Source organism: Electrophorus electricus, chromosome 1 (assembly GCF_041902795.1).
Source record: "Electrophorus electricus isolate QZ-2024a chromosome 1, ASM4190279v1, whole genome shotgun sequence".
NCBI lineage: Eukaryota > Metazoa > Chordata > Actinopteri > Gymnotiformes > Gymnotidae > Electrophorus > Electrophorus electricus.
The window spans coordinates 23,851,338-23,995,516 of record NC_137497.1 but is presented as its reverse complement, the minus strand read 5'-3'; the positions used below and the strand labels follow the sequence as shown (position 1 = coordinate 23,995,516).

The 144,179-nt window shown below is 40.5% G+C and overlaps 3 protein-coding genes and 4 long non-coding RNA genes across 8 annotated transcripts; 5 read left to right on the top strand and 2 right to left on the bottom strand.

The window, feature by feature from the left end:
* The first annotated feature begins 26,661 nt into the window (after nt 1-26,661).
* Nucleotides 26,662-27,329, top strand: LOC145651130 (uncharacterized). Its single transcript, XR_014116858.1, has 3 exons — nt 26,662-26,761; nt 26,932-27,056; nt 27,262-27,329. It is a non-coding gene; the product is annotated as an uncharacterized LOC145651130 (long non-coding RNA).
* A 4,155-nt stretch (nt 27,330-31,484) lies between these two features.
* LOC118241456 (cilia- and flagella-associated protein 184-like) lies at nt 31,485-32,659 on the top strand. The gene is made up of 3 exons (XM_035526483.2): nt 31,485-31,657; nt 31,930-32,219; nt 32,647-32,659. Exons 1-3 carry the CDS (start codon nt 31,502-31,504, stop codon nt 32,657-32,659), a joined length of 459 nt encoding a protein of 152 aa, XP_035382376.2. The 5' UTR covers nt 31,485-31,501.
* A 37,085-nt stretch (nt 32,660-69,744) lies between these two features.
* LOC145657526 (ribonuclease inhibitor-like) lies at nt 69,745-89,359 on the bottom strand. The gene is made up of 6 exons (XM_081712821.1): nt 89,192-89,359; nt 86,667-86,837; nt 84,142-84,312; nt 73,278-73,451; nt 70,654-70,700; nt 69,745-70,572 (listed from the first exon to the last, which is right to left on the bottom strand). Exons 1-6 carry the CDS (start codon nt 89,275-89,277, stop codon nt 70,046-70,048), a joined length of 1,176 nt encoding a protein of 391 aa, XP_081568947.1. The 5' UTR covers nt 89,278-89,359; the 3' UTR covers nt 69,745-70,045.
* On the top strand, nt 84,430-85,451 carry LOC145657534 (uncharacterized). Its single transcript, XR_014123290.1, has 2 exons — nt 84,430-84,708; nt 84,915-85,451. It is a non-coding gene; the product is annotated as an uncharacterized LOC145657534 (long non-coding RNA).
* On the top strand, nt 86,917-87,976 carry LOC145657532 (uncharacterized). Its single transcript, XR_014123288.1, has 2 exons — nt 86,917-87,233; nt 87,440-87,976. It is a non-coding gene; the product is annotated as an uncharacterized LOC145657532 (long non-coding RNA).
* A 5,432-nt stretch (nt 89,360-94,791) lies between the features above and the next one.
* LOC145651286 (NACHT, LRR and PYD domains-containing protein 3-like) lies at nt 94,792-133,660 on the bottom strand. The gene is made up of 7 exons (XM_081697354.1): nt 133,197-133,660; nt 129,675-129,952; nt 114,629-114,670; nt 111,556-113,344; nt 104,858-105,028; nt 97,790-97,960; nt 94,792-94,966 (listed from the first exon to the last, which is right to left on the bottom strand). The coding sequence occupies exons 2-7, from the start codon at nt 129,949-129,951 to the stop codon at nt 94,792-94,794; spliced, it is 2,625 nt and encodes an 874-aa protein (XP_081553480.1). The 5' UTR covers nt 129,952; nt 133,197-133,660.
* Nucleotides 133,661-136,290: 2,630 nt separating this feature from the next.
* LOC118241353 (uncharacterized) lies at nt 136,291-143,012 on the top strand. Of its 2 annotated transcripts, none has more exons than XR_004776008.2 (4): nt 136,291-136,392; nt 141,885-141,946; nt 142,469-142,538; nt 142,691-143,012. It is a non-coding gene; the product is annotated as an uncharacterized LOC118241353 (long non-coding RNA). The 2 variants fall into 2 exon arrangements; XR_014123285.1 differs by lacking the exon at nt 136,291-136,392 and adding an exon at nt 140,134-140,155.
* The last annotated feature ends 1,167 nt before the right edge of the window (nt 143,013-144,179 follow it).

Below are 144,179 nucleotides of genomic sequence, written 5' to 3'. Positions count from 1 at the left end.
CTCAACCTGGATTGATTAACCATGTATGGCTCACCACCGGAGACTGTGATACATATAACATTCCAAAGTGTACTTAATTCTGAGCAAAATCTAACTAGCCTCATTACTGCTGAACTATGAGGGCCCGTTTAAAGAGAAATCAGGGAAACTGTACTTGCACATACATATGAAACATTTTCACATAAATAGCCTACTATTTACATTTGTGCATAATAATTTAAACTTGCATATACATGCACTTGCACATTCAATCATTGATGCGTAAACACAGAGTTGCACTATGCTTGTGTGTGTATGAGTGTGGCTGCTGTCACAGAACGTTTGCCTCCTGCGAGTCACACGGTTTGGCCTGCCACGTGACTTGGGAGTATATGTTTATGGCCATGCCTGCACACACCTGTACCTCATCTTGTTTGTGTATTTAAACCCTTGTTAGTGCGTACAGTATTGTTGATCATTGTTGGTGTAGCCTGTGGATGTCAAGATTAGTCTCGTTATTGTTAAACGTATTCATGTTCATGTTATATGTGAGTGCCGTTATGTTGTATGTAATAAATGTTCGTCCATGTCGATTGAGTCTGTGCATCCTGCTCCCTGCCCTCGGTACTCAGGCCACCTCGTTACAGCTGCGTGTGTGTAAAACAATTTTCAGGGTGCCGGAAGTCATTTCATTGTAACAGCAAGGCAGATATTTAACATGTTTACAGTGTGCATAATAGACAGAGGAAGACTGTTGAACTATTAATATTAGGACAGTTATGACGTTTGTGTAATACGTAATGCTTTCTATCTATAAAGTAGTGCTTCTCTTAATGACAAATGTAACTGTTTTCCCATATATAATTGTGTGCTTTATATTGTTTGTAAGAACTTTTCTTCTCATTTAGAAATATGTGGACTAAGTGATCAGTTTGTCTTATTATTTAATATGCTCAGTCTCACTATTGTTGGCAGATTTCATCACATTATTACGAATGTGGATACGTTATCTTATAATTATAAGCAGTGTGAGATGTGAAGCTAAGTGAATTACATGTGCAGAATTTCTAACAATACCCTGTTTTGTATAGGCTGGCTAGCTGACCACTTAGTAAAATTAAATGTGATTGCTGAGCTTGTTGTAGGTGAGTCAATTTAATTTGATTTCATTGTGTTTAATTTTTAACTCAGATGCATTAATCTGAATATTTTGTGTTCTACCTGCAAGCAAATGCTGACTTAAGCTGTTTTATAGTTATCTTGAAATAATTGAGGTTCATCGCTGGGTGCTGTTCATTTTTTATTTTTTTTTTGTATTATTGATCAGGAAAAAAAACTACAATGGATGAGATGGACGTTTTCTATGTATGATATGAAATTTGAGTATATGAGTGAATGTTACTCTGTAAATGTATAAGAATATGTAGATAAGATTATTATGAGATCATTATTTATACTCAAACGACTACACTATATGACAACAGCTTCCTTTAATTTATATATTTTATTATATTGTTATTATGGAAGAAGTTGTAACATTTACTGGGAGGTGCATGGCAGAGCGAGACATACCTCCTGTGGGCTTGCTAGCTGACCCCTCAGTGAAATTAAATGTGGTTGCTGAACTTGTTATAGTGTGGAAAATAAAAGGAAACCCCTTTTATTCACAACCTGGTGTACATCATTGAGTGGGACGGAACACAGAGGTCCCACTAGCTACTATTTTACATTCCCATTCAACCTAATGACATTCTATATAATACAACTCTAGTTTCGAGCTAAATACCTACAATTAGATGATTTATTTCAGATCACATACTTTCAAATAAAACAATAAAGGATTCTGGTACTTATTTTTCTAATGACTGTGAGACATTCTAGATACCACAGCATAAGCAGACGGACAAACCGATTATGGCATATGCTCTTGACCAACACAAACCTGACATGATAATTTACATAGTACTAGTTTCTACTTGAAATGTGTTACAAAGACACCTGTTGTTCTTATTCATTTGCTGCTATTCCGATATGCCTCTACCTTTATTTCCTTGTGTTTGCACTGACTGGGTCTATGAAAGCAGGGAGCAGGCATGTGTGTCTGTCAAGGCCATGTGCGTTTGGACGCACTCTCAATGTCCGGTTAACTGTAGAGATATTCAAGCCTGGTAAACTGTTGTCAGATATTCAAGCTTCAGTGTTAGACAGCAAACATTCCATTGGCCGAGGTTGTCCTGCAAATTACAAACGTTTAGTTTTAAATGACCTCATATGCAATCACAGCTTTATCAAATGAAAATTGAAAAAGAAAGAAAAAATGATGCATTTGGATAGCAGGTCCACATGTGAAGTACAGACTGCATGGATGAGTAAGTCCAAACTGCTGGCATGCATTTTGCTAAAGGCAGTGCGTGCAGGAAAACTGCTATTAGCACGTCCATCGTTTTTGAGGTGATTAACATTGCTTTTCTAAGACAGACATCTGTTTTGGACATCTTTTACTTTTAAATCCTATAAATGGTGACCGCTCCATATTATGTGCAATTATTTAAATCTGGATCTTAAAAACATTTTCCTTTGTGCAGGTTTTGATTAAGGATTACAGGTACAGCATCATTTTGTCTTGGCTGCTCATCCATCAGATAAAAATGAATAGCCCATCAAATAAATAGCAAATACCCGGTGTTGTGCAGTGAGCCCAGTCAGCCAAACCCTCTTTGTGAAACAGAAAATCTCAAGTTTGTTTCAACTCTAAGCCAACTAACTGAGTTTTCACTAAACCTGCTTTCTGATACAGGCCCCTGGTTGTACATTTTTAAGTGTTCTAAGTGTTCACTGACCTTTTTTGGCCAACAATGTGGATGTTTACTCAATATGCTTACTAACAGACATGATGAGTACAACTGTGAATTTGTGTGTTTTTAATTATTGTTAGACTGTGTTTGTCTATAATTGTGACTTAGCTCATCAGAGCACTATAACAGCTTTGGCTAGGCAACAAAGCTGTAAAAGAGTGATGAGAAAACCAGCAAACAGAAGTGAAAGTAGAAGGAAGGGAAACACAAGGAAAGACCAAGGTAGCTTAAATGTTGTATTATACACAAACACGCACAAACGCACACACGCACGCGCACCCGCACACACACACACACACACACACACACACACATACATACATAATGGAGTAGCATCAGGAATAGAGTTTGTTTTTTGTTTTTTGCTTTTAATACCCAAAAAAGTCAATTTTACTTGATGCCATATAGAACTCATGGCACTGCTGTATATTCTCTCCTGTTCTCATGAATTTGCTAAGGTACTGTAGAGCAAGACCGTTGTGCTTTGTAGGTCATTAGAAGGACGTTGTAATAGTAGGTGTCATCATCATTGAATCTGATGCCCGAGGACATTATCAGCTCTTCACGATTTCAGCCTGTTATCACACAGCTGTAAATGATAGCGATGGCATGATACCAGTTTTTCTGTACCAATCCAATGTCAACATCCTGTGTTTTAATGTCAACCAATATCAATACTGATCTGATATTTTTTCATTAAAAACCTGCAACAGTAAACATGTTGGTGAATGGTTTGTTTTGGACCAAATAATCTTTTTTTTTTTCTTGCCTGATCTCTCTGGTCCCTCCCAAGGTAGTGCTGGGAAGGTCTCATCAATCTCCCCTCTGCTACTGGCCATCTCATCTCTGCTGATGTTCCCTGAGAAGCAGGTTATTCCTACTGAAAATGACATACAGACAAATTTCAAATTAGCCTAGTGTCCTCAAAGTAAGACCTATACTCCTAAATTTCATTGTACAGAATTAGCTAAAGTATAAAATGCATTGCCATTAAAGTATAGGATCACGACAGTGTAAAACATGTCTATATAAATCTGTGTTGAGATAAAGGGAAAAACACAAAGAAAAAAATAAGTCTTTCAAACCGGACGAATAAATGTCCAAAGAGTGAAATTCAGCACCAGGTGAAAGTTATAGCCACCAAAGATTAAACTTTTTTTTTTCAATCAATATACTTTAAACTAAATGGACCTCTACAAAATAACAAACCTCCATATAATAAATTTGTCAGTTAGCTGGTGCATTTGGACCTCACCATGTTTCTCTTGCACAAGCAGGATTTGATCTACTGCACTTGCACATGAACAGCAAAAATATATGAAGATATATTTTTACTAATTAGAGGAACAAAATAATGGAGCTATACATCACTCCCATTAGTCCATGGGCTACCATTAAAGGCTTGACCATTGTGGTCAGATACATGCTCTCTAGACTATATGATGTTTTGGAAACATCTTTTTAGTACTAATATATGGTAAATATGCATTTCATTTCATTTTCAGTTCACTGCAGTTCATTTAAAGTCACTCAGCAATCAGTCCCATGACATAACGGGTCATTAAACATTGTCAGTTTTTTCCAATTTAAGAATGATCATTAGACAAAAAATCTATACATTTAATTTCAAATGATCTGAAGTAAGTAAACAATTGACAATGCCTGTAACAAAAGATTCAAATAATGTTAAAGGTGTTGAACCTTCATGAATCATACTGGTCATACTGGTCAAATCTGATTATACTGGTTGACCAGTGTGGTTATTGCTCATGCTGGTCAACTATCTTGTTCTTATCTTATCTGAAGTGTGATGTTTATAGCTACATGCATACAAAATGTGATTTGAAATAAATAACAATCTAATTGTAGGTATTTTGGATTTTAATCATCATTTTTAAGGCTGCCTACAGCCTAGCATAAATAAATATGCACGAATAGGTCGGTCTTTCATTCTGTATCACGTATATCATAATAAAACCATGGTAACCGAAAAACTTACTTTTCACTTCCAAAAGACTTGGCGCTGATCTCAGAAGTCCATCTCCTCCCCGTGTCCTCTGCAAACAGCCATTCTGTTGTTGTGGCAAACTTCCATTGTGTTGTGACTGGATTTGCAGCACTTCTGAAGTTGCGTAAGTTTTCCTGAATTTGCACTGGGTTGTGTTGTCATTTTGATGAATTTGCTTTGTGTATTTGCGGCACGTTTGTGAAATGTATCACAAGTGTTGTCATTTTGATGAATGTGCTTTATGTATTTACAGCGCGATGGGTCTTCCTGGCAACCGTAGTGGGTGTGGAGCGTGAATCCACCTCCAACTTTGATGTAAATAATTTTTTTTTCTCTCTTGGGCTTTATGTATATTCTTTAGAAAGGCTCTTCTTTTGCCACGTTTTCAATTAAGCGCACATAAAAAAAACACTCACCACATTCTACAACATTTCTTTTGGCCATCGATTAGGAGTGATGTTGGATACTGCCATTCCTGCCATACATACCAGTTTGTTGGAAAACCAAATCAGGTGATTACTGTCGGCCAAACAGCACTAATCTAAATTCTACCAATGCCAAAAGAAGATGACCTTAAGTTGACTGAATAGTGACGAGCAAATGAATCAAGTTTAGACAGACTAACAAACTGGGTATCTGACAAACATATAAAATAAGATGTTATTCTAAGTACAATATTCTTCTCGTGAGGGGTTCTAGACTTGTAGTTACTTCTGTTTGAAATGACTCTGCTGAAATCAGTTTTTAACTACTGATCTCAGGGGTGGAATAAGCAGGAAAGGCTCAACAGATGTGTTCATGCAAATTTATAGCTTCTTTGTCTCAGTCTTAGGCTTTGATTGTGTCAGGCATTTACCTCGAGTTACCTTACAAAACATAAATTAATTCAGTATAGTACATTAAAAGAACAGAAAGAGGGAAACAAAACAACTGGAACACAAGAGCAAAGTTAAATACTGATATTTGGGGATAGGTGATAATTGTCTTTTAAGCCATAATAGGTTGGAACATTTTTGTCATACTAATTTCACCTGACCACTTAGTCTACACATTTATAAATACAAAGAAAGAGTTCTTACAAACAATATAAAGCACACTACTAATTTTTCATATATAAACTGGCTTCTCCTACTACTAACTCAGAAGCACTTTGCTTACACAGCTGATGAAAGACCTCAAAAACATTTCATTACTCAAAGACAAAACATTAGAGAATATTCAAGGAAAACAGACAATGGTTCAAGGCAGATATGACTATGCAATATTTCAAACATCTATGTGCAAATGATTTATTTCAAAGCTTAAGGTTTTGATCACAGAAATCAGGAGTGAAAGACAAGTTAGAGAAAATGTTTATTTGAGGATATGCTATTTAATTTGGGAAGTTCATTGTAGGGAAACATTCGGGAAATTAATGTAGTCTATCCTGTCCACATCTTGGTCAAGGCTGGTGAAGCTGCTTCAAGGCTGAGTGGAATCTTGATCCGCATCTAAGTATTTTTCTGTGCTTGGACTGAAATAGTTTACTCCAAGTGCTGAGCCCTTTGGGCGGATCTGAAAAGTGCTGCTCATAGCCTGGGGGCTTGTAATCCGCAGCGTGAGGGTCGCCAAGCATCTCTCTCACCTTGGGTGAGGCGTCCTTGTGTAAGTACTGATAGGGCTTTTTGCCACTGTTGTCACGTATGTTGCAGTTGGCACCATAATCACGCACCAGAACACTCAGGACTGATTCGTGGCTGTGAATAGCAGCCATGTGTAGTGGGGTGTAGCCGTCGTAGCTCTTGATGTTAACGTCAACCCCTGGCCCACCTTGCTGTGAAAGAAGAAGGATCTTGCGCACTATTTCACTGTTTCCTTGTTTAGCAGCCCAGTGAAGTACTGTGAAGCCAGAAATGAAGTTTCTCTTCTCTGCCAGCTTGATGTCCTGGAGCAGAAGCTGGCAGATTTGATCCTGCTGTCCTGCAGCACACTTCACAAGCCACTCATGTTCTCTTGGCCCTAGAGGGAAGATGACTGACTGCTTTGTATCCACACCTGGTTTGGTGTCTTTGTTGACCCTTTTCAGGGCTGGTGAAGCAGGTGCCACAGAGTGCCTCTGCTTGGTCCTGGCTGATCTGTACAAGTCATATCCATCAGTCACTTCACTTAGACATGCTGCCACAGTCCTTTCAGTTCGTTCATGGGCCATCTTCAAATCTGCCGGAGCAAGTATCATTACTTCTGGATATATATAGAACACATATTGTATGTACTACATACAGCCTGACAAGAGCCTAAAACCTTGTAATAGACTAATAATGCACTAATACTTCAAGTGGTGTTGCATATTTTAAATGAGAGTTTTAGTCACTGCTGATCAAAGGATAAAAGCATTTTCAATAAGTCAGTTTTTGTCCCTTATTGTAAAGATTATTTAGTTTACTGTTTTTTTATACATGAGATTTAAATTAATCCTTTTAGAAAGGCAAGGCCAAAAAGCAGAAAAAAATAATCAAATATCCATACCAACTGTAGGACGTTTTTTCCACTCTATCTTCAATTTTTTTAGATTCCACTTCTGCTTTCCTCTTTTGCTTTTCTTTATTAAGTCTCTCCTGGATTCCACCTCCTTTGTATCAATATATTCATTCTCGATACCTCCAGCACACCAGCTCCAGAAACGCCTCATTGTTCGATCTGTCCTCTTCAGTGTCTTTCCACAGACTGATCTGTAAAGGTGTTCATGGGATTCCACTCATGTGTGACATTATGACACGGGACAGAGGGGGTTCTAAAGTTCCAAGAGTGGAGATGAGTTGTTTTTCTTTGAATTTCCTAATTTAATTGCTGCCATAGCAACAACTGACAATGCAAACAGATATGTCATTAATGCAGCGACTCTAACAGATTCCTCAACCTGGATTGATTAACCATGTATGGCTCACCACCGGAGACTGTGATACATATAACATTCCAAAGTGTACTTAATTCTGAGCAAAATCTAACTAGCCTCATTACTGCTGAACTATGAGGGCCCGTTTAAAGAGAAATCAGGGAAACTGTACTTGCACATACATATGAAACATTTTCACATAAATAGCCTACTATTTACATTTGTGCATAATAATTTAAACTTGCATATACATGCACTTGCACATTCAATCATTGATGCGTAAACACAGAGTTGCACTATGCTTGTGTGTGTATGAGTGTGGCTGCTGTCACAGAACGTTTGCCTCCTGCGAGTCACACGGTTTGGCCTGCCACGTGACTTGGGAGTATATGTTTATGGCCATGCCTGCACACACCTGTACCTCATCTTGTTTGTGTATTTAAACCCTTGTTAGTGCGTACAGTATTGTTGATCATTGTTGGTGTAGCCTGTGGATGTCAAGATTAGTCTCGTTATTGTTAAACGTATTCATGTTCATGTTATATGTGAGTGCCGTTATGTTGTATGTAATAAATGTTCGTCCATGTCGATTGAGTCTGTGCATCCTGCTCCCTGCCCTCGGTACACAGGCCACCTCGTTACAGCTGCGTGTGTGTAAAACAATTTTCAGGGTGCCGGAAGTCATTTCATTGTAACACCAAGGCAGATATTTAACATGTTTACAGTGTGCATAATAGACAGAGGAAGACTGTTGAACTATTAATATTAGGACAGTTATGACGTTTGTGTAATACGTAATGCTTTCTATCTATAAAGTAGTGCTTCTCTTAATGACAAATGTAACTGTTTTCCCATATATAATTGTGTGCTTTATATTGTTTGTAAGAACTTTTCTTCTCATTTAGAAATATGTGGACTAAGTGATCAGTTTGTCTTATTATTTAATATGCTCAGTCTCACTATTGTTGGCAGATTTCATCACATTATTACGAATGTGGATACGTTATCTTATAATTATAAGCAGTGTGAGATGTGAAGCTAAGTGAATTACATGTGCAGAATTTCTAACAATACCCTGTTTTGTATAGGCTGGCTAGCTGACCACTTAGTAAAATTAAATGTGATTGCTGAGCTTGTTGTAGGTGAGTCAATTTAATTTGATTTCATTGTGTTTAATTTTTAACTCAGATGCATTAATCTGAATATTTTGTGTTCTACCTGCAAGCAAATGCTGACTTAAGCTGTTTTATAGTTAGCTTGAAATAATTGAGGTTCATCGCTGGGTGCTGTTCATTTTTTAATTTTTTTTTGTATTATTGATCAGGAAAAAAAACTACAATGGATGAGATGGACGTTTTCTATGTATGATATGAAATTTGAGTATATGAGTGAATGTTACTCTGTAAATGTATAAGAATATGTAGATAAGATTATTATGAGATCATTATTTATACTCAAACGACTACACTATATGACAACAGCTTCCTTTAATTTATATATTTTATTATATTGTTATTATGGAAGAAGTTGTAACATTTACTGGGAGGTGCATGGCAGAGCGAGACATACCTCCTGTGGGCTTGCTAGCTGACCCCTCAGTGAAATTAAATGTGGTTGCTGAACTTGTTATAGTGTGGAAAATAAAAGGAAACCCCTTTTATTCACAACCTGGTGTACATCATTGAGTGGGACGGAACACAGAGGTCCCACTAGCTACTATTTTACATTCCCATTCAACCTAATGACATTCTATATAATACAACTCTAGTTTCGAGCTAAATACCTACAATTAGATGATTTATTTCAGATCACATACTTTCAAATAAAACAATAAAGGATTCTGGTACTTATTTTTCTAATGACTGTGAGACATTCTAGATACCACAGCATAAGCAGACGGACAAACCGATTATGGCACATGCTCTTGACCAACACAAACCTGACATGATAATTTACATAGTACTAGTTTCTACTTGAAATGTGTTACAAAGACACCTGTTGTTCTTATTCATTTGCTGCTATTCCGATATGCCTCTACCTTTATTTCCTTGTGTTTGCACTGACTGGGTCTATGAAAGCAGGGAGCAGGCATGTGTGTCTGTCAAGGCCATGTGCGTTTGGAAGCACTCTCAATGTCCGGTTAACTGTAGAGATATTCAAGCCTGGTAAACTGTTGTCAGATATTCAAGCTTCAGTGTTAGACAGCAAACATTCCATTGGCCGAGGTTGTCCTGCAAATTACAAACGTTTAGTTTTAAATGACCTCATATGCAATCACAGCTTTATCAAATGAAAATTGAAAAAGAAAGAAAAAATGATGCATTTGGATAGCAGGTCCACATGTGAAGTACAGACTGCATGGATGAGTAAGTCCAAACTGCTGGCATGCATTTTGCTAAAGGCAGTGCGTGCAGGAAAACTGCTATTAGCACGTCCATCGTTTTTGAGGTGATTAACATTGCTTTTCTAAGACAGACATCTGTTTTGGACATCTTTTACTTTTAAATCCTATAAATGGTGACCGCTCCATATTATGTGCAATTATTTAAATCTGGATCTTAAAAACATTTTCCTTTGTGCAGGTTTCGATTAAGGATTACAGGTACAGCATCATTTTGTCTTGGCTGCTCATCCATCAGATAAAAATGAATAGCCCATCAAATAAATAGCAAATACCCGGTGTTGTGCAGTGAGCCCAGTCAGCCAAACCCTCTTTGTGAAACAGAAAATCTCAAGTTTGTTTCAACTCTAAGCCAACTAACTGAGTTTTCACTAAACCTGCTTTCTGATACAGGCCCCTGGTTGTACATTTTTAAGTGTTCTAAGTGTTCACTGACCTTTTTTGGCCAACAATGTGGATGTTTACTCAATATGCTTACTAACAGACATGATGAGTACAACTGTGAATTTGTGTGTTTTTAATTATTGTTAGACTGTGTTTGTCTATAATTGTGACTTAGCTCATCAGACCACTATAACAGCTTTGGCTAGGCAACAAAGCTGTAAAAGAGTGATGAGAAAACCAGCAAACAGAAGTGAAAGTAGAAGGAAGGGAAACACAAGGAAAGACCAAGGTAGCTTAAATGTTGTATTATACACAAACACGCACAAACGCACACACGCACGCGCACCCGCACACACACACACACACACACACACACACACACACACACATAATGGAGTAGTATCAGGAATAGAGTTTGTTTTTTGTTTTTTGCTTTTAATACCCAAAAAAGTCAATTTTACCTGATGCCATATAGAACTCATGGCACTGCTGTATATTCTCTCCTGTTCTCATGAATTTGCTAAGGTACTGTAGAGCAAGACCGTTGTGCTTTGTAGGTCATTAGAAGGACGTTGTAATAGTAGGTGTCATCATCACTGAATCTGATGCCCGAGGACATTATCAGCTCTTCACGATTTCAGCCTGTTATCACACAGCTGTAAATAATAGCGATGGCATGATACCAGTTTTTCTGTACCAATCCAATGTCAACATCCTGTGTTTTAATGTCACCCAATATCAATACTGATCTGATATTTTTTCATTAAAAACCTGCAACAGTAAACATGTTGGTGAATGGTTTGTTATGGACCAAATAATCTTTTTTTTTTCTTGCCTGAACTCTCTGGTCCCTCCCAAGGTAGTGCTGGGAAGGTCTCATCAATCTCCCCTCTGCCACTGGCCATCTCATCTCTGCTGATGTTCCCTGAGAAGCAGGTTATTCCTGCTGAAAATGACATACAGACAAATTTCAAATTAGCCTAGTGTCCTCAAAGTAAGACCTATACTCCTAAATTTCATTGTACAGAATTAGCTACAGTATAAAATGCATTGCCATTAAAGGGTAGGATCACCACAGTGTAAAACATGTCTATACAAATCTGTATTGAGATAAAGGGAAAAACAGAAAGAAAAAAATAAGTCTTTCAAACCGGACGAATAAATGTCCGAGTGAAATTCAGCACCAGGTGAAAGTTACAGCCACCAAAGATTAAACTTTTTTTTTAAATCAATATACTTTAAACTAAATGGACCTCTACAAAATAACAAACCTCCATATAATAAATTTGTCAGTTAGCTGGTGCATTTGGACCTCACCATGTTTCTCTTGCACAAGCTGGATTTGATCTACTGCACTTGCACATGAACAGTAAAAACATATGAAGATATATTTTTACTAATGAAAGGAACAAAATAATGGAGCTATACATCACTCCCATTAGTCCATGGGCTACCATTAAAGGCTTGACCATTGTGGTCAGATACATGCTCTCTGGACTATATGATGTTTTGGAAACGTCTTTTTACTACAAATATATGGTAAATAGGCATTTCATTTCATTTTCAGTTCACTGCAGTTCATTTAAAGTCACTCAGCAATCAGTCTCATGACATAACGGGTCATTAAACATTGTCAGTTTTTCCCAATTTAAGAATGATCATTAGACAAAAACTCTAATCTATACATTCCATTTCAAATGATCTGAAGTAAGTAAACAATTAACAATGCCTGTAACAAAAGATTCAAATAATGTTAAAGATGTTGAACCTTCATGAATCTGTCCATAGCCATGAGGACATAGAGGTTCCCGGTATTGGTGGTAGGAAAAGGGCCAAGGACAGACGATGGTGACTGTCTCCATGGATACACTAAAGCAGAGAGACTGAAACAGGGTCTTTCCTCAGTCTTGCACACCTGGGGCACACGGTTGCACTGCAGCACCAGGTAGGCGGCAGGCGGAGCTGGGCACGCAGCTCTGCTCTCTAACTTATGTAAGGTTGCCCTCCTGATGAGCAGCGGATTGTGGCAGCTCAGGTCTTGCTGGTGCCGGGAAGCTTCGATCTTGGAGTCATGCTGGCGGTCTGACTTTAGGCTCTCCAGGTCCTGATAGAGGACCTCACCCACTTCTGGCCTGGTGTAAAATGTGGAGTTCACCTCACTGTCCTTGTCTTGCACCTTTCCTGGTACTTCCCTGACATGTTTGTGGGGGACATGCAGGGTCACACCAGGCTTGGGGCTTTTTTGTTTGAAAGCAGGCAGCTTTGGGTGGAGGGTGGGTAGCCCTGAGATGGATAGAGCTGGTGGAATGTGATCAGCCTTCACACCCACACCAACGCTCTTGGTGTCTGGCTCTACAACCAGAGAAGGGAATTGAGTGTGGCTGCATCACTGACCTTCAAGGAGTCTGCCTGTTGACTTTTCACCATTTTTTCCATCGGTGGCCTTTGGCAGTGCCGCTAATCTTGTGCCCTTGCCGGACTTTCTCAGGTTTTGAGAGACTTGTGGTTTATATTCCTTCCTCTGGGGGAAAATCTCTGGGAAATGGTGGCTGCTTTCTCCCCTGTGTGAGTCAATAAAACGAAAAGGAGAATATTCGGGTTTACCATTGCCTCCGTAGGTCTGTTGGGTGGAGCTGGGATGTTCTTCACATCAGGGAAAACATTCTTCTTTGTACTTCCAGCTCCCCTCATGGTGATCTCACTGGGGAAAACTAGAAAATATATTAAATCTTTAAATACTTTATAAATAAACATTAAATTATACCTCTATAAACTTGTATTATTCTATGCAACATTCTCTTAATGCAAATAACACATACATAAAAAAGATAGTACAAAGTACATAGTACAAAAAGTGCATATTAATAATAGTGATCATTTTGATATTATTTGAAGTTTAGCAATTGATATCCCACTAAATATATATTAATACACATTCTCTGAAATTAAACTATACAGCATTCTCCTTATCTAGGCTAAACAACACATAAATAAAACAGAAATATTAAATAATTTGTAAGTATATTTGCCCTCTCAGTGCCCATGGACCACCAGATCTACACCTTTACCTAAGATGGGAAGTAGTTAATAAAATGCCTGACTGAGTCTTGAACCTTTACAGAAAGGTTATTCCAGTGTGGGAGCTTTATTGGAAAAGGCTCTGCCGCCTGTGGTAGATTTTCTTATTCTTGGTATTAGTAAAGAGCCCCCACCTTTTGATCTAAGCAGATGTGGTGCATCGTAATGCACTAGGAGTTCTCTAGGTACTGTGTGGCATACCCATTCAGTGCTTTGTAGTTCATTAGAAGTATTTTATAATCAACATGAAATTTTACTGGGAGCCAATATAAAGTAGCTAAAATAGGAGTGATGTGATCAAATTTTCTAGTTCTAGTAAGAACTCTGGCTGCTGCATTTTGAACTAGCTGAAGCTTGTTTAGGCACTTAATGGTACAGCCAGATAGTAAACCATTACAGTAGTCCAATTCGGAAGTGGTACATGCATGGACTAGTTTTGTGCATCATGTGAGGAGAGCATGTTCCTAATCTTTGACATGTTCCTGAGGTGGAGAAAGGTGGTCCTAGAAATATTATTTACATGAGCTTCGAACGAGAGACTGGGATCCATAATAACTTTAAGATCTTTAACAGAGAAGATGTGATTGGGAGATCATTGAGGTTCACTGAGTAATTAGAGAGCAAGGACCTAGCTGTCTCTGGGCCTAATAAATGCACCTCTGTTTTGTCAGGATAAAGTAAGAGAAAGTACCTCAACATTCAGCATCTGATATCTTTTATGCATATGTCAATAATGCTAAGATGAAATAGGTCCTGTGGTTTGGCTGAGACATATAGCTGAGTATCATCTGCATAGCAGTGAAAAGTAGAACAGTGTTTACGTATAATGTCACCAAGAGGTAGCATATATAAAGAAAAAAACAAAGGTTCTACATCATTGTGGGAAACCATAACTAACATTGTTATATGCTGAGAAGTCTCCATTTATGTTAACAAAATGGTAGCGACTGGCTAGATAATCCCCTAATCCCAACAACATTTTTGAGTCTATGTAGTAAAATGATGTGATCTAGTGTCAAATAATATAAGCAAAGAGACATAACCCTGGTCAGAAGCCAACAACAGGTTATTGACTACTTTAATTAGTGCTGTCTCTGTACTATGATTAGGCCTAAACCCTGACTGAAAGACTTAGTTTATCTGATTCAGATTCAGATATGATCTTAGCTACTGAGCTACAGCTTTTTCTAGGATCTTGGAAATAAATGAAAGGTTTAAGATTGGCCAATAGTTTGACAGCTCACATTCTTTTGATAAATGGTCTAATTACTGATAACTTGAATGGTTTAGGAACATAGCCAATGTTCAAGGAGGAGTTTATTAAATTTAGTAAAGGTTCAGTTACTTCAGGTAGGATTTCCTTAAGGAAGTGTGAGGGCAGTGACTCTAGTAAGCAATTGGAGGATTTTGAGCACGAGATCAGAGATGTAGGTTCTGGGTCTTGGATCGGTGTAAAGGATTCTAGAGTCGTTTTGGCTTGGTTGTTTTGATCTCTAAGTAGCTGCTGGATGTCATGTTAATACTATTAATGTTATCTCTAATGTGCTTACTTTTCTCCTTAAAGACATTCATGAACTCATTACTACTCTGTGATGTTGTAATCTGAGTATTGGAGTGACTTTTATTTCTAAGTAGATGTGCAATTGTACTAAAAAGAAATATAGGATTATTTTGGTTATTTTCTATTAGGGTCGAGAGATAAGCTGTTGGAGTGTTCATAAGTGCTTTTCTGTACTTGAGAGGCTCTCCTTCCATGCAAGCTGGAAGACTACAAGCTTAGTGTGGCACCATTTATGTTCTATTTTTTGAGTGTTGTACAAATTTTTGTCCATAATTATTTTATTCTTAAGTGGAGCAACAGCAAAACTGGCCTAAGATCAGTGAAACAAGGATGAACTTGTTCTTTTGACATGCATTTGGGATGTGGTACATTAATTTGTCCACTAGAGGGGGGATGTATTACTGTAGATGTTTTAAAGGGCCAGCGTGTCAATGAATATTAACAACTTGAGTACAAAAGAGTGACCCCCCAGTCATGACCTGAACTTGTCATGTGATGGTAAAACCAAAAAAGGGCGCTTATTTGTTAATTTATTTATTCATTCTCTTGTTCTGTGTTCTGCCTGTCAGATGCTGCAGGGTAGGCCGTGGACCCAGAAGCGATAGAGACAGGTGTACTCTGGGTGACCCCAGTTACTGTGGACCGGTAGTTCCACCAGGCAGTACACCTCATTGGGAGACTCCTGCAAACAACACATCGTATTCTAATATATCACTACATACTACAATATTATATAACATTATAACATGGACACTATAACACTATAATACATCACACATAATCCCTTCACAAACACACATGCACACCAAAGACAATCCTTGTCCAAACACACACATGCACACACACGTGTGCTTGCACACAAACACACACTGTAATGCATTGTTCTTTACATATTTTCTGGAGGACAGAAAGAGCAGCAGTAAATGCTTTGTCAATATTTTATCATCAAAATATCCATATTTTACAGCATAATATAAAACACATAAGTATTGTACTTATACAAATACTGCACACATACCTACTCAGTTATATGTACAGCAGATATTGCTTATAGTAGTGTGTGTGTGTGTGTGTGTGTGTGTGTGTGTGTGTGTGTGTGTGTGTGTGTGAATATGTAAAGTATATATAAATACATTAAATACACTAACACCAATAATACATTATTAATAATATTAACACTCCTAGCATTACAACAGTGCTAACATTATTGGAATAAAAAGTGATGTGTAAATATTTCCATCTTTCTGTGTTTTGGTGAGTGACTGTACAACTTTCTTACAGGAAGTTGGTAGATCTGGATGGGTTCTATGTCTTGGTCATAAGTAAATGTTCCAAGAGGTTTTCCTTCTTCGTTTTCATGTGTCAGTCCAAGGGAAGTGCAGGAGTGTATATGAATGTGAAGACATTACACCTTGGAACCCCTTAAACAGGAGCAGCTCTATCAAGAGATGACATTATTAATTAAAACTATTAATTAAAACTATTATTGTGCTTTCATTGGCTACATTTATTTAACATTGGTTAAAATACACTATTTTAAAAACCCACACAGCATAATGCATAAAATTAGATGCACATGCATAACAAAATCATTACAGCAGCCTCAGGCAACATTGGTGTTGTGTGTGTGTGTGGGTATGTGTGTGTTTTTATGACTCACATGAACGGTGAAGTCCTTTGGAGTGCTGTTTATGTGTCCAGTGGGTGACACGTTACGAGGGATGTGTTCCAAGGTAACGTGGGTAATCTGGACGGGGTAGGACAGAGCGATAACCAGGAAACTTTGGGAACCACGGACCGCCCGGCAGTTAACAGGGTAGACCTCAGGCTGGAGAGAGAGAGAGAGAGAGAGAGAGAGAGAGAGAGAAGAATTTTGAAACAGTAGGTTTATTATCAGTATGTGTTCTAGGACATAGGAGGCATCCAATAAACGTGTGTGGTTTCGATCCTGCAGTGACTCTTCAGCCAGTGAGAGTACTCACATCCAGAGGGGCTCAGACAGATGTGTGAAGGTGCGTGGGATCAATCATTGTGCAACAGTTGTGCAGTGAGTAAGAGATACCAGTCCCATGCTCCTGTAAAAAATAACACACCTGTCACTAAAGCCCCTGTCAGTTACACACGTCACTAACATGCCAGTCATCAAAAAATCTGTTACCAGTACACCTGCTGTCATTTCCTAACTGCTACCAGCAGACCTGTCAGCTTACACTGCATCAGTACATGTGCGTTTCTGTCATTGTGCCTTTTGTGTGTTGAGTGCAAATTTCTTTCTCCACACGGGAGCTCGGACATGAGATGATTTGAGATGTAGTGACTCAGGAATGCAGACTCACTAAAACCCAGCAAGAGGAGGAAAAGGAGGAGAAGGAGAGCCTTCCTCACACCTGCACTGCGTCTGTGGAGAGACAGAGAGAGAACATGGCTATGCAGAGTGCAGAGTTGCATACACAAACATGCTCATATACACTCACGTACAGACACGCACATATACACGTTCACATGCACACACACGCATGTCCACACACAAATGTACCTGCTGAACAGAAAAACATCAAGCAGAGAGATTCCAGAGGTCAGACTGTACCATGCTGTTCCCATCAACAAGTAGAGCACTGCAAAGGCACGAGCTAAACAAACAAACAATACATCATTCAAACAGGTGATAATGATGATGATAAGGTCTGTTGAATATGGTGAGGAGTGAGCGCTTTTCAGAACCCAAACTCTGCCTCAGCTGAAGCCTGAACAGAACCTGAGAGAAGTTAGATTCTCTGTCTAACTGTCTCTCTCTCTCTCTCTCTCTCTCTCTCACACACACACACACACACACACACACTCACTGGACTGTGTGCTCTGTGGGTAGTCGCCATCCTCTGATGAGGATTTTCCTGAGGAGAAGTTTGCTGGCTCTGTGACAAGGTGAGGAGGAGACGATGCCTTTAGCTGCTCCAAAGCTGCCTGGAGGCTGGATCTCAGATGGAAAATCTGACGCTGGTGCTGAGAGTTGATACTGGGGGGACAAAATGCAAAAAGTCCTAAACATTCGCGCAATAAGTGGTTTAATGAGTGAGCTGAGATAAAGGAAGAGAAAAGGCCCTCTTACTTCTTCACTTTAACTCGCAGTGCCTGCATATTTCTTTGAAGTGTCTGCACACACAAAAACACAAATACACACACAGTCATTTCAGAGAATTATAGCTGATATTGGTGCTGTCACACCCTTATTTGCATTTTTTACATTTTTAGTTCAAGTGCCAATTCATTACAGTAATTTACAAGTACTGAAAGTAATTCTCTGGCTGGTATTGACATCTAAGTGATACATAATTTTTTATTTCAGGATATCTTGCTTTACTCATTTGTTTTGTATTCTGTATTCTGCTGGATGATACTGTAGAGTGATTTTATTATATTGTACAACTGACAGTCCACACCATTCATTTGAAAAATAATCCTTTGTGCTCCACTGAATTATTATGACTCTCTCCCTCTCTGACTCTCATATTCTTTCTCTCACTCTTTTCCCCTCCCTCTCTCTCTCTCTCTCTCTCTCTCTGTCTCTCTCTCTCATTTTCTCACCAGCATGACCTCCATGTTTCTCGCTCTGTCCTCAGACCACTTCATCATCTCGTCCCTGATAGCTGACAACTTCACACTGAGCACATGATTCTGCAGGCAGCACCAGAGAGAGAGAGAGAGAGAGAGAGAGAGAGAGAGAGAGAGAGAGAAAGCAAGAGAGAGAAGAATGTTGAAATAGTGCATTTATTACCTGTGAGTAGTATAAAACAGTATTTTTTCTAGGACATAGGAGGCATCCAATAAACGTGTGTGGTGTCAGTCCTGCAGTGACTCTTCAACCAATGAGAGTACTCACATCCAGAGGGGCTTGGACAGGTGTGTTGAGCTGCGTGGGATCAACTGTGGTCTTTAATTCAGTGTCTAACATTTGAGTACTGACAAAGGGGTAGCAGTACCATGCTCCTGTAAAAAATAACACACCTGTCACTAAAGCCCCTGTCAGCTACACACGTCACTAACGCTGTAGTCATCAAATCATCTGTTACGAATACACCTGCCGTCGTTTACTAACTGTTCCGGCACACCTGTTATCTTACACTGCATCGGTACATGTGTGTTTCTGTCATTGTGCTTTTTGTGTGTTGCATGTATATTTTTTTCCCCACACAGGAGCACATGAGATGATTTGAGATGTAGTGACTCAGAAATGCAGACTCACCAAAAAGCAGCAAGAGGAGGAAGAGGAGGAGGAGGAGGATAGCCTTCCTCACACCTGCAGTGTGTCTGTGGAGAGACAGAGGGAGAACATAGCAATGCAGAGTACAGAGTTGTCTATACAAACACAAACATGCACATACACACTCGTGTACACACATATACACATTCACATGCACACACAAACTTACCTGCTGAGCAGAAAAACATTAAGCGGAGAGATTTCAGAGGTCAGCCTGAGCCATGCTGTTCCCAGCCACCAGTACAGCAATACAAAGGCACGAGCTAAACAAACAAACATCATTAAAACAAGTGATAATGATGCTTTTTCCACAATAACCACAAAATATTTCATGAAAACATGGGACAAGCTGATGCTACTGCAGTACTAATTTACTACTGCTTTAGCATTGTTTTAGTATAGCTATAGTATAGTTTTAAAATAGCTTTAGAATAGCATTAGTGTCGCTTTAACACTGCTTTAGTAACAGTTCAATGAAGTACAATGAAGCAAATTCAATCTGACTAGGGGAGTTGGAGGTGGAATTTAAGTATCTGGTGCACAAGAGGTATATGATGAGTATTAGGTATATGGTGAGTATTAAGTAAATTAATTGATGTATTGACAATCTGTTTAAAAAGTTTATTACAGTAATACTAATTTAGTACATACATGGCTATAATACATACAGACTTCCATGAATGTGTGTGTGTGTGTGTGTGTGTGTGTGTGTGTGTGTGTGTGTGTGTGTGTGTGTGTGTGTGTGCGTGTGTGTGTGTAAGAAAAAACACTGATTATAGCTTCTCATAAACTGGTTATAAACAGTTGAATATGACATCAGCACTGACCTGTAAATTCGGCCTCCGTGATGAGCTCACTGGTGTATGGGCCATGTGATTGGCTGAGGCTGCCATCATGGCTTGAGGTGTGGGAGGACTTGACCAGCCTGCGGTTGCCTGCCTTCCTCTTAAAGACCCTGCAGAGAAACAGAGACAGAAACAGAGAAAGAGGAAGAGGCAGAGGCAGAGAAATAGGGAGGGTGAGAAAGAGGCTGATGTACACCAAATACACGTGCACTCCTACACACACACACATAAACACACACACACACACACACACACACACGTGTATGCACACACACCTGAAGGGGGTCTCTTTGTAAGAGATGGGTCGAGTAGATCCATTAGAAAAGGTTCTTGCAGCGTCATCATCGTGGGGGTAGTACCCACTTGTTAGTAAACGTGCACTGCACCTTGACATCTCTGCAAGAAGAGACAATTAATTAATCAGTCAACCAATCAGTCAGTTAAAAGGATCTAATGTTTTCATTTATTCATATAGGCTTTCCAGGAATATAGGCATGAAGTTCCATCTGAACGTTACATTAATGAATAGGACATACACTAAAATGTACTTACTAAATAATTCAATTTTATTTAAATAGCATGGGAGTCAGACTCAGAATCGTCCTTTGCTGCGATTCATGAATGGCTTCTCTGCAGGCTGAATAAGCGTGGTTTTCCTAGATAAGAATCTAGTCCTGGCCTAATCCAGAACTAAACAGTAGTGCCATCTCTGAAGTGTTGCGGTAGCGGGTGGTAGTGATGGGGGAGTGGCTAATGGTGGTGGAGGGTGGGAGGTGGTAGTGCTTGTGGTGAAGAGGAGGAGTGGGTGCTGGTGGGGGCAGTTCTGGGGGTAGATGAAAGCTTTACATGCACTTAGTTTGCTACTCACGTCATTCAATTTTGGCTTCAAAGGAAGGCATTCAGTCAAATAATAGAGAATCTACCGTCCACTATAGCTAACTAGCTAACACAATTACTATAAATAATAATAACAAATAATAGAGAATCTACCACCTGCTTTTGCTATCTAGCTAACAAAATAAAAATAAATAATGATAACAAATAACAGAGAATCTACCGCCCGCTATAGCTAGCTAGCTAACAAAGTGACAATAAATAATAATAACAAATAATGGTGAATCTACCGCCCGCTATAGCTAGCTAGCTAACAAAGTGACAATAAATAATAATAACAAATAATGGTGAATCTACCGCCCGCTATAGCTAGCTAGCTAACAAAGTGCAGATAGCCAGCACAGCATTGTTCCAAAGCTTTTCCGCATCAACAACAAATAATTATCTAACCGACTTATTTTGCACAGCGAAATAGATGAATTAAAAAGACGCAGCCTTTGAACAAAAGTAATGTGCGTGCAGAGGCAGATGAAAAGGCGATAGCTGTCCAGGATGGGGTTTGACAGTTGCCAAAAACTCCTCCTTTTGCGTCGCATTTGGTTGTTTCTAAATGATCAGACTGGCACGACATTAACGCGCTTAATCTAATAATGCTCGCTCCCTAACGGTGGAGTATAAAGGAACTGCACATGCAAAGGTTTACAGAATCTACACTAATTTTTCTTTCTTGTAGGGGCAGGAATATTTTGAATTTCAAAGTAATTGCATTACGACTCTGTTTACTTTATAGAACATTCGGTATCGGTGGTATCCATATTACACGTCAAAATGTATTGGATTAAATATTTGTGATAAAGGATTTAAAATGTATACAATCTGAACACATTTAGTGCAGTACTTTTTAGTGCACGTACCTTTCACTGTAGCTTTCAACTGGGTTTGTTATCGATAAAATCACCGACAAGAATGAAGATTGTTTAGTGTTTTGGTTTAAATGCTTAGCACATATTATATTTTTGCGTGACTTAGTTTACTACGTAATAATGATCAATTACACAAAAACTCGGTATCTCAGGCAACTTTAGAACCTTTGAGAGTGCATACAAGAATTGAATAAATGAAATATACTAGGTTGTATTTCTCTTGAATAATTTCTGTTAAAATAGGATGTAACATTATGAGTGGAATTATAAACAAAACAAAAGAAAAAAACAATGTTTACACAGCCTGTTGTTGGCCTAACAGACTCGGAAGAAAGATCAGAAACACCAGTTAGAACTATGTGGAAGAGACTATTCTTTGCACTTTCAGCAGTCTTAGATGGCAAAGATTTGAATTAAGGTACTCCATTACCTTAGGTTAACTTAAGTTCATTTGAAATTAATCTCACAGATGTCATTTTACCTGTCGCTCATCCGTAGATAGAAAATTGCCACAATTATGCCTTTATACAATAATAGTATTTTGCTATTAAAATGAAATTATGCCATCATTGTTAGTCATGGCGTTTTGTTTGAGTTTTAGATTTTGTTCTTGACCACAGGGATTCATCTTCAGGCCAAAGGTGAAAGTTGGTTTTGACTCAGTGAGTGTGCACACACGTGTCTGTCGGTGTTGTTGAACGTGGCTCTGTGGGACTCCAGGTTGTGGCGCATATTTATGTTAGCGCATCCGTGAACCAGCAGTAAACACTGAGCCACTGCTCAAACTGAAGCTGCGGTTGGGACACCTGTCCCCGACTGATCAATTTTACTAGAAAGACCCATTTGTCCAGTAAGCAGGGCATGCTAGAGAGAGTGAAGGGTAAGAGGAAGTGCAGGTTTTTCTTTTTTTTTTTTTTTTTAGCAGTGGTGGTGTTGGTGGTGGTGAGGGGTGTGGTTGGTGCAGATATGAGTTAAATAGATGTTGCTCATACTGTATATGAATAAAAATATGTTGTAAAAATTCTCCAGTGTGTAAAACCTTAACAATGTCACTGAATTAAGCAGACTTCTTAAAACAGGACAGCCTGGACACTGAAGAAGAAACCACACAAAAAATAAACATTAATGTGCAATTTGTTATATGATATACTGGAAGAACACTTTGAAAGCCAATACTGTGCAGTTAGAGAAGCTGACCAAGTGCAAGGAAGACCTGGTTAACTGTAGAGATATTCAAGCCTGGTTAACTGTTGTCAGATATTCGCTCAGCAAACATTCAATTGGCTGAGGTTGTCCTGGAAATTACAAATTTTGTTGGCTTACATTACCTCATATGCAATCACAGCTTTATCAAATGAAAATGGAAAAAAGAAAGAAAAAAAATGATGCATTTGGATAGCAAGCCCACGTGTGAAGTACAGACTGCATAGATGAGTAACTCCAAACTGTTGGCACGCATTCTGCTAAAGGCAGTGCATGCAGGAAAACTGCTATTAGCACGTCCATCATTTTTGAGGTGATTAACATTGCTTTTCTAAGACAGACATCTGCTTATGACATCTTTTACTTTTACATCCAATAAATGGGGACTGCTCCATATTCTGTGCGATTTTCACTGTTTTCACTAAACCCACTTTTTGAAACACGCCCCTGGGTGTACATTTTTAAATCTAAATGTGCACTGACCTTTTCTGGCCAACACTGTGCATGTTTACTCACTGCGCTTAATAACAGACATGATCAGTACAACTGTGCATTTGTGTGTGTTTATCTATCAAGGTAGACTGTGTTTGTCTATAATTGCGACTTAGATCATTGTTAGATACTGGAGCCTTTCTGTCTTCAGGCACCCAACACAAGCTCTCTGCCTATCAGCCATGACATGACTGCTTGACCGCGAGCTGGTCACCCGAGGTCATCCACTCCCTCTTCTTGTCTCCTTTACCCCTCCCTTTCTAATCTCTCTTTCCCTGTCTCTCTCTAAGCACAGGAGTGGCTCGTGGCTGGCATGTGAGCAGCTTGTGGCTCGTTCATGCAGAGAACATCTAATCTTTACTAACCTTGTCTTTTTCGTTTTTATGTAGACCCTTAGAACATGCCTCACTTTTCCCCGTCATCCTGTAGATTTAGATAGTAGATATAGGACACATATATACTCTGTGCTTTCCTCAATAAAGTGGAACTCTTGATTCACTACCCTGGTGTCAGTGTCTCTTGACTTCCCCAGATCGATCTGACTACAGAGGATGGAGGGCATAGGGTAACTTGGAAGAGATCAGACCTGAAGGACTGGTCACTTTGAACCAGTTTCTAACAGTGTTGGTCAGAAGTGGGATACTGTGCAGGTAAGTGACAACCTAGTATTTAATGTGTCTTCTTCCTGCTCAATATCTCTGTGCTTAAATTTAGTTTAAATTTAGTTTAGGTGCGTTTTTATCTCAAATAAGGTGGAAGAAGTCTTGTCCATTAGTACGAGCTGAATGTTGAATTTTGTATTTATTAGCCTGTCTGTTGAAAAGGCGGAGGAAGTCTCGTCTATTGGCACGAGTTGAATTTTGTGTACACTGTGTAAAGATTTGTTATCCTGCCTGAGACTTATTGAAACACAATTTACTGTTTATTGGTGAACCCTCCCTCCTCTGTACCTATTTGAAAGCTCTTTGTATAGTTGTATACTGGTTGTGATTTTGATGGGTGACCCATGGGTTCCGTTGTTGGTTATGTAAAACCCAAAAAAGGGGAAACCCCAAAGGATTGGATGTTTCGGTGTGGTTTGTGAGCTGTACATTGATAGTCTGGCTGGTTGGACTGAATGTGCTGGGTTTAGACACTATCCATGTACAGGCTCGTTTGAAAGAGGGTTTATAGTGCTTAGTGCTATGTTTATTTATGAGGGATATGGGGAGCCTAGCTGGGATTTTCAATATATGAAGAATTCTTGGCAGACCTGGAGTAAGGCCAAGCCAGTGTGGGACAAGGCGCATGGTGTAAAACCCAAAAAGACTCCTGGGACTGAAATAGTCATTTTTGCTGCCACACAGTTGAAAGTATCTCCTCCTCCACTTGTGAAGCATGCACTGATAAGAGAGGCTGCCGCTCAGGCAGATGTTTCTGTGTCGAAGGCCACACACACATCTGAGCTGAATCAGGAAGCTGAGAGGGGGACTTCTGGAGGAGGAGCGGATGGCAAGCCGCACCCACCCTCTATACTAACCTCGCCTCTTTACAGCAGAGTGAGACTTCGGCGCACGGCTCCAGCCACCCCGTGAATATTTCTACTCCATTCATGATACTGGGTGAGAAACTGTGTAGAGTTATGCCTCCTAGCATGACTGATATTAAAAATAGGTGGCTATCACATTTTTGTAGATGATTCATGTTAATGCCCCTTCATGCACATACGCTATGTCCTTGATGTGTGAAGCTGTCTCCATGTTTTCTCATTGCTTGGTGCCGAATGATATCGATCTGTGTTTCTTACAAACTCAGGGTACACAACAGGTCTGCTCTCACTGGGTTGATTAGGGCTGTAGTCCTGATAAAAATGGTCTAATCCGTGACCCGGATGGGCGTATCACCCTTCCTAAATCTATTTTGCCAGTACTTGCTAGCGATTGTAGACAGGTTTTCCACGTGGACTGAGGCGTTTACTTGTTCTAAGGAAGACACCTGCACTGTGGTTAAAATCCTGGCCAAGGAGATTATTACCTCCGGTAATAGATTCGGATCAGGGACCGTTTTATTTCTAAGGTAATTCAGAAACTATGCACCTACCTAACTATTGACTGGAAGTTTCACATCTCTTATCATCCTCAGTCATCTGGCATTGTTGAGAGAATGAATCATACCTTGAAAGAAAGGTTAACAAAGGTCATGATGGAAACAGGAAAGAAGTGGATATATCTACTGCCAGCAGTGTTGTGTGAGATCAGAATGACACTCAGTGCCACCACCAAATTGTCTCCATTTGAAGTAATTTTTGGTAGACGCCAACGCAACATCTCTGCTTATCAGCCATAATGTAACTGCAGCGCTCCCTCTTCTTGCATACTTTACCCCTCCCTTTCTCTTTTGCTCTCCCCGTCTCTCTCTACGTACACGAGCAGCTCATGGCTGGGTCATGCTGACTGTATCTTTACTAACCTGCTTCTTTCCTTTCTACGTAGAGCCTTAGAAAATTCCTCACTTTTCCCTGTCATCCTGTATATTTATATAGTAGATATAGGACACACAAATATATATGCTAACTGGCTTGTTAACTAACGGTAGGGTTTAGGCATTTTATATCTAATATTAGCTAGCTAGCTAACATTAGCCCAAACATGTGGCTAGAGTTAGTTTAGCCTCCTGTATTGACACTGTATTTTCATTATGTAGCCCCACCGATTTTCGGCAGTCGATTTTTCAGCCTTTTGACTTGGAACTATTCTGTTTACACTGGTGTTTGTAATGCTGAGTTACAGAAGATTGATGTAAAATAATCAACGGCTTCCACCAATGAAAGAACCTCATATGGCTCAGAACCCCAAATGAGCACAACACGCTTTGGGGTTCCTACTGTCTCACTGTGCAGTACACCACTGTCTTCATACAGTTTTCCTGAAGGTACAAAAGGAATTCTGTACAGGTGTTGCTGGGTCACAGGTGACACAACCATGGAGTGGCCATTTTACCTCTGCAGCTGAATGTGTGCATGGACTTTTGTTCAGTGCAACTGGAGTGCGTATGGAGGATAGGATGGACCTCCCTGAGGAGTTTTACAGGTCAGTCATCGAGGCTGTGTATGATGAGCTCCACAGAATAATTAAGGCCAGGAAAAATGTGAATGTGACCTAAGCATTCATCAGTGGTGGTCTGGTGCTTGGAGGAGCTTTATCATTTGTTAATGTTATTCAGAGGGAACTGGCCCAGTTCCTCTACTGTCCCTCCACAGACGGCCCCGGATCTGCAAAGCCAACAACAGTAAGGACCACTGTGTCTGGTGTGGCTGAAGCTAAGACCAGGCAGACACACTGGATACATTGCCTAATGGGGAGGATCTCAAGAACTATCAGGAAGGTAAAGTAGTGGTCTATTTTATATATTTATGTTCTTAATGAATTTAGTAGCATGACAGTCCATGGAGGAACAAGACCAAGTTTTGAGTTCTGGTGTGCATAAAAGTAAGGCTCTTCAGAAGCAGAGATAAAAAGTTTGCTTTTTAGAAAGTGCGAATATTAAACACCATTTTGTTTCTGATGGTATTTCTTTCTCCTGGTTTTAGATATACACCACAAGCCGAACTCTCTGGAGAAGATGTGTCAGAGCTCTTTCTCACAGAGGATAAGCTCCATGTTTAAAAAATAAAAAGTAAACACTTCACAAGTGATGATGTGTTTATGCTCTCCTTTATGAAGAATTAGTTCCATGTTAGCTTTCTTATACAGGCCAGGCGCTAACCTGGCTAAGATATTTACGATGGGATGATTAGTTAAAATTATGAGTTGTGTCTAGATATATAACCACAGCCACAGCGGTTCCTGTAGTTTGTGGCTTTAGCAGGTCCGTTAGGAATACCGCCACTTATGCGAAATTACTGTTTCATGCAACTATTTCAGACTATTATAGAGCTTCAAGTAGTGATATATAGTGAATTGAATACACATTTAACAGCATATTGCCATCCCATTACTCCAAATTTCTACAGTAAAAACAACTTAGTCATACTAAAAGTAACTACATAAGAGAGTGTATTTAACGAATTTAATGGATTAGTTGATCTGTTTATTTTATAAAGATTCAATATGTGCTATGTATTTAGTGATCCAAAGAGACATTTTACACAAGCTTGCCATCCAAATACTCCAAATTCCTACAGTAAAAACATTGCTCTCATATGTTGAATATGTTGCAAAGTGTTTTCCAAGAATATCACAGTGAATTGATAATTAGATTTTTTTTCATGTGATCTCAAAATATACTATAGTGAACTGATTAGCTATTTGCACAGTATTGCTCTATATTTTATCCACCTTCCTTATGAGTAGCTAAGAAAGTGATCTTTATAAATGTAGTGGATTTAACAGAAAAAGGGAAGGTTTGAATTTCCAAAAAATGAAACTTTTCTGTTCTACATATGCCTTAACACACATTTTCTTTAGGTGCATTAGACCCAAGATATGATTAATTAAGATGGAGAACACATTTATTTTAGATTTTTACCTAAAAGAACAAGAAACCCCTATGGATGATCACAACACAAGACGTAGGCTCGCGCCGAAGCCTTCAGTGCAGATGTGTGACAGCACGGCGTGACGTGCACCAGATGTTATGACCATAAAATGGGGTTTACCGCACGTGGGTGTTTACCACAAGTTGGGGTTTAGCTAAAGACACACTCCTAGCTGGATAACACCTCAGCTTGTGTGGTTTTATCTGCTTTGATCCACCAGAGTGGTGAGTAGCTGATATGTTTACAAATAAACCCACCAGAGTGGTGAGTAGCTGATATGATCACTGAAATTATGTTAGCAGGCCATTTTGTGGCAGGGCTGAAATGCAGTGGCTTGAATGCAGTAATTTTTGTGATTGTTAATTTTCATGGTAAGGAATGACTTTGCAATTAATTGCAATTCATCTAATCACTCTTCACGATGTAGAATGGAAATTGCTACCATAAAAACTAAAGCAGCAACATTTGTGAAAACCAAAATGTGTGCTAGTCTCAAATGTGTGGCCACGACTGTATGCTTTATGTTGTATGCTTTCATTTGATTCACGTGCTGACAGTCTGACTCGTTACCCTTTAAAGGTATCACAAATAATATAATCTGCTGCAGATCTAATTGTTTTAAAAAATTGTATGATGCCTTAACAAGCACCTCAAGTCTGATGAACATACCACCATAACAGAACTCCAATCTTTAAAAAAAAGTAAAGACATGAAGGCTGAGGACAGTGTGGTAGCAAATCCACATCCACATCCATAACAAACATGTGCCCTGACCACCAGATCAAAGAGCCAGCTCTGTGGCACAGAAGATAGAGTAGCCATTTAACCTTGCTTATTGATGGTCTTCATTACACACCCATTAATGAGACCATATACAGACACGCACAACAAAAAAGGTGGTGGCTACAGAAAACAAGTGCAAGCACATCTAGGTCTTTTGGCGTTAAGTATCAAGTAAGTTTCAAGTATGCCTTTTACCTATTCAATCCCAGATAAATCTCAGATTATCAGGTTTTGTGCTTCAAGTAATGCAATGTGGCAAGATTAATGACAGGATATGCGCCTGAAGTTGTATGCCTCTGGAGAATTCTGCTATTGCTATGGATACCCGTTATGTAAAGTATTGTAGTCCTTTGGAGAATACCGCTGTTGCTATAGTGTAAGGTGTTGTAGTCCTCTGGTGAATACTACTGCTGCTATAGTTACTTCTGTTGCTATAATGTAAGGTGTTGTAGTCCTCTGGTGAATACTACTGCTGCTATAGTTACTTCTGTTGCTGTAATGTAAGGTGTTGTATTCCTCTGGTGAATACTACTGCTGCTATAGTTACTTCTGTTGCTGTAATGTAAGGTGTTGTAGTCCTCTGGTGAATACTGCTGTTACTATAGTTACTTCTGTTGCTGTAATGTAAGGTGTTGTAGTCCTCTGGTGAATACTACTGCTGCTATAGTTACTTCTGTTGCTATAATGTAAGGTGTTGTATTCCTCTGGGGAATACTGCTGTTGCTATAGTTACTTCTGTTGCTGTAATGTAAGGTGTTGTATTCCTCTGTGTGTGTGTGTGTGTGTGCGTATACTCGGTCATTAAAATATTTTAAACTAGAAGGTTTAAAAAGTACTGACGCTACAATAGAGTTAACTGGCTAGTATGTATAGCTAATATTAGCTGCAGTACTGTGCTAGCTAGCTTAGCTACCTTTGCGGATTGTCAACTTTCATTATTAGGTTTTACACATGTGAAGTTTACAGCGTGCACTGTTTCTGATACACGTTAGCTTGATTTTTGTGTGGTTGAATGAGCAGATAAATTTATTAAAATCTAAAGGGAAAAAACCTTGAACTGTGCAAGGTTTAGCAGGTTTAGCAAGTTGATATTGATGTGGAGATGGTACTTGTGGCATAATTATGATGTAATAAAGGGGCTGTGAAGTCACACAAGTTATCACATTAATCACGCCTTTCACCATTCCCATAGTACTCATTTGCTTTGTTGCTGCTTATTGTAATTGGCTGAGGTCTGTTCCCCAAAAACTAAAAGGCTTATCGATCTTTAGAATTCACATCAAAAGACGAGAGGCGCCAGAAGATATGGAACAGAGGAAAGGTGGCTGCACAAAGCTGCCACCAATAAGACCAAACCACAGTGCTCAGAAATCAAACAACGTTCAGGTACGTGTATACACATTTTATTTAAATGCTGAAATGAAGGAGCATGTGTTTTTGAATCTTTAAATTATATGGGATACCTTAAAAATATTTGTACTGGTGCCCCAAGAAAGAAACAAATAGAAATACATTTTTAGTACATTTAATTAAAACGTTGTTTGGCTATGATGGAAGGTTGTGTATGGTTATGTGTGCTTGTGTGTCAGTATGTAGATTCTTGTGTGAAAAATACCTTGTATACTTTGTTTAGGCTCTTGATGTGGGTGTGCACAGTCCAGAAACTAGAGGCAGCACACATTTTGCTCAACTTGTTCTACCTCCAATCAATGGTAGCCATCCACTACCATTTCAGAGAAAAAAAGGTAAAGAACTATAAAGTCTATACATTCTAGAGAAAATTACATGGCAATTCATTCCTGTTGGTTTTTAACACATGGTTTCATATGAAGAGTCATAATATATTTTTAAACTGAGCCTTCTCATCTGAACATAGCTCAATTTCAAGAGGGCAAAATCAGCTGTTGCCATCTGTTAATTAATAGAACTGGATGATTCTTTAGTATAACTCTGCCCTGTAATTTTAGGTTCAGATGAGCAGCTGCAGAAGACTGGTCTGGATGGATGTCATGACATTGAAGCTTCCAAAGAGCAGCTGGAGATGGAGAGATGTAACCTTGAAGCTGAGTATAAGGAACACCAAGCGCTTCTGCAGAGCCTCCTGTCAGAAAGGGATGAACTCTGCCAGTTGAACAGCGAGCAGCAGATGATAATAGCTGACTGGTTGGAAAGGGAAAACGTGCCAATGCCTGTGTGTACAAGGCGGAGTCGCCATGGCTACCAGGACCAGCTAAAAATTCTAGAGGACCTAAAGTTGCAGTGGCAGCACAAATCACAGCTCTACCAGCAGCATGTTGAAGAACTCCGGCCCCGGTGCCAGGAGAAGAAGAAGCAGTGGGACTGTGAATATCAAGCCTTCATCATGATGATGCAAGAAGTAGTCGTTGCGGCTCTCGCCCGGCGGCTGGGGAAGCGGGCAGCTCTTGTTGAGGTGAAACGGCTCCTTGCAGCTGAGCAGAAGACGGAGAATAAGCTCACTGCTGCAAAAATACGGAACCTTGCGCTGCAGATGAGGGTACAAAGCCGGGAAGAATCTATTAGAGAACTGGAGGAGAGGACAAAGTGTGAAAAACTGAAGTTTGAAAATGAGAATTATAAGACTATGATCTTGGAGTATGAAGAGGAGATTATTCGAATAAAGAAAGGAATTACCAGCACTAGAGAGGTATGACGTCCTATAAAACTCAGTAGATTAAGACTAATGTGGGTGCAACCCCTGTTGATTTTTTAGATAGCCATGGAACTGTCAAGTAGACTTGAAAACATAACAAGACCCATCCCATAAATCCCACCACAAAACTTGGAAATTTCAAGCCCCCATTTAAAACTGAAAATGCAATAAATTTATTGCCACGGAGTAGGATGGGAAGATGTATTGTACAGTAGAGTCTTGAATGCATAGAAAATAATCTCAGTATTGTGTACCTCCACTCTCAGTTCCAGTCACATCTCAAGGAAACGATCAACTTTGTGGAGCTGGAGATCCAGGCCAAACTAGCCAATCTGGCCAAGATAAAGGCAATGATCGGCAACAAGCGGAAAGCTCTGGCAGGGGTAATGATAGCTAAAGACAAGCTGCGTGCAGACAATCTGCGCCTGTACCAGCGCTGCAGCCTGCTGAGAAACAAGAAGCTGCTCCAGGATTTTGAGAAGGTGAAGGATGCATGCGAGGACCTGCAGAGCCAACTAGACATTCTCAAGAGGCAGCATGAAAAGCTCTCTGTCAAGTGTAGCACAGTAAAGAGCAAGCTGAAGCAGAGCAGGCCACTGCAGCATTGTGTATAACACGGTTGAACACACACGTGTACACGTATATGCACATACATGCTGTACGCTCTTTGTGCAGAGCTAAAATAAAAACAGTACACTGTTATATTTGAAATTAGTGCTGTGCCTTTTATATTTGAAAGTTGACAAAATATCTGATATATGTGTGTTTGTGTGTGTGTGTCTGTCTGTGTGTGTATATGTTACTTTCCAGGGAATAAAACTGTCTGTACATGTTTAAAAAATGTCAGAATAAGAAGTCAGTATAACTTTGGGAAGGAAGACTATGTTCCAAACACAAGTCACTCGTTGTCTTCCAGTGAATCAAATAAACACATCAGTATAATGGATTGTAATTGACATGGTTTGCCAGAATTCTACTTTTAGTATTCATCTTTGAAGAATTACATAACTTTTGCTCTCTTAGCCTTCATCTTTATTCAAGGCTTTATGACTTATCTTGGGATATGCATCAAACCTTACCAATGTACTGCTAGTCAGATTCTCTCCACCTAGTTCCACAGTTAAATTGTGCCAGATTCTGACATCGTTGTGCGATTCAACACGGCTGGCATGTACACTATTATAGCTGTAATTAAGGGAGCCATTCTAAAGGCCACAAATTACTGAAGAAAATATATCTTACATTTAAGGAGGGAGACTCAGAGCAGAGTCCTACTGAGAGAGCAGCTCCGTGACTTCTTCATCCAAAAGTTCAGTAGACAGGTGAATCCCAAAGTTACAAACATCTATGTTATGCTAATTTTTGCTGATACGACTTCAAAACCATCCCCACTCTAACCAATTTCTTTGGGTTTGCCAGTATCACTAGTTGACCATAGCATAAAGATAATGTTTTGTTCTGTCCTATTTGTTGATATTTCAAACTGAATAGTAAGAAAAGGCAATACACAGTGACCAATAAGCAATAAAAAGTTAATGAAAAGCTACAGACACACTGTTAAATGGGCTGACCAAGATATTTATCACCAGAGACCTAGAGCCCTAAACACTTGCCCAAGTCATTGTTTTGACTTATCTGGTTCCTAATCAGATGATTCATACTATAGCTAAGCAATTTGACCCAGGAGTACATTTCACTGTGCATTATTTTTAAAACCATGACAAAAACAATAGTTTTCCATCTATGTCACCAGCCCAGCACACAGCCAGTCTCATCGATGGAGCTTTCATAACTTAGAAAGGACCAGCTCAATAACCCCTTGGTGCTAGATGCTATACACAGATGGTGCACTGTCTGAGCTGGACCTAGACTGGGAAATGAAAAGTAATTAGCTAGTAATAGTAAAAGCATGGACTGAGAGATTTATTGAGTCCATTCTCTCTCTCGTTCCATCTCTCTCTATCTCTCTCTCTCTGAGGCATTTTCATTATTTATTGCCTAGCTAACAAATCTGCAGAGACATCCGAAGGCCTCTGAGTACAGCTTGATATGTTGAATGTTTAATAATGTTCACTGTTATAGTTGTATGTGATTGCCACTTGTGTTTTCCGTGTTAAATGTTAATAAATGTTTCACAAAGTCAAGGTAGTCTGTGTGTCCTGGCCCATGCCTTACGGTGCTCAGGCCAGCAGCAACATTACAGAATGACCAACCACCACAGGACTCTTACTCCCTCGGCAAATGACGGACTTCCTAGCAGGAGGTGCGTGAGTTAATGTCTAAATGTAACATTCGTAACCATTTTTGTCTACCTTGTGTTAATGTTAAAAATTGTTAAGTGTTAAGTGTCTCTATGTTCACTGTTTGTGTTACACGGGAGTGCCACTATAGTCTTTACGTTTTATGTAAATAAATGTTTGTCCACGTCGAGAGAGTCTACGCTCTGCTCTACGCCCTTCGGCACTCGGAGCAACGCGGTACAGAATGACCAACCACCACAGGACGCCAGGTCCTTCGGCTAAAGACGGACTTCCTAGCGGGAGATGCGTAGGCACCCCTGCCCTGCTGCCTGGATCCCAGCAGATTGGGGAGAGGACCGTAACTGGTGTCTATGTCCACCCCGGAAGTGGAGGGGTACACCCCCAAGAATTTCTTGGGTGGGCTGGGGGGGGGCCTCGAGCCTAGGCCGAGGAAGACCGAAATGCACCACAACAACCAGAAAGAGGGCGGTTGGGTGGACCCATCGGGATCTCCAGCGGGCAGAGCTGAAGCCCGTGTCCCTTCCCTTCAGTGGACTCACCAGCGAGACTGGAGGGGTCTGCCCAAAGCCCCCGAGGCAAACCGCCGCTGGGATGCTCCTAGAGTGGCAGGCGAGTGGAGGACCGTTGGGGGAGGTAGCACGTCTGGAACCAGGGCGGACGTGCACGCCCGCATGTCCATTGAGGCCACGGACACATACAAGGTGCCTGCGCAGACAGAGGGCACCATGTCACAGCGCCTTATATGTTTGTGTGTGGGCGCTATTGTTTGTTTGTGTTTACAACTTTTGTACATCTACAGGCGTAACGTTGTTGGGGGCGTACCGGACTGCCCTGACAGAGACAGAGAAGCTGCCTTTCTCCCAGGCGGCTGCTTGTGTGTACATGTACACGGTGTCCTGAGACTCGTGTTCACTGGAAGAGTGCGTCGGGAGCCGTGCCCCTTGGGAGGAGGTTCTGTAACAGAACACTCGCCTCTCGCGAGTCATGTGGTTTGGCCCGCCCCGTGCAGTGACAGGATCTTTGTTTGTATCCACACCTGCACACACCTGCACCTTGTTTGTCTTTGTGTATTTAAACCTGCATCAGTGTGTGCAGTGTTGTTGGTCATCGTTGATGTAGCATGTTGTTTGTGAGTTAATGTCTAAATGTAACATTCGTAACCATGTTTGTCTAGCTTGTGTTAATGTTAAAAATTGTTAGTGTTAAGTGTCTCTATGTTCACTGTTTGTGTTATATGGAATGCCACTATAGTCTTTATGTTTTATGTAAATAAATGTTTGTCCACGTCGAGAGAGTCTGTGCATCCTGCTCCACACCCTTCGGCACTCGCGTTACACTGAGAGGACACAGAATTTCTATACTCTCTTATGTTTTATGTTATTAATATGTCTAATTCAAATGTTAAAAACCTCTTTTCCCTGTAAACACTCTTTTTATTACCTCAGTATATACATAGGTTGTGTATATAGACAATATGAACACAGTATATATATGTATATACACAAACACAAGGTATATATACACAATTACAAATGAGAAAAACATGTGAGAACAATGAAGTAAGGCAGAGAATACCAGACAAGGGGCGACAGAACTGGCATCAAATAATGTTCTAATCATTCTTTAGGGAATCTGTCAGTCACATATATGTTATGTACAGTATCTTCCAATGAAAATTAACAAAAATCAGCCTTTGTGTACTGTTATTCACGTCACACATATCTCTATATGTATTTCGGTTGTGGGCCTCACTGAGCTTGACAACATAGGTTTTTCTGCAGTTGTCAAACGTTTTAAGCTGGTTGTAGACATTGCACCTGATCTGTGAACTTTTCAACAGTATGAAACAAACTGGTCTTTTTTCTGTTTTGTTTAGCTTCACTTTTTGTGGCTCAATTGGCTAAAACTCAACAAAAGGAAGTATGATTGTGACCCAGTCTGAAAGATGGTCAGAGATAAATAAGGGCTGATATATCAGTACAAAATTGGTCTTATGTAATGCTTAGACATCCACGGTCAAATTGTTTTCTCAGTCATTAATTGCTGTTCTCAATGTCTTGTCAACTTGATGTTGTATTATGTGTTTGTTTTCTGCTACAGAAGAAGCTGACAGATTTGGCCAGTGCAGTGCAGAGAGAAACTCAAAAGGATCCACCTGTCACTACAGAGGACTTTCATATTGTGGTTGGTAGTGTTTCTAGCTATGAGATATGGTTTTGGTTACCCTGAAGCATAGTAATATTAAAGCTTGTTAAAGCATATAATATTTCCCATTTCCCATTCTGGCCTTATACTAGTAGCTACTTAAAAATATTAACACACAAGTAGATTATATTTCTCCTATAATTAGATGATGAGTCTTACACATAAAAAGCATGTAAAATGTGTATTTTATGTATATGGTGTAACATGCATATTTTATATGTAAGATCATCTTCAAAAACACTAAGATAGTACAAGAACACATGGCTACTGAGTCATTGAGTTAACTGAACTCCTCAACAATCTAAACTTCAATGAATGTTTCATACCATGGCACTGCAGATTAGGAGGACCTCTGTTGGCCAGAAGAGGGATTGCTGACACATTGACTATATGATTAAAGACATTATGAGTAAAGAAATTAATTTTAGTTTGCACCTGTGGTATCTGAGTTACCGGCATTTTTGAAAAAAGGTCAGAAGTGTCTATCACTGAAAAACCAGGTAAAATATATTTGTGCCAAAATAAGACCAATAATAAGACATCACTCTCCGACATCTACATATCCATTAGTGCTAGGGTCTCACTGGGAGGAAGAGGAGGCTGGCCTCGGACACGCTGAGAAGCCTACCCAGACACATCCTGCTGAATGTTAAAGTCAAAAGCAGGGTGCCCGTGAGTCAGACGCTCTGGGAGCTTACTCGGCACGGGAGGGAGAGGTTTCAGGACCAACATGGGAGTGTTGGACTGGCCAACACTCAGGTGCAGAATATCCTGTTCCTGCTTTTTGTTCCTTGCATTGTACCCGTAACGAAAAATGCAGCCCAGCCTATTAGTGCTCAGCCTTTATAGTCCACAGTGCTAATAAGGTAAATATAAAACCCGGTAAACTCAGCACTGGGTCAGTGTCTGCTGATTCAACTCAAAAAGTTGAATACGGGTCTGGGCCATGAGGCCGGGGCTGCTGAGGACTACGTCCTAGATGACACTGTAGTCCCTCATGACAACAACCCACTTGTTCACCCTGACGATGGTCTGACCGGCCAGGTGAAGTGGACAAAGCACCAGGCACACGGCCTGGACAAGGTGGCTGACGCTGGGCCACTGAGCAGTCCAATTCTGTCCAAAAGGTAACGAGAGGAAGAGACATTGTGCGCACGCACGTCTGTGGAGACAAAATACGACATGCGCACGCATAAATCTTTGACAGGCTACTTAGTTGAATCCCTAGTCGATACCCAAACTGTAGAAAGAAGAACACACACATCAGTGCCACATATAGAATAGTACCGACACGGTCGCGGTTTGCTTAGTGAACACTTACAATGAACGCGGTACACCGCTGCACGTCTGCAATACATACAATACATACATTACAGCAATACGGTCGATCTCGAGTTGTGAAGCACCACTTCGGACACGCATGCAAGCTAACTGGGTGCATTTAATCAGCCATTTTAATGTCATCTAGCCAGACAGTCAGACACTCTGAATTTTACACATAAATGACCGAGACGAGCGACCGATTTAGCGAGCGAGCTCGGTCGGTCGGTTGTGGCTGCTAATTTCGCCCATTAAATCTCACTTTTACATTCTTGACGTGCATAGACGGGGAATAAAAGCCAGTAAAGAACCAGAGCGTAAAACCTACCGAAAACGGATCGAAGGGCTAAACTTCAAACAACAGGAGAAACCGGCTGTGCTGATCTCCACTGTAATCCGGAGACAGTCAGCTGGTGTTCGGCACCTTTTCCAGTCGCGCTAGTTTACTAGCTAGTTGGCTAACGTACGACAGCTTTCTTTCAGAGTAATCTAACAAAGCGGATGTGTTCAGATTCCACTCATACTGAATAAAATGTACTAAAGGTCATAAAGACGGTGAACTACCATGGCGTTGTTCAAGCATAACCCACTAATGTTAGTATTCAAGAAAACTACTGAAAACACATCTGCTAATGTTGATTTCTAGCTAACGCTAGTTTAGCTGCACTGTAGCTACAGTACAGTACAGCATTGACCTGTTCCAGCCTCTCCATCTGTATTTCTCTCCAGTGTCTTGGCTGTTTTGTTTTGTTTTTTGATGATTTTTGCCCTGGTTTTCTCTCTAAACTGTGAACTCTCTTCTTCTTTGTGTACTGTGAGGACGAGCGTCAGGTGCTGTGCTGATCTCCACTGTCATCCGACTCCAAACACACCTGTACCGGCGTCTCCTCATTAGATGCGCAGACCTGAATGAACTCCAACGTCCACGAACGCTCCACCTTTACTGTTGATGGGCTATATGAAATTCACAAAGAGCTGTTTGTCCAGAAAATATGAATGTGTCTGCTGAATATAAGCATACACAATATATAAAAATATTTGGATGTATTACTCATTGCATTGTTAAGTTTAAAATCTTGTACACTCGATGAGAATCTGGAATGCCATAAATTCCACTATAACAAATGTAAAGGGGACACATCCGGTTTTAATTGGACCAAAATGCCGAAGAAATTGAGGAAGTTGATGGAGGGCAAAAAATAAAAAAAGGAAACATTTAAAATGTATAAAGTGGCTGCAAAATAAGAAAGTACTACAAAGAGATTAAATGCGATCTTTGTCGTCACAAAATGAACCTACACAACAGCGACTGCTGGGACTGATGTGAATGGTAGACTAACGAGCTTACTTAGATGTTTTAGTGTAACTTTAATTTACAACGTACAGGTGTGAGCAGCTAACACACGCAGGCTTATATGTCTTACTTTATACAACAAGTGTGGACTGAGTGGCCATTTGAACTGTAATCAAACAGATTTTTGTTCAGCACATCTAGATACTTTCTGCAGTGTGGAAATACTTTAATGGTGCAACCGCAAACATCCATGTGTAACAAGCAGGTTAATTGGTTTTATTCAAATCAAGTAAATTGTTTGATTAAAAGAAGCAAAATAACCAGAGCAGTTCACATGACCAAATTAACTTAATTAACAAATAAACTTTACAATTTTACTGAGTACATTCAATATCTTACTAAGTGTTAAATCCATTTATTCAGTTATTTAATCAATTTAGCACCATTATGTCCCTTCAGGTTTTCTCAAGTTTCTTGTCAAAATTGTCTAAGAAAGTGAGAGAGGCTTGTGTGGTGGCGATGGAAGAACTCAGAAGAAGGAAAGGAGGATGCAGACAGTTCACTGTCATAGATGAGAGTAACTTCAGGCATAAAAGAAATGCAGGTGCATCTTTTATGTGGGTATAGAATTTTGTATAGTCTTAATAATGTATAATGGACATACAAGTCTTCATGCTTCATACCTTTAATTCTTTCATCTTGTTAATAGTTCTTAATTAATGTAATAAAGCTTTACGTTTTATGTTACACAGTATGGAAGAGGGCGGATGGCTGAACCGTTGTGGAGGAGGCAGTGGGTCTCTGGGATGCTGGGTGAAAATGCTGTCCACACTAAACAAAGACAGCCAGTTCTTCACCTAGTTCAGAGAAGGTCCAGAAGGGAACTAGTGCCACTTATCATTCAGCATGTAAGGAGGCGATCCACAATCCTCAGTGGTGAGTGGCGTGTCTACCGGCAGGCTCTGTCTCAGCTTGGCTACAGACATTACACAGTTAACCACAGTATATCATACATGGATGCTCCTACAGGGGCTCACACGTAGAATATAAGGAGGGCCTGGAGAACATACAAGGAAACTGTTTGGAGGCTTAGAGGTAACCGGAGAGAGGAGCTGGTAAAGGATCACTGGACAGTAATAGAAATGTATGAACGGCTAGCAAAAAAACACAATAATGGTCCTCTAGGACGATTCATTCATGACCTTGGAAAACTCCATGAATGAGAACTCCTACTATGCATATTTATTAACAAGCACATTAGTCTGAAGACATCAAGTCTTTTTTTTAATGTGTGTTTTATAAATTATTACCAAGTCATTTATACATTTCTTAACAGACAACTTCAAATGATAAGTTTATTTGAAAGTGTGTCGTTTATAAATGGCCTACAGACATTTATAGATATTCGTGTATATTGAATAGTTTTCACCTTAGCGGCTGTAAAATGCTACAGATAATTTCTATATGACAAGTAATTTAGAAACTACAGCTGCTGTTTGTTACTGTTTAACAAATAATTTGTATGACTACACTTTTTAATTATTTTAACAGGTTCACAAAGATTCTTAGGAGCCAGGATTAATAAAGCTGTCATTTTAATAATATATTAACTAATGGTGCATATCCTCTGAATTCCTGAATTGGTCACCATTAATTCTGAAATTGTAACATACATATTTACATTAACATTTAAGGTGTTTAGCAGACTCTCTTATCCAGAGTGACTTTGTTGTGCATAACACAATAGCATATTTCATAAATGCAATTAAAACTTTTTTATTTTTTAATAAGATTTAATAAGTGCAAAACTAATGTTCAGGTAAGTGCATCTTCAGTCGGCGTATGAAGACAATGAGGGACTCTGGTGTTCAGACAACCAGAGAAACTTCACCACCTGCAGGGCTACAACAAGGAGTCTTGATGCTTGTCTTCCAGGCCTCTTAAAGGATGGAGGTTAAGCAGGTTGCACCTGAAGCTCCACTCCACTGGTCCACTTGTTATTCTAGGAAAAACGACCTGCCACCTAAAGCCCCTGGAGCCCCAACTCCAAACCCTACACACAGTAACCTAACAACATTCTGAACATTTACTTTAACTAAATGCAGTTCCATTGTTCCTGCACGTATGCAATGGCACAATTCATTATCTAATAAAGCATAGCACTTAAAAACCCAATTAAGCATAACATCTGACTTCCTGATCTGTTCATGATCAGATAATTATGAAGTGAGAGCTTAGATACATCTTATAAATGATTACTAATATATTAATTCATGATGAATAACACTAACTCATTAGTTCATGATTAGTTCATTATGAATTACAAGCATATAAATGCTCTATAAACTATCGTTATTATAAAGTGTGAGCCTTAAATGCTTCATGCCCTCTCCATTCCCTCTTCTCTGACCTGTCTCCCAGATGGAGGGACGAACTAACACTCTTGCTTTCTTCAAACATAGACTGGACTCATTTATTTGTGAAGTATTTTAAGATTATTTGTTTGTACAGTATTTAAAGAGTACTTATTTGTGGAGTATTTAAGAATATTTATTTATGGACTATTTTAAGAGCATTTATTTGTAGAGTATTTTAATCCTGCACATATGGAAATATCATTGCAATGGTCCACTAGTAAAGACACATGGATACACTCCTAGTGGATACAAAAGAAAAGGTATTTATTGGCTCTCAGTAGTCCAGTGCAAACAAAAAGCCATATCCAATAAAAAACAAACAAAAATATTCAAAAAAAAGGAAAATGCAGTATTTACAAGTTCAAGGGGAAAAAATCCCACAATCATAAATTCTCCAACATCAATCAACTTCAAAACACAACTCTAGTGAATTTTCCCTTAGAAACATATATAAGGAAACATCACCACAGGAAATTATATGACATCACTTCCTTTCTTTGGGAAGGAAAATTCCCCATAAAAGTCCCCTTCAACACAGGCTACAGTTTTTTTTTCACTCCAAAACAACGTGGAAGCTTCTCCACTAAAATAATCACAGGTAAGTCCATTTTTCTCTTGATCTACTTTGTTTTACCTTCTTAGTTAAAATAAACAAATTTTCCTGACAAGATAAACATTAAACTTAAACTTTAGAAACAAAATTAGAACAACAATATTTAATCTCAAATACAGTACCTTTCTCTATGAGCATGGCGAATCATACGTGACATCCCTCTGCCCAAGACAAAACAACCCATGTTGAGTTTCATGATAAAGTCCACAGACAGGGCTGTGAAAAAGACTGTCCTGATACATTGGTCTGGACTCAAGCCATGTATCACTCATTCAGGACTCTGAAATTGGCCTTGTGTTCTGCTCTAGCACTTGGCCTACCAAACTATAATCTGACCTTCCACCTTTACATTTATGAAAATGGCTCCACAGCTGTGGGCGTCCTGGCCCAGGAGCACGGTGGCAGTTATTGCCCTGTGGCCTACCTTTCCAAACCTTTTGATTCGGTCGTTCCAGGCATGCCAGCCTGCTTATGCGCCGTGGCTGCCTCTGCCCTGCTGGTCACTGACATAGAGAAATTGGCACTGTCTCATCCAATGGTTCTTCACACTTCACATCAAGTTATTACTATTCTGAATAACATTCAAACACAGCACATGACAGCACAGCAATGCTCGGGCTACGAGGCCATCCTCTGTGCCACTCGGAACTTAACCATTAAATCACACATGACCCTGCGCTCACCTGCTAGTCTGTTACAATCATTTTTGACATCGGTAAATCATTCTGCTGACTCTGTGCCCCATGACTGCATGGAGGTTATCCATGAGTCCTCTAGCATGCGTTCTGAACTTTCTAGCTCGCTGCTGGAGGGCAACTATCACATTTTTGTAGATGGCTCATGTTTTACGCCGTCTGACTCTGAATTTGTCTGTGGTTATTCTGTCTGATTTCTGCCTCTTGGGAGGCTCACTCTCTCCTTTACAGGTCTTCTCAAGCAGCTGAACTAATGGCATTGACCAGGGCCTGCCATCTATTCCAGGATCAGTTTGTCACCATATACACTGACTCCTGTTATGTGTTTGGGGTTGTTCATGACTTGGGTAAGATTTGGCACTCCAGGAGGTTCCGCAGCTCAGACGGTAAGCCCAGAACACGGATGTGATGATTTAAATGAAAGAGGAAACATTTTGATCATTTTTTAAAATCTAAATGAAGTTAGCGTAAGTTCCAGTGCGATGACAGGCCTGTTGAAAGTCTTCCTTAGAACAAGGAAACGCCTCAGTGCACTTGGAAAACCTGTCTACAATCACTAGCATGTACTTCAACTGACCACAAGGTGGAATGTGCATAAAGTCTATCTGTAGACACTGAAAGGAATATTCTTGAGCCAGTAAGGCATCATATTTGGCTTGTGTTGGTTGCTTCTGGCACAGGTTAAACAGCAATCTAGGAGGAGTGCTTACAGGAATACAAAACTGTTTTTGAATGCTAGCCGTCACTCCCCCTTTGTGCAACATGTGAAATCCCATGAAAATGACGCACAAGAAATGGCAAAATAGATTTAGGAAGGGTGATACGCCCGTCCGGGTCACGGATTAGACCATTTTAATCAGGACTACAGCCCTAATCAACCCAGTGAGAGCAGTCCTGTTGTGTACCCTGAGTTTGTAAGAAACGCAGATTGATATTATTCGGCACAAAGCAATGAGAAAACATGGCGACAGCTTCACACATCGAGGATATAGCGTATGGGCATGAGGGGGCATTAACAGCTGCCCAACGTGGAATCTCATCTGCTGAAGCATTGCCAGTGGCCGTGTCAGACTCAGAAGTTGTGTCATGACCCTTGACCGTTACGATAGCCAGCCAAGCTGGTAGTGTACATGCAGACAAAGTTGCAGACACTAGTCCTGGATTAGAAATGGGCTTACCTTCCAAGATACGAAACCCCCGGAGCGACAAATCTTATTGAAGTCATGAGCAACCCAAATGCATAACGGGAATCAGTGTAGATGGTGACAACCTGATCCTGGAGTAGATGGCAGACGCTGGTCATTGCTATCAGCTCAGATTCTTGAGCAGACCTGTAAGGGAGAGAGTAAGCCTCCCAAATGAGGTTAGGCAGAGAGCAGACAGAATAACCACAGAGAAATTCAGAGTCAGACAGTTTAAAACATGAATCATCTACAAAAATGTGATAGCCGCCTATTTCTAATATCAGTCATGTTAGGAGGCATAACCCTACACAGTCTCTCACCCAGCATCATGAATGGAGCAGAAATATTCATGGGGGGATGGAGCCGTGCTCCAAAGTTTCACCCTGCTATAGAGAGTTGAGGTTAGTATAGAGGGCGGGTGTGGAATGCCGTCCGCTCCTCCTCCAGAATATGTTGGTACAGACACATTCACCTGATTAAGCCCTTCTCGAAGCGATAAAGCAATGCCTTACACTATTCCTTGGGTTTTTGTTTTCTGTTTTTTCATTGCTTTAATGTGCTCTTCCTCTCTGCAATATGCAGGATGATCCGTTGCTTAAAATGATATGAAGTTTAGTTTATGGGATCATTATACAGCGTATCACTGTATTGGACACTTCTAGCTATAGCAAGCTAAGCTGTGGTTAGTTCATACAACTAACGTGAGCTAGCTACCTGTCCATCCATACGTTCAGTGAACAAATACGCGATAACTCAAGAGATCCAGCTGTGCACAACCGCACTGTTTCACAATACCAAGCCAGCTTGTGTACCCCGACAATTCTGTCTACTGGTTGTGATGCTGCGTTTTGTTCTGGCAATGTTAACATCACGAGGCAAGCAGCAATACTGGGTCTAAGAACCTTTACTGTAAAAACATGGAAAAATGAAATTGCGTGCGAGTGTGTGTGTGTGCACATGTGAGAGAGAGAGACTGGCAGACTCCCCTGCCCTCCAGTTCCGTTAGTAAAAAATGTTTTTTCATCTGGAAATCTAAGTTGCTTTATTGTGCTGTGTAATGTTAAACTTAGCACAACAATGTCCTGTAGGTCACATAAATAACGTAAGTAGCCTAATGTCATAATAACAAATATGAACAGGAATGATCAACCACTACAAACAGAATGTTAAAATATTAAAAATAACAAACTGATTACAAATCGAGTAAACATTTACAAAGTGAAACTTAACCAGAAAACCCATATTTTATTATTTAACCAATGAAAGATAGAAAATCACAACAACAAAAAACAACACAATAACATATTGAAAAGATCTGCGCTAACATTAACAAGCATCGCTGTCACCATAGCAACCACAGCAGCTGGGGTTTTTACACAGGATACAAGGTTTCATGACATTGCGATTAGCAAAGTAACATTTTCAAAAGAAACATAAAATAAACAATAATATCTCTGTACCTGTGATGACATATAAACATGTAAAAAACAATTGCTTGTTAGTATGTGTGTGTGTGTGTGTGTGTGTGTGTGTGTGTGTGTGTGTGTGTGTGTGTGTGTGTGTGTGTGTGTGTGTGCGCGTGTACTACCCATGTAATAACAAATTGTGAGTACCAGTGAGAAGTCCCAAAAAAAAAAGATACGCACAATAAATGATGCTAAAGTACTGTTCAGCTGCAGTTGATTTCTGTACATATGATACACACTGTTCTACAAGTTACACATGCTGTGGAATCATAACTCACTGTGTTGAAGTCTCTGTACAAATCTACACATTAAAGTTGGAAATCTTTGGAAACTGGGAAAGGTTTTTCATTCTGTTTTCTGTGTGGTGGAGTGATACAAGTGCAGATGCACACAGTATGAGTGTAATGTCTTATGATAGTTACCCTTCACCACAGTGTGTTCATGGACTGTGTGTTTGAAATGCACATATGCTGTGTGTATATATATTTATATATGTATGTAAATTAAAACACAGGATTAACCCAGAAAAGTTTGTATATTTTAACTAAGTACGTAAAACAAAAGTGTATTAAGAAAAAATTAACTTACCTGTGATTTTATTTATTTTTTTGGAGAGTCTTCCATGTTGTCTTTGAAGGGGAGCTTTAGGGGGAATTGTCCTGCTTAAAGACAGGAAGTGACATCACCCAATTTCCTGTTTTTCCTTGTATTAGTTTCCAAAGGAAATTTCAAGAGTGGAGTTTTGATGTTGACTTATGTTGGAGAATTTATGATTGCTGATTTTCTTTTATTGAACTTGTAACTTGTAAATGCTAAATTCTATTTTTTTTAAACATTTTGTTTGTTTTTGTAGTGATTGCCAGATGAATCCTTGAAGCTTTCCATCCAATTGGTTCAAACCCCCCTGCTGGCTAAACCTTTATTGTCATTTCAACTATTTGTGATGGATCTCTTGGCTGTTTTGCACCAGTGACAGCATGGGAATAGTCACTGCCAACAATAGAAATAAAAACACCTTAATATGATTTTGTGTGGTTCATTCATTCATCTAATCTGTTTTTGATGTGTAGGTAATGGTTTTGGAGGTCTACTAGTGTCAAAAAACAGGTTGATTCCAGTCAATGTTTAAATAAATCAAATAGGACATGAGATGTTTATGTTGAGATGTTTTTAAGACTGTTGCAGTGTTTTTCAAAGATGGGAAAATGGTTATGCTTATGAATACCGTGGTGACTTCATTCACTTTTATTAAGAAATAATATTTTTTCCACTGTGCTTGGATTCAGTTGGTTTCTCTTTTTGAAAATAACTTCCCCGGCTTTGAAGAAAACACTTTCACATGGTACTGAGAAGGCAGGGGTGCACAAGTATCCCACAGCAAGCCTGTAGAGCTTTGGATATATGCACCTCTGCCTCTGCCAGTACTGGAGGGGACCCTGTGTTCTGCTTTTCTTCAGTTCTGCCAGGTCTGCACTTCAACTGTGGCATCAGCAGTGACATTGTGAGTTCTTCTGGCCTCCATGAATGTGGCATCAAAATGACACCACAGTTTGTTTCCTGAGAAGCAAAACCAGATAATATGAATGAGATCATAACTCTGAAATTGACTTTAATCCAATGCAAAAATACTAACCAGGTCTTTCAGCTACAGCATCCTGTGATGTTGAAGCTGCAGCTGGTATTGAATGTGACTGTCTAGACCCTATTACATTGGAACATTCAAAGGTGAGTTGTTTTATTCCTTCATCTGTCTTTTTTGGGCTAAAGGATCCAAGTGATTTGTATCTTGGGTCTAGCAGCGTTCCCAGCGATATAATGCTCATGCTGTGTGGAGCTTTTCCCTAAGGAGCCTGATGAGGTCTCTCCCAGTTCACTAGCTACTGGGACCGTTACCTTTGCTGCCTCTTCCTGGAGCATCTTTTCCACCATTTTCAATAATAGCACCACTTTGGAGCCAGATACCTTTTTCTCCTCTGACAGCACCAGTGTGGCCTTGTGAAAAGGAGAAAGTACAGACAGGAGCTCACAAACATTATTGTACTCATCAGAGGTCAGAGCAGGAATACCAGTTTGTAAGCCTGCCAGTGCTTACAGGCTCCCTGAGTTCTACTAATCGCTCCAGCATTTGAAAGCTGCTGTACCACCTTGTTTCAACCTCCTGAATCAGTTTCTTTTTTGGTTTTCCCATATGCTCTTGAACAAGGTCCAGCTTCTCCTTTAACAATAAAACCTAAATGTTACATATGTAGCAATATAAAACAATGTGTAAACAAATGTGAAAATAATGTTACTAACTTTGACAGTTGTGCTGCTTCTAAAATAGCCCACCAGCTTCCTTGCCTTTGTAGGAATGGCAGACAGCACTGGGGTTAGTTCGAGAGCTTTTTTAACAACTATATTCAGGGTGTAAGCAATGCAGAAGACATGACGCAGCTTCAGCTGTTTGCCACAGGCAATCATATCAGATGCGCCATCAGTAACTAGACATGTTACTTTGGATTTTATTTCCCATTCTTCCATAAGAGAGGATTTCACACAGGCCAAATTTTCAGCTGTGTGCGCCTGTGGGAATTTCACTACACTGAGTAATGTGGACTTCAGACATGTGTTGTCATCTATAAAATGGCAGGTCACAGCCAAGTAGTTTGTCTGCTGTCACACTCACTGCAGGAACTTTCTGGACCTCAACTTTGGTCTTCTCTTTCTCTTGTTGATATTTGGTCTCAACCATGGCCTTTGTGGTCTAAAGGGAAGGAAGAAAATATTATTTTTTTAATACTACTCTCATAATTTATCCATGTCACCACACATACTTTCCTAGTTGGGAAAATATAGGTTGGATCAAATTTTGCTACTAAGTCCCTGAAGCCTTTATCCTCAACTGTGCTAAATGGCTGTGTGTCTCTAACAATCATGAAGACCAAAGCCTCATCCAGCTCTTCCTTTCTGGTCACTGCTTTGTAAAGATTAGATTACACTTTGTCATTTTTACACTTTGTAATCCAATCCAAACTGCAGATAACATGTAAGGTGCAGAGAATAATGCAGTATATAAATATATATATATACAGTTTATACACATTTATATATATATATATATATATATATATATATATATATATATATATATATATATATATATATATATATATATATATGCATATTAATGTTAACAGTGAATAAAATAAAATTAGGTTATGGTTTAATTACAGTATTTGCATGTCAGAAGTAATTACATGAACATGTGCACATGTTTTGTTTTTATTTTTTGATGTGTGTGATGAATGTAGCATCGTGGTCAATGTCATTATTATCATGGTTGATTAACAAATATGAAAATTGGAAATGCATACCCACCTTGGCTGGATCCAACTCTATCCCCCTCATTATACATGACAAGTACAATAACACAGATGAGGTGTTGTTGTTGTATCCCAGTGGCTTGGAATGGAAAAAAAAATGCCTTGTGAATATTATAGTAGTAACACATTTCATTATTTATAGGCATATTATGTGCAATACCTTATTTGTAGAGATCTGCTCAAAGTGTTTCCATACAGGGGAAACCCTTTTCCTTTTAGCAGGCTCCATGAAAACAAGCTCATCAATGTCACAGGCAAATTGACAGAACACAAACATGCAAATTTTGCATGGATCCATTGCGCTTTATGTGTGTTCATAAATTGCGCCAACACTCGAAATGCTTCCTGAACCAGTGAGGTTTCAGGCAGCATCAGTGATGTCATTCGTCCTTAAAGAAGCAAGCCTTGATACATGTTTCATAAAAGACTTCCTGGATCTCTCAACATGCGCTCCGAAGCCTCGGCACAGTAGGGGCCATCACTAGTATCTCACTTGGAGTGAGGAGTAGGAGTGAAGGGTGAGAGTGAGGAGTATGAGTGAGGTGTGAGTGAGTAGGAGTGAGGGGTGAGAGTGAGTAGGAGTGAGGGTGATAGTGAGTAGGAGTGAGAATGAGGAGAGATATTGTGGAGAGATATTGTAAATGTAGAATAGAAATATATTCAGAGTTCAGAGGGAATGAACCAGTGGAGAGAATGAGCTACACAAAGGGGGGGGGGGGGTCCACAACAACAACAACAACCAACACCACCCTGATCACCACCTGTGCTCTGCCATAACTATGATCACTGCTGAAGCTCCAGTCTGTCATATTAACACACAGCACAATCACTACACCCTCACTGACTACATTTACATATTAACACACAGCATAATTACTGCACCATCACTGACTACATTTACACATTAACACACAGCATAATTACTGCACCATCACTGACTACATTTACATATTAACACACAGCATAATTACTGCACCACTGACTTGATTTACATATTAACACACAGCAAAATTACTGCACCATCACTGACTACATTTACATATTAACACAGCATAATTACTACACCCTCACTGACTACATTTACATATTAACACACAGCATAATTACTGCACCATCACTGACTACATTTACACATTAACACACAGCATAATTACTGCACCATCACTGACTACATTTACATATTAACACACAGCATAATTACTGCACCACTGACTTGATTTACATATTAACACACAGCAAAATTACTGCACCATCACTGACTACATTTACATATTAACACAGCATAATTACTGCACCATCACTGACTACATTTATATATTAACACACAGCATAATTACTGCACCATCACTGACTAAATTTACATATTAACACACAGCATAATTACTGCACCATCACTGACTACATTTACACATTAACACACAGCATAAATACTGCACCATCACTGACTACATTTACATATTAACACACAGCATAATTACTGCACCATTACTGACTACATTTACATATTAACACACAGCAAAATAACTGCACCATCACTGACTACATTTACATATTAACACACAGCATAATTACTGCACCATTACTGACTACATTTACATATTAACACACAGCATAATTACTGCACCATTACTGACTACACTTAAATATTAACACACAGCATAATTACTGCACCATTACTGACTACATTTACATATTAACACACGGCATAATTACTACAGTGAACAGTGGTATTGGGGGTGAAGTATTTGCAGATTTATTGAGGGTCACATGTAGAGGGATTGATCTTCAGGAGCAAACAAGGCCAAACTAAAAAAAAAAAACATAAGCCACATTAGAAATAAAAATTATTATTAATTGGTTACATTTATTTAGTGCCTTTCTCAAACTCAAGGACGCTTTGCAGGCAGAAATCAGCTTTAACACTCAAATCACTCACAGGCAGATGAGAAGCAGCAGCCAATTTGCAAACAGTGTATGAAGACATTTACATATTAACGGGAACTACACAAACCATCGTTACTGCTACAGAGCCAGGAGTTAACACACACGTAGCGACAATGACCAACAAAGGGACACACACGGACAGGGTATAAATAGACACATTGACACTTAACAATAAACCCCGTGTATGTAATCCCGAAGTGGCGTGGTTACAAAACATTTATTCACAGTACGTGTGGATCCCCCTGCACGCAGCGGGCCTCACCACGTGACTTATGGGGGAGTAGCAGTCTGTGACAATAATGCTCACAGAAACCAAGTATACACATGAAAAACTGTAAACAATTTCACCGTTTCTCCTTCAGACAAGAAGAAGAAAGGAAATACATATATACAGTACTTATACATACACATATAACATCATATACACATTCCTTTCCCCACAGGGCTACATGTAGATAATGTTTATTAGTCTGGTTTATGGTGGTGTGTAAGTGTCTAAAGGACAGCTTAGTTTCCTGATCTAATTAGTTGTGTGTTCATTAGGCAGGTCTGCCTATAAGGTTTTTGTTAACTAGAATGAATGAAGTTTCATTACTGAATCTATTTCAGCACCCAGTAATGTTTGTGGTTCACAGTGGTCATTTATATTTCATCTGTTTAACTCTCTCTTACATGACAATCACATATAAACAGTTAAAAACTGAGTGGCAGTGTGGAATGGGTGATGAATACAGTGGTAACCACAGAAGTGTTCAATAAATGACCTGTACAAATGTAAGTGAGCGGTAAGGAGACGGACGCGAGAGCAGAGAAGAACGAGATTTATTACGGGCAAATCCAAAATCAGAGTCATTGTAGCAGTCCAGGGTGATGGAGCCAACACGGAGAGTACGTGGATACATGAGCAAACAAACAAAACACGAAGGCAAACAGGCTATAACAAAGGCTAGGAAACACGAAGTCTAGCATAAACACAAAGGCACGGAGTACAAACTTAAATACATGCATATCGGGCTTTCAAAAACATTCACCAAACACAATGAAGTCTAACAAATGCAATGAACAGCCAAGACAAGGGCAAGAAGACAGGTTTTAAATACATGAACTAAACGAGGGACAGGTGTGGAAAATCAAACGAGGGGCGGAGAAAACGAAACTACGGAATGGAACTAAAATACACAAGACGGAAAACATGGAACACAGAAGCTGGGAGGGACTAACGGTGACAACATGTTGCTATGGTAATTGGGTTTCTTTTTTTGGAGGGGAATTTATTGGTGTAGAATCATAGCTGAGGAATGGATCCTAGACCTCCGTACGAGACCTCACCATGTCAGTTGTTTATCATGAAGCACAGGGTGAAGTAGTGGTCGACCGATTCATTGGCCAATTTCAGATCACAAATAATGCAAAGAAAACAAGTTCATATTCATTTATAAACAACACAGTACTAATATTTCAACTTAGGATGAAATCAATATTTGGTGGAGTAACACTGATTTTTAATCACAGCTTTCATGCGTCTTGTCTTAATAATGTATAATGGACATACAAGTCTTCATGCTTCATATCTGTAATTTTTTCATCTTGTTAATAGTTCTTAATTAATGTAATAATGCTTTACTTTTTATGTTACACGGTATGGAAGAGGGCGGATGGCCGGGCGTTGTAGAGGAGGCAGTGGGTCTCTGGGATGCTGGGTGAAAATGCTGTCCACACTAAACAAAGACAGCCAGTTCTTCACCTAGTTCAGAGAAGGTCCAGAAGGGAACTAGTGCCACTTATCATTCAGCATGTAAGGAGGCGATCCACAATCCTCAGTGGTGAGTGGCGTGTCTACCGGCAGGCTCTGTCTCAGCTTGGCTACAGACATTACACAGTTAACCACAGTATATCATACATGGATGATATGGATTAACTAAATGCAGTTCCATTGTTCCTGCATGTATGCAATGGCACAATTCATTATCTAATAAAGAATAACGCTTAAAAACCCAATTAAGCATAACATCTGACTTCCTGATCTGTTCATGATCAGATAATTATGAAGTGAGAGCTTAGATACATCTTATAAATGATCACTAATATATTAATTCATGATGAATAACACTAACTCATTAGTTCATGATTAGTTCATTATGAATTACAAGCATATAAATGCTCTATAAACTATCGTTATTATAAAGTGTTAGCCTTAAATGCTTCATGCCCTGTCCATTCCCTCTTCTCTGACCTGTCTCCCAGATGCAGGGACCAACTAACTCTTGCTTTCTTCAAACATAGACTGGACTCATTTATTTGTGGAGTATTTTAAGATTATTTGTTTGTACAGTATTTAAAGAGTACTTATTTGTGGAGTATTTAAGAATATTTATTTATGGACTATTTTAAGAGCATTTATTTGTAGAGTATTTTAATCCTGCACATATGGAAATATCATTGCAATGGTCCACTAGTAAAGACACACGGATACACTCCTAGTGGATACAAAAGAAAAGGTATTTATGGGCTCTCAGTAGTCCAGTGCAAACAAAAAGCCATATCCAATAAAAAACAAACAAAAATATTCAAAAAAAGGAAAATGCAGTATTTACAAGTATTTACAAGTTCAAGGGGAAAAAATCCAGCAATCCTAAATTCTCCAACATCAATCAACTTCAAAACACAACTCTAGTGAATTTTCCCTTAGAAACATATATAAGGAAACATCACCACAGGAAATTATGTGACATCACTTCCTTTCTTTGGGAAGGAAAATTCCCCATAAAAGTCCCCTTCAACACAGGCTACAGTTTCTTTTCACTCCAAAACAACGTGGAAGCTTCTCCACAAGAATAATCACAGGTAAGTTAATTTTTCTCTTGATCTACTTTGTTTACCTACTTAGTTAAAATAAACAAACTTTCCTGGCAAGATAAACATTAAACTTAAACTCCAGAAACAAAATTATAAGAACAATATTTAATCTCAAATATTTACAGTACCTTTCTCTAATGAGCGTGGGGAATCATACGTGACATCCCTCCGCCCAACACAAAACAACCCATGTTGAGTTTCATGATAAAGTCCTCAGGAACGGCTGTGGAAAAAAACTGTACTGATACATTGGTCTGGACTCAACCCATGTATCACTCATTCAAGACTCTGAAATTGGCCTTGTGTTCTGCTCTAGCACTTGGCCTACCAAACTATAATCTGACCTTCCACCTTTACGTTTATGAAAATGGCTCCACAGCCATGGGCGTCCTGGCCCAGGAGCACGGTGGCAGTTATCGCCCTGTGGCCTACCTTTCCAAACCTTTTGATTCGGTCGTTCAAGGCATGCCAGCCTGCTTACGCGCCGTGGCTGCCTCTGCCCTGCTGGTCACTGATGTAGAGAAATTGGCACTGTCTCATCCAATGGTTCTTCACACTTCACATCAAGTTATTACTATTCTGAATAACATTCAAACACAGCACATGACAGCACAGCAACGTTCAGGCCTTGAGGCCATCCTCTGTGCCACTCGGAACTTAACCATTAAATCACACATGACCCTGCGCTCACCTGCTAGTCTGTTCCAATCATTTTTGACATCGCTAAATCATTCTGCTGTGCCCCATGACTGCATGGAGGTTATCCATGAGTCCTCTAGCATGCGTTCTGAACTTTCTAGCACGCTGCTGGAGGGCAACTATCACATTTTTGTAGATGGCTCATGTTTTAAACCGTCTGACTTTGAATTTGTCTGTGGTTATTCTGTCTGATTTCTGCCTAACCTCTTGGGAGGCTCACTCTCTCCTTTACAGGTCTTCTCAAGCAGCTGAACTAATGGCATTGACCAGGGCCTGCCATCTATTCCAGGATCAGTTTGTCACCATATACACTGACTCCTGTTATGCGTTTGGGGTTGTTCATGACTTGGGTAAGATTTGGCACTCCAGGAGGTTCCGCAGCTCAGACGGTAAACTCATATCTAATCCAGGACTAGTCTCTGCACTTTTGTCTGCATGTACACTACCAGCTCGGCTGGCTATCGTAAAGGTCAAGGGTCATGACACAACCTCTGAATCTGAGCACAAGGTGGTCAGCAGTGTTGTGAGATCAGAATGATGCCCAGTGCCACCACCAAATTGTCACCATTTGAGGTAATTTATGGTAGACTATTTACCACCCCATGTGCCAGAGGTAACCCAGGTGTTTCTCTTTGAGGTGACATGGACATGATCCTGGTTGACTACACCAAAATGTTGATTGAGAAATTGAACAGTCCTCAGGCACCCAACACAACGTTTCTGCTACACATTTGACTCCTGCAGATTAGCTGACAAACAGTTGCAGATATTCTTTTTAGCGTTATTACCTCAAAGTTTGAGAGTGGCGGGAGTGTAGCTCAGTGCTTTGCATGTCAGAGGTCCTTGGTTCCATACTCAGCACCTCCAGCCTAGTTGACTGATCTTTAGAACAGCTGCATGTGCCTTAGAATTTAGATATATCCCCTCTAGAAGGGGTTCATTTTGGAAGCGTATGCAGCTGTGCTTTACGCTGATGCTATCGATAGTGCACGATCAGCTTCCAATGACAGTTACTCATGAGTCAGAAGGCTGTCAATATTTTAGTAACTTCCAACCTTTTCAAGGCTTTTCTACTGTCAGACTTAAGGTGCAAGCTCATGCATTGTTAAAGACCAGTTCATGACTTGCTTCTAAGGCATGATGGCCAAGTGGCAAGGTGTTAGTTTTGTAAACCAAAGCCCACAGTTTCAATCCCTGTTTGTGCCTTTCAGAAGATTGTATTCATCTGAGAGCTTCAACTTTGTTCATGGAAGCCAGACAAAGATGTGCTGAGGGTAAACATGTTTCTCCAAATCTCAGGCTCTTTTCTTTCTTGTTTTCCCCTCATGCTCTCTCTCCTTAGGGAAATAGTTCAGGGACACATACTCTTGTATAAAGGCTTTTCGCCAGATACTTATGACACAACATCCACCACTCTTCTAGCTCACCGCAAGCAGTAAAACACACACCACTTTGAGCCGCTCCAGTCGTATATCCTTCTTTGTTTTTGTTGTGAATGCCACCATAGCATCAACGACTGGTGCAGTTGATCCAGTTTGGGTTAAAGATGATGGGTGTATCACATGAGCTTCATAAACCAGATGTTTCGACTCAAACAAACTGCACCTTGTTTAGTCCATTAATAAAACAAGATGTGGTCTTAGACTGGCAAACTCTTGACTGCATGGGCCTTAAAATCTTGCCATGGTCCTCATCCTAGAATGGAGGTCCATACAGAGATCCATAATAGCTGATGCTTTGTGGATCATTCCTGCCAGACTGCTGACTAGTGGAGTTGATGACAGATCTTACACTGGAGCTCTGCATTTGAGACAGGGGCAGTCAGGGCAGTTTGCAATGTATCATTACAGTGTACTGGTGAATAGAGGGCTTAGATCAGTGTAGGGGTGAATAGAGGTCTTAAATCAGTGTAGGGGTGAATAGAGGGCTTAGATCAGTGTAGGGGTGAATAGAGGGCTTAGCTCAGTGTAGGGGTGAATAGAGGGCTTAGCTCAGTGTAGGGGTGAATAGAGGGCTTAGATCAGTGTAGGGGTGAATAGAGGGCTTAGATCAGTGTAGGGGTGAATAGAGGGCTTAGATCGGTGTAGGGGTGAATAGAGGGCTTAGATCGGTGTAGGGGTGAATAGAGGGCTTAGATCAGTGTAGGGGTGAATAGAGGGCTTAGATCAGTGTAGGGGTGAATAGAGGGCTTAGAACAGTGTAGGGGTGAATAGAGGGCTTAGATCAGTGTACTGTGTGACACTCGTCTGTCCTCTGTAACAGCTGACCCTGATGCTTGGATTGGCTGGAATGGCCAAGTACTCTCTCAGTCAGCCAGGTGGGGTGGAAGGGCAGGGGGCAGAGGCCACAAGGTACAGGTGGAGAACGGGAGGTGCAGGTGGTGGAGGGCAGTGTTACCAAAGGCCAGCATGCAAGAGTGAGAGTGAGAGAATGTGACATTGAGAGAGACAGATAGAGAGAGAGAGAGAGAATGTGTGAGAGAGAGTGTGTGTGTGTGTGTGTGAGAGAGACAGAGAGAAAAAACACACATACACACACACACACACACACCTGATAGTTAGGCAGATAGACATGACCGAAGAGTGAAAGGTTCATTCAGCCAATGCAAATGATCTGCATTAAATACTTAATTAAATCTATGTATTAACAATTTACTATTTGCCATACAGTAGACAGCTCTGCCTTGAGATCTGAAGTAAATTTATTTTTTTATTTAATATAGAATATAACATGAAAAATAAATTCTGCTTGAATTTTTTTTTTCTTTTCTACCACTGTCAGTGTTATAACACTACCACCTGTTAGTAGATCGACTCAGTCTGGTTTTGTAGATTAATTCCTTTTTCACTTTATCAGATGTCTAAATGACAGAAAAAATACATATACCCTCTGACAGCAGGTGAGTGTAAACAAGTGATGTTAACACAAACAACTCCACCAACAAACAAATATGTACAAGACAAGCCTTATAGGTGCGAAGAAACACAGAGGACCAAGGAGTGGAAGTGATCGAGATGAAAATACTTTTGATGAAAAAAATTTTCAGGAATCGCTACATTGCAGCTGTACCTAGAACAGTTTTATTGTTTTATGATGGTTTGCACAGTTTTGGGGAGTTTTTTTGTTCTTTTTGTTTTGTTTTCTTGTTGATAGAAACATCTGACTAGGGTTACACAAGGCAGTATGAACAGCAGGGTTCTTACATGTGTTTCTTGAACTTCCTGGGAGTCCCATAAGGATGCAAGAATTCCCTGAACACGGATGTGATGATTTAAATGAAAGAGGAATCATTTTGATCATTTTTTTAAATCTAAATGAAGTTAGCGTAAGTTCCAGTGGGATGACAGGCCTGTTGAAAGTCTTCCTTAGAAAAGGAAACGCCTCAGTGCACTTGGAAAACCTGTCTACAATCACTAGCACGTACTTCAACTGACCACAAGGTGGAATGTGCATAAAGTCTATCTGTAGACACTGAAAGGAATATTCTTGAGCCAGTAAGCCATCATATTTGGCTTGTGTTTTACCCTGGTTGCTTCTGGTACAGGTTAAACAGCAATCTAGGAGGAGTTTTACAGTGAGACGTTTTGCAGGGATACAAAACTGTTTTTGAATGCTAGCCGTCACTCCCCCTTTGTGCAATATGTGAAATCCCATGAAAATGGCGCACAAGAAATGGCAAAATAGATTTAGGAAGGGTGACACCTAATCAACCCAGTGAGAGCAGTCTTGTTGTGTACCCTGAGTTTGTAAGAAACGCAGATTGATATTATTCGGCACAAAGCAATGAGAAAACATGGCGATAGCTTCACACATCGAGGATATAGCGTATGGGCATGAGGGGGCATTAACAGCTGCCCAACGTGGGATCTCATCTGCTGAAGCATTGCCAGTGGCCGTGTCAGACTCAGAGGTTGAGTCATGACCCTTGACCGTTACGATAGCCAGCCAAGCTGGTAGTGTACATGCAGACAAAATTTCAGACACTAGTCCTGGATTAGAAATGGGCTTAGCTTCCAAGATACGGAACCCCCGGAGCACAAATTTTTTAAAAAACCTCACAAATTTCCCAAAAAACCTCACAATAAATGATGCTAAAGGACTGTTGAGCTGCAGTTGATTTCTGATTTCTGATACACACTGTTCTACAAGTTATACATGCTGTGGAATCATAACTCGCTGTGTTGAAGTCTCTGTACAAATCTACACATTAAAGTTGGAAATCTTTGGAAACTGGGAAAGATTTTTCATTCTGTTTTCTGTGTGGTGGAGTGATACAGGTGCAGATGTACACAGTATGAGTGTAATGTCTTGTGATAGTTACCCTCCACCACAGTGTGTTCATATGGACTGTATATTTCTGTATATTTTAACTAAGTAGGTAAAACAAAAGTCTATTAAAAAAAAAAACTTACTTTTGATTTTTTTTGTGGAGAGTCTTCCATGTTGTCTTTGAAGGGGAGCTTTATGGGGAATTGTCCTGCTTAAAGACAGGAGGTGACATCACCCAATTTCCTGTTTTTCCTTGTATTAGTTTCCAATGGAAATTTCAAGAGTGGAGTTTTGATGTTGACTTATGTTGGAGAATTTATGATTGCTGGATTTCTTTTATTGAACTTGTAACTTGTAAATACTAAAGTCTCTTTTTTTGAAAATTTTGTTTGTTTTTGTAGTGATGGCCAGATGAATCCTTCAAGCTTTCCATCCAATTGGTTCAAAAAAAGGTTTATATCTCAAGGCTTCATGTGCACACAAACCCCCCTGCTGGCTAAACCTTTATTGTCATTTCAACTATTTGTGATGGATCTCTTGGCTGTTTTGCACCAGTGTCAGCATGGGAATAGGCACTGCCAACAATAGAAATAAAAACAACTTAATATGATTTTCTGCAGTTCATTCATTCATCTAATCCGTTTTTGATGTGTAGGTGATGGTTTTGGAGGTCTACTAGTGTCAAAAAACAGGTTGATTTTAGTCAATGTTTAAATAAACCAAATAGGACATGAGATATTTATGTTGAGATGTTTTTAAGACTGTTGCAGTGTTTTTCCAAAGATGGGACAATGGTTATGCTTACGAATTCTGTGGTGACTTCATTCACTTTTATTAAGAAATAATATTTTTTCCACTGTGCTTGGACTCAGTTGGTTTCTCGTTCTGGAAATAACCTCAATGGTTTGGAGGAAACACTTTCACATGGTACTGAGAAAGCAGGGGTGCACAAGTATCTCACAGCAAGCCTGTGGAGATTTGGATATATGCACCTCTGCCTCTCCCAGTACTGGAGGGGATCCTGTGTTCTGCTGATGTTCGGTTCTGCCAGGTCTGCACTTCAACTGTGGCATCAGCAGTGACATTGTGAGTTCTTCTGGCCTCCATGAACGTGGCATCAAAATGACACCACAGTTTGTTTCCTGAGAAGCAAAACCAGATAATATGAATGAGATCATAACTCTGAAATTGACTTTAAACCAATGCAAAAATACTAACCAGGTATTTCAGCTACAGCATCCTGTGATGTTGAAGCTGCAGCTGGGGTTGAATGTGACTGTCTAGACCCTATTACATTGGCAGATTCAAAGGTGAGTTGTTTTATTCCTTCATCTGCCTTTTTTGGATAAAGGATCCAAGTGATTTGTATCTTGGGTCTAGCAGCGGTCCCAGCGATATAATGCTCATGCTGTGTGGAGCTTTTCCCTAATGAGCCTGATGAGGTCTCTCCTAGTTCACTAGCTACTGGGACCGTTGCCTTTGCTGCCTCTTCCTGGAGCATCTTTTCCACCATTTTCAATAATAGCACCACTTTGCAGCCAGATACCTTTTTCTCCTCTGAGAGCACCACAGTGGCCTTGTGAAAAGGAGACAGTATAGACAGGAGCTCACAAACATTATTTTACTCATCAGAGGTCAGCGCAGGAATAGCAGTTTGTAAGCCTGCCAGTGCTTACAGGCTCCCTGAGTTCTACTAATCGCTCCAGCATTTGAAAGCTGCTGTACCACCTTGTTTCAACCTCCTGAATCAGTTTCTTTTTTGGTTTTCCCATATGCTCTTGAACAAGGTCCAGCTTCCCCTTTAACGATAAAAACCTAAACGTTACATATGTAGCAATATAACACAATGTGTAAACAAATGTGAAAATAATTTTATGAACTTAAATAGTTAATTAACTTAAATAAAACTAAAATAGCCCACCAGCTTCCTTGCCTTTGTATGAATGGCAGATAGCTCTTGTTTTTGTTATGCATTCTATGACCCTGGACTACTCTCACTACGACTCTGGATTTGCCCCTAATAAATTTCGCTCTCCTACGCACATGCAACCGCCTCATTATCACTCACCGTTACAATAACCTGAACAATAAGGGGAACTCTTAAATAAAACATGTTGACAAATGGCAACTAAACTATTTAAACTATTTAAAAGATGTTACAGATTGCCTGTTTTTCCATGACTTGACAAAAGTATTTACAGTTGCATTAAATTACATCACAGGATCTCATAGTGTGTGTGTGTGTGTGTGTGTGTGTATTTAAACATACAGAGTTATAATTATATGTGTATGCACGAGATTGGTCACGGTGACGGGATCTAGAATGATTGTGGGATTGGGGCAGTTCAGCTCCAGTTCCTGACAGAAAGATCACAACAGCATCACTGCACAAGATCTTAACAAGTAGGTATGCATAATGTTTCAGCAGTTACCATAGTAACCACTTCTACAGATTTGTGTCTGTGTCCTCTAGTGAGCTCAGCATCAGGAAGTAACTATTACAGTGATGGAGAACTGTTTAGAAATCAAACTAAAACAAATCTGGATCTTGTAGAGAGATATTGTTGTAAATGTAGAATAGAAACATACTCAGCGTTCAAAGTGAATGAACCAGTGGAGAGAATGAGCCACACAAAGGGGGGGGGTGTACACAACAACAACGACCACCACCACCCTGATCACCACCTGTGCTCCGTCATAACTATGATCACTGCTGAAGCTCCAGTCTGTCATATTAACACACAGCATAATTACTGCACCATCACTGACTACATTTACATATTAACACACAGCATAATTACTATACCATCACTGACTACATTTACATATTAACACACAGCATAATTACTGCACCATCACTGACTACATTTACATATTAACACACAGCATAATTACTGCACCATCACTGACTACATTTACATATTAACACACAGCATAATTACTGTACCATCACTGACTACATTTACATATTAACACACAGCATAGTTACTGCACCATCACTGACTACATTTACATATTAACACACATCATAATTACTGCACCATCACTGACTACATTTACATATTAACACACAGCATAATTACTGCACCATCACTGACTACATTTACATATTAACACACATCATAATTACTACAGTGAACAGTAATATTGAGGGTGAAGTATTTGTTGATTTATTGGAGGTCGTATGTAGAGGGATTGAGCTTCAGGAGCAGACAAGGCCAAACAAAAAAAAAACATAAGCCACACTAGAAATAAAAATTATTATTAGTTAGTTACATTTATTTAGTGCCTTTCTCAAACTCAAGGACGCTTTACAGGCAGAAATCAGCTTTTACACTCACATCACTCACAGACAGATGAGAAGCAGCAGCCCTTTTGTAAACAGCATACGAAGACATTTACACATTAACGGGAACTACACAAACCATCGTTACTGCTACAGGGCCAGGAGTTAACACACACATAGCGACAATGACCAACAAAGGGACACACACGGACAGGGTATAAATAGACACATTGAAACTTAACAATAAACCCTGTGTATGTAATCCCGAAGTGGCGTGGTTACAAAACATTTATTCACAGTACGTGTGGATCCCCCTGCACGCGGCGGGCCTCACCACGTGACTTATGGGGGAGTAGCAGTCTGTGACAATAATGCTCACAGAAATCAAGTATACGCATGAAAAACTGTAAACAATTTCACCGTTTCTCCTTCAAACAATAAGAAGAAAGGAAATAAATATATACAGTACTTATACATACATACACATATAACATCATATACACATTCCTTTCCCCACAGGGCTACATGTAGATAATGTTTATTAGTCTGGTTTATGGTGGTGTGTAAGTGTGTCTAAAGGACAGCTTAGTTTCCTGATCTAATTAGTTGTGTGTTCATGATTAGGCAGGTCTGGCTATAAGGTTTTTGTTAACTAGAATTAATGAAGTTTCATTACTGAATCTATTTCAGCACCCAGTAGTGTTTGTGGTTCACAGTGGTCATTTATATTTCATCTGTTTAATTCTCTCTTACATGACAATCACATATATACTGTTAAAAACTGAGTGGCAGTGTGGAATGGGTGATGAATACAGTGGTAACCACAGAAGTGTTCAATAAATGACCTGTACAAATGTAAGTGAGCGGTAAGGAGACGGACGCGAGAGCAGAGAAGAACGAGATTTATTACGGGCAAATCCAAAATCAGAGTCATTGTAGCAGTCCAGGGTGATGGAGCCAACACGGAGAGTACGTGGATACATGAGCAAACAAACAAAACACGAAGGCAAACAGGCTATAACAAAGGCTAGGAAACACGAAGTCTAGCATAAACACAAAGGCACGGAGTACAAACTTAAATACATGCATATCGGGCTTTCAAAAACATTCACCAAACACAATGAAGTCTAACAAATGCAATGAACAGCCAAGACAAGGGCAAGAAGACAGGTTTTAAATACATGAACTAAACGAGGGACAGGTGTGGAAAATCAAACGAGGGGCGGAGAAAACGAAACTACGGAATGGAACTAAAATACACAAGACGGAAAACATGGAACACAGAAGCTGGGAGGGACTAACGGTGACAACATGTTGCTATGGTAATTGGGTTTCTTTTTTTGGAGGGGAATTTATTGGTGTAGAATCATAGCTGAGGAATGGATCCTAGACCTCTGTACGAGACCTCACCATGTCAGTTGTTTATCATGAAGCACAGGGTGAAGTAGTGGTCGACCGATTCATTGGCCAATTTCAGATCACAAATAATGCAAAGAAAACAAGTTCATATTCATTTATAAACAACACAGTACTAATATTTCAACTTAGGATGAAATCAATATTTGGTGGAGTAACACTGATTTTTAATCACAGCTTTCATGCGTCTTGTCATACTTTCCAGCACTCTTTCAAATTGCTGTTAGGTAAATTTACGCCACTCCTGGCAAAGAAATTCCAGGGGTTAGGCTTTATTTGATGGCTTGTGACCATCTATATTCCTCTTGATCACATTCCAGAGGTTTTCAATGGGGTTCAGGTCTGGAGATTGGGCATTTCCTTTCAAATGCCATCAGACCCACTTGCTTTTTTTGATTTTAAGAATAGAAATTTGATTTCTAAGTTCCTGCTCAGTAGTGGGTGAGTCCAAGGGATTCACTTATATGCTTTTGTTCAGGTCTTGCATTTTTGAATAATTGATTGTAAAGAGATTTAATTTGTGTTATCCATATGTCACTGTTTTGAAAAGCCAATTCTTCTGATTTAGAACATTCTTTATTAAGAGTGTTCAAGAAATGTGTCTAAAAATGTTTTCATTTCTTGAGAGCTGATTGCTTTCTGGAACTCCTCTGTGCTGTTTTGGGCCCATCTGTATCGTATTAAACAGCTTACTGGTCAGTGTGGGTGCAGCACTGCTAGTCTCTGTCCTATTAATGAACACAGTGATTTGGCTTTGATCAGACAGAGGGGTTAGTAGCTTTACAGTGAATGTACTGAGAGAGAAAAAATCTAAATCTGTTATCATGTAATCCACCGTATTGCCAAGAGGTGAGCAAAAGGTGGATCTTCCCAAAGAGTCCCCTCATAACCTACTGTTGACAATGTACAGACCCAGATTTGGACAGAGCTGCAGGAGGTCTTTTCCATTCCTGTTTACCTGTGCATCAGAATGATATCAGGAAATAAATGTTTCCTTGTATTAACAGCCCTGTGGACCTCGAGAAATGTGTACTTTGAAAATGATCAGAACATTCTTGGAAAATACAAAACATGCAAAAGGGGTTCGGGTGGAAGAGGACTTTCCAGATCTGGCAGGTTTTATACAGTCTTTACAGTGTTTGAGAAGCAATTTATAGGAGGAAGGTTTTACTGATCTAAACCTGCAACTTAACGATGAAGGTAAGAAGACTGCTTAATTTTTGTGTCACTTTTTTGTTTAGATTTAATGTTCATTTTCAAAATGAGTGTGTGCAGTGTGGCAACACTTAATGGGGCCGGGGATGTGAATAAAAGAACACAGTTTTTCAGTTAATCAAATTTAAAGGAAATGATGTAGATTTTGCTCAAGTAACTCATAGTGATAGACAGAATGAAGCAGACTGTGAGAAGGTGAGAAGGTAAAGCCTTCCTTAGTTACAACAGCACCATGTCTGGGGGCGTGGCTGTGTCATGTATGGGGGCGTGGCTCTGCCCCTTACCAACAGCTGGGTTCCACAATTTGTAGTGGAGGATATTGAGGCTCTTAAATTAAAAAAAACAAAAACTAGCCGACCTGCTTGGGGTAAAGGCACAGGGGGCCCTGGTGTGTTCTCCTTTTCAGAACGTGACACAGATGTACTCTCTGTCCAAGTTTTTCTTTCGTTTAGAGCATAAACATGGTCAGAGCAGATGGATACATGCCTTGAAGTCTGGTACTGTACTCTCAGATCCTGTGGAGATTCGTAGAAGAGCAGCATAGTTTTAAACTAGGCTGTATACCAGCGAATATAGATCATACCAAGAGTTGGAAAACATTTTCTTAGATGTTTCTACTCAGGTAGAAGAAGAGGCTGTATTGGGTCTCAAGGGGCCACTGTCCCTGGTGGAGTTGCAGGTTCCCCTTCAGAGCATGGAGGGTGGGAAAGCCCCAGGTATTGATGGACTGCCAGTGGAGTTTTACAAATCCTTCTGGTCTGTGGGTGGAGAGGATGTGCTGAACGATGAACAACAGTCTCACAAAAGAAAACACTCTTTATTTGTGGGTATAATGACACACAGAAGAAGAAAGCACAATGTCAACTTCTGAATTTAATAAGTCGGCAGTGTGGCTCAGTAGGAAGTGTTTGAGGGTCAGAGTGACAGTAGTATTGTAAAGGTGGTGAAGAGTCGTATAATGTTAGATTTTAAGTTTTATTCTGCTATGAATGATATGACTACTTTTGAAAATATTTGGGGTTACAGTGATGTTTTGTGAAAGATGAGGGAGTGGTTTTTGGTGTTTCTTTAAATTTTCTTTTTCCTTTTTGAAATTGTATGGTGTTTGAATGTGCTTGTATATAATTGTTTAATAAAGTTTATTGAGAAATCTGAAAATTTCTCTCTGTCCTTCTCCATCTGGGTCCCCATGGAGCTCTCTCTCTCCTCTTCTTCATCTTGAGTTCAGGTTTCCAAGCTGCTCTCTCTCTCTCTCTCTCTCTCTCTCTCTCTCTCTCTCTCTCTCTCTCTCTTTCACTCTGTCTCTGTCTCCCCCTTCTCCATCTGGAGTCCAGGTCTCGGAGAGAGAGAGAGAGAGAGAGAGAGACTCCAGATTGAGGGAGAGACAGAGGGAGAGAAAGAGGGATGGGTGCACAGGCACCCAGACTCCGCATGGAAAGAGGAACATGTAGAGAGAGAGATGGAGGGCTGCACAGCGACCCAGACTCCAGATGGAGTGAGAGAGAGAGAGAGAAATAGAGGGAGAAAGAGAAAGAGGGTGAGCCGCATGGGGACCCAAACTCCAGATGGAAAGAGAGAGAGAAAGAGAGAGAGAGAGAGAGAGAGAGAGAGAGAGAGAGAGAGAGAGAAATGAGAGGCAGGGCCGCACGGGACTATGGATGTAGGGAGAGAGAGGGAGGGGACCAGGACTCCAGATGGAGAAGGAGAGACTCTCTCCCTCCATTCAGAGTCTGTCACAGTGTGGCCCTCCCTCCCTCTCTCTCTCTCTCTCTCTCTCTCTCTCTCTCTCTCTCTCTCTCTCTCTCTCTCTCTCTCTCTCTCTCTCTCTCTCTCTCTCAACATTATAACCGTTTACAATATTAGTAACAACAACAATAATAATAGAACTACAACAATACACCCAATACCAATAATAATAATAATAATAACAATAACAACAACAACAACAATAACAACAATAACAACAACAATAATAATGTCTCTGTGTCTCTGGTATCTGACTTGGTCACTCACTGTCCCTCAGACTGTGGCAGGAGTGAACGTACAGCGCTGCCAGTATGCTGAACTCTTTATATTCACCAACAACATACAGCAGCTTCTCCTCATCAGGGAGATTTTTAAACTCAGGGAATGCGTGGCTAATTTTCTTAAAGAATTTAGTTCTAATCTGTCCAAATGTTGTACATTCATTCAGAAAGTGCAGCTTTGTCTGGGTCTTATAGTCCTGGCACTGCTGACACAGTCTCTGCTCTTCAGGTAAACAGGACTGTTTATGTCTGCTGATCTCTATGGCCAGGCGGTGGTCACTGAGTCTGTACTTGGTCAGGGTGGACCTCAGTTTTGGATCAGACAGTGTTCTTAGGTAATCTGCCACGCTGTACCTTTGATTTAGGGCCAGAAAGCATTTTGATTGAGTTTCCCAATAAGTGATGTTGTTTTGTAATTCTGGTGATTCTGATTGGGTTTGCTGTTATTTTCTGGTCCTGAGCATGTGTAGTGTTAGTGTGTGTTAATGCTGAACTGTATTTCCGGACCAGCTGAGTGAGGTGACTGTTCTCTTTGCTCAGCTCTTGGTACTCCAGACCTTTAAAATGATATGTTTGGCTCGCTGTGTTGTAAATGTGTCCAGAATTTAATTGCCCTTGTTTCTGTCTTTATTATAGATCTCTGCCCAGCTCTGCCCCGTGTGCTTAGTTTGTGGTGTACCTGTGTACCTTTAATGATGTTGCTCCACTTAAGAATACAATCATTAGGGACAAAAAATTAGTACCTTGGTATAATGAGCACATTCACAATTTAAATCAAAACACTCTCCTCACATGATGCAGAAAAGACGGTCCATGCATTTATTACATCAAGATTGGACTACTGTAATGCAGTAATATCTGGCGGTAACATTAAGCACTCCAAGTGGATACAAAAGAAAAAGGTTTTTATTGGCTCCCAGTGCTCCAGTGCAAAAGAAAAACCACATCCCATCAAAAACATACAAAAATGTTCAAAAAAGGAAGGTTTAGCATTTACAAGAATAAAAGTCCAGCAATCATAAATTCTCCAATATCAGTCAACTTCAAACTTTTTCCCTTAGAAACTTAAATATGGAAAAACAGCAAATTAGGTGATGTCACTTCCTGTCTTTGGGCAGGCATATTCCCCATAAAAGTCCCATTTAACACACTACGGTTTCTTTTCCCTCCAAAACAACATGGAAGTCTCTCCACAAAAATAATCACAGGTAAGTTATTTTTCTCTTAATCTACTTTTGTTTTACCCACTTCAATCAAATATACAGACTTTCCTGGCTAGATAAACATTATACTTAAACTCTAGTAACATATTATAAGAACAATATTTCATCTCAAATACTTACAATAAATTTCTATAATACATTTCACTCCTACTGTGTACATCTGTATCTGTGTCACTCCAACAATCAGAAAACAGAATGAAAAACCTTTCAGCTTCCAAAGATTTCCACATTTAATGTGTAGATTTCTACAAAGAGTTTAACAATGAGGTTATGATTCCACAGCATGTGTAACTTGTAGAACAGTATTTATGTCATATGTACAGAAATCAACTGCAGCTCAGTCCTTTATTGGAGCATCATTTATTGTGTGTGTGTGAGAGAGGGAGAGGTTTAGAGTTTCTGTGTGAGTGGTTTTGTGTGTGTGTGTGTGTGTGTGTGTGTGTGTGTGTGTGTGTGTGAAAGAGAGTGAGAGGTATAGAGTGTATGACAGAGAGAGATGTGTAGTGTGTATCTGTGAGAAAGAAGTGTAGTGTGTGAGAGAGGTGTGCGTGTGTATGTGTATGAGAGAAAGATACAGGTGTATTTTGTGTGTGCGTGTGCGAGAGAGAGTGCGTGTGAGTGCGAGAGAGAGAGAGGTGTTTTTTGTGTGTGTGTGTGTGTGTGTGTGTGCATACGTTTGTGTAAGAGACTTGTAGTGTGTGTGTCACAGAGAGATGTACTGTGTGTTTGCGTGTGTGTGTTCATGTGTGTGTGTGTGTATGGCAGAGAGGTGTAGTGTGTGGAAGAGACAGAGAAAGATGTGCAGCATGTATGTGTGAGAAAGAAGTGTAGTGTGTGTAAGAGTGTGTGTGAGAGAGGTGTGTGTGTATGTGTGCAAGAGAAAGATACAGGTGTATTTTGTGGTTGTGTGTGTGTGTGTGTGTGTGTGAGAGAGAGAGTGGGGTGTGAGAGAGAGAGAGAGAGAGTGTGTGTGTGAGAGAGAGAGGTGTTTTGTGTGTGTGCGTGCATATGTTTGTGTAAGAGACGTGTGTGTGTCACAGAGATGTACTGTTTGTTTGTGTGTGAGAGAGAGAGAGAGAGAGACAGGTATATTATGTGTGTGAGAGAGGCTGTGTGTGTGTGTGACGGGTGTAGTTTGTGTGTGAAAGACATAAAATGTGTGTGTGAGAGAGATGTACTGTGCATTTGTGTGTGAGGTGTGTTTGTGTGTGTGTATGACAGACAGGTGTAGTGTGTGTAAGAGACAGAGAAAGATGTGTACCGTGTATGTGTGAGAGAAGTTTAGTGTGTATGAGAGAGAGGTGTGTGTGTGTGTATACATTTGCGTAAGAGACTTGTAGTGTGTGTGTGTGACACAGAGAGCTCTACTGTGTGTAAGAGTATGAGGGAGAAAGAGGTGTGTGTGTGTGTGTGAGAGAGAGAGACAGGTATATTGTGTGTGTGTGAGAGACGTGTAGAGTGCATGTTTGTGTGTGAAAGACAGTGTGCGTGTGAGAGGGAGAGGTGGATTGTGTATGCGTTTGTGTGAAAGAAGTGTATTATGTGTGTGTTAGAGAGATGTACTGTGTGAGTGAGAGGTATAGTGTATGACAGAGGTGTGTAGCGTGTATGTGAGAAAGAAGTGTAGTGTGTGTGAGAGGTGTGTATGTGTGTGAGAGATACAGGTGTATTTTGTGTGTGTGTGTGTGTGTGTGTGTGTGTGTGTGTGTGTGTGTGTGTGTGTGTGTGTGTGTGTGTGTGTGTGTGTGTGTGTGTGTGTGTGTGTGTGTGTGTGTGTGTGTGTGTGTGTGTGTGTGTGTGTGTGTGTGTGTGTGTGTGTGTGTGTGTGTGTGTGTGTGTGTGTGTGTGTGTGTGTGTGTGTGTGTGGGAGAGAGCGAGAGAAAGGTGTTTTGTGTGTTTGTGTGAGAGAGAGACACACAAGGGTATAGTGTCTGTGTGTGTATTTTATAGTCAGCAGGCATGTATGTATTATGATGTTCACCAGTTGTTTGTTTCCCTGCAGACTCAGGTGTTCCTCCAGGACACAGGAGGCTATTCTAGCTCTCACACACACACTGAGGAGTTATAATAAACCCAAAACGCTGCATAGAGGGGCTCAGTGAATGTGGAGTGGAGTGTGTGTGTGTGTGTGTGTGTGTGTGTGCGCTCGCACGTGTGTGTGTGTGTGTGTGTGTGTGTGTGTGTGTGTGTGTGTGTGTGTGTGTGTGTGTGTGTGTGTGTGTGTGTGTGTGTGTGTGTGTGTGTGTGTGTGTGTGTGTGTGTGTGTGTGTGTGTGTGTGTGTGTGTGTGTGTGTGTGTGTGTGTGTGTGTGTGTGTGTGTGTGTGTGTGTGTGTGTGTGTGTGTGTGTGTGTGTGTGTGTGTGTGTGTGTGTGTGTGTGTGTGTGTGTGTGTGTGTGTGTGTGTGTGTGTGTGTGTGTGTGTGTGTGTGTGTGTGTGTGTGTGTGTGTGTGTGGGAGAGAGCGAGAGAAAGGTGTTTTGTGTGTTTGTGTGAGAGAGAGACACACAAGGGTATAGTGTCTGTGTGTGTATTTTATAGTCAGCAGGCATGTATGTATTATGATGTTCACCAGTTGTTTGTTTCCCTGCAGACTCAGGTGTTCCTCCAGGACACAGGAGGCTATTCTAGCTCTCACACACACACTGAGGAGTTATAATAAACCCAAAACGCTGCATAGAGGGGCTCAGTGAATGTGGAGTGGAGTGTGTGTAAGTGTGTGAGTGTGTGTGTGTGAGAGGAGACGCTGTAGAAGGACAGAGTGCCGGCGGGCCAGTCCAGATACACTCCTACTCTGTTGGAGCTGGAGGGGGCAGAGATGGCAGTTCTCTTATTATTGTGCCAGACAGTGTATCGGTTATCAGAGCAGCTCAGCTTCCAGGACTTTATATTACATCCAAACCAACAGTCATAACTGCGTCCTTTCCTCCTGATTCCTTTATATGTCACTGATATACCAGCCCCTCCCCCACTCCACTCAACCTCCCAGTAACAGCGTCCAGTCAGACTCTCTCTACAGACAACCTGATACCAGTAATCAAATCTCTCTGAATGATCAGGATACGACTGCTGCTCCTCCACACACGTCACCTTTCTGTTCCCCTCAGACAGAGAGAGACGTGCGTGTGCTGTGTTTGGGTCCAGTGTGAGATCAAACGCATCTGCACACAAGAAGACACATTAGAGGAGAGATCACAAATACTGTGTGCATGCGTGTGTGTGTGTACACATTTACTTCTTACATTTTCTTAGTCCTGGTTTGATTCTGATCTCCCCTGCGTACTCCACCCTAAAGAAACACACACACACAGATAATAGTTCTCTCTCACACACACAAATAATTCTGTCACTATTTCTCTCACTCGCACAAATAATAGTTCTGTCTCTCTCTCTTTTTCACACGGATAATATTTCTGTCTCTCTCTCTCGGTCTCACACAGATAATAGTTCTATCTCTTTCTCTCTGTCTCACACAGAATAGTTCTGTTTCTCTCTCTCTCTCATACAGATAATAGTTCTGTCGCTCTCTCTGTCTCACACAGATAACAGTTGTCTCTCTCTCTCTCGCTATCTCTCATTCACACTCTCACACACACACACACACACACACACACACACAGATAATGGTTCTCTCTCTCTCTCACATACAGATAATAATTGTCTCTCTCTCTCTCGGTCTCACAGATAATAGTTCTCTTTCTCTCTCTCTCTCACACACACAGATAATAGTTCTGTCTCTCTCTCACTCGCACAGATAATATTTGTTTCTCTCTCTCTCACAGATAATATTTGTTTCTCTCTCACACAGATAATAGTTCTGTTTCTCTCTCTAACACAGATAATAGTTCTGTTTCTCTCTCTCTCACACACACAAACAGATAATAGTTTTGTCTCTGACATAGATAATGGTTCTGTCTCTCTCTGTCTATTCTCTCTCACACACAGATAATAGTTCTGTCTCTCACACAGTTATCAGTTCTCTCTCTGTCTTACACAGATAATAGTTCTGTCTCTCTCTCTCACGCACAGATAATAGTTCTGTCTCTGTCTAACACAGATAATAGTTCTGTCGCTCTTTCTCTCTCTTGCACACAGTTATTAGTTCTGTCTCACACAGGTAATAGTTCTCTCTCTCTCTCTCTCTCTCTCTCTCTCTCACACACACACACACAGATAATACTTCTGTCTCTCTCTCTCTCTCTCTCTCTCTCTCTCTCTCTCACACACACACACACACACACACACACACACACAGATAATACTTCTGTCTCTCTCTCTCTCTCACACACACAGATAATAGTTCTGTCGTTCTCCCTCACACACAATTGTTCTGTCTCTCTCTCTCTCTCTCTCTCCCTCTCTCAGTGCACTGAGGACACTGTCAGCACTGACATCCACACGTCTCTCACACATCTGGAGGACATGGACAGTTATGTTCCAGTGCTGTTCACTGATTACAGCTCAGCAGTCAACAGTCACCCCAACCAAACTGACTGAAACACTCACCACTGCACTCACACCCTCCTTCTGTAAATGGGGGCTGAACTTTCTAACAGACAGAATCAGTCAGTCAGAACTGGCAATGTACATCCAGCACAAGGACTGAACTCTGGGACCCCCCAGGACTGTGTGGCCGCCCAGTATAACACCAGCATCATCAAACTGGTTTGACTGGTCACTGGATGAGACAGCATACAGGAGGGAGGTGACAGACATGGTGACATGGTGTCATGACAACAATCTCTCCCTGAATGCAGACAAGACCAAGACGATGATTGTTGACCCAAGGAGGAAGGAGAAGCAGCAGCACACACGACTACAGACAGGAGAGATGGAGGTGGACTCCTTCACCTTCCTGGAGTTCACATCAGTGAGGACATCACGTGGACCTACAACACACACCCTACATCAGTGAGGACCTCACCTGGACCTACAACACACACACACCCCACATCATTGAGGACCTCACCTGGACCTACAACACATCATTGAGGACCTCACCTGGACCTACAACACACCCCACACCAGTGCGGACCTCACCTGGACCCACAACAAACACCACATCATAAAGAAATCCCAACAGTATCTGCTGTGTCCTCTGTTTATGTACGATACACAGCATGACCTGCAGGTTAACACTCTCCTGACATCAGAACTCGGAAAATGTTCAGCTCTTGTTCAGTTTTATTGACAACAGGAGGAAATGTGAAACTGAATCACATGAAAGACAAATCAACAACAAGCCAGCCCCAACAAGTACCGATATACACAAAACACAATGCAGCAAACTTCACAGAGAATAACATTATCCACCAAATAATGATCTGTGATTACAAATAACAATACAATAAACTACACACAACCACAATGTTTTCAAAAGGTATGATATGTACGCAGACAACTGCATTAGCACGGCTATAATAACTACACTATCTATAATAACTACGATAACTAGAACTCTTGGAGTTGTATTCTCTCACTCTACGATCGCTACACACATAAACCGACTCGCTGCTACTGACACCCTGTGGTTCTTAAATGAATTACAACTAACCTCAAAAAATGGAACAGAGTTTATAAACTCCTGACAGAACAGCATCTGTACTTCCTGAGGAGGCTGAGAAAATGTAGCATGTCAACTAAAACTCAATCGTTCCTACAGGAGAATGATGGAGAGTGAACTCACCAGCCACCACAGTATGATATGGGAACTGCACTACTCAGGAATGGAAGACTCAGTTTTCAGTATTTTCTCATTCTCACTCTTTCATAAACACACACAGAAACACACACGCGCACACACACACATACACATAAGCACACACAAACAAACCCACATACGCATGCACACACTAACGTTCCATACCTGAGCGTGTCTAGTCTGCAGTGGGGATCCTCCAGTCTAACAGAGAGCAGCTTCACTCCTGACTCTCCTGGGTGGTTGTACGTCAGGTCCAGTTCTTTCAGGTGGGAGGGGTTTGACCTCAGAGCTGAAGCCAGAGAAGAACAGCCTTCCTCTGTGACCAAACAACCAGACAGTCTGCAGAAAGGAGGGAAACAGGTAGAGAGAGACAGAGAGTGAGATGCACTTCCAGACCAGCCTGCATGGGGCAGCTAGAGAGGCTGGTAACTGTAGTTGGAGGTTCCTCCACTCTCATCTCCAAGATGGCGTCCTCCATGGCAGACGGCTTTATTCACTCTTCTCCAGATCGCTGCTGTCTGTGTTTATTTTAGCTCTTATTTTTATTCAGCCTTTCAGAACTCTAGTGCACTATTAACCTACATCAGAAGAACCCTAAAGCTGACCTTACACTGTGTGATTTCAGTGGTCTTACAAGACTGTTACATGTCAGACTGTATGAGATGATGCCAGTAAAATCTTGGCAGAATTCTACATCTGGCTGTGATAACAGGAGTAATAACACTGTCACATTTCTGGACCTGTGACTCAGAGATAAAGTCTAAGAATCCTAAGCGATGCATACTTTTTTTTGGAAGTTGCAACGCTGATGCCAGATTTTCACAAGTGTTTTCCTCAAGATTACAGATAGCTAGACCGCAAGAAGATACAACAGACATTACAATATACCCTACAGTAGATACAACAGATATCACAATATACCCTACAGTAGATACAACAGACATTACAATATACTCTACAGTAGATAGAACAAATATTACAATGTACCCTACAGTAGATACAAATATTACAATATACCCTACAGTAAATACAACAGATATCACAATGTACTCTACAGTAGATACAATATTACAATATACCCTACAGTAGATACAACAGATATCACAACATACTCCATAGTATATAGTATAGTGGAATTATTTTGTCATTATGGGAATATCTCTGAGAAATAGATATCCAAAATCAGCATATTGTAAATGAGTACATGAATTCCCCTAATGGTAGTATGACTTTAATATGGGATTATTAAACTTCCGCGTGCTGTCTGGACAGCAGAGTCCCTTGCAGTCTTCAAACACAGACTGAAGATCCATCTGTTTGTGGAATATTTAAATGACCACTGATCCTGCTCCTATGTTGACTAACTGAAACTCTAGTACTTATTGTAGGGTGTTGTTTATTACTCTGATGTTGACTGCTCCTATGTTGACTAACTCTAGTACTTGTTTATTACTGATGTTGACTGCTCCTATGTTGACTAACTCTAGTACTTGTTTATTACTCTGATGTTGACTGCTCCTGTGTTGACTAACTCTAGTACTTATTGTTTATTGCACTGATTGTCTGTTATAGAGCTTAAATGTATTTTGTACTTCTAGACATTAGCATTGACCCCTGTATTTCAACAGTATTCTAGTTCATTGGTATCTTGCACTCTAACCTACTTTACTGGCTAGGATCTGTTCTATGAGGAAATGACAAAGCACTTTTCTAAGTTGCTCTGGATAAAAGCATCTGCCAAATGCTGTAAAAGTAAATATAAATGTATTCTTATGTGGTCATGGAACTGTCTTGGCTTTATGGGACATTTCTGAGAAATAGATATCCAAAATTAACCTGAATGAAATGAGTACATGAATTCACCCAAAGGTATTATTATTTTAATAGGAGTTTATGAAAAATAGTAGAGTGAAATCTGTCCAAACTTACTCTGCTGATACTCTGCAAATTCAGTCTATATAAAATGAGTGCATTATTTTGCCTAAAGGTAGTTTGACTTTAATATGGATTTATGAAGACATTGTACAGTGAGTGTCCAAACTTACTCTGCTAATAGTCAAGGGGTCCTACTCACATGTGGTAGTGGAACTGTTTTTGCATTTTGTTAAAATTCAGAAAAATATGTAAAACTTCAATATAGATTTATTAATGATCTGGTGATGGCCAAGGGCCACCATTCAATTGGCAGTGGAATATTTCAGCCCTGGAGTTCTCCTGCCCTGCACATTTGCTACATTTCACTAGTGATAACCTCTGTTTCAGCTGGCAGTCAAGAGCTATAATAACCTTCTGAGAAACATTATGTAGAAAAAAGCATTTTCCACAATGCTTATTAAGCTGTGTAAATATATTACCAATTGTATTTAATCTAATTATGCAATTAAACTAGTTCAATCAAGTAAACTGTATTTTGTACTTTTAAATGTAGTAAACGTGCATGTCCATCAAAGCTCTTAAAAATACGCAAGTCTGTTTCTTTGCTTAGGAAGAGTTAGATTGCGCTGAGCAGCGAAATACCGTAAAATCACGCATATAGGCGCATTGAATTTAAAGCGCGAATGACTTGACTGTGAATTGCTAAAGCGCGATAGCGTGATCGCGGTTGTAACCTAGTTACCACCTGTAACCTAGTAACCACCTGTAACCTAGCTACAAGCTTTAAATGTGTTTAAACTGATGTAGGGGACATGACTGATTAATACACAGCTGTACTTCATGAACACCAGATGTTATAAATCACATCCCCGTCAAATCTCCCGTCACACCCTCACCCTCCTCCCTCCTGCTCGCAACTACGTGAAGATCCAACCGCATTTCTCCTAAAGACTGTAACTTGATTGTTGCAAAGACAAGAAGTCCAATCTTGCTTATTGACGGTTTGGTCAAATTGATTGAGACTGTTAGCTGGTTAGATATCTGTGCTGAACAGTAAACAACTAAAGAAATCAACATAGCTAGACTTTCTTTGCTAACATTACCTAGTTAGCTGTTAGCCATGAATGACGATCAGAGATTCAGTGAAAAACTCTTACAGGCTTTGTCTGTCTGTCTTAGTCCATCTACTTTTACTTTTTGTCTGTCCCTTTCTGGTATTTTCCTTTTCTCTTGGAAATCACCATAGTAGCAAATATCCTCCAATTCCAGTTTGAGATTTTCTGTCATTTTCATGATCCACTACAGTTCTCTTCACCTCAGTAAGTTAAAACAGCTCCTCTGATGCTATTGGCCACTGTAATGACGTCATTCAATATTCTGCCGCCCCGGCCGTCCTACCACATATGTGATTGGATAAAATTACTGTCACTCAAATTGAGAAACTTGTCACTCATTCCTGTTGCTGGACACAAGTACTTCTTGGATATTCATGTTATTACTACCTTTATTTTTTTTTTCAAATGGTACAATTTAAAAAATGTGTGGAGTGTTTTTATTGTACCTTTTGACATTTTTTAATACGTCAACTTAGACCTAAAAACACAAGGGCAACAATCACAAGGTTATTACTGTATTTCTAGACCAAACTGTTTTCTGCTGTTTTGTGTGCTCCCAGTTTTAGTTGAGAAAAATATTATGAACATTATCTTCACTACATATAATGGTGTTACACTGTTTCTGACCATTCTGGTGCCCTACACACACCCAAACACACCCTGCTGCTACCACACTACAGTTACAGTGAAACTACAAACACTCCATAACTGCAGCCTGATCAGATTTAATAGACAGACTGAACACAGGCATGCTAATAGAACACAGATTTGTACCTTCAGTTTCCAGAGTTGAATCTGTCCTAGTACAACTCCCCGAGGTCATTTGTGCCAGTCTTGGGTAGTGTAGTCTATTGTGTGGCTGTGTGTATCAACATAAAATATCGTCGGTGTAGAAGATTACTGTACATTCACTCAGTGGATTTGAACTTGTTACATCTACTACTGTATTTTCTTTTCCCTCTTCTGGTTTATGTTTAATGAAGACAGGGTTGGGGTGGAGCATGTGTTGGGTTTGGTTTTTATTCTGGCTTATACTCCCCATAGAGACAGATGGCATGTTTGTAGATCTCTATTACTTTTTAGTAATAGTGGTTTGTGCTCAGAATAAAGTGTCTGTTGTGGTCTCTCCCGCTACACTGGTACATAACAAATGTATAAAGGTTGGTATCTCTCTCTAATCATCTGCGGCTGAAATAACCAGCAACTGAAGATGGCTGCCTCCAACACTCCAAACACTGTAAGATAAAACTGATGATTTTCTTCATAATTTGTGAACCCTAAAGACAGCCATGTTACTATATTGTGTGGGATGTAGCTTGGACACATTAATGTGTAACATATTAAAACTGTTGCATAACCATTGTATTAGAGTGTTGCTATGAACAATGCATTAAATAAGAATTTTATACATTTTTTCCTTTTTTTTTTTTTTTAACAGAACAGTGCCTTGACTCTCCCACTATTTGTATTTTATATCTTTTCCCTGCAAAACACCTTCACTCTTGTTTCTGAACTTCTGAGCCCTCCAGACATCTTGTGGTTTTAAGTATTTTCTGTGGTCAGTGTTTGTTCTCCTGTATGGAGGAAGCACAAAGACAAGGAGCACAGCAAGGGGTCCAGTGAGGAGCACATTCCATCAGTGGGGGTCACACACAGATAATAGTTCTGCCTCTCTCACACACACAAATAGATCTGTCTGTCTCTCTCTTCTCTCTATTTCACACACACACACAAACTCACAGATAATAGTTCTGTCTCACACTTACAAATAATAGATCTGTCTCTCTCTCTGTCTCTCTCTATTTCTCTCTCATACACACAAACACACACACAGATAATAGTTGTGTTTCTCTCTCTCTCTCTCTCACACACACACATACAAATAATAGTTCTCTCGCTCTCACGCACACACACAGATAAAAGTTCTCTCCCTCTCTCTCTCTCACACACACACACACACACACACACACACACACACACACACAAATAATAGTTCTGTCTCTCCCTCACACACACACACACGTTTCAATCGAGGTGAAGCATTATAAACAGTAAATGAAACATACTTGTGTCAATTTGTGTAATAAATAAGATTTCAAACAGTAGTCATATTGGCCCTGAACTAAACAGTGTGAGGTCTGGTTTACTGTGTATATACAGTAGTCATATTGGCCGTGAACTAAACAGTGTGAGGTCTGGTTTACTGTGTATATACAGTAGTCATATTGGCCGTGAACTAAACAGTGTGAGGTCTGGTTTACTGTGTATATACAGTAGTCATATTGGCCGTGAACTAAACAGTGTGAGGTCTGGTTTACTGTGTATAAACAGTAGTCATATTGGCCGTGAACTAAACAGTGTGAGGTCTGGTTTACTGTGTATAAACAGTAGTCATATTGGCCGTGAACTAAACAGTGTGAGGTCTGGTTTACTGTGTATATACAGTAGTCATATTGGCCGTGAACTAAACAGTGTGAGGTCTGGTTTACTGTGTATATACAGTAGTCATATTGGCCGTGAACTAAACAGTGTGAGGTCTGGTTTACTGTGTATAAACAGTAGTCATATTGGCCGTGAACTAAACAGTGTGAGGTCTGGTTTACTGTGTATAAACAGTAGTCATATTGGCCCTGAACTAAACAGTGTGAGGTCTGATTTACTGTGTATAAACAGTAGTCATATTGGTCCTGAAGTAAACAGTGTGAGCTCTGGTTTACTGTGTATAAACAGTAATCATATTGGTCCTGAACTAAACAGTGTGAGGTCTGATTTACTGGCTGGGAAATAATTTTAGCACCAAATGTCCAGTTGAGGCTTGAAGAACATATTTACTGGGGGGACAGATGGGACCAGTGAACATCTTGTGGTGAAACACTAAAATGGCCTTACAGCACAGTGGAATTTCAGGGTACACAAGTTAATACAGTGGTAAAACCACTATTATAGTGTGTAATAAACTACATACTGTTTAATTCCTTATCAGATTATGACATTCACATGAGGTCAGGCAGGAAATCATTAATTAACCCATAAGATTACAATTTGAATGAATCATCACCAGTGATTTACTGGGTGTGGGTTACATAAACATAAATATGTTTAAAGGTTTCATTTCTGTCCAGCACTTAATATTTTATATCACTTACAAGTATCTTCCATTCTTTGATTCATCCCCTCGAAAAAGGTTGTATTTCAAGATTCCAAAAATTCTGTGTGTGGTTATAATTCTACAAGTGGTTATAATTCTGTGTGTGGTTATATTTCTACGTGTAGTTATATTGCTACATTTGGTTATAATTCTACTTCTCTTCTCCTAATCTCCTGATTACTGATTACTGTGTCTTGTGTGTCTTTCTTTCTCTCTTGTAATTAAGTCCACAGGTTCGCTCGTCCAGTGCTGAACATTGTTCCTCACTACTGTGTTCAGATGTCCTGAGTTTACTGTCAGCTGTCTGATTAGTTTCTCTCTCTGCTGACTCCATGTCTTCTACCATCACTGTTCTATTCTGTTTGATGTCTCTGGCTTGATGAAAAAATTAGCAGCCAACAAGCTAATATGATGTTAGCGTGAGGTATCTAGGTGTAGTAACCAACAATATACTGTAACTTGGCAAGCTTAAGGTTACTAAAATTAGCCGGCTACATGTTTCATAAAAACACCCGTGGAGAGAGATCACAGGTTTATCTTAAGGAATAACCAATAAACTTTTCAGTTCTATTGAATGAATATTAACTTGTTGTGTTCTTTCCTCCAGCACGGCTGTCAGTTCAGCTCATCTCAACATGTGTTGAACACATGGTGTAAGTCATAATGAGAACAGGGTCTCCCAACCATAAATGCAAGGGAATCGTGTGTGATTGTAAAAGTGTCCAGTAATGTGTCAAGAACCTCAATGGTTCAGCTTTAAATGTTTTAATTAAGATTTTAAGGGCTTTTATTTGCAGAGAGATTAGAATGACTGATGTTTACAGTGTTTCCATACATAAACTACATAAAGTCACTCAGTGAAAATCTTACATTAGAACACTTCACTTTACAACACAGCTGTCGGAATTTCTGAATATATTCATCCTGTAAGACATTTTGCAAAATTTCTGCTCTCAGGTGACCAAAAGTGCAGCTTGTGGACAAAATGCCAAAGCGCCTAGTTGAAGCAGCATTTTAATAAATACACCTGTACATGTGGACAAGGACTCATCTGTATCTCCTCTTTACAATGTTAAATTTCTCTTTTAGGCTTGAATATCTGTTCATGCATCACAAATGTAACTCTTTGTCTCCCCAGTGTGGTCATTTAATGAAATGCAGTGAGGTTTCAATAGAAAATTATATTTAGAAATATTTAAAGAAGAGAACTTTATAATATAATAAAAAGTGTAAATTTCCTTGCATTGCCTTGCCTGGCAATGTTTGTTTAATACTGTACTATAAGGGAGTTGACACTGACACTGACCTTTTTTCAACATTACTGTGTCTTCATCAAAGACAAAATGGACAAAGACATGACAAATAACATTCATTAGCAGCCTAAGACAGGTGACCAAATAATGGATGGTTGGTTCATAAGTCAATGAATGGCAGTTACCATAATCAGAGTCCAAATATCAAAATATCCCACCCCTAACACCATAACAGGAAACAGAACAACATAGATCTCATTCAATGTTTCACAAATACAAACACACTAATATACAAATAGAAAATATTGTTGGAAGACATGCAGAGTAGTGATTATGGAGGAATATACACTGCAGTATTGATTATGGAGGAATAAACACTGCAGTAATGATTATGGAGGAATAAACACTGCAGTAATGATTATGGAGGAATAAACACTGCAGTATTGATTATGGAGGAATAAACACTGCAGTAGTGATTATGGAGGAATAAACACTGCAGTAATGATTATGTTGGAATGAACATTGCAGTAGTGATTATGGAGGAATAAACACCACAGTATTGATTATGGTGGAAGAATCACTGTAGTGTTTATCATGGAGAAATAAATACTGCAGTAGTGTTTATGGAATAATGAACACTGCAGTATTGATTATGTTGGCATGAACACCACAGTAGTGATTTTAGAGGAATAAATCACTGTAGTATTTATTATGGAGGAATAAACACTGCAATGGTGATTATTGGAGGAATGAACATTGCAGTAGTGATTATGGAGGAATAAACACCACAGCATTGATTATGGCGGAATAATCACTGTAGTATTTGAGAAATAAACACCGCAGTAGTGACTATGGAATAATGAACACTGCAGTATTGCTTATGGAGGAATGAACATTGCAGTAGTGAATATTAGTGTATGAACACTGCAGTAGTAATGATGGTGGGATGAACACTGCAGTAGTGATTATGGAGGAATGGACAGAATGCAGAGAGCAGAATCTTTTACTAGTGTTTACATTCCTGTGCTCACACTGAGTCACTGATCATGAAACATTCTCCTCTGCCTTTGCTTTTCCCAGTGAGGTCCCGAGTTCTGTCTGTGTGGTGCACCGAGAATCCTGGAGGCTTAATAGCTGAGTCAGGGACCCCATCAGTCAGTCAGGTGTGTGTGAGGCAGACCCCATCAGTCAGTCAGGTGTGTGTGAGGCAGACCCCATCAGTCAGTCAGTTCTGTCTCTCTCACACACACAAATAATAGATCTGTCTGTCTCTCTCTCTCTGTTTCACACACACAAATAATAGTTCTGCCTCTCTCTCACACACAGTTCTGTTTCTCTCTCTCTCTCACACACACACACACACACACAAACACACAGATAATAGTTCTGTCTCTTTCACACACACAAATAATATATCTGTCTGTCTCTCTCTTGTGGTGACACACTAAAATATCCTTACAGCACAGAGGAATTTCAGGGTACACAAGTTAATACAGTGGTAAAACCACTATTATAGTGTATAATAAACTATATACTGTTTAATTCCTTATCAGATTATGACATTCACATGAGGTCAGTCAGGGAGTCATTAATTAACCCATCAGATTACAATTTGAATAAATCTTCACCAATAAATCAAGGGTGTGGGTTACATAAACATTAATATTATTACCCGAGAAAGGTTTCATTTCTGTCCAGCACTTAATATTTTATATCACTTACAAGTATCTTCAGTTCTTTGATTCATCCCCTCGAAAAAGGTTGCATTTCAAGATTCCAAAAAATTCTAATTCTGGTTATAATTCTATGTGTGGTTATATTTCTACATGTAGTTATATTGCTACATTTGGTTATAATTCTACATGTGATTATAATTCTATGTGTGGTTATAATTCTATGTGTGGTTATATTTCTACGTGTGGTTATAATTCTCAGTGTATCTGAATTATGTAGTATCAAATGATGAATTATGTGTGCAGAAATGTCTGACACACAATATCGCTACTTCACACAACTAATTTATTCACTAAAATCAGCCATTTACATTAACACAAAAAAAACAACTAAACAAGTCAGCAGAGTTGTGGGGCTACAGTGAGAGTGGACACAGCTGACACTACAGCAGACCTGTGGGGCTACAGTGAGAGTGGACACAGCTGACACTACAGCAGACCTGTGGGGCTACAGTGAGAGTGGACACAGCTGACACTACAGCAGAGCTGTGGAGCTACAGTGAGAGTGGACACAGCTGACACTACAGCAGAGCTGTGGGGCTACAGTGAGAGTGGACACAGCCGACACTACAGCAGAGCTGTGGGGCTACAGTGAGAGTGGACACAGCTGACACTACAGCATACCTGTGGGGCTACAGTGAGAGTGGACAAAGCTGGCTCCTCTGTCTCTGTCTGCTGTGTCCACTCTCTTCCATGTTCTCCTCCTGGACACTTTCACAATCAAGTTCTTCTGTCTTTTCTCTCTCCTGCTGTCTTCTTACTAAAGAAGGTTGCCATGGCAATAGCATTACTCTTTCTCTTCATCCTGGTTGTTTTCTGTCTCTCTATACTAACTGTAAACGAACAAGCAGGAGTATTTTATATTCTAGCGAGTTCCTTATATTTAAGGAAGCTAACATTGGCCTCATTAGCTTTGTTACAGTACATCAGGCACCCAGTGTGACACACACACACACACACACACACACACACACACACACACACACACACACACACACACCTCACTCCTTCTCTCCTCCTAATCTCCTGATTATTGATTACTGTGCCAGCTACATGTTTCATAAAAACACCTGTGGAGAGAGATCACAGATTTATTTTAACGAATAACCAATAAACCTTTCAGGTCTATTGAATGAATATTAACTTGTTGAGTTCTTTCCTCCAGCACGGCTGTCAGTTCAGCTCATCTCAACATGTCTTGAACACACGGTGTAAATCATAATGAGAACAGGGTCTCCCACCCAAAAACACAAGGGAATCATGTGTGATTGTAAAAGTGTCCTGTAATGTGTCTAGAACCTCAATGGTTCAGCTTTAAATGTTTTCATTAAGACTTTAAGGGCTTTTATTTGCAGAGACATTAGAATGACTGATGTTTACAGTGTTTCTATACATAAACTAGATAAAATCACTCAGTGAAAATCTTACATTAGAACACTTCATTTTACAAAACTGTTGTTGGAGTTTCTGAATATATTCATCCTGTAAGACATTTTGCAAAATTTCTGTGCTCAGGTGACCAAAGATGCAGCTTGTGGACAAAATAACAAAGTGCCTAGTTGAAGCAGCATTGTAATAAATACACCTGTACATGTGGACAAGGACTCATCTGGGTCTTCTCTTTACAATGTTATATTTCTCTTATAGACTTGAAAATCTGCTCATGCATCACAGATGTAACTCTTTGTCTCCACAGTGTGGTCATTTAATAAAATGCAGTGAGGTTTCAACAAAAAAACTATATTTAGAAAGATTTAAAAAGAGAACTTTATAATATAAAAGTGTAAACTTCCATGCATTGCCTTGCCTGGCAATGTTTGTTTAATACTGTACTATAATGGAGTTGACACTGACCTTTTTAAAATGGCTCTTTATTTACATTCAAAAATAGTCACAGAAACTCACCTGAGAATCTCCAGTTTACAGTGTGAACTCTTCAGTCCAGCACAGAGCTGCTCCACTCCTGAATTCTGCAGGTCATTATTATTCATCTCCAGCTCTCTCAGTGAGTTTTCTGTTTGTAGAACTGATGTGAGAGATTTGCAAGACTCTTCATTGAGACCACAGCCAGATAGTCTGTAAACGAGTAACTACAGTAAATAATGTAGTTCAGTCAGAGGATGATGAATTAAAAGATCTGAACTGCTAAAAAAAATGTAAAGAAGAGATTGGAAGGTCTGGAACACACTGATACATTTTCAGCCTTTTAATTTTACAAACACAGTAACATTTCAACACTACTGTGTCTTCATCAAAGACAAAATGGACAAAAACATGACAAATAACATTCATTAGCAACCTAAGACAGGTGACTAAATAATGGATGGTTAGTGATCACACTATGAGTCACTGATCATGAAACATTCTCCTCTGCCTTTGCTTTACCCAGTGAGGTCCTGAGTTCTGTCTTTGTGGTGCACCGAGAATCCCGGAGGCTCAATAGCCGAGTCAGGGACCCCATCAGTCAGTCAGGTGTGTGTGTGACTCAGACCCAATCAGTCAGTTAAGTGTGTGTAAGGCAACTATCTTATGTCTGCTGTTGACATGAAATGTGTCCCTGGAGTTTGTCCTTCATGGACTGTATGTGTGCAGTAAAATACTGGGGAGAAGAGGACCGTTCACATGTTGTTTCAGTTGGATCAGAACTTCGACTCACTTCTCACTTCTCTTCACTACAGCAGAGCAGTGGGGCTACAATGAGAGTAGACACAGCTGACACTACAGCAGACCTGTGGGGCTACAGTGAGAGTGGACGCAGCCGACACTACAGCAGATCTGTGGGGCTACAGTGAAAGTGGACACAGCTGACACTACAGCATACCTGTGGGGCTACAGTGAGAGTGGACAAAGCTGGCTCCTCTGTCTCTGTCTGCTGTGTCCACTCTCTTCCATGTTCTCCTCCTGGACACTTTCACCATCAAGTTCTTCTGTCTTTTCTCTCTCATGCTGTCGTCTTACTAAAGAAGGTTGCCATGGCAATAGCATTACTCTTTCTCTTCATCCTGGTTGTTTTCTGTCTCTCTATACTAACTGTAAACTTACAAGCAGGAGTATTTTATATTCTAGCCAGTTCCTTAGATTTAAGGAAGCTAACATTAACCTCATTAGCTTTGTTACAGAACATCAGGGACCCAGCATGCCACACACACACACACACACACACACACACACACACACACACACACACACACACACACACACACACACACACACACTTCACTCCTTCTCTCCTCCTAATCTCCTGATTATTGATTACTGTGTCTTGTTTGTCTTTCTTTCTCTCTTGTAATTAAGTCCACAGGTTCGCTCGTCCAGTGCTGAACATTGTTCCTCACTACTGTGTTCAGATGTCCTGAGTTTACTGTCAGCTGTCTGCTCAGTTTCTCTCTCTGCTGACTCCACGTCTTCTACCATCACTGTTCTATTTTAGTTTGATGTCTCTGGCTTGATGAAAAAATTAGCAGCCAACATTCACTCCTAAATCAAGCTAATCTGACGTTAGCGTGAGGTATCTAGGTGTAATAACCAACAATATACTGTAACTTGGCAAGCTTAAGGTTACTAATATTAGCCAGCTACATGTTTCATAAAATCACCCATGGGGAGAGATCACAGGTTTATCTTAAGGAATAACCAATAAACCTTTCAGGACTATTGAATGAATATTAACTTGTTGCGTTCTTTCCTCCAGCACGGCTATCAGTTCAGCTCATCTCAACATGTGTTTAACACACGGTGTAGATCATAATGAGAACAGGGTCTCCCACCCAAAAACACAAGGGAATCGTGTGATTGTAAAAGTGTCCTGTAATGTGTCTAGAACCTCAATGGTTCAGCTTTAAATGTTTTCATTAAGACTTTAAGGGCTTTTATTTGCAGAGACATTAGAATGACTGATGTTTACAGTGTTTCTATACATAAACTAGATAAAATCACTCAGTGAAAATCCTACATTAGAACAGTTCATTTTACAACACTGTTGTTGGAGTTTCTGAATATATTCATCCTGTAAGACATTTTGCAAAAATCTTTGTGCTCAGGTGACCAAAGATGCAGCTTGTGGACAAAATACCAAAGTGCCTAGTTGAAGCAGCATTGTAATAAATACACCTGTACATGTGGACAAGGACTCATCTGGGTCTTCTCTTTACAATGTTATATTTCTCTTATAGACTTGAAAATCTGCTCATGCATCACAGATGTAACTCTTTGTCTCCACAGTGTGGTCATTTAATAAAATGCAGTGAGGTTTCAACAAAAAAACTATATTTAGAAATATTTAAAAAGAGAACTTTATAATATAAAAGTGTAAACTTCCATGCATTGCCTTGCCTGGCAATGTTTGTTTAATACTGTACTATAATGGAGTTGACACTGACCTTTTTAAAATGCCTCTTTATTTACATTCAAAAATAGTCACAGAAACTCACCTGAGAATCTCCAGTTTACAGTGTGAACTCTTCAGTCCAGCACAGAGCTGCTCCACTCCTGAATTCTGCAGGTCATTATTATTCATCTCCAGCTCTCTCAGTGAGTTTTCTGTTTGTAGAACTGATGTGAGAGATTTGCAAGACTCTTCATTGAGACCACAGCCAGATAGTCTGTAAACGAGTAACTACAGTAAATAATGTAGTTCAGTCAGAGGATGATGAATTAAAAGATCTGAACTGCTAAAAAAAATGTAAAGAAGAGATTGCAAGGTCTGGAACACACTGATACATTTTCAGCCTTTTAATTTTACAAACACAGTAACATTTCAACACTACTGTGTCTTCATCAAAGACAAAATGGACAAAAACATGACAAATAACATTCATTAGCAACCTAAGACAGGTGACTAAATAATGGATGGTTAGTGATCACACTATGAGTCACTGATCATGAAACATTCTCCTCTGCCTTTGCTTTACTCAGTGAGGTCCTGAGTTCTGTCTTTGTGGTGCACCGAGAATCCCGGAGGCTCAATAGCTGAGTCAGGGACCCCATCAGTCAGTCAGGTGTGTGTGTGACTCAGACCCAATCAGTCAGTTAAGTGTGTGTAAGGCAACTATCTTATGTCTGCTGTTGACATGAAATGTGTCCCTGGAGTTTGTCCTTCATGGACTGTATGTGTGCAGTAAAATACTGGGGAGAAGAGGACCGTTCACATGTTGTTTCAGTTGGATCAGAACTTCGACTCACTTCTCACTTCTCTTCACTACAGCAGAGCAGTGGGGCTACAATGAGAGTAGACACAGCCGACACTACAGCAGACCTGTGGGGCTACAGTGAGAGTGGACGCAGCCGACACTACAGCAGATCTGTGGGGCTACAGTGAAAGTGGACACAGCTGACACTACAGCATACCTGTGGGGCTACAGTGAGAGTGGACAAAGCTGGCTCCTCTGTCTCTGTCTGCTGTGTCCACTCTCTTCCATGTTCTCCTCCTGGACACTTTCACCATCAAGTTCTTCTGTCTTTTCTCTCTCATGCTGTCGTCTTACTAAAGAAGGTTGCCATGGCAATAGCATTACTCTTTCTCTTCATCCTGGTTGTTTTCTGTCTCTCTATACTAACTGTAAACTTACAAGCAGGAGTATTTTATATTCTAGCCAGTTCCTTAGATTTAAGGAAGCTAACATTAACCTCATTAGCTTTGTTACAGAACATCAGGGACCCAGCATGCCACACACACACACACACACACACACACACACACACACACACACACACACACACACACACACACACACACACACACTTCACTCCTTCTCTCCTCCTAATCTCCTGATTATTGATTACTGTGTCTTGTTTGTCTTTCTTTCTCTCTTGTAATTAAGTCCACAGGTTCGCTCGTCCAGTGCTGAACATTGTTCCTCACTACTGTGTTCAGATGTCCTGAGTTTACTGTCAGCTGTCTGCTCAGTTTCTCTCTCTGCTGACTCCACGTCTTCTACCATCACTGTTCTATTTTAGTTTGATGTCTCTGGCTTGATGAAAAAATTAGCAGCCAACATTCACTCCTAAATCAAGCTAATCTGACGTTAGCGTGAGGTATCTAGGTGTAATAACCAACAATATACTGTAACTTGGCAAGCTTAAGGTTACTAATATTAGCCAGCTACATGTTTCATAAAATCACCCATGGGGAGAGATCACAGGTTTATCTTAAGGAATAACCAATAAACCTTTCAGGACTATTGAATGAATATTAACTTGTTGCGTTCTTTCCTCCAGCACGGCTATCAGTTCAGCTCATCTCAACATGTGTTTAACACACGGTGTAGATCATAATGAGAACAGGGTCTCCCACCCAAAAACACAAGGGAATCGTGTGATTGTAAAAGTGTCCTGTAATGTGTCTAGAACCTCAATGGTTCAGCTTTAAATGTTTTCATTAAGACTTTAAGGGCTTTTATTTGCAGAGACATTAGAATGACTGATGTTTACAGTGTTTCTATACATAAACTAGATAAAATCACTCAGTGAAAATCCTACATTAGAACAGTTCATTTTACAACACTGTTGTTGGAGTTTCTGAATATATTCATCCTGTAAGACATTTTGCAAAAATCTTTGTGCTCAGGTGACCAAAGATGCAGCTTGTGGACAAAATACCAAAGTGCCTAGTTGAAGCAGCATTGTAATAAATACACCTGTACATGTGGACAAGGACTCATCTGGGTCTTCTCTTTACAATGTTATATTTCTCTTATAGACTTGAAAATCTGCTCATGCATCACAGATGTAACTCTTTGTCTCCACAGTGTGGTCATTTAATAAAATGCAGTGAGGTTTCAACAAAAAAACTATATTTAGAAATATTTAAAAAGAGAACTTTATAATATAAAAGTGTAAACTTCCATGCATTGCCTTGCCTGGCAATGTTTGTTTAATACTGTACTATAATGGAGTTGACACTGACCTTTTTAAAATGCCTCTTTATTTACATTCAAAAATAGTCACAGAAACTCACCTGAGAATCTCCAGTTTACAGTGTGAACTCTTCAGTCCAGCACAGAGCTGCTCCACTCCTGAATTCTGCAGGTCATTATTATTCATCTCCAGCTCTCTCAGTGAGTTTTCTGTTTGTAGAACTGATGTGAGAGATTTGCAAGACTCTTCATTGAGACCACAGCCAGATAGTCTGTAAACGAGTAACTACAGTAAATAATGTAGTTCAGTCAGAGGATGATGAATTAAAAGATCTGAACTGCTAAAAAAAATGTAAAGAAGAGATTGCAAGGTCTGGAACACACTGATACATTTTCAGCCTTTTAATTTTACAAACACAGTAACATTTCAACACTACTGTGTCTTCATCAAAGACAAAATGGACAAAAACATGACAAATAACATTCATTAGCAACCTAAGACAGGTGACTAAATAATGGATGGTTAGTGATCACACTATGAGTCACTGATCATGAAACATTCTCCTCTGCCTTTGCTTTACTCAGTGAGGTCCTGAGTTCTGTCTTTGTGGTGCACCGAGAATCCCGGAGGCTCAATAGCTGAGTCAGGGACCCCATCAGTCAGTCAGGTGTGTGTGTGACTCAGACCCAATCAGTCAGTTAAGTGTGTGTAAGGCAACTATCTTATGTCTGCTGTTGACATGAAATGTGTCCCTGGAGTTTGTCCTTCATGGACTGTATGTGTGCAGTAAAATACTGGGGAGAAGAGGACCGTTCACATGTTGTTTCAGTTGGATCAGAACTTCGACTCACTTCTCACTTCTCTTCACTACAGCAGAGCAGTGGGGCTACAATGAGAGTAGACACAGCCGACACTACAGCAGACCTGTGGGGCTACAGTGAGAGTGGACGCAGCCGACACTACAGCAGATCTGTGGGGCTACAGTGAAAGTGGACACAGCTGACACTACAGCATACCTGTGGGGCTACAGTGAGAGTGGACAAAGCTGGCTCCTCTGTCTCTGTCTGCTGTGTCCACTCTCTTCCATGTTCTCCTCCTGGACACTTTCACCATCAAGTTCTTCTGTCTTTTCTCTCTCATGCTGTCGTCTTACTAAAGAAGGTTGCCATGGCAATAGCATTACTCTTTCTCTTCATCCTGGTTGTTTTCTGTCTCTCTATACTAACTGTAAACTTACAAGCAGGAGTATTTTATATTCTAGCCAGTTCCTTAGATTTAAGGAAGCTAACATTAACCTCATTAGCTTTGTTACAGAACATCAGGGACCCAGCATGCCACACACACACACACACACACACACACACACACACACACACACACACACACACACACACACTTCACTCCTTCTCTCCTCCTAATCTCCTGATTATTGATTACTGTGTCTTGTTTGTCTTTCTTTCTCTCTTGTAATTAAGTCCACAGGTTCGCTCGTCCAGTGCTGAACATTGTTCCTCACTACTGTGTTCAGATGTCCTGAGTTTACTGTCAGCTGTCTGCTCAGTTTCTCTCTCTGCTGACTCCACGTCTTCTACCATCACTGTTCTATTTTAGTTTGATGTCTCTGGCTTGATGAAAAAATTAGCAGCCAACATTCACTCCTAAATCAAGCTAATCTGACGTTAGCGTGAGGTATCTAGGTGTAATAACCAACAATATACTGTAACTTGGCAAGCTTAAGGTTACTAATATTAGCCAGCTACATGTTTCATAAAATCACCCATGGGGAGAGATCACAGGTTTATCTTAAGGAATAACCAATAAACCTTTCAGGACTATTGAATGAATATTAACTTGTTGCGTTCTTTCCTCCAGCACGGCTATCAGTTCAGCTCATCTCAACATGTGTTTAACACACGGTGTAGATCATAATGAGAACAGGGTCTCCCACCCAAAAACACAAGGGAATCGTGTGATTGTAAAAGTGTCCTGTAATGTGTCTAGAACCTCAATGGTTCAGCTTTAAATGTTTTCATTAAGACTTTAAGGGCTTTTATTTGCAGAGACATTAGAATGACTGATGTTTACAGTGTTTCTATACATAAACTAGATAAAATCACTCAGTGAAAATCCTACATTAGAACAGTTCATTTTACAACACTGTTGTTGGAGTTTCTGAATATATTCATCCTGTAAGACATTTTGAAAAAATCTTTGTGCTCAGGTGACCAAAGATGCAGCTTGTGGACAAAATACCAAAGTGCCTAGTTGAAGCAGCATTGTAATAAATACACCTGTACATGTGGACAAGGACTCATCTGGGTCTTCTCTTTACAATGTTATATTTCTCTTATAGACTTGAAAATCTGCTCATGCATCACAGATGTAACTCTTTGTCTCCACAGTGTGGTCATTTAATGAAATGCAGCAAGGTTTCAACAGAAAACTATATTTAGGAATATTTAAAGAAGAGAAATTTATAATATAGAAGTGTAAATTTCCTTGCATTGCCTTGCCTGGCAATGTTTGTTTAATACTGTACTATAAGGGAGTTGACACTGACCTTTTTAAAATGACTCTTTATTTACATTCAAAAATAGTCACAGAAACTAACCTGAGAATCTCCAGTTTACAGTATGAACTCTTCAGTCCAGCACAGAGCTGCTCCACTCCTGAATTCTGCAGGTCATTATTATTCATCTCCAGCTCTCTCAGTGAATTTTCTGTTTGTAGAACTGATGTGAGAGATTTGCAAGACTCTTCATTGAGACCACAGCCAGATAGTCTGTAAAAGAGTAAATAAAGTAAATAATGTAGTTCAGTCAGAGGATGATGAATTAAAAGATCTGAACAGCTAATAAAAATGTAAAGAAGAGCTTGAAAGGTCTGGAACACACTGATACATTTTTAGATTTTTAATTTTACAAACACAGCAACATTTCAACATTACCGTGTCTTCATCAAAGACAAAATGGACAAAGACATGACAAATAACATTCATTAGCAACCTAAGACAGGTGACCAAATAATGGATGGTTGGTTCATAAGTCAGTGAATGGCAGTTACCATAATCAGAGTCCAAATATCAAAATATCCCACCCCTAACACCATAACAGGAAACAGAACAACACAGATCTCATTCAATGTTTCACAAATACAAATACACTAATATACAAACAGAAAATATTGTTGGAAGACATGCAGAGTAGTGATTATGGAGGAATAAACATTGCAGTATTGATTATGGAGGAATAAACACCGCAGTAGTGATTATGGAGAAATAAACACTGCAGTAGTGATTATGGAGGAATGAACACTGCAGTATTGATTGGACAGAATGCAGACAGCATAATCTTTTACTGGTGTTTACATTCCTGTGCTCACACTATGAGTCACTGATCATGAAACATTCTCCTCTGCCTTGGCTTTTCCCAGTGATGTCCTGAGTTCTGTCTTTGTGGTGCACCGAGAATCCCGGAGGCTCAATAGCTGAGTCAGGGACCCCATCAGTCAGTCAGGTGTGTGTGTGACTCAGACCCAATCAGTCAGTTAAGTGTGTGTAAGGCAACTATCTCATGTCTGCTGTTGACATGAAATGTGTCCCTGGAGTTTGTCCTTCATGGACTGTATGTGTGCAGTAAAATACTCGGGAGAAGAGGATCGTTCACATGTTGTTTCAGTTGGATCAGAACTTAGACTCACTTCTCACTTCTCTCCACTACAGCAGACCTGTGGGTCTACAGTGAGAGTGGACACAGCTGACACTACAGCAGACCTGTGGGGCTACAGTGAGAGTGGACACAGCCGACACTACAGCAGATCTGTGGGGCTACAGTGAGAGTGGACACAGATGACACTACAGCAGACCTGTGAGGCTACAGTGAGAGTGGACACAGCTGACACTACAGCAGACCTGTGGGGCTACAGTGAGAGTGGACACAGCTGACACTACAGCAGAGCTGTGGGGCTACAGTGAGAGTGGACACAGCTGACACTACAGCAGAGCTGTGGGGCTACAGTGAGAGTGGACACAGCTGACACTACAGCAGAGCTGTGGGGCTACAGTGAGAGTGGACACAGCTGACACTACAGCAGAGCTGTGGGGCTACAGTGAGAATGGACACAGCTGGCTCCTCTGTCTCTGTCTGCTGTGTTCACTCTCTTCCATGTCCTCCTCCTGGACACTTTCACAATCAAGTTCTTCTGTCTTTTCTCTCTCCTGCTGTCTTCTTACTAAAGAAGGTTGCCATGGCAATAGCATTACTCTTTCTCTTCATCCTGGTTGTTTTCTGTCTCTCTATACTAACTGTAAATGTACAAGCAGGAGTATTTTATATTCTAGCCAGTTCCTTAGATTTAAGGAAGCTAACATTAACCTCATTAGCTTTGTTACAGTACATCAGGCACCCAGTGTGACACACACACACACACACACACACACACACACACACACACACACACACACACACACACACACACAGACACACACACACTTCACTCCTTCTCTCCTCCTAATCTCCTGATTATTGATTACTGTGTCTTGTTTGTCTTTCTTCCTCTCTTGTAATTAAGTCCACAGGTTCACTTGTCCAGTGCTGAACATTGTTCCTCACTACTGTGTTCAGATGTCCTGAGTTTACTGTCAGCTGTCTGCTCAGTTTCTCTCTCTGCTGACTCCACTTCTTCTACCATCACTGTTCTATTTTAGTTTGATGTCTCTGGCTTGATGAAAAAATTAGTAGCCAACATTCACTCCTAACTCAAGCTAATATGATGTTAGCGTGAGGAATCTAGGTGTAGTAACCAACAATATACTGTAGCTTGGCAAGCTTAAGGTTACTAATATTAGCCAGCTACATGTTTCATAAAAACACCTGTGGAGAGAGATCACAGGTTTATTTTAAGGAATAACCAATAAACCTTTCAGTTCTATTGAATGAATATTAACTTGTTGCGTTCTTTCCTCCAGCATGGCTGTCAGTTCAGCTCACCTCAACATGTGTTGAACACACAGTGTAAATCATAATGAGAACAGGGTCTCCCACCCAAAAACACAAGGGAATTGAGTGATTGTAATAGAGTCCTGTAATGTGTCTAGAACCTCAATAGTTCAGCTTTAAATGTTTTCATTAAGAATTAAAGGGCTTTTATTTGCAGAGAGATTAGAATGACTGATGTTTACAGTGTTTCCATACATAAACTAAATAAAATCACTCAGTGAAAATCTTACATTAGAACACTTCATTTTACAACACTGTTGTTGGAGTTTCTGAATATATTCATCCTGTAAGACATTTTGCAAAAGTTCTGTGCTCAGGTGACCAAAGATGCAGCTTGTGGACAAAATAACAAAGTGCCTAGTTGAAGCAGCTTTGTAATAAATACACCTGTATATGTGGACAAGGACTCATCTATGTCTCCTCTTTACAATGTTATATTTCTCTTCTAGACTTGAAAATCTGCTCATGCATCACAGATGTAACTCTTTGTCTCCACAGTGTAGTCATTTAATGAAATGCAGCAAGGTTTCAACAGAAAACTATATTTAGAAATATTTAAAGAAGAGAACTTTATAATATAAAAGTGTACATTTCCTTGCATTGCCTTGCCTGGCAATGTTTGTTTAATACTGTACTATAAGGGAGTTGACACTGACCTTTTTAAAATGGCTCTTTATTTACATTCAAAAATAGTCACAGAAACTCACCTGTGAATCTCCAGTTTACAGTGTGAACTCTTCAGTCCAGCACAGAGCTGCTCCACTCCTGAATTCTGCAGGTCATTATTATTTATCTTCAGCTCTCTCAGTGAGTTTTCTGTTTGTATAACTGATGTGAGAGATTTGCAAGACTCTTCATTGAGACCACAGCCAGATAGTCTGTAAAAGAGTAAATACAGTAAATAATGTAGTTCAGTCAGAGGATGATGAATTAAAAGATCTGAACTGCTAATAAAAATGTAAAGAAGAGCTTGAAAGGTCTGGAACACACTGATACATTTTCAGCCTTTTAATTTTACAAACACAGCAACATTTCAACATTACTGTGTCTTCATCAAAGACAAAATAGACAAAGACATGATAAATACATTTTCAGCCTTTTAATTTTACAAACACAGCAACATTTCAACATTACTGTGTCTTCATCAAAGACAAAATGGACAAAGACATGATAAATAACTTTCATTAGCAACCTAAGACAGGTGACCAAATAATGGATGGTTGGTTCATAAGTCAGTGAATGGCAGATACCATAATCAGAGTCCAAATATCAAAATATCCCACCCCTAACACCATAACAGGAAACAGCACAACATAGATCTCATTCGATGTTTCACAAATACAAACACACTAATATACAAATAGAAAATATTATTGGAAGACATGCAGAGTAGTAATTATGGAGGAATAAACACTGCAGCAGTGATTATGGAGGAATGAACACTGCAGTAGAGATTATGGAGGAATAAACCCTGCTGTATTGATTATGGAGGAATGAACACCGCAATAGTGATTTTAGAGGAATAATCACTGTAGTATTTATTATGGAGGAATAAACACTGCAATAGTGATTATGTAGAAATAAACACTGCAGTAGTAACTATGGAGTAATGAACACTGTAGTATTGATTATGAAGTAATGAATATTGCAGTAGTGATTATGGAGGAATAAACACCACTGTATTGATTATGGTGGAATAATCACTGTAGTATTTATTATGGAGAAATAAACACTGCAGGAGTGATTATGTAGAAATAAACACTGCAGTTGTGATTATGGAGGACGAAACATTGCAGTAGTGATTATGAAGGAATAAACACTGCAATAGTGATTATGGAGGAATGAACACTGCAGTATTGATTGGACAGAATGCAGAGAGCAGAATCTTTTACTAGTGTTTACATTCCTGTGCTCACACTATGAGTCATTGATCATGAAACATTCTCCTCTGCCTTTGCTTTTCCCAGTGAGGTCCTGAGTTCTGTCTGTGTGGTGCACCGAGAATCCTGGACACTCAATAGTTGTGTGAAGGTCCCCATTAGTCCGTCAGGTGTGTGTGAGTCAGACCCCATCAGTCAATCAGTTGTTTGTGAGGCAGACCCCATCACTTAGTCAGGTGTGTGTGACTCAGACCCCATTAGTCAGTCAGGCTGCTCTATCTCTTCCTCACTCTCTTTCTCTCACACACACACACACACACACACACACACACACACACACACACACACACACACACAAACACACACTACTTCTGTCTCTCTCTCACAGACAAAAAATAGATCTGCCTCTTTCTCTCTGTCTCTCTCTATTTCAGACACACACACACACACACACACACACACACAAACACAGATAATAGTTCTCTCTGTCTCTCTCTCTCTCTCGCACAAACACACACACACAGATAATAGTTATCTCTCTCTACCACACACAGATAATAGTTCTGTCTCTCTCTCTCTCTCTCTCTCTCTCTCTCTCTCTCTCTCTCTCTCTCACACACACACACACACACACACACACACACACACACACACACACACACACACACTTCACTCCTTCTCTCCTCCTAATCTCCTGATTACTGATTACTGTGTCTTGTGTATCTTTCTTTCTCTCTTGTAATTAAGTCCACAGGTTCACTCGTCCAGTGCTGAACATTGTTCCTCACTACTGTGTTCAGATGTCCTGAGTTTACTGTCAGCTGTCTGCTCAGTTTCTCTCTCTGCTGACTCCACGTCTTCTACCATCACTGTTCTATTTTTGTTTGATGTCTCTGGCTTGATGAAAAAATTAGCATCCAACATTCACACCTAAGTCAAGCTAATATGACGTTAGCGTGAGGTATCTAGGTGTAATAACCAACAATATACTGTAACTTGGCAAGCTTAAGGTTACTAATATTAGCCAGCTACATGTTTCATAAAAAACACTCGTTGAGAGAGAGCACAGGTTTAACTTAAGTAATAACCAATAAACTATTCAGTTCTATTGAATGAATATTAACTTGTTGCGTTCTTTCCTCCAGCACGGCTGTCAGTTCAGCTCACCTCAACATGTGTTGAACACACGGTGTAAATCATAATGAGAACAGGGTCTCCCACCCATAAACACAAGGGAATCATGTGTGATTGTAAAAGTGTCCTGTAATGTGTCCAGAACCTCAATGGTTTAGCTTTAAGTGTTTTCATTAAGACTTTAAGGGCTTTTATTTGCAGAGAGATTAGAATGAATGATGTTTACAGTGTTTCCATACATAAACTAGATAAAATCACTCAGTGAAAATCTTACATTAGAACACTTCATTTTACTGTTGTTGGAGTTTCTGAATATATTCATCCTGTAAGACATTTAGCAAAATTTCTGTGCTCAGGTGACCAAAAATGCAGCTTGTGGACAAGGACTCATCTGTGTCTCCTCTTTACAATGTTATATTTCTCTTCTAGACTTGAAAATCTGCTCATGCATCACAGATGTAACTCTTTGTCTCCACAGTGTGGTCATTTAATGAAATGCAGCAAGGTTTCAACAGAAAACTATATTTAGAAATATTTAAAGAAGAGAACTTTATAATATAAAAGTGTAAATTTCCTTGCATTGCCTTGCCTGGCAATGTTTGTTTAATACTGTACTATAATGGAGTTGACACTGACCTTTTAAAAATGGCTCTTTATTTACATTCAAAAATAGTCACAGAAACTCACCTGAGAATCTCCAGTTTACAGTGTGAACTCTTCAGTCCAGCACAGAGCTGCTCCACTCCTGAATTCTGCAGGTCATTATTATTTATCTTCAGCTCTCTCAGTGAGTTTTCTGTTTGTAGAACTGATGTGAGAGATTTGCAAGACTCTTCATTGAGACCACAGCCAGATAGTCTGTAAAAGAGTGAATACAGTAAATAATGTAGTTCAGTCAGAGGATGCTGAATTAAAAGATCTGAACTGCTAATAAAAATGTAAAGAAGGGCTTGAAAGGTCTGGAACACACTGATACATTTTCAGATTTTTAATTTTACAAACACAGCAACATTTCAACACTACCGTGTCTTCATCAAAGACAAACTGGACAAAGACATGACAAATAACATTCATTAGCAACCTAAGACAGGTGACCAAATAATGGATGGTTGGTTCATAAGTCAGTGAATGGCAGTTACCATAATCAGAGTCCAAATATCAAAATATCACACCCCTAACACCATAACAGGAAACAAAACAACATAGATGTTATTCAATGTTTCACAAATACAAACACACTAATATACAAACAGAAAATATTGTTGGAAGACATGCAGAGTAGTGATTATGGAGGAATAAACACTGCAGTAGTGATTATGGAGGACGAAACATTGCAGTAGTGATTATGAAGGAATAAACACTGCAATAGTGATTATGGAGGAATGAACACTGCAGTATTGATTGGACAGAATGCAGAGAGCAGAATCTTTTACTAGTGTTTACATTCCTGTGTTCACACTTTGAGTCACTGATCATGAAACATTCTCCTCTGCCTTTGCTTTTCCCAGTGAGGTCCTGAGTTCTGTCTTTGTGGTGCACCGAGAATCCTGGAGGCTTAATAGCTGAGTCAGGGACCCCATCAGTCAGTCAGATGTGTGTGAGGCAGACCCCATCAGTCAGTCAGATGTGTGTGACTCAGAGCCCATCAGTCAGTCAGGTGTATGTTTGAGGTAGACACCATAAGTCAGTCAGGTGTGTGTGAGGCAGACACCATAAGTCAATCAGGTGTGTGTGAGGCAGACCCCATCATTCAATCAGGTGTGTAAGAGGCAGACGCCAGTCAGTCAGTCAGTCAGTCAGGCTGCTCTATCTCTTCCACGCTCTCTTTCACACACACACACACACACACACACACACACACACACACACACACACACACACACACACACAATACTTCTGTTTTTCTCTCTCACACACAAATAATAGATCTGTCTGTCTCACACACACACACACACACACACACACACACACACACATCGATAATAGTTCTGTCTTTCTCTTTTTCATGCAAACACATAAATAATAGTTCTCTCTCTCTCTCTCTATTTGACACACACACACACACACACACACAATACTTCTATCTCTCTAATTCACACATACACCGATAACAGTTTCTCTCTGTCTCTCTCTCTCTCTCTCTCTCTCTCCATCTCTCTGATGCACACTCACACACACACACACACCTAATAGTTCTGTCTTTCTCTCTCTCTCTCTCTCTCTCTCTCTCTCTCTCTCTCTCTCTCTCACTCTCATACACACACAGACACACACACACAGACAATAATTCTGTCTCTCTCTCACACACAAATAATAGTTCTGTCTCTCTCTCTCTCTCTCTCTCTCTCTCTCTCTCTCTCTCTCTCTCTCACAGAGACACAGATAATAGTCCTGTTTCTCTCTATCACACACACACATAGATAATAGTTCTGTCTCTCTCTCTCTCTCGCACACACACACACGGATAAGACAAAGTATTGTCATGTTTAACTATCAAGTTTAACTGGAGCACTTAAGATTCTTACAAGTACAGGGGTTTTAAAATGTGATAAACCAAAGTAAATTAGTAAATAGATTAAAAAAAAACAACAACTCAACTTTCAAGTAACAAACAAGAGAACAACAATTTTGATGAAATTTTTGATGAACAACACAAGAAACCATCCAAACACACAGCAGCTAACAGGAGTGGAACAGTAGCATCTTGCAGCTAAGGACAAAACTATGGATAAAGCCATGGAAGTCGGGGAAAATTACATGAAACATAAAAGGATAATTTACCTTCAAGCCTTCTTTCAGGGAATATCAAGGAAAGAACATAAACCCCACATTTTAATACTTGATTCATCCAAAAAGTAGCTCCTTTGCTATTGTAGCTAGTAACTAATACAGTGAACCAAACCACCATCACCAGTGTCCTGTTATATACAGAATACAGTGAACCAAACCATCATCACCAGTCTCCTGTTATATACAGAATACAGTGAACAAAACCACCATCACCAGTCTCCTGTTATATACAGAATACAGTGAAGCCTGGCACAGGGCTCTCTGTGCCATAACAAGCCACATATAAAAAGGGGCATATGTAATGGAAGACAGATAGTTATTGAAGATGAAGATGAGGATAACACCATCCTAACTGTGAACATTTATCACAACGGCCCCGTCATGTTTCAAGGCAGTGAGGCCTCTGCTCTGTTCAGGAAAACTTTACCTTTATCAGAACAGCAGCAGAGACTGAGAGAGTAACTGAGGAGGAGGAGACTAGTAGCCACGTAGTCCAGGGTTCAGGGGAGGGACGGGAAAACACCTCACAGACCAGCACAACACAGGCCAGACCAGCACAACACAGGCCAGACCAGCACAACACAGGATAAACCAATACAACACAGGTTAAAACAGCACAACACAGGCCAGACCAGCACAACACAGGATAAACCAACACAACACAGGATAAACCAGCACAACACAGGTTAAAACAGCACAACACAGGCCAGACCAGCACAACACAGGCCAGACCAGCACAACACAGACACATGGAGATCATGGTATTCCAGCAAAGAGAAAGTCTTTCTCTCCAGGAAGATGAGACAATAGAATTCAAACATCTTCTTCTGTCCAACCCACCATCCAATGAACCCTCCCAGCATCTCAAAGCTCAGCTGGACCCGTTAAAAACTCACTGCTGGAACTGAAAGGAGAAGTGTTGGAGCTCCAGAAGGACAGAGAGGCTCTCAGGAGGGAGCTCAGTGCAGTCAGAGAGAAAGTACAGCTCAGGGACAATACCATGATCACCCTGAAGGAGGAGCTACAGAGACTAAAAGAGAGGTACTACAGCTCAGGGACAGTACCATGATTTCCCTGAAGGAGGAGCTAGAGACTAAAAGAGATGAGCTACAGCTCAGGGACAGTACGATGATCACCCTGAAGGAGGAGCTACAGAGACTAAAAGAGAGGAACTACAGCTCAGGGACAGTACCATGATCACCCTGAAGGAGGAGCTACAGAGACTAACAGAGAGGAACTACAGCTCAGGGACAGTACCATGATCACCCTGAAGGAGGAGCTACAGAGACTAACAGAGAGGAACTACAGCTCAGGGACAGTACCATGATCACCCTGAAGGAGAAGCTACAGAGACTAAAAGCCAACCAGCAGACCTCTGATTCTGCAGAGCAACACTAAATCAACTCTGAACCACAGACTGCCACACTGAGCACCATCCGGTCCATCCACACTCAGTCAGATAAAAAAACCTAATACAAATATTCCTCCAGATGCAGGCATAGTCATTTTAATTGATTTTAATGGAAAATTCTTAAACGAGGAACAGCTTTTCCCAGGATCTAAAGTTGCAGAAGTTTGGTGTTCCTGAACCAGCAATGCCCTCCAGCTTCTTACACATGCCATCTCAGGTAATCCAAGCCACCTCATTATCCAGAATGACTTGAGGGCAAAGCAAGAGTGTAGCAGAGTGTGTAAGAAGAGTAGCACAGACCTCCACAGAGACCTTCCCCTCCTCCAAAATCACCATCTCTACCATCCTGCCCAGTAGAGACTTCCATCCAGCTACAATCCACATGATAAATGTAGAGATCTCCTGTGGATGTGCACTGTTGGCTAATGTGCACCTGACACACCACTCCAACCTCAACATCTACAGCCTTCATGACCACGTCCACCTGCACAAGGACACTGTGAGCATCTCTGCCAGCTGCCCAGCAAGCCATCCACAGTAAAGTACACCTGCCATCAACACCCACCCCCAAAACACAGCCCAAACAGCAGACCTACGCCTCTGTAGTACAAACTCCACCCTCCACAAACGCTACAGAGATGGAGAGATCAAATGGATGCTCAACCTCATATGTCAAGGTCACAATTCATTAATGAAGAAATAGATAAATAGATAAATGAATTAATAAATAAAAAGACAAATAAATAAATATCACTGTTTATAGGTTAGTCATTACACCATCTTAATATGTATGTTTGTATACATGAATTGTACATATTTGTATATATAATATCAACATACTCCCTCACTTTTACAGGTTTATCTCATTTTATTTGTATTTGTGTTTTTCCTTTCATACTTCATTTAAATAATGAAACCATTATCTGTCTTTCTATGGAACATTCAAGGTATAACATCATCCCTGTTTGGGTACAAAAGTATAAACACTGAATTCACAAATAACACAAAAGATAAAGACATTATAAATCTCCTTGAAACCTGATGAAAATCTGATTCGGTGACTCACTGTCCTTTAAACTACAAGGAAATCCTCCTCCCTGCTGTTACACTCCCTGACATTAAAAGAGGGAGAGATTCAGGTGGAATCACTATCTGGTAGAAATCAGAACTATCAAAGTTCATAATTCCTCTGAAATTAGAAAAATCACTGAAATACAAACAATCAGATCAAGCCAAATTACTTCAAAAACAAATCTACATGACCCACTGGAACACACAAATACAAGTACAAAGTAAAATGCAGTATTAACTGTCTATGAAACAGAATACTGTAGCAGATAACCTGCTCAAAGTGACTGATATTAAACACAGAACCATGTTGACAAAGTCCAGACTCAATTAACATGGCCTGGCGGTCCAGACCAGCCAATATAAGACATCAGTGCAACAAAGACACTGTAGAAACATTCAACCAAATACATCAAATATACTTTACAAAATTTGAGATGGTCCACCCCAATTTAAGTATCTATGGAACACTGACAAACAGGTCAGTGTGTTAGGAAGGATGAAGTATTCTGCACTTTCTCACTGAATGTGAAACTATATATATATATACTGGTCTATATACTATTAGGCTGTAGGTATCTCATTAGCTAGCACTACTATTAACAACATCCTCCATATTCTGGATCAAATGGATTCAAATACATATGAAGGAATCAACATTAGCCAATCCCTGATTACTATGTTATTATCCACATAATCTTCCAGAAGGTTTAATTGAAGTGATTTACCATTTACCCAAGACATTTATCTAAACATTTATTTAGCTAAACTAAAGCTAGCAAATAACTAGAATCACAGACAGTTATATTAATGTTTATGGGGAACTGGATGCCAATTCTTTTAATAAGCAAATCAAATTCTCAGAAAATTAATCAACTTTTCGATCTACCTGACACAAAATATCGGATGTGAACACAAATACACCCCCCCCCCCACACACACACAGAGCATGATATGATAGGGTGTCTTCAGGCATCCCCAATTCAGATGTAAGACTTTTTAATACAACTTCCAATGTAATTTAAGACCAAATTTGCAGTGAGGATGTACAAAAATGAAATCAGTTTGAATAAATCATAAATAAATATTATGTTTAAATACTGTCATTGAGGAACAGATGCTTCCAGATTAATTTTGAAGAGAGACATAAGAACACTTAATAATCCAAGAGGACAAGAAATTGACACAAAATCTGACAGAAAAAATATATCTAGTTAACTTGGGCACTTTCTACAAAAAATTCTTGATAGTGAGAGCAGAGTTAGTGAACGGTTACTTCCCTGTAATGTTCATATGTAGCTAGCTAGATAAAGCTGGAGCTAATAACCTGATTTCTGAGAGGACTGCAGACCATATACACAAAATATGTAGAAAGTTACACATTTATAAATCGAGTGAAACATTTTGAGATGGACAGTGTCAGATGAATCAGTCTGACTAGAATTTCCTGTGGAGATCCAACACCGGTTGCTAGTCACCTGGACTTAGTTTTGGTAACATTGATTAGCTAGCTAGTGTGGTTCCTAGATTTTTCCCACATTCCAGTACATTTATGAAGTACACTTTAAATAGAAAATTAAATTAATGGAAGAGAATAGCTGGTCCAGTATTTATTACATTACAAACAAATGTGGCATAGTCCGGAGAATATCTAACAATCACACACAACATCTCCACCACTATGTTCAAACATACATGATTCAATATATGCACCAACCATCACTGAACATACATGCACAAAGAACACCAACCATCAGGGGATATACACACAGAGCACCACCCATCACTATACAAACATACATTCAAAGGGGACAATTTAGAATATTCAATCAACCTAACTTCCGTGTTTATGGACTGTGGAGAGGAAACCAGAGATCCTGAAGGAAACCTACACAGATAAGGACTGAAACCCAAGACTCTAGTGCTGAGAGAAACAGGGAAACTCCACTCAAATAGGGAGCCAAGAGCCAAGTGCAGGCAGAAACCTCACTGAGGGAGGAACTCAAACCCAAGACCCTAAGGCTGATGGGCAAATGAACTGAACACCAAGCCACCATACTGCCTAACTAACAGCATAACAATAACAACATAACAATATAACAATAATAAAGATGATAATAATAATTCTTCTTCTTCTTCTTCTTCTTCTTCTTCTTCTTCTTCTTCTTCTTCTTCTTTTTCTTCTTCTTCTTCTTCTTCTTATTATTATTATTTCTTTATTTTTTAATACTAGTTGTGTAAACCTGATCATGCAGTAAAACGTAACTCTTTGTGGCCACAGTGTGGTCATTTAATGAAATGCAGCTAATTTCACCAGAAATTTATTGTCTGGATCTATACATCTTTGTCCCGCAGTACCTTATTTTAACTCTGTTAATGTTGCACTACAAGGCAGTTTTGTAATTTCTTTAAAGAAGAGGGCAATCACATTTGATAAATTGTGCACCATAATGGTTCCATTTGAGAATAAATTAACAGAAACTCACCTGAGAATCTCCAGTTTACAGTGTGAACTCTTCAGTCCAGCACAGAGCTGCTCCACTCCTGAATTCTGCAGGTCATTATTATTCATTTCCAGCTCTCTCAGTGAGTTTTCTGTTTGTAGAATTGATGTGAGGGATTTGCAAGTCTCTTCAGTGAGACCACAGCCAGATAGTCTGTAAAAGAGTAAATACAGTAAATAATGTAGTTCAGTCAGAGGATGATGAATTAAAAAATCTGAACTGCGAAGAAAAATTTTAAGAAGAGCTTGAAAGGTCTGGAACACACTGATACATTTTCAGCCTTTTAATTTTACAAACAGTAACATTTCAACAACTGTGTCTTCATCAAAGACAAAATGGACAAAGACATGAGAAATAACATTCATTAGCAACCTAAGACAGGTGACCAAATAATGGATGGTTGGTTCATAAGTCAGTGAATGGCAGTTACCATAATCAGAGTCCAAATATCAAAATATCCCACCCCTAACACCATAACAGGAAACAGAACAACACAGATCTCATTCAATGTTTCACAAATACAAATACACTAATATACAAATAGAAAATATTGTTGGAAGAGTAGTGATTATGGAGGAATAAACACTGCAGTAGTGATTATGGAGGAATAAACACCACAGTATTGATTATGGTGGAATAATCACTGTAGTATTTATCATGGAGAAATAAACACTGCAGTAGTGATTATGGAGTAATAAACACTGTAGTATTGATTATGGAGGAATGAACACCGCAGAAGTGAATATTAGTGTATGAACACTGCAGTAGTAATGATGGTGGGATGAACACTGTAGTAGTGATTATGGAGGAATGGACAGAATGCAGAGAATTATTATTCATCTCCAGCTCTCTCAGTGTGTTTTCTGTTTGTAGAACTGATGTGAGAGATTTGCAAGACCCTTTAGTGAGATTACAGCCAGATAGTCTGCAAAGAAATACACAGAGTACAAAATGCAGTTCAATCAGAGGATCTACAGACAACACAAAAGGAGTTTATGATAATGAAAAGATATTACTAATTTTGTGTGTGTGTGTGTGTGTGTGTGTGTGTGTGTGTGTGTGTGTGTGTGTGTGTGTGTGTGTGTGTGTGCGCATGCACAAAATATGAGACACAGGTCATGAATGAAGTCCATGTATTTCTCTTCAAATAGAATGGTGCCACTTGATGGAAGAGCTGTCATGATGGTGGCATCACCTGTGTGATGCCATTTCCTGTTTTTGAAATTCCTTCACATGATTAATAGTTTAGGTTTTCCAATCTTTACTATTGTCCTATTGTTTATTCATTTTCTGTAACTGCATACAATTCTGATATCAACAATGTCTATAAGTCACAGGAGACTACTCGACCATTCAAAACTTGCTGATGCAGACAACTAACCAAAGCTAAGTGTCTACTAGCTATCTAGTATTTGTATTTCACCATGACTTCAGTCATTTGTTGCTTGTGTTGAGTGCAGCATGTTTAGATTAATCATTACTGATAAATGTATCTATGAGAAGTACAGATTCATCATTAGCGAATAATCTACAATTCTCACAGTTACATTTATCATTAATCATTAATGATAAACATATCTCTGGTTACAGGAGACTCTCAGCTTCAGTATGTAAACTACAGAGCTCTGGTTATACGAAAATAAGGTAATAAAATGTGTTGGGGTAAAGGCCAATCATTATTCTGTATTTTCATGAGGTGATCTGTGATCTAATTATAATAGGCTTTGAAGCTCTCTGTAGCAGGTGCAGAGAGGTGCAAGACTGTCTGAAAGCATGAATAATGTTTCTGGGGTATCTTAAGGTCAGAGACCTTTTGGGACTCTGAGTGCAGAACTGAGGCTCTGATACAGGTGGTTTCAAGGCTTCTGTACAAGTCTAAGGCAGATTACTCTGAATTGTTCCAGTGAGAAATAACTTCATTAGTGTTGAAAAAGATCTCTGTTTTTAAAAGACTTGAAAGCCTCTTTGAGAGTTCTGTGGCTAAGCAAGGTTCATTATTTTCCCACAAGGGCAGAGTGATACTGACCTGCCACATCATCTTGCAGGTGTTTGGTGGTGTGAGTTGAGATCATCTTTGTTTAAAAAACATCTTCCAATGGGATATAATGGTGTCAAGTTTAACTTGCATAATGATGGATCTCAATTTGCATATATTGAATAATATATGTTTGAACATAGTGTTGGAAATTTCAAACACTAGTATGTAAAGAAGGTGGGACGATTACATAATCACTTCTGAAAACTGTATAAAAATATGTGTTGTGTGTGACTGTTAGACATATTCTGGACTATGCCTCGTTTGTAACATTAAGCTCAGAATAAAGACGGGACCGGCTATTCTCTTCAAATGGACCAGTACCGTCAGCAGTAGGGTTATCAACACCAGCTGATAGATGACCCAGAGCTGTGTTGTTCTGTGACCAGGGTCTGAATCCACACACGTGCACTGTTATAGGTAAGTCCTGTTTGAAACATTCTGCATAGGTGGTATTAAGACCTTGTCCACAGAGTTTTGTAGTAGGTCTTGGGCGTCTTAAAAGTGCAGACTGAGAATTGACTGAGAGTGTCCATAGAGTGAGAATAGACTGATAAAATATAAAAATAGCAAAAAAGAGTAATAGTTAGAAAACCAGCCGGTGAAAATGAAAATGATTTCATAAAAATCTTTCTGTAAACGGAAAATAAAAATGATTAATAAAAATGATAAAGTAAAGACAAATGTGCAGTGAATAAAGAGAGAAAGAGAGCTCCAGAGAAAAAGTGCTGAAGAGATAAATGTTAAATGTTGTTTGTTCCAGTTGTTTTTGTCTACATGTGGCCACAATGAGTGAAGTAAAGAAAATGCGCAGTGTGTTTGTCTTGATGTGGCTATCGCGAGTTAATTGATTACAAACAATAACGTACAATTATACAACATACCAGCATAACAGGTTTTTTTCAGGTTATAATTAAGATGATTGTGGTATGGTTGTATAGGGCAGAGGTCACTCATTTTAATCACTAAAGGAAGTGAATGGATACGCAGACAGATCTGTTTAAACATGATTAATATCATCTAATTATAAAATGCGTACATGCAAAATATATTGATGTGGTTTTAGTAATAAATATAATAAAGTAACTGATGAAGGTATAGTATGTAAAACCGGTTACAATTAAAGCAGTAGAGAACGTACATATTACGGACACATTAAAATAGTAGCAGTAGGAGAAGGTGGGATTAAAGTATTACAGGATAAGAAATATAACAATGTGAGTGGCGATTAATAGAATTTTAAATAGATAAATTTAATTTACTCAAATAAGTTACAGTTAAGTCAACATATGTATAAATGATGGAATTCAGATAAGCAAATTAGAAAATAATCATATGGATAGCGATTTGTTAAGTGAGAGTCAGGAAACACAAACACATTTTTGACTTGAGAAAATATATAGAAACTCTGCAGGTGTGGAGTGTTGGCAATGGCTAGAGTCAATAAATCTTAAATTGTAGCAGCTGACTGTCATAATTTAGATGAAGCTGAGGCTGCATTTCCTCATCTTAACTTAAGGGAACGAGTAAGGAGGATTTGGAAAAGAATCTGTTGGCTGAAGTGCTTAATTTATTGTTGTCTAGCCAAGTGCCTGGAAGAGCAACAGTTGGATTGGAGCACTTACTGTGGAAACTGTTTGAACCACTAACATTGATTATGGGAGGCAGCGAAAAGGGTTAAAGATTTTTGTAATGACAGACATGATGAACAGATGATTATGGCCTTCAGTAGGTCAGAAACTCCACCAAACTTTCTGTCTGCTGTGTGCTGTGTACTGTCTCTCTGTTACTGCTGCTCTGCTGTGTACTGTCTCTCTGTTACTGCTGCTCTGCTGTGTGCTGTGTACTGTCTCTCTGTTACTGCTGCTCTGTTGTGTGCTGTGTACTGTCTCTCTGTTACTGCTGCTCTGCTGTGTTCAATGTTATGCTTGGGTCATTTGGTATGTTTGGTTCGTGTTGTTCATTGCCTTATCTTTTGCAATCTTTGTTAGCCTGGTTCTTTACATTGATAATTCTCTACCTGGTTAGTGTTTCTTTATGCTTTATCTTATAATAATTTCCTCTGTACTTCAGCAATTCCTCACCTCATTTCAGGCTAAACTTTACTACTACATGATGTTTGGACTGATAAATAGACTTGTCCTGGGTAAATAAATACTAAACTTTAATACTACATGGTGAATGGAATGATAAATAGACTTGTATTTGGTATGTAAATACTAAACTCTACTACTACATGGTGTTTGGAATGATAAATAGACTTGTAATTGGTGAAATAAATTCAAACTTTTTACCACTGGTGTGTTGTTTGCAGTGTTTTTTGTTTTCACTTTAAGCTACACGTGCTGCTAGCCTGTTACTAGAGTTTACTTTTCTGATACATTTAGTTTTTTCACAATGAAGAACTCCAGTCACCTGTCCCATCTCACCTGTCCCATCTCACCTGTCCCATCTCACCTGTCTCATCTCACCTGCCCCATCTCACCTGTCTCATCTCACCTGCCCCATCTCACCTGTCCCATCTCACCTGTATTATCTCACCTGTATCATCTCACCTGTATTATCTCACCTGTATTATCTCACCTGTATCATCTCACCTGTCCCATCTCACCTGTCTCATCTCACCTGCCCCATCTCACCTGTCCCATCTCACCTGTCTTATCTCAGCTGTCTCATGACTTCTTTGATCTCATAACCTACAGTAAATTTAATTACATGCTCAGTTTCTTGTCCCACTCTAGTGTGGTGACTTCAACACACACAGTGTTGTTCCCTCATCTATGTTCCCTGAAAAAGGAAAGCTGAAAAAGAAGCAGCAGCCAGTTTACACACAGCTACTCTATCAGAACCACAGCCCCCTGGGTTACTGCACTGGGTGCAGGGGAAGGGGAGGAGGTTAAGACAGGACAGAGCACCACCCATCACTGGACATACATTCACACAGAGCACCAACCATCACTGGACATACATACATACATACATACATACATACATACATACACACAGAGCACCAACCATCACTGGACATACATACACACAGAGCACCAACCATCACTGGACATACATGCATATAGAGCACCAACCATCACTGGACATACATACATACATACATACATACATACATACATACATACATACAGAGCACCAACCATCACTGGACATACATACACACACAGAGCACCAACCATCACTGGACATACATACATACATACATACATACATACATACATACATACATACATACATACACACAGAGCACCAACCATCACTGGACATACATACACACAGAGCACCAACCATCACTGGACATACATGCATATAGAGCACCAACCATCACTGGACATACATACATACATACATACATACATACATACATACATACATACATACACACAGAGCACCAACCATCACTGGAAATACATGCACATAGAGCACCAACCATCACTGGACATACATGCACATAGAGCACCAACCATCACTGGACATACATACACACAGAGTACCAACCATCACTGGACATACAAGCACACACACGCAGAGCACCAATCATCACTGGACATACATACATACATTCAGAGCACCAACCATCACTGGACATACATGCACATAGAGCACCAACCATCACTGAATGTATATGCACATAGAGCACCAACCATCACTAGACATACATACATACATACATACATACATACATACATACATACAGAGCACCAACCATCACTGGACATACATGCACACACAGACAGAGCACCAATCATCACTGCACATACATGCACATAGAGCACCAACCATCACTAGACATACATACACACAGAGCAGCAACCATCACTGGACATACGTGCATATAGATCACTAACCATCACTGGACATACATACATACATACAGAGCACCAACCATCACTGGACATATACACACACACAGAGCACCAACCATCACTGGACATACATGCATATAGATCACCAACCATCACTGGACATACATACATACATACATACAGAGCACCAACCATCACTGGACATATATACACACACACACACACACACACACACACACACACACACACACACACACACAGAGCACCAACTATAGCTGTACATACATGCACACAGAGCACCAACCATCCCTGGACATACACGCACACAGAGCACCAACCATCACTGGACATACACACACACACACACACACACACACACACACACACACACACAATGTATATATATATATTCTCTGTCTCTGTTAAAAAAAAAAATACAGAGCTCCTTGCTGAACACTCCTGTGTCTTGACTCAGTGTGGCTTTCTGAGTGTTTGCCAGAGAAACCAGTGGGACATTTGAATTACAGAATGACAGTCATGTGTTGCATTCCAACTGGTAAGAAGACATTGCAGTCATTCTGGAATGCATTGGTCTGCTCTTAAGATAAAAGCTTATCTGTTCTTTAATGTTGGTGCTGTCAGAAAAGCCATTCCCCAAAGTTTACCATTCAAAATATACTTACAGTACAACCTTTTACCACTGGAAATGAAAACTATTGTTCAGTTTGCTCTGACTGAGAAATACATTCACATAATTTGATTAGTTACAGAAGGAGCTTCAGTAATAAAAACCTTTAAAAATTAAAATGATTAATCCAAAAGATACTTACAGAGCTTGCCTGGTATTTTTCAACACTGGAAGTAATTCCTTCAGTCCTTTATCTGATGACCTGAATTTCTTCAGCTCAAATTTCTCTTGAATCTCCTCTGACATCAGCAGCACAAACACCAGAGCTGAACACTGTGTAGATGAGAGTGTCTGTGTTGAGAGGTCCCCTGAGTTCAGGAAGGTCTGTATTTCACTTATCAGAGAGTTGTCTTTCAGTTCACTCAAGCAGTGGAATAGATTGATAGTCTCTTCAAAGGATTTTGTTCTCTTGATGGTTTTCTTGATGTAGTTCACAGTCTCCTCTAAACTCTCTTCTCTGATGTCCAGTTCTGGGTGTAGACTCCTCAGGAGCCTCTGATTGGACTCCAGTGAGAGACCGAGGAGGAAACGAAGGAAAAGGTCCAGGTGTCCATTTTCACTCATTGTGGCCTTATCTACTGCTGTCTCAAGCAGATCACACAGTCTGTGTTTTAACTTCCATTTCATTTTCTCCATTGGGGTTTTAAGGAGTGGGTTGCCTTCACCCCTGAATGTTAGGAACACAAATACAGCAGCAAGAAACTCCTGGAAGCTTAAATGCACAAAGCTGTAGATCTTCCCCTCCTGTTTAAAAATTTGTGTACAAATTCCAGAGTACACTAAAGCCTCACAGACATCAATACCACATTCTTCCAGATCTTTCTCATAGAACAGAAGTTGTCCTTTTTGCAGCTGAAGAAAGGCTAACTTTCCAAGCTTCACAATATCCAGCACCTCTGCTCTTTTTGTCTCAGATGAAACTGCATTGTTAGTGCTTTGCTTTGTGTTGTATTTCTTAGTCTTTTGATCTGTGAAAAACAGCAGGAAATGTAGGTACATTTCTGTCAGAGTTGTTGGAGCATTTTTCATGTCCACACCTTCCTTCAGCATTTTCTTAAACACGGTGGCTGAGATCCTGCAGACAACCGGTATGTGACACAAGATATGAAGGCTTCTTGCAGTCTTAATGTGTGATATAATTCTGCTGGCTTGATCTTCATCTCTGATTCTCTTCCTGAAGTACTCCTCCTTCTGTGGGTTATTGAATCCATGGATTTCTGTAACAAGGTTAAAATATTGGTCATTTATCTTACTGACTGCTGCAGGTCGTGAAGTGATCCAGAGGAGAGCAGAAGGAAGCAGTTCTCCATTTATGAGGTTTGTTATTAGTTTATCAAGAGTAGTCTTTTCATTCACATTAGATACCTTCTTCTGATGAAGATCTAGAGGAATTCTACTTTCATCCAGTCCATCCAGTATGAAAAGCAGCTGATGTTTTTCATTTAATATCTCCTTTTCATCTCCAGAATGGACTTCTTGATGGCAGTAAAGAAGTAGTTTTGAGAGGCTGTACTTTTCATCCTTTATCAAGTTCAGCTCTCGAAATGGGAAGTACATAATGAAATCTATGTCCTGGTTGCACTTCTCTTCAGCCCAGTCAAGAATGAACTTGTGCACAGAGACTGTTTTTCCCACTCCAGCTATTCCCAATGTCAGGACTTTAGTACCTTGCTTGTTTTCAATAGACTGCACTTTGAAGAGGTCACTGAGTGTGACTGGTGTTTCTTCTGTTTTGGGGTAAAATTCCTCTACCTGTCTCACTTCGTGTTTTGTGTTCACGCCTCCTGTGCATCCTTTGATCATGTAAACTTCAGTGTAAGTGTCTTTTATAGGCACACGATCACATTCTATTGGAGCCTCCTCACACAAGTTCCCAAATTTTTGCTTATATTTCATTTTCATTCTCCTGCTGAAATCACTTTTTCCTCCACCTGTTAAAAAATGGGAAGAAAAAAGTTATGTGCATGATTTTTATAACTTGTGTCTGAAAGTGTTTTATTGTAATTTCAAAATGTTAACTTTATGGCTGCTCCCGGTGACTGCTATGTTCAGGGTAGCATGTCACTGATTGCTATGCACAACTCGCTCTACATATGCCCAGTACTGTGTACTGTACTAAATAATTGCACTGTCTACTCATTTTGTATTTGTCCTGTCCTGTATTTATTATTGTTTATTTAATGTTTATTTATTGACATTTTGCACTATATTGGACTGTTTGCACTTGTGTAGCATGTTGTCTGTTGCACTGTTGTTTTTGTGTTGCACCATGATCCTGGAGGAACATTGTCTCGTTTTTGTTGTGTACTTGTATATAGCTGAAATGACAGTAAAACCTCTTTGAACTTGAACTTTGAACTTGAACTTTATGTCATGATCTCTCTCCATTTTGTTTTACTAGTGTAGAGTAGAATAACTATCAGTAGTAGTACCAAATAAGGCAACATCAAAAAGATCCCAAATGATAGTCAAAGTCTTTAGCATTGCTCAGAGGTAGAACAGTCAGTAATGGCTCATTGAGTCCTTCAATGAACCAAGCTGGATATTAGTTCTTTGTTTCTGCTACTTTGCTTTGTCTTATCTCTTTGGATTATCTCTCAGTTCTACTTCCATTAGTTCATAATCACAGTGTGTGTGCAGTGCTTTACTTGTGCACTAACTGTTTAGGTCTCATCATAGTACAGAGACCACTCTGATTAAAGTAGTTAATGACCAGTTGTTGGTCTATGACCAGAGTTGTGTCTCTTTGCCTGTATTGCTTCATCTCAGTGCAGCATTTGATACTGAAGATCATAAAATTTTACTAGATAGGCTCTAAAATGCTGTTTGGATTAGGAGACTAGCCCTTTCCTGGTGTAGATCTAACTGATCTTCGCTCATGTAAATCACATTTCTAGGACAGCCTTTAACATATTGCTCATTCCACCTCCCCCCCAGCCACTTATTTCTCCACCTTGGTTCTCTTGCCCCTGAACATTGAGAAGCTCTAGACTGATTGGGCAGCTGTTCCTAGGTCACTCCTGTGGCAGATTGATTTTGTACTCTAGACTAGATCTTGTAGAACCCAGAATAGATCTTCTAGTACCAGACTAGGACTTCTAGAACCATGACTAGGACTTTATTAGAACCAAGGATACTGCTTCTGTTGCTTACTTGAGCATGTTGCTTAAAGTAATATATATTCATGCCTGAAGGTGTGTCTGGGTTGAATTTACCTGCTGGACTATTAGCAGTTGACTCTTCACATTTGTCTCCACCTGTGAGAACAGACATAAGAGTAAAGAGCAGAAAATATGAAACCTACTTTATTAATGGTGAGTAAGTCCTGTGTGCAATTTTTGGTTGACTGCTATGTTTAAAAATACACTGAACATTTCTTAATTGACATTTTGTAAATTATATAGTCTGTGTTAAAAAACACATTGTTTATTATTGGACTACATTTGTGATTTGTCCATGTTTAAACTGAGATTGACAGCACTGTTCTCATTGTTGTTAAAGAACATTTGTTATTCAAACCTATTTGTTTGCAATGTTTATTAATATACCAGATGATTTTGAGTTTTGCCATATTCTACTTTGTAATTTATTAATTGAGATCACTAATGAAAGAAAATTAGGTTCTTTGAATATATAAAATAAATATGTAAACTGTAAATGAAAGAGAACAAAAAGTGAAGTTTGTCCAGATATTCTACATAGTGGCATTTGGCTCTGATTCTACAGAAGGAACTGTATCTCTCTCTGGTCAGGAGTGTGGTGTCCTCACCCAGCTAACTGTTCAAGTGCAACATTATATTCCTTTTCTTATAGAGGGAATTGTAGTGTGGTGTCCCCGTTTCATCCTCAGAGACACTGGAGCTGCTCAGTCTTTTAGAAGGAGTGTTAAGTCTGCCTGACCAAACAGCTACAGGAGAGCAAGTGTTGGTGAGGGTGTCAACATGGGCTTTACTGAGGTGCCTTCACTCCTCTCTTCTGACTGCGTAACTGACAGTTGTGGTGGGTGTGTGCCCAACACTTCTAGTGCCTGCTAACACTGTTATTGTATATAATGATTTGGCTGGAGGTGATGTGTGGAGAAGTTCCAATGTGGTCTCTTCTAAAGTCTTATTGCGAAGAGCTTGACTGCAGAAGGCATTCCATGGTTAGTATTTGCCATTTGTGAAGTTGTTGAGGACAGCACAGGTTTTAGTCCCAATGATGTGGTGTTTGCGCATAAGTGTAAGGATAACATGAAAAACGATTTCTAGCCCAGTGCTGTCAGGCTGAAGAAGAGTTTCTACCCCAGTGCTGTCAATAAAAAGACACCTGACCTCAGCACACAGGACAAAAAAGACACTTGACCTCAGCACACAGGGTAATAAAGACACTTGACCTCAGCACACAGGGTAATAAAGACTCTTGACCTCAGCACACAGGGTAATAAAGACTCTTGACCTCAGCACACAGGGCAATAAAGACACTTCACCTCAGCACACAGGAAAATAAAGACACTTAACCTTAGCACACAGGGCAATAAAGACTCTTGACCTCAGCACACAGGGCAATAAAGACACTTAGCCTCAGCACACAGGGCAATAAAGACTCTTGACCTCAGCACACAGGGCAATAAAGACACTTAACCTCAGCACACAGGGTAGAAAAAGACTCTTCACCGCACCACAAGGGATAATGAAGACTCTTGACCTCAGCACACAGGGTAATAAAGACACCTGACCTCAGCATACAGGGCAATAAAGACACATGACCTCAGCACACAGGGTAATAAAGACTCTTGACCTCAGCACACAGGGCAATAAAGACACCTGACCTCATCACACAGGGCAATAAAGACACTTGACCTCAGCACACAGTGTAATAAAGACTCTTGACCTCAGCACACAGGGCAATAAAGACACTTAACCTCAGCACACAGGGTAGTAAAGAATCTTGACCTCACCAAAAAGGATAATGAAGACTCTTGACCTTAGCACACAGGGTAATAAAGACACCTGACCTCAGCACACAGGGCAATAAAGACACTTCACCTCAGCACAGAGGGTAATATAAATACTTTACCTCAGCACAAAGGGCAATAAAGACACCTGACCTCAGCACACAGGGTAATAAAGACTCTTGACCTCAGCACACAGGGCAATAAAGACTCTTGACCTCACCAAACAGGGCAATAAAGACTCTTGACTTTAGCACACAGGGTAATAAAGACTCTTGACATCAGCAAACAGGGTAATAAAGACTCTTGACTTTAGCACACAGGGTAATAAAGACTCTTGACATCAGCAAACAGGGTAATAAAGACTCTTGACCTCAGAACACAGGGTAATAAAGACTCTTGACATCAGCAAACAGGGTAATAAAGACTCTTGACCTCAGAACACAGGGCAATAAAGACACTTCACCTCAGCACACAGGGCAATAAAGACACTTGACCTTAGCACACAGGGCAATAAAGACTCTTGACCTCAGCACACAGGGCAATAAAGACACTTAGCCTCAGCACACAGGGCAATAAAGACTCTTGACCTCAGCACACAGGGCAATAAAGACACTTAACCTCAGCACACAGAGTAATAAAGACTCTTGACCTCAGCACACGGGGTAAAAAAGACACCTGACCTCATCACACAGGGCAATAAAGACACTTCACCTCAGCACACAGGGCAATAAAGACACTTGACCTTAGCACACAGGGCAATAAAGACGCCTGACCTCAGCACACACAGCACTAAAGACTCTTGACCTCAGCACACAGGGCAATAAAGACACCTGAGCTCAGCACACAGGGCAATAAAGACACTTCACCTCAGCACAGAGGCTAATATAGATTTTTTACTTCAGCACACAGGGCAGTAAAGACACTTGACCTCAGCACACAGGGTATTAAAGAATCTTGACCTCACCACACAGGGTAATAAAGACTCTTGACCTCAGCACACAGGGCAATAAAGACTCTTGACCTCAGCACACAGAGCAATAAAAACTCTTGACCTCAGCACACAGGCTAATAAAGACACCTGACCTCAGCAGACAGGGTAGTAAAGAATCTTGACCTCACCACACAGGGTAATAAAGACTCTTGACCTCAGCACACAGGGCAATAAAGACTCTTGACCTCAGCACACAGGGTAATAAAGACACTTGACCTCAGCACACATGGCAATAAAGACACCTGACCTCAGCACACAGGGTAATAAAGACTCTTGACCTCAGCACACAGGGCAATAAAGACAACTGACCTCAGCACACAGGGTAATAAAGATTCTTGACCTCAGCACACAGGGAAATAAAGACACCTGACCTCAGCACACAGGGCAATAAAGACTTTTGACCTCAGCACACAGGGCAATAAAGACACTTGACCTCAGCACACAGGGTAATAAAGACTCTTGACCTCAGCACACAGGGTAATAAAGACACCTGACCTCATCACACAGGGCAATAAAGACACTTCACCTCAGCACACAGGGCAATAAAGACTCTTGACCTCAGCACACAGGGCAATAAATACTCTTGACCTCAGCACACAGGGTAAAAAAGACTCGTGACCTCAGCACACTGGGTAATAAAGACACCTGAGCTCAGCACACAGGGCAATAAAGACACCTGAGCTCAGCACACAGGGCAATAAAGAAACTTCACCTCAGCACAGAAGCTAATATAGATTTTTTACTTCAGCACACAGGGTAATAAAGACACCTGAGCTCAGCACACAGGGCAATAAAGACACCAGAGCTCAGCAGACAGGGCAATAAAGACACTTCACCTCAGCACATAGGCTAATATAGATTTTTTGCTTCAGCACACAGGGCAATAAAGACACTTAGCCTCAGCACACAGGGCAATAAAGACTCTTGACCTCAGCACAAAGGGCAATAAAGACACTTAACCTCAGCACACAGGGTAGCAAAGACTCTTCACCGCACCACAAAGGATAATGAAGACTCTTGACCTCAGCACACAGGGTAATAAAGACACCTGACCTCAGCACACAGGGCAATAAAGACACCTGACCTCAGCACACAGGGTAATAAAGACTCTTGACCTCAGCACACAGGGCAATAAAGACACCTGACCTCATCACACAGGGAAATAAAGACACTTGACCTCAGCACACAGGGTAATAAAGACACTTAACCTCAGCACACAGGGTAATAAAGACTCTTGACCTCAGGACACAGGGTAAAAAAGACACCTAACCTCATCACACAGGGCAATAAAGACACTTCACCTCAGCACACAGGGCAATAAAGACACTTGACCTTAGCACACAGGGCAATAAAGACTTTTGACCTCAGCACACAAGGCAATAAAGACACTTAGCCTCAGCACACAGGGCAATAAAGACTCTTGACCTCAGCACACAGGGCAATAAAGACACTTAACCTCAGCACACAGGGTAGCAAAGACTCTTCACCGCACCACAAGGGATAATGAAGACTCTTGACCTCAGCACACAGGGTAATAAAGAAACCTGACCTCAGCACACAGGGCAATAAAGACACATGACCTCAGCACACAGGGTAATAAAGACTCTTGACCTCAGCACACAGGGAAATAAAGACACTTAACCTCAGCACACAGGGTAGTAAAGAATCTTGACCTCACCAAAAAGGATAATGAAGACTCTTGACCTTAGCACACAGGGTAATAAAGACAAGTGACCTCAGCACACAGGGCAATAAAGACACTTCACCTCAGCACAGAGGGTAATATAAATACTTCACCTCAGCACACAGGGCAATAAAGACACCTGACCTCAGCACACAGGGTAATAAAGACTCTTGACCTCAGCACACAGGGCAATAAAGACTCTTGACCTCACCAAACAGGGCAATAAAGACTCTTGACTTTAGCACACAGGGTAATAAAGACTCTTGACATCAGCAAACAGGGTAATAAAGACTCTTGACTTTAGCACACAGGGTAATAAAGACTCTTGACCTCAGAACACAGGGCAATAAAGACACTTCACATCAGCACACAGGGCAATAAAGACACTTCACCTTAGCACACAGGGCAATAAAGACTCTTGACCTCAGCACACAGGCTAATAAAGACTCTTGACCTCAGCACACAGGGCAATAAAGACACCTGACCTCATCACACAGGGCAATAAAGACACTTGACCTCAGCACACAGGGTAATAAAGACACTTAACCTCAGCACACAGGGTAATAAAGACTCTTGACCTCAGCACACAGGGTAAAAAAGACACCTGACCTCATCACACAGGGCAATAAAGACACTTCACCTCAGCACACAGGGCAATAAAGACACTTGACCTTAGCACACAGGGCAATAAAGACTTTTGACCTCAGCACACAGGGCAATAAAGACACTTAGTCTCAGCACACAGGGCAATAAAGACTCTTGACCTCAGCACACAGGGCAATAAAGACACTTAACCTCAGCACACAGGGTAGCAAAGACTCTTCACCGCACCACAAGGGATAATGAAGACTCTTGACCTCAGCACACAGGGTAATAAAGACACCTGACCTCAGCACACAGGGTAATAAAGACTCTTGACCTCAGCACACAGGGCAATAAAGACTTTTGACCTCACCAAACAGGGCAATAAAGACTCTTGACTTTAGCACACAGGGTAATAAAGACTCTTGACATCAGCAAACAGGGTAATAAAGACTCTTGACTTTAGCACACAGGGTAATAAAGACTCTTGACATCAGCAAACAGGGTAATAAAGACTCTTGACCTCAGAACACAGGGTAATAAAGACTCTTGACATCAGCAAACAGGGTAATAAAGACTCTTGACCTCAGAACACAGGGCAATAAAGACACTTCACCTCAGCACACAGGGCAAGAAAGACACTTGACCTTAGCACACAGGGCAATAAAGACTCTTGACCTCAGCACACAGGGCAATAAAGACACTTAGCCTCAGCACACAGGGCAATAAAGACTCTTGACCTCAGCACACAGGGCAATAAAGACACTTAACCTCAGCACACAGAGTAATAAAGACTCTTGACCTCAGCACACGGGGTAAAAAAGACACCTGACCTCATCACACAGGGCAATAAAGACACTTCACCTCAGCACACAGGGCAATAAAGACACTTGACCTTAGCACACAGGGCAATAAAGACGCCTGACCTCAGCACACACAGCACTAAAGACTCTTGACCTCAGCACACAGGGCAATAAAGACACCTGAGCTCAGCACACAGGGCAATAAAGACACTTCACCTCAGCACAGAGGCTAATATAGATTTTTTACTTCAGCACACAGGGCAGTAAAGACACTTAACCTCAGCACACAGGGCAATAAAGACACCTCACCTCAGCACACAGGGCGATAAAGACTCTTGACCTCAGCACACAGGGCAAGAAAAACTCTTGACCTCAGCACACAGGCTAATAAAGACACCTGACCTCAGCAGACAGGGTATTAAAGAATCTTGACCTCACCACACAGGGTAATAAAGACTCTTGACCTCAGCACACAGGGCAATAAAGACTCTTGACCTCAGCACACAGAGCAATAAAAACTCTTGACCTCAGCACACAGGCTAATAAAGACACCTGACCTCAGCAGACAGGGTAGTAAAGAATCTTGACCTCACCACACAGGGTAATAAAGACTCTTGACCTCAGCACACAGGGCAATAAAGACTCTTGACCTCAGCACACAGGGTAATAAAGACACTTGACCTCAGCACACATGGCAATAAAGACACCTGACCTCAGCACACAGGGTAATAAAGACTCTTGACCTCAGCACACAGGGCAATAAAGACAACTGACCTCAGCACACAGGGTAATAAAGATTCTTGACCTCAGCACACAGGGAAATAAAGACACCTGACCTCAGCACACAGGGCAATAAAGACTTTTGACCTCAGCACACAGGGCAATAAAGACACTTGACCTCAGCACACAGGGTAATAAAGACTCTTGACCTCAGCACACAGGGTAATAAAGACACCTGACTTCATCACACAGGGCAATAAAGACACTTCACCTCAGCACACAGGGCAATAAAGACTCTTGACCTCAGCACACAGGGCAATAAATACTCTTGACCTCAGCACACAGGGTAAAAAAGACTCGTGACCTCAGCACACTGGGTAATAAAGACACCTGAGCTCAGCACACAGGGCAATAAAGACACCTGAGCTCAGCACACAGGGCAATAAAGAAACTTCACCTCAGCACAGAAGCTAATATAGATTTTTTACTTCAGCACACAGGGTAATAAAGACACCTGAGCTCAGCACACAGGGCAATAAAGACACCAGAGCTCAGCAGACAGGGCAATAAAGACACTTCACCTCAGCACATAGGCTAATATAGATTTTTTGCTTCAGCACACAGGGCAATAAAGACACTTAGCCTCAGCACACAGGGCAATAAAGACTCTTGACCTCAGCACAAAGGGCAATAAAGACACTTAACCTCAGCACACAGGGTAGCAAAGACTCTTCACCGCACCACAAAGGATAATGAAGACTCTTGACCTCAGCACACAGGGTAATAAAGACACCTGACCTCAGCACACAGGGCAATAAAGACACCTGACCTCAGCACACAGGGTAATAAAGACTCTTGACCTCAGCACACAGGGCAATAAAGACACCTGACCTCATCACACAGGGAAATAAAGACACTTGACCTCAGCACACAGGGTAATAAAGACACTTAACCTCAGCACACAGGGTAATAAAGACTCTTGACCTCAGGACACAGGGTAAAAAAGACACCTAACCTCATCACACAGGGCAATAAAGACACTTCACCTCAGCACACAGGGCAATAAAGACACTTGACCTTAGCACACAGGGCAATAAAGACTTTTGACCTCAGCACACAGGGCAATAAAGACACTTAGCCTCAGCACTCAGGGCAATAAAGACTCTTGACCTCAGCACACAGGGCAATAAAGACACTTAACCTCAGCACACAGGGTAGCAAAGACTCTTGACCTCAGCACACAGGGAAATAAAGACACTTAACCTCAGCACACAGGGTAGTAAAGAATCTTGACCTCACCAAAAAGGATAATGAAGACTCTTGACCTTAGCACACAGGGCAATAAAGACTTTTGACCTCAGCACACAGGGTAAAAAAGACTCGTGACCTCAGCACACTGGGTAATAAAGACACCTGAGCTCAGCACACAGGGCAATAAAGACACCTGAGCTCAGCACACAGGGCAATAAAGAAACTTCACCTCAGCACAGAAGCTAATATAGATTTTTTACTTCAGCACACAGGGTAATAAAGACACCTGAGCTCAGCACACAGGGCAATAAAGACACCAGAGCTCAGCAGACAGGGCAATAAAGACACTTCACCTCAGCACATAGGCTAATATAGATTTTTTGCTTCCGCACACAGGGCAATAAAGACACTTAGCCTCAGCACACAGGGCAATAAAGACTCTTGACCTCAGCACAAAGGGCAATAAAGACACTTAACCTCAGCACACAGGGTAGCAAAGACTCTTCACCGCACCACAAAGGATAATGAAGACTCTTGACCTCAGCACACAGGGTAATAAAGACACCTGACCTCAGCACACAGGGCAATAAAGACACCTGACCTCAGCACACAGGGTAATAAAGACTCTTGACCTCAGCACACAGGGCAATAAAGACACCTGACCTCATCACACAGGGAAATAAAGACACTTGACCTCAGCACACAGGGTAATAAAGACACTTAACCTCAGCACACAGGGTAATAAAGACTCTTGACCTCAGGACACAGGGTAAAAAAGACACCTAACCTCATCACACAGGGCAATAAAGACACTTCACCTCAGCACACAGGGCAATAAAGACACTTGACCTTAGCACACAGGGCAATAAAGACTTTTGACCTCAGCACACAGGGCAATAAAGACACTTAGCCTCAGCACACAGGGCAATAAAGACTCTTGACCTCAGCACACAGGGCAATAAAGACACTTAACCTCAGCACACAGGGTAGCAAAGACTCTTGACCTCAGCACACAGGGAAATAAAGACACTTAACCTCAGCACACAGGGTAGTAAAGAATCTTGACCTCACCAAAAAGGATAATGAAGACTCTTGACCTTAGCACACAGGGCAATAAAGACTTTTGACCTCAGCACACAGGGCAATAAAGACACTTAGTCTCAGCACACAGGGCAATAAAGACTCTTGACCTCAGCACACAGGGCAATAAAGACACTTAACCGCAGCACACAGGGTAGCAAAGACTCTTCACCGCACCACAAGGGATAATGAAGACTCTTGACCTCAGCACACAGGGTAATAAAGACACCTGACCTCAGCACACAGGGCAATAAAGACACTTCACCTCAGCACAGAGGGTAATATAAATACTTTACCTCAGCACACAGGGCAATAAAGACACCTGACCTCAGCACACAGGGTAATAAAGACTCTTGACCTCAGCACACAGGGCAATAAAGACTCTTGACCTCACCAAACAGGGCAATAAAGACTCTTGACTTTAGCACACAGGGTAATAAAGACTCTTGACATCAGCAAACAGGGTAATAAAGACTTGACTTTAGAACACAGGGTAATAAAGACTCTTGACATCAGCAAACAGGGTAATAAAGACTCTTGACCTCAGAACACAGGGCAATAAAGACACTTCACCTCAGCACACAGGGCAATAAAGACACTTGACCTTAGCACACAGGGCAATAAAGACTCTTGACCTCAGCACACAGGGCAATAAAGACACTTAGCCTCAGCACACAGGGCAATAAAGACTCTTGACTTCAGCACACAGGGCAATAAAGACACTTAACCTCAGCACACAGGGTAATAAAGACTCTTGACCTCAGCACACAGGGTAAAAAAGACACCTGACCTCATCACACAGGGCAATAAAGACACTTCACCTCAGCACACAGGGCAATAAAGACACTTGACCTTAGCACACAGGGCAATAAAGACTTTTGACCTCAGCACACAGGGCAATAAAGACACTTAGCCTCAGCACACAGGGCAATAAAGACTCTTGACCTCAGGACACAGGGCAATAAAGACACTTAACCTCAGCACACAGGGTAGCAAAGACTCTTCACCGCACCACAAAGGATAATGAAGAATCTTGACCTCAGCACACAGGGTAATAAAGACACCTGACCTCAGCACACAGGGCAATAAAGACACCTGACCTCAGCACACAGGGTAATAAAGACTCTTGACCTCAGCACACAGGGCAATAAAGACACCTGAGCTCAGCACACAGGGCAATAAAGACACTTCACCTCAGCACAGAAGCTAATATAGATTTTTTACTTCAGCACACAGGGTAATAAAGACACCTCAGCTCAGCACACAGGGCAATAAAAACACCTGAGCTCAGCACACAGGGCAATAAAGACGCCTGACCTCAGCACACAGGGTAATAAAGACACCTGACCTCAGCACACAGGGCACTAAAGACTCTTGACCTCAGCACACAGGGCAATAAAGACGCCTGACCTCAGCACACACGGCACTAAAGACTCCTGACCTCAGCACACAGGGCAATAAAGACACCTGATCTCAGCACACAGGGCAATAAAGACACTTCACCTCAGCACAGAGGCTAATATAGATTTTTTACTTCAGAAACACAGGGCATTAAAGACACCTGACCTCAGCACACAGGGTAATAAAGACAGTTGACCTCAGCACACAGGGCAATAAAGACACCTGACCTCAGCACACAGGGTACTAAAGACTCTTGACCTCAGCACACAGGGAAATAAAGACCCCTGACCTCAGCACACAGGGTAAAAAAGACTCTTGACCTCAGCACACAGGGCAATAAAGACACCTGAACTCAGCACACAGGGCAATAAAGACACTTGACCTCAGCACACAGGGCATTAAAGACGCCTGACCTCAGCACACAGTGCACTAAAGACTCTTGACCTCAGCACACAGGGCAATAAAGACTCTTGACCTCATCACACAGGGTAGTAAAGAATCTTGACCTCACCACACAGGGTAATAAAGACTCTTGACCTCAGCACACAGGGCAATAAAGACTCTTGACATCAGCACAGAGGGTAATAAAGACACTTGACCTCAGCACACAGGGCATTAAAGACGCCTGACCTCAGCACACAGGGCACAAAAGACTCTTGACCTCAGCACACAGGGCAATAAAGACGCCTGACCTCAGCACACACGGCACTAAAGACACCTGATCTCAGCACACAGGGCAATAAAGACACTTCACCTCAGCACAGAGGCTAATATAGATTTTTTACTTCAGAAACACAGGGCAATAAAGACACCTGACCTCAGCACACAGGGTAATAAAGACACTTGACCTCAGCACACAGGGCAATAAAGACACCTGACCTCAGCACACAGGGAAATAAAGACACTTGTCCTCAGCACACAGGGCAATAAAGACACCTGACATCAGCACACAGGGCACTAAAGACTCTTCAACTCAGCACACAGGGCAATAAAGACACTTCACCTCAGCACACAGGGCAATAAAGACACCTGACCTCAGCACACAGGGTAATAAAGACTCTTGACCTCAGCACACAGGGCAATAAAGACACCTGACCTCAGCACACAGGGTAATAAAGACTCTTGACCTCAGCACACAGGGCAATAAAGACACCTGACCTCAGCACACAGGGCAATAAAGACTCTTGACCTCAGCACACAGGGCAATAAAAACTCTTGACCTCAGCACACAGGCTAATAAAGACACCTGACCTCAGCACACAGGGTAATAAAGACTCTTGACCTCAGCACACAGGGCAATAAAGACACCTGACCTCAGCACACAGGGAAATAAAGACACTTGACCTCAGCACACAGGGCAATAAAGACACCTGACATCAGCACACAGGGCACTAAAGACTCTTGACCTCAGCACACAGGGCAATAAAGACGCCTGACCTCAGCACACAGGCCAATAAAGACACTTGACCTCAGCACACAGGGTAATAATGACGCTTCACCTCAGCACACAGGGCAATAAAGACGCCTAACCTCAGCACACAGGGTATTAAAGACACCTGACCTCAGCACACAGGGCAATAAAGACACGTGACCCCAGCACACAGGGTAATAAAGACACCTGACCTCAGCACACAGGGCAATAAGGACACCTGACCTCAGCACACAGGGCAATAAAAACTCTTGACCTCAGAACACAGGGCAATAAAGACTCTTGACCTCAGCACACAGGCCAATAAAGACACCTGACCTCAGCACACAGGGCAATAAAGACACCTGACCTCAGCACACAGGGCAATAAAGACATTTCACCTCATTACACAGGAAAATTAAGACACTTAACCTTAGCACACAAGGCAATAAAGACTCTTGACCTCAGCAGACAGGGTAATAAAGACTCTTGACCTCAGCACACTGGGTAATAAAGACACCAGAGCTCAGCACACAGGGCAATAAAGACACCTGAGCTCAGCACACCGGGCAATAAAGACACTTCACCTCAGCACAGAGGCTAATATAGATTTTTTACTTCAGCACACAGGGCAATAAAGACACCTGACCTCAGCACACAGGGCAATAAAGACACCTGACCTCAGCACACAGGGTAATAAAGACTCTTGACCTCAGCACACAGGGTAATAAAGACTCTTGACCTCAGCACACAGGGCAATAAAGACACCTGAGCTCAGCACACAGGGCAATAAAGACACTTCACCTCAGCACAGAGGCTAATGTAGATTTTTTACTTCAGAAACACAGGGCAATAAAGACACCTGACCTCAGCACACAGGGTAATAAAGACACTTGACCTCAGCACACAGGGCAATAAAGACACCTGACCTCAGCACACAGGGCAATAAAGACTCTTGACCTCAGCACACAGGCTAATAAAGACACCTGACCTCAGCAGACAGGGTAGTAAAGAATCTTGACCTCACCACACAGGGTAATAAAGACACCTGACCTCAGCACACAGGGCAATAAAGACACCTGACCTCAGCACACAGGGTAATAAAGACTCTTGACCTCAGCACACAGGGCAATAAAGACACCTGACCTCAGCACACAGGGCAATAAAGACACTTGACCTCAGCACACAGGGCAATAAAGACACCTGACCTCAGCACACAGGGCACTAAAGACTCATGAACCCAGCACACAGGGCAATAAAGACGCCTGACCTCAGCACCCAGGGCACTAAAGACTCTTGACCTCAGCACACAGGGCAATAAAGACACTTGACCTCAGCACACAGGGCAACAAAGACTCTTGACCTCAGCACACAGGGCAATAAAGATGCCTGATCTCAGCACACAGGGCAATAAAGACTCTTGACCTCAGCACACAGGGTAATAAAGACACTTGACCTCAGCACACAGGGTATTAAAGACGCCTGACCTCAGCACACAGGGCAATAAAGACTGTTGACCTCAGCACACAGGGCAATAAAGACGCCTGACCTCAGCACACAGGGTAATAAAGACACTTGACCTCACCACACAGGGTAATAAAGACACTTCAGCTCAGCACACAGGGCAATAAAGACGTCTAACCTCAGCACACAGGGTAATAAAGACACCTGACCTCAGCACACAGGGCAATAAAGACGCCTGACCCCAGCACACAGGGTAATAAAGACGCCTGACCTCAGCACACAGGGCAATAAAGACACCTGATCTCAGCACACAGGGCAATAAAGACACCTGACCTCAGCACACAGGGCAATAAAAACTCTTGACCTCAGAACACAGGGCAATAAAGACACCTAACCTCACCGCACAGGGCAATAAAGACTCTTGACCTCAGCACACAGGGTAATAAAGACACTTGACCTCAGCACACAGGGCAATAAAGACACCTGACCTCAGCACACAGGGCAATAAAGACATTTCACCTCAGCACACAGGGCAATAAAGACACCTGACCTCAGCACACAGGGTAATAAAGACACTTGACCTCAGGACACAGGGTAATAAAGACACTTCACCTCAGCACACAGGGCAATAAAGACACCTAACCTCAGCACACAGGGTAATAAAGACACCTGACCTCAGCACACAGGGCAATAAAGACACGTGACCCCAGCACACAGGGTAATAAAGACACCTGACCCCAGCACACAGGGCAATAAAGACACCTGACCTCAGCACACAGGGCAATAAAGACACCTGACCTCAGCACACAGGGCAATAAAAACTCTTGACCTCAGAACACAGGGCAATAAAGACACCTGACCTCACCACACAGGGTAATAAAGACTCTTGACCTCAGCACACAGGGCAATAAAAACTCTTTACCTCAGCACACAGGGCAATAAAGACACCTGACCTCACCACACAGGGTAATAAAGACTCTTGACCTCAGCACACAGGGCAATAAAGACTCTTGACCTCAGCACACAGGGTACTAAAGACACTTGACCTCAGCACACAGGGCAATAAAGACTTTTGACCTCAGCACACAGGGCAATAAAGACACCTGACCTCATCACACAGGGCAATAAAGACACTTGACCTCAGCACACAGGGCAATAAAGACTCTTGACCTCAGCACACAGGGCAATAAAGACACCTGACCTCATCACACAGGGTAATAATGACACTTGACCTCAGCACACAGGGCAATAAAGACTCTTGACCTCAGCACACAGGGCAATAAAGACACCTGACCTCAGCACACAGGGCAATAAAGACACCTGACCTCAGCACACAGGGCAATAAAGACTCTTGACCTCAGCACACAGGGCAATAAAAACTCTTGACCTCAGCACACAGGCCAATAAAGACACCTGACCTCAGCACACAGGGCAATAAAGACTCTTGACCTCAGCACACAGGGCAATAAAGACTCTTGCCCTCAGCACACAGGGCAATAAAGACTCTTGACCTCAGCACACAGGGCAATAAAGACACTTAGCCTCAGCACACAGGGCAATAAAGACGCCTGACCTCAGCACACAGGGCACTAAAGACTCTTGACCTCAGCACACAGGGTAATAAAGACTCTTGACCTCAGCACACAGGGCAATAAAGACACTTAGCCTCAGCACACAGGGCAATAAAGACGCGTGACCTCAGCACACAGGGCACTAAAGACTCTTGACCTCAGCACACAGGGTCATAAAGACTCTTGACCTCACCACTCACGTCTCCCTCCCTCCCTGCCCATGTCACTGGCTGTGCTGTGTGTATAAATTAACTAAGCATTGTTTTCCACTACATTCTTTGTCTATTGAGTTCACTCACAAAACAAAACCAAATGCTATGAGCATATAAAATCCTGAAATAGTGAGTTTAAAAAGTGAACATGATTTCACCTGATTTATTTTCACTGTGTTTGATTCTCAGGCTCTCAGCCAGTTGGTTGTGGTTCATCTTCTTCAGGATGTCCAGTGTGATCTCCACAGCTCCATCTGGGTCATATTTCTGCACCATCTTGTCCACAGTGTCAAGTCTGTCTGTATTCTCCAGATGGGACTTTGGGATGCATTTGTCATCTTCTACACTGTTGGTCAGATGCCACTGGAACTTCTTCAGGTCCTCTATCTTCAGCTCTTCTAGAATGTCCAGCAGTAGTTTTGAAATGTTGTCCATCCTGAATCCAGACAACAGACTCCAGATTACTGAAGGTTCACAAACATGTCCAATGGTTTATGTTCACAGTGCAGGAATAGACAGAGGAGTGAATGTGAGTGTGTTGGGTGAAGTGTGCTGTGTGAGTGATATAGAGAGGAGTGAATGGGAGTGTGCTGGCTGAAGTGTGCTGTGTGAGTGATGTAGAGAGGAGTGAATGTGAGTGTGCTGGGTGAAGTGTGCTGTGTGAGTGATGTAGAGAGGAGTGAATGTGAGTGTGTTGGGTGAAGTGTGCTGTGTGAGTGATGTAGTGAGGAGTGAATGTGAGTGTGTTGGGTGAAGTGTGCTGTGTAAGTGATGTAGTGAGGAGTGAATGTGAGTGTGTTGGGTGAAGTGTGCTGTGTGAGTGATGTAGTGAGGAGTGAACGTAGGGAAAAGATTATCATTTATTATTGATTAATTACCAAATTAAATTAGTTCATATTTTGTGTAGGGACCGAATGCCATTGTTTCAAATATACTAGCCATTATATCCAACTTAATGAATAAATGTGAAGTTTACTGATTAATGAATAACACAAATATTTAGCGGACTTGTGGACAAATGAAAAGGGAAAGAGGGAAGAAAGAAAAAAGAAAAAAAAAATTTAAATAAGATGTGTGACATTTGCCCGAATGCCACAGGGAATGGAACAGGATGCACAGACTCCCTCGACTTTTGTACATTTAATGACATTAAACATTTAAGAGAAGGGTGGCACTCACACATAACATTAACAGTGAACATAAATACACTTAACGCTAAGGATAACATAGGCTATACAGACAATAACATGGGCTACACAGATATGGATACTAACATTATGCTAACAAACAATGACCTACGCTAAGGCACTGACGGTGGTTTAAATAGGCAGACACACACTCAACGTTAAACCCCATACAGGTGCGTGCCATCACGGGGTTGTGGCTACAAACAAGAGTGAACCCCCCACACGTGGCAGGCCGTACCACGTGACTTGTGGGGGGGGAGCGTCCCGTGATGAGATGAGCAGAGAAGAATGACTTCCAATAAAGTGGATTGAGTAATCAAGTGACCCAGACCTACACACACAACTTAGTTAAAGCTAACTAGGCAAGAGGCTACTATGGCTAAATTAATTAATTAGCGAGAATTGAGTAAAAATGTCTGAAAGGGAAGAACACCTATCTGGGGAATCCTAATGGGAACTTAGACCTGAGGTTACTATCTGAGCTAACAGGGGAGAAAAATAAATCTGTACAGAATTATTTATGTGAATGATGGCTCATGGCTGGCACCCAGAGCTTATCCTGTGAATGAAGTAGATGATCTTGTGTTTCGAGGTCAGTCAAGGGTCAGATAATCACTCTGCTCAGGGAGAGTTTGCAGAGCTTCGGAGTGGCTGAATTCTGGATGAATTTACACCACACATATTTCCCAACTTTTCTCTGCACTGTCAGTGACCCTAGCTCATCACCCAAGTTTTTCCAAGATAGCAAAATAGGCTGGGCCGAATCTTTTGGACAGCCCTGAACTTCGCCAGAGTTCCTGAGATTTAGGAAAGGTATTTCAGGAAGCACACAAGTTTGTAGCCAGGTGATGTAAACTGTTTTAATCCTAAAGCTGGCGGTTGGCTAGATTAAAACTAATTATGGTTGGCCAAACAGAACAAATCCTAATTCTACCAAGAACAAAAAGAAAATGATTAAGTTGACGGTGTAGTGAAGAGCAAATGAAATGAGTTTAGATAGATTTGCAGACTGGGTCTAAGACAAACATATAAAATAAAACACTATTATAATTACGTAATTCTTCTCATGAGAGGTGCAGCCTTTAAGTTACTTCTTGTAGAGTTTGAACTGACTATCCGATACTGAGAATTGATTTTTAACTACTGATCTCGGGGGCAGCATGGAAGGATTGGCTCAACAGCTCTGTTCATGCATATTCATAGTTTCTTTGTTTCAATCTCAGGTTTTGATTCATTCAGGCATTTATCTCGAGTTAGCTTACAAGACATGATTAATTTAATACAGTAAATAAAAAGGAAAGAAAGGGGGAATAAACAACTGGAACACATACTGATATATTGCTACTTGGGGTTGGGTGGTAATCGTCTTGTCATGGTACACTCCCCTTCCCTCTGATCACGTGGTATGGCCCACCGCGTGCAGTGGGCTCACTGTTAACTGTTCATGCTGACTTGTTTGTAACCACGCCCCCTTTTAGCACACACCTGCACCCAGTTCTTGGTTTCGTTTATGTATGTATTTAAATGCCTGTTTGTGTGTAGTTTGCAGTCGGTCATTGTTCATGTTAAATGTTAGGTGTGTTCACAGTAGATGTTCATGGTGTACTGGATGTTGCATGTGAATGCCGTTAACGTGTGTTGTTTATCTTTTGTTTTTTACGTTAATAAATGTGTGTCTCCGTCGAGAGAGGTCTGTGCGCCCTGCTCCTTGCCCTGCGGCACTCAGGCCGTCACATGTCATTTAAGCCATAATAGGTGGGAACAATTTTATCACACTAATTTCACCTGAGCACTTAGTCCACATATTTCTAAATGAAAAGAAAAAGTTCTTACCACCAATATAAAGCTCATAACTATATATAGGAAACAGTTACATTTTTCATTAAGAGAAAGCATGATTGTTACACAAATATTATAACTGTTCTCATATTAATAGATCAAATAGTCTTCCTCTGTCTATTACACTTGAAATGAAGAGGTAATCACACAATAGCAAGTATAAAGGTTAATATGCGAATACAGCAATGACAGGTTAATTCATAGGTAAACTGCATTCACCATACTGGGACTGTCTATGCTCGCGCTCAGAGCCTTTCAAAGACAGGGAAAGTTAACATACATTTATAAAGAGCGACTCAGAACAGTTCAGGTTGAAGAACCTGTTACAGTCACTAAGGGGCACTGTGGATTCATAGTCCACACAATCAAATATCTTGTTGGATTCATGAGAATTAATAAAAAATATTTTCCTTATTTGAGTTTGGTCTTGTTGCAATGCTTCCGATTGGACACTTTGTACAGGAAAGGTTAAAAGGTTAAAATCTTGCAGATCTAGGCATTCTGGCATGTGAATCTGACCTTAAGTTTATATGACTGGTTTTCTGAATCTGGCCGTATGGTTGGTTTTTTGAATCTTACTGAAGGTCATAATTACTAACAGAGAGAAACACACGAGATTACAGCAATATCTACGAAACATGAGGACAGTGTTACCTTTACTGGGTTCAGTCTGCAAGTCTTCAGGAAGAATGTCTGGTTCTGTCTTCATCAGGATGTCCAGAGTTTACAGAACTACAGCAAATAACATTAATTTATGTTAAAACACTCACTTTATCTCTTGTTTCACTACTGCAGTTTTCACCACTGTAGCTCGTCATAATAAGCAATGTTATTACTATAAATACACCTGTACACACACTCTCTGTTTCTTCACTGGAGTTCACCTGTACACACACTGTCTGTTTCTATCTGAACAATAATCTGGTTGCACCTTTTTTCTCTTTAGAAAGAACCAAGCCAGTATGAGAATTTTTAAGTGCCATTACATCACAAGAGTAGAAGAACAAGCCTTGTCTTGTTACGATTAGCAAATCGCCCTCTGTGTGTGTGTTTATAACATATCTACCTATGTGTGCAAGTTTATACAATATCTCCCTCTGTGTATGTGTGTTATACCATAGCTCCCTCTGTGTGTGTGTGTGTGTGTGTGTGTGTGTGTGTGTGTGTTTATACCATAGCTCCCTTTGTGTGTATGTGTGTGTGTGTGTGTGTATGTTTATACCATAGCTCCCTCTGTGTGTGTTTATACCATATCTCCCTCTGTGTGTGTGTGTGTGTGTGTTTATACCATATCTCCCTCTGTGTGTGTGTGTGTGTTTATACCATATCTCCCTCTGTGTGTGTGTGTGTGTTTATACCATATCTCCCTCTGTGTGCGTGTGTGTGTGTGTTTATACCATATCTCCCTCTGTGTGTGTGTGTGTTTATACCATATCTCCCTCTGTGTGTGTGTGTGTGTGTGTTTATACCATATCTCCCTCTCTGTGTGTGTGTTTATACCATTGCTCCCTCTGTGTGTGTGTGTGTTTATACCATATCTCCCTCTGTGTGTGTGTGTGTGTGTGTGTGTGTGTGTGTGTGTGTGTGTGTGTGTTTATACCATAGCTCCCTCTGTGTGTGTGTGTGTGTGTGTGTGTGTGTTTATACCATATCTCCCTCTGTGTGCGTGTGTGTGTTTATACCATATCTCCCTCTGTGTGTGTGTGTTTATACCATATCTCCCTCTGTGTGTGTGTTTATACCATATCTCCCTCTGTGTGTGTGTGTGTGTGTGTGTGTGTTTATACCATAGCTCCCTCTGTGTGTGTGTGTGTGTGTGTTTATACCATATCTCCCTCTGTGTGCGTGTGTGTGTGTTTATATCATATCTCCCTCTGTGTGTGTGTGTGTGTGTGTGTGTTTATACCATATCTCCCTCTCTGTGTGTGTTTATACCATTGCTCCCTCTGTGTGTGTGTTTATACCATATCTCCCTCTGTGTGTGTGTGTGTTTATACCATAGCTCCCTCTGTGTGTGTGTGTGTGTTTATACCATATCTCCCTCTGTGTGCATGTGTGTGTGTGTGTTTATACCATATCTCCCTCTGTGTGTGTGTGTTTATACCATATCTCTCTCTGTGTGTGTGTGTGTGTGTGTGTGTGTGTTTATACCATAGCTCCCTCTGTGTGTGTGTGTGTGTTTATACCATATCTCCCTCTGTGTGTGTGTGTGTTTATACCATATCTCCCTCTGTGTGTGTGTGTGTGTTTATACCATATCTCCCTCTGTGTGTGTGTTGGGAACAGAAGGATGATACATGAACAGACATGTTGGGACCAGAAGACACAGCAACAAACATGGAATCAGATCCAGAAAACAAGAGGGAAACAAACATGAGCACAGAGACAGACAACAATACAAATATGTAAACACCATGAATACTGTAAAAGGTGTATTAACACTGCAGGTGTTACCATCACTGTTCAAGTGTTTAGATAACATTAGATGTGTAATGTCCGCACTTCACATCACTACAATAACAATGTAGGTGTTCATTCTGTAAGGTGGGCTGGAACCCACTTCGGCTAGCTGATGCCACCAACAGCCTACTGGGCTTTAATAATGGTGGGCCTGTGTGCAGAACAGTTCAGTCTTGGACCAGGTAAAACAAAAGGAAAAAATGAAGCACCACGCCGAGCATGGCAAAAGGGAGAACAAAGGATGCCATTGCAAATCCAAACAATCCAAACAAACTTCCCATAGACCAGAAAACAGGGAGGAACTTGAATGGCTAAGGGAAGCCTCGGGAGAGAGACAGAATTGAGAGGGGAAAACTGGAGAGTGGAGTGGACGTGTAAAAACACGAACACCCTCGCAGCACAGAAGTAAGGTCTAGCAAAAGAGGGAAAACTGGAGAGGGGAGGGGACGTGTAAAAACACGAACACTCTCACAGCACAGAAGTAAGGCATAGCATGAGGGCACACAGACCTCAACAACTGAAGGTACCAGCTAGTCACTTGGCTCAAAACTTTGGCAAAGACCCAGCCCTGAATGTGTGGGTCACTGGGCTTATATAAGGTCTACCCCAGCTGTTGGGCGTTAAGCCTGATTAGTGGTGTTCCTGACACGAGGCCTCCCTCTGGTGGCCGGAGGGGGCTTCAGCCTGGTGCCAACCCTTACACATTTAGCACTTCAGGTCACTACACTAATAGTGTAGGTATTCATTCTTACAGGGGATTTTTCTGTTTAGGTTCTGTTTGGAACTCAGACACAACCAGTTGTCATCACCAGAAAGCAGTTTAGATGCTTGAGTTCAAGAAAGAATGAAACACTTTCTATCAACATGTGCTGTGTGAGACAGAGAGAGATCCATCAGGGTGTAGTGCTGCTGTCACATGTGTGTGTGAGAGAGAGATGGGGACAGACAGAGAGAGAGAAAAAGAGAGAGAGAGAGACATGGGGGTACAGAAAGAGAGAGATGGAGAGAGAGACATTGGAGGGGTACAAAGAATAAGCACCTAGGATTTAGCTTCAGTTCAAGTTCTGAATAACAGTTTGTAATTTGCCCACAGCAGTTTTCATTACCAGAAACCAGTTCAGCAGGTCTGGTTGTTATCTTTTGACTCTGAACCATGGGCTGAACACCTCAGGGGAGCTGTTAGCATTTTAGCTCTGGGGCCAGAGTGAAGTAACATCCACAATATCGTCATGTTTCCCTGACAAGGAGGAGTTAGACTGGAATGGGAGTGAAGTACTGAGTGTTTAATGGACACCGTTCTGAGATAAAGGAAAGACCGAATGGCCAACATAAAAGACAAGTGTGAGAGAGTGTGAGGGCATCTTTTTAATCAGGCAGTGGTAAATAGTAAGTAAGTATACAAGTACAATATTTATTGTATATAGCACTTTTATAGACTGGAGTGTGTATATTTTATATTAAAGTTAGTGTGTGTGTGTGTGTGTGTGTGTGTGTGTGTGTGTGTGTGTGTGTGTTATGACACAGTAAAGGTTGTAAGTTGTTGTTTCTAGATGTAATTTAGAATTTAGAACCTACAAGCTACTTTATCTAAAGTCACTCACTGATGCCAACAAGCTCTCATTGTTGACGAGAAAGAGGAATACTGTCTCCATCTAGTGGCCATAATGTGTATTAAGTTCAACTCTTTTTATTCTGCATTTCCTCACACTTAAAACACAAGCCTCAAACGCTTAGTGCACAACTCCCAATAGTCTGTATGTCCTGAGTGCAAGATGACCATGTGGCAGTGGTAGCTCAGTGGATAAGGTACTTGATTTATAATTGGAAGGTTGCTGGGTAAAGCCCCACCAGTTGTCACTGTTGGGCCCCTGAGCAAGGCCCTTAACCCTCAACTGCTCAAGCTGTAATCAGTCATAACTGTAAGTTGCTTTGGATAAAAATGTCAGCTAAATGTAGTGGCCATAGCGCGTATTGCAGCGGCACCATAGTTCCTCATGGTTAATCCATATCTTCAATGTTTCCTGAGATTGAGCCACATCCGGCCAAATAGTTTTATTATTTTGAAAATAAACTCATTTTTAAAACTGAAACTTCAAGTCTTGATTTTGAACTTTAAAAATACAACACTGTATTCCAACTAAAAAGTTTAGGAAACGTCTTGTTTCAGTTTAAATGATTAACAGAGTTTAACAGAGTTTTCTCACTTCATGGAGCTCTGTGAGGGCAGCGTAATATCTTCTTACGATGCATCCAACAGGACAACAGCGCGCAGGTAAGAAATGTTAGCTATTTTTGAACAGATACTCAGTGAAATTATCCTAAATATTGTAATGACGGGTTAATAGGTGCATACGTAAAGGTAAATGTGTCTTTAGATGTGGAGTTTGCCAAAGATTGAACTGAAGCGTAGGGCAGGCATTAGCTAGCAGGCTTGTTAGCTTTCTGCTATTAGCTAGTTAGCGTTCATGTGTCCTACAGTCCTTCAGTGTCCAGCTCACGTTTGTGCCTTCAGCGCTGTTTGTTAACATCTGTGTTACACACTGGTGACTACAGCTAATGCAACAGTGGCTCCAGCTGCACAGTGTCCCATGTTCATAAATACTAGTTAGTTTACACAGCAGGACATTTTCAGGTGTGTTTATTGTGTGTTGTGATCCGCAGCTAGCTGGCTAAGTTATGTATGAAAAACTGATGATGTGACGGACGCAGTTCTGCTCAGCGCAGTTCAGGTTGAAGAAGAACGACGTTCAGTACTGGAGAAGTTAAGAGGGTTCTGCCTGAATTTCCAGTTAGTCTTTGTTGTGTGGAGAGCAGTGTGTTGTTGTTAGTCTGTGGCGTGTGAAGAGCTGTGTGCAGCTGACTTCTTGTGATGTCTTAGGGTTAATATGATGAAAGTGAACCTTGATGGCAAAGTTATAGGTTATTTCATTATGTAACGTAATATAATATTGAATATAGTCTGATAATGTGCTCTCAGTGTACTAACTAGAGTAAGTGAGTTATAGGTTAGTTCATTATGTAATGGAATTTACAAACTGTCAAAAAATTATTTATTGCTTGATTTGATTTGCCCCCTCCACATATTTAATATCTATTTATTGTTATTAATATTATATATATATATATATATATATATATATATATATATATATATATATATATATATATATATAATTATTATTATTATTATTATTATTATATGATTTATGATGTGGCAATATTATATGAAAATACATTAAAACACAATGAGGGATCCTCAGAATAGTTTTATTGACTTAAAAATATATATTTAATTGGGAAATATTCAGGTTATTAAAGTTAATAAAAGTTACAAGTCTTAAACGATTACGTTCCACCCAGTCTTTGATGACTGCTCTGCTCAGCTGCCGGTCATGTACTGATATTCATACATGCCTATGGGTCTTGGTTGTGTGTGTCTCTCTCTCTCTCTCTCACTCACCCACTCACTCACCCATCCTACTCCCTCCCATTGGCTGATTCTCTAAGAAGTCACACCTCCTCAAAAGTCGTCACCCTATCATGCAGAAAATGCATTCTGACAAAAATTGATATATATCATATATAGTATTATTGTGATTAAAGAAAATTTACTTACGTAAATTTACTTACTTAATATACTTATGTGGAGATGGTGGCCTACAGGTTAGTGTGGTTGAACAGCGTGAATAGGCATAGAGATATTTAGATGTATCTTATAAGCCACAGTGACCTCTGTATACGTTTCTATAGACGTTGCCGGTCGTACGAGGTGAAATATTTGTGAGCTCCGCCGGAGGGCTCGATGAATAGTGGATGATGGTAGAGGGATTCACCCCCTCTGCCTCTGTGTGACAAATTACCGCACTGCATAACCTTTTAGACATAAAGCGGAGTTTTAACATATGGTAGACGCACTCTAAAAAAGATTATCTTGTAATAACTCATTCGATATATGAACTGTTTCATCAGCTTGTGTCCTCATATCTGCAAATAAAAGGTAACAAAAAATGTAAACAGAACAAATGTATAAAAGTTCACAAATAAGAAATTAACTTGGTCGGCAATTCTCTCCTCAGAGTCAAGAAAGTGAATGTCGGAAACTATAGAAATACATAGAACAGAATTATTTAAAAAATGGATAACGGTTGATCCATGGACATGTTCGTTCGAACTACTTGGCAAAGCTTTCAGATGTATCGCTTACAATTACGGCTGTGACCTAAAGGAGTGAAGTACTGAATATACGGCTTTAAGAAAAAGTTGGTGGGGAAAGAGATGGTTTTTGGATAAAAGTTGTAAATTACGTCCCTCCCTCCAACACCTCTCTCAGTTGTGGAATGCACTGAAAGTGGTAAGAGTACAACGTGTGATAACGGACAAAAACCTTGTGTGCTAAAACTTATAGAGATCAGAGAAAAAAAAAAAAAAAGAAAACTTTGTGATGTTTTCTGAAAAGTTTGCTTATTGCCCTGTTTGAGTACATATGGCAGATAAGATGTGGAGAGGTGTGTGTGTGTGTGTGTGTGTGTGTGTGTGTGTGTGTGTGTGTGTGATTCTCTCTCTCTCTCTCTCTCTCTCACACAATCAATCAATCAATCAATCAATCAATGACCTCTCACTGCAGAGTGTGTGTCAGAGAGGACACTGAACAGACAGAGAAAGTGGAGAAAAGCTGGTGTATGAGACTGAAAACTTTAATTTTCTTTAATCACATTGAAATAATTATTTAATAATGAAATAATGATTCCTACTCAAACATCGGGGGTACAACTAAACTTGAATGAGCGGGTATGAGGGTCTGGTTTTGTGGGAGGAGTTGCACGCTGCACAGGATTGGTCAGACCGGTTGGTTGGGTAGGGAAAAAAAGGTGGCAAAATTTGATCTTTCTGGCCTAGTCCTGACTCTTGGAGGAGTTTGATTTTAGGCAGAAGGACACCTTATATCAATTTTGTCAGAAAGTGTTTACTGCATGGTAGTGGGAGGACTTGTGAGGAGGTGTGACTTCTTAGAGAATCAGCCAATGGGAGAGAGTGGGATGGGTGAGTAAATGGGTGAGTGAGAGAGAGAGAGACACACAACTGAGACCCATATGCGTGTTTGAGTATCAGTACATGACTGGCAGCGGAGCAGAGTGAACATTAAAAACTGGGTGGTACGTACTCATTTAAGACTAATAATAATAACTTTTATTCACTTTAATCACTTGATTATTTCTCAATTAAATAATTTTTTTTAAAGTCAATAAAACTATTTTGAAGTGTCACAGAACGCTCGTCTCCTGCGAGTCACGGGGTTTGGCCCACCTCATGACTTGGGAGGATGTTTGTGGCCACGCCTGCACACACCTGTACCTCGTCTTGTCTGTGTATTTAAACTCATGTCAAGCTGGCAGTGTGTTGGTCATTGTTAGTGTAGCGTGTTTGTAACTATGTATCGAGGCTTGACTGTTTGTTTAATTATCATGTTAAATGTTAAAAATCATTAGCGTTTAGTGTGCTCATGTTCATTGTTTGTTTTCACGCGAGTGCCACATTTGTCCTTTATGTTGTGTTGGAATAAATATTCGTCCATGTCGAGGAAGTCTGTGCATCCTGCTTCAAGCCCTTCGGCACTTAGGCTACCACGTTACAGAATGACCAACATACACAGGATGCAAGCTTCCGCGGCAAAAAAGGGATTTCCTAGCAGGAGGTCTGTAGGCACCCCCACCCTGCATTGGGGAGAGGACAGCGACTGCTGTCCGGGTCTTCTCCGAAAGCGGATGGGAACACCCCCAGAAATTTCTTGGGGGAGGCCTGAGGCTGTTTAGCCTGGGCCAAGGAGGACCGAAGGGCACTGCAACGACCAGGAGGAGGGCGGAGCTTGAGAGGATGTTTATGGCCACCGTTGTCAAGTTAATCAATCAAATCAGGCAATAAATCATTTTGACGGTTAGCAAATACTATCTCTCTCTTGAGATTACGCTGACCAAACATGCTGCAATGAACAGGTGATGTCTTTAGAATGTGCAAATTGTGGGGACATTCTCTTTCATGAATTATAATTTTTTATTTAAATACCTAAATTAGGTTATTACTTTTCTGTTATTATGCTTGCACTGTTAGATTTGTATATATCTATGGTAAACTGGACCTCAGTAACAGGCATGCTACAGCCCTAGCTACAAAATCCAGCTAATTTGCTGCTGTCAGATGAACTAATCTGGTCAATGATGGTCAAGATAGTTGAAAAGCTGGACACCCAGGCAATAGATGTACCTTATGCAGTTAAACCAGCTGATTAAACTGGTAGACCAGCAAAGGCTATGTTTTGGTTCAAGTTTGATGGTTTAGCTATAATTTCCAACTGGACAGTGGGTCCAGCAGCATAAACAACTTGACCAAGCTATTCAAGCAGTATAATCAGCAGGGTCATACTGGTCAAATCTGATTATACTGGTCGACCAGTTTGGTTATTGCTCATGCTGGTCAACTATCTTGTTCTTATCTTATCTGAAGTGTGATGTTTATAGCTACATGCATACAAAATGTGATTTCAAATAAATAACAATCTAATTGTAAGTATTTTGGATTTTAATCATCATTTTTAAGGCTGCCTACAGCCTAGCATATGCATGAATAGGTCGGTCTTTCGTTCTGTATCACGTATATCATAATAAAACCATGGTAACCAAAAAACTTACTTTTCACTTCCAAAAGACTTGGCACTGATCTCAGAAGTCCATCTCCTCCCCGTGTCCTCTGCAAACAGCCATTCTGTTGTTGTGGCAAACTTCCATTGTGTTGTGACTGGATTTGCAGCATTTCTGAAGTTGTGTAAGTTTTCTGAATTTGCACCGGGTTGTGTTGTCATTTTGATGAATGTGCTTTATGTATTTGCAGCGCGATGGGTCTTCCTGGCAACCGTAGTGGGTGTGGAGTGTGAATCAAGCTCCAACTTTGATGTAAATAATTGTTTTTTCTCTCTTGGGCTTTATGTATATTCTTTAGAAAGGCTCTTCTTTTGCTACGTTTTCAATTAAGCGCACGTAATTAACCACAAATGCATTTCCGTAGCGATGACTCCTTGGAAATGTAATGGAAGTCCAATGGAAACGCATGCTTTATCCTATTTTATATAAAGAAGAATTGATTTGCAGATCGATGCCTGCTGTGTTTTCCAGTTTCATCTCATGGGCTCCATTGGTCAATGCAGGAACATGGTTGAATATTTTCATGAATGGTTGGCATATACGTGAATGCTTGATTTATGCCTGGCATAAGCTACATGACAATTTTAAAGCTACATTTACCAAAGACTGTACTGTTTTCCCCAACTAATGCATATATGTAGTTCTATCTAACAAGTATTTCATAGATATAAAGAATAACAGCAAAACCTAGTGGAACCTACACCTAGGAGATTGGCACGACAGAAGTGAAAGACCTCACATTATTCTTAAGTCCTATTCTTTCGGGATTTACAGAGGAGTCACAGGTGAACAGCCTCCAACAGAAAACATGACATCCATCCTGCTGGAAAGAACAAACACAAAGGTGCTTGACATGAGAAGAAGTGATTTGAAATTCTCACAAACTGCTTTTAAACTTGTTATATGTGCATCATGTTCAGATGGTAACACTACAAGTTTGCTGTATATAACCTTTTGTCTTTTTTCTTTTTCTTTTCTTTTATTCTCTTCCCTTAGATGTAGAGTTTTGCTGATGCTACATTACGGGCTGATTAAGGAGGTGTTGTCCTTCACAGTCAAACATTTCCTCATACTATGCTTGGGTGCTGTGTGTGCTTTGTGTTGATCAAAACTTGGCTGGCCACTGGAGGTGTGTACAGGGCAGGAGATTGAGCTGAGTTTGATCCCAGTGATGAGTCCCTGTCGGGCCTGCAGGGCTGCCTGTAACCCTGGACCTCATCTATCACATTGCATGCTGCAGTCATTTATTATAGAGAGAAATGTGAACTAAGGTCGACAATGGCACTTACACAAAATTGCTACATCGAATAAACTTTAGACTGTGTGTGTGTGTGTGTATGACTTTGTGCATGGCACCTACTCCCCTGGATGGGTTTCATGTGGCCCGGTGCAGCACCTAATGATGGGAGATGTGCAATGAAAGTGAAAGTTTGGATTGATGTGACCCGTCGGAGAGAGTCAGTCAGCCAACCTCACACTCCAACGTCACATGAGAAACAGGAGGCCAAATTAACCCACTAGGCTTAGTGCACCTAATGGTACTGTTCACTTATGCATACTGTCAAGGCCACAACACAGAGCATGGTAAACCTGGACTTCAGGTGACACTGTTTGGATGTTGTGCTTACTAATCCTAGCTGCAACAGTTATTTAGGTCATTATATCAGGTGATATAATCAGGTGATTACTGTCGGCCAAACAGTACTAATCCAAATTCTACCAATGCCAAAAGAAGATAACCTTAAGTTGACTGAATGGTGAAGAGCAAATGAATCGAGTTTAGACAGACTAACAAACTGGGTATCTGACAAACATATAAAATAAGATGTTATTCTAAGTACAAAATTCTTCTCGTGAGAGGTTCTAGACTTGAAGTTACTTCTGTTTAAAATGACTCTGCTAAAATCTGTTTTTATCTACTGATCTCAGGGGTGGCATAAGGAGGAAAGGCTCAACAGATCTGTTCATGCAAATTTATAGCTTCTTTCTCTCAGGTTTTGACTGTCAGGCATTTAGCTCAAGTTACCTTACAAAACATAAATTAATTCGATATAGTGCATTATATAGAATATAGAACAGAAAGAGGGAAACAAAACAACTGGAACACAAGAGCAAATTTTTATCACACTAATTTCACCTGAGCACATTTATAAATACAAAGGAGTTCTTACAAACAATATAAAGCACACTACTAATTTTTCATATATTATCTGGCTTCTCCTACTACTAATTCAGAAGCACTTTGCTTACACAGCTGATGAAAGACCTCAAAAACATTTCATTACTCAAAGACAAAACATTAGAGAATATTCAAGGAAATCAGACAATGGTTCAAGGCAGATATGACTATGCAATATTTCAAACATGTATGTGCAAATGATTTATTTCAAAACTTAAGGTTTTGATCACAGATTCAAAATCAGGAGTGAAAGAAATTAGAGAAAATGTTTGTTTGAGGATATGCTATTTAATTTGGCAAATTCAT

What these genes read in the sequence shown, in the direction of transcription:
- LOC118241456 (XM_035526483.2), top strand. Translation starts at nt 31,502, where the DNA reads ATGAGGGTACAAAGCCGGGAAGAATCTATTAGAGAACTGGAGGAGAGG. An exon ending in GAATTACCAGCACTAGAGAG is followed by an intron (nt 31,658 to 31,929) that starts GTATGACGTCCT and finishes CTCCACTCTCAG; the next exon opens with TTCCAGTCACATCTCAAGGA.
- LOC145657526 (XM_081712821.1), bottom strand. Translation starts at nt 89,277, where the DNA reads ATGAATAATAATGACCTGCAGAATTCAGGAGTGGAGCAGCTCTGTGCT. An exon ending in TGTAAACTGGAGATTCTCAG is followed by an intron (nt 86,838 to 89,191) that starts GTGAGTTTCTGT and finishes ACTCGTTTACAG; the next exon opens with ACTATCTGGCTGTGGTCTCA. An exon ending in TGTAAACTGGAGATTCTCAG is followed by an intron (nt 84,313 to 86,666) that starts GTGAGTTTCTGT and finishes ACTCGTTTACAG; the next exon opens with ACTATCTGGCTGTGGTCTCA.
- LOC145651286 (XM_081697354.1), bottom strand. Translation starts at nt 129,951, where the DNA reads ATGGACAACATTTCAAAACTACTGCTGGACATTCTAGAAGAGCTGAAG. An exon ending in ACACAGTGAAAATAAATCAG is followed by an intron (nt 114,671 to 129,674) that starts GTGAAATCATGT and finishes CTGTTCTCACAG; the next exon opens with GTGGAGACAAATGTGAAGAG. An exon ending in AACTGCTAATAGTCCAGCAG is followed by an intron (nt 113,345 to 114,628) that starts GTAAATTCAACC and finishes ATTTTTTAACAG; the next exon opens with GTGGAGGAAAAAGTGATTTC.